Source organism: Xyrauchen texanus, chromosome 45 (genome assembly GCF_025860055.1).
Source record: "Xyrauchen texanus isolate HMW12.3.18 chromosome 45, RBS_HiC_50CHRs, whole genome shotgun sequence".
Taxonomy (NCBI): domain Eukaryota; kingdom Metazoa; phylum Chordata; class Actinopteri; order Cypriniformes; family Catostomidae; genus Xyrauchen; species Xyrauchen texanus.
In genome coordinates this window covers 16,546,214-16,682,869 of record NC_068320.1, presented here as the reverse complement: position 1 = coordinate 16,682,869, position 136,656 = coordinate 16,546,214, and the positions used below count along the sequence as shown (strand labels likewise).

The 136,656-nt window shown below is 38.4% G+C and overlaps 4 protein-coding genes across 6 annotated transcripts; 1 reads left to right on the top strand and 3 right to left on the bottom strand.

Moving 5' to 3' along the window:
• Window positions 1-29,486: 29,486 nt before the first annotated feature.
• On the bottom strand, window positions 29,487-51,216 carry LOC127637807 (YY1-associated factor 2-like). The gene is made up of 4 exons (XM_052119085.1): window positions 51,132-51,216; window positions 50,712-50,837; window positions 37,019-37,171; window positions 29,487-30,663 (listed from the first exon to the last, which is right to left on the bottom strand). The coding sequence occupies exons 1-4, from the start codon at window positions 51,155-51,157 to the stop codon at window positions 30,420-30,422; spliced, it is 549 nt and encodes a 182-aa protein (XP_051975045.1). The 5' UTR covers window positions 51,158-51,216; the 3' UTR covers window positions 29,487-30,419.
• Window positions 51,217-61,699: 10,483 nt separating this feature from the next.
• Window positions 61,700-66,286, bottom strand: LOC127637653 (zinc finger CCHC-type and RNA-binding motif-containing protein 1). Its single transcript, XM_052118827.1, has 8 exons — window positions 66,144-66,286; window positions 65,926-66,024; window positions 65,781-65,809; window positions 63,939-64,050; window positions 63,745-63,852; window positions 62,940-63,049; window positions 62,753-62,825; window positions 61,700-62,210 (listed from the first exon to the last, which is right to left on the bottom strand). Exons 2-8 carry the CDS (start codon window positions 66,007-66,009, stop codon window positions 62,070-62,072), a joined length of 657 nt encoding a protein of 218 aa, XP_051974787.1. The 5' UTR covers window positions 66,010-66,024; window positions 66,144-66,286; the 3' UTR covers window positions 61,700-62,069.
• Window positions 66,287-66,924: 638 nt separating this feature from the next.
• On the top strand, window positions 66,925-96,106 carry LOC127637476 (periphilin-1-like). Of its 2 annotated transcripts, none has more exons than XM_052118566.1 (12): window positions 66,925-67,094; window positions 67,198-67,332; window positions 67,577-67,636; window positions 67,909-67,976; window positions 68,110-68,301; window positions 68,401-68,465; window positions 75,594-75,728; window positions 75,850-76,013; window positions 78,671-78,706; window positions 86,827-86,903; window positions 88,832-88,963; window positions 95,181-96,106. In XM_052118566.1, coding segments are annotated over exons 3-12 (1,065 nt in total). In that variant the 5' UTR covers window positions 66,925-67,094; window positions 67,198-67,332; window positions 67,577-67,635; the 3' UTR covers window positions 95,376-96,106. The 2 variants fall into 2 exon arrangements, with proteins under 2 accessions (XP_051974526.1, XP_051974525.1); XM_052118565.1 differs by having other exon boundaries at window positions 66,926-67,094; window positions 68,398-68,465; window positions 95,181-96,101.
• A 118-nt stretch (window positions 96,107-96,224) lies between these two features.
• LOC127637475 (prickle-like protein 1) lies at window positions 96,225-122,601 on the bottom strand. 2 transcript variants are annotated; one of them, XM_052118563.1, is made up of 8 exons: window positions 106,180-106,381; window positions 103,214-103,396; window positions 101,106-101,219; window positions 100,189-100,323; window positions 99,075-99,278; window positions 98,771-98,957; window positions 97,842-98,687; window positions 96,225-97,755 (listed from the first exon to the last, which is right to left on the bottom strand). In XM_052118563.1, the coding sequence occupies exons 1-8, from the start codon at window positions 106,192-106,194 to the stop codon at window positions 96,872-96,874; spliced, it is 2,568 nt and encodes an 855-aa protein (XP_051974523.1). In that variant the 5' UTR covers window positions 106,195-106,381; the 3' UTR covers window positions 96,225-96,871. The 2 variants fall into 2 exon arrangements, with proteins under 2 accessions (XP_051974523.1, XP_051974524.1); XM_052118564.1 differs by lacking the exon at window positions 106,180-106,381 and adding an exon at window positions 122,386-122,601 and having other exon boundaries at window positions 96,226-97,755.
• Window positions 122,602-136,656: the final 14,055 nt, after the last annotated feature.

Below are 136,656 nucleotides of genomic sequence, written 5' to 3'. Positions count from 1 at the left end.
TTTTATGTAAAAGACAACTTTTCAGCCAGGTCTATGTGTTCTAGGTGTATTACATGAGGAAAAAAGAAATACATCATTGATAAATAACTTAAATAATTATGTTTTGTAATCATTCCTTTGCAAATAATGTTGCCAGTTTTTCTACTTGTACTTATATTCACTGTATGTTAAGCATACAAAGACGTGTGTAGGGTAATTGTAGTATTTGTAGTGTGAAAGGTCTCGGGTTCAAATCCTGGACGAGCCCCCAATTATTACATCCTTTGCAGTTTCTTAAAATAATTCTACAAAGCTATGGGATTTGATTGATTTGCATTCTTGATTGACTGCTTGAACTAATTAAGAACTGCGATTACATTATTAGACTCAGACAACATTGGCATTTGTTTGATTCGCATCTCACCCAAATACCACAACTGTCGTTTTTAACCTTGTCAGACAGTAATGTTAAGATCAGATCTGTTTGATTACAAATGTATGGCTTCGAAAATACTTTCATGATAAGCATCACTCTCATTATGTTTGCTGAAAAGCATGAAAGCATAAAGATGAATTCTCAAAATAAATAACTAGTATAATAGTTATTTTACCATTATCAGCTTTTTGAACACTTGAACCAAAAACCGCTAAAGCCAATGATTGCATGAATCATACATCCTAGAGTTGGTCCTGAAGTACCCCCAGAAATGTACATTTTGAATGTCTCCCTATTCTGACACCTTGGAGCCCCTACTGTCACGTCTGTCATGTCATCATCCCTTCTTGTTCTCGGACTCTTAGTTTGACACTGTCATGGACTTTTATGTTGTAGTTTTTCCCTGCACTGCATTTCCCAGCATGCACCATCATCATAACTTTCACCTGTTTCCCATCAGTGTTCCCAGCTGTACCTTGTATTGGGATTTCCTGTGTTGGTATATATTCCCTTGTGTTTCATCTATATTGGCATTGAGCTGAAGTCTTTCTTTTGTTTACCAAGCCTATTTCTATTTGCCTGCCATGGTCAAAGAGTCAGTTCTTGAGGCCTCTGCCATCCCAGAGTCAGCATTTGAAGACTTGTCCATCCCAGAGCTAGCGCTTGAAGCCTCATCCATCCCAGAGCCAGCACCCATGCCTGCTCCAGCCCTCCGGTTTCAGTGGTCTCCGAGTTCCTTTCAATGGACACCACTTTTCTCTCAGCATCGGTGGTCCCAGCCTTGGAGGTCCCAGCCTCGATGGTCCCGGAGATCCCTTTCAGCGAGCCTCAGAGTCTTCTGTGTCTCCATTCACTCCTCCTCCAGCAGCTCCGCCTACTCCTTCTCCAGCAGCTCCACCCACTCCTCCTCCAGTGACTCTGCCTGCTCCTCCTCCTGTGGCTCCATCAGCCCATTCTGAGAGTCATCTTCCAGTGGCTCCGTCCAGCCCTTCTGAGACTCTTCCTCCAACTCCTTCCGGCCCTTCTGAGATTCCTCCTCCAGCTGCACTGCCACCCACCACTTCCAATGGCACAGTCCAAGACACTGTCATTGACTATTATGTTGTAGTTTTTCCCTGCACTACATTTCCCAGCAGGCACCATCATCATTATTTTCACCTGTTTCCCATCAGTGTTTCCAGATGTACCATGTATTATGATTTCTTGTGTTTGTATATATTCCCTCATGTTTCCTCACTCTTTGTCTAGTCTCGTCTTTTGACTTTAGCATTGAGCTAAAGTTGTTCTTTTGTTTACCAAGCCTAGTGCTATTTCTATTTGTATATTGTCTTCATCGTCATTAAAAACTGCATTTGGGTTTAACCAGCATCTCTCTCCTTGTTCATGCTTACACCTAGTAATGAGCTAAAGGTTTTAATCAGGTGTGTTTGATTATGGAGACATCCAAAATTTGAAGTGTTGGGGGTACTCCAGGACCAGGATTGAGAAAGACTTCTAAATTAATTAAATAAAATTACAATCAGTTAATACAATTGTCCTGAATGAATGAAAACACATAAGGCTATTAGGATTGTGTGTGTGTGTGTGTGTGTGTGTGTGTGTGTGTGTGTGTGTGTGTGTGTGTGTGTGTGTGTGTGTGTGTATGTGTGAGCGTGTATTTATCACTTTGTGGGGACCAAATGTCCCCATAAGGATAGTAAAACCCGAAATTTTTGACCTTGTGGGGACATTTTGTCAGTCCCCATGAGGAAAACAGCTTATAAATCATACTAAATTATGTTTTTTGAAAATGTAAAAATGCAGAAAGTTTTCTGTGAGGGTTAGGTTTAGGGGTAGGGTTAGGTTTAGGGGATAGAATATAAAGTTTGTACAGTATAAAAACCATTATGTCTATGGAAAGTCCCCATAAAACATGGAAACACAACATGTGTGTGTGTGTGTGTGTGTGTGTGTGTGTGTGTGTGTGTGTGTGTGTGTGTGTGTGTGCGTGTGTGTGTGTGCGCGCGTGTGCGTGTGCGTGCGTGTGTTAGAAAAAGAAAAAGAGGGTGGATGCTTTTTGAAGTTTAATGTTTTTCATCTTTGGAATGAATGTGTGCTGCATGTAAAGACCTGTCTGCTTCTGTTTCAAAGTGATAACACTACTGTGTATCTCATGCATGGTGATCTAAACCTTTGCAGCTTTGGTTTGGTTGAAAAATTATTTCAGCCCAGTACCCCCTGCAACCTTATTAGACAACCATTCCTCTCTACAACTATCTGCAAAATTGTCTATATCCTGTTCACCAAATCTTTCTGAAAGCTCATGTAAATTAGCTGCCATGCTCAGATCATAGTTTATTCTAATGCTCAGGTTTGTAATTTATCATATTTTATTGTTTTATTGTATTTATGTCCTGAAATCATTTCCTACAATGTGTTTGTTGCCTGATTTGTTTAAATACTTCAAACCAATTATTATTATTTAAAAAAAAATTGTAGCCATAATAACTGTTGTGATACAGTTTTTAGAAAACCATTTCACATGTGCATATTTTGCAGACATAGTTTATCCAAAGTGACTTAAGTGCATTCAAAGTGAACTGTTTATCATTTTCTGTTTCCTGGGCATCAAACCCATGACCTTGGCATGCTAGAGCCATGCCACCACCATGTCAACACTAGATAAGCGACATAAACTCTGAAACAATACTTCTATTATAATTATAGTTATTAAAAAAACATTCTGTCATCATTAACTCACCCTCATGTTGTTGACTTTCTGCTGTGAAACATAAAAGATGTAAGGCAGAATATTTCAGTCCGATAGCCTCAGTCAAGATTCACTTTCACTTTGTTTATTTTTTGTTTTTTTGTGAATGGTGACTGAGACTGAACTGAACTGAACCCTTTGTGAGTTCCAATGAAGAAGTCCTACCAATTTGGAACAGCATGAGTGTAAATAAATTATGACAGAATTTGCATTTTTGGGTGAACTATCCCTTAATTGCTTGTTTATAAATTAGACAAGTACCAGAAAATACATGCCACAAAATGCCCTATGTGTAGGTGTGTGTGGATAAATCTACTCTTCATAAACCCTCAACATTTTTTAGGTTTTACATTCTCAATCATTACATTCATTCCATCTTTCATGTTATCAAACATTGTCCTGAGCTAAACAATTATAAAGTTTGCCTAAATATTCTCTTAAGAAATTGATTGTTTCTTATGTTATGGTCCCAATGTAGAGGGTTATTCTCTCAGACTGAATACAGTGAAAAGACGCCGTATTATGTATGTGTGCCAGTCGTTTACCTCGTTAAGGCTCTCTTTCACATTCATTTATTCATATTATGACTGACAGAGCAGAGTTGTGTAAAACAGGAGAAGGGATATTAAAGAAAGTGACTTTTTATCCTCTCACTTTCTTTCATTCTCTCTGTCTCTCTCTCATCCTACTCTACTACAAAGAATACTGGAGAGCACTGCTGTAAGTCTCTGTTATGTTCTCACTTCACCTGCATAGTAGAAGAGCTTTCTCTGATTTAAAAGAATAGTTAATCCCAAAAAGAATATTCTGTCATTATTTACTCAACCTCATGTTGTTTCAAACTCATTCAGTATGACTGTCATCTATGAAACACAAAAGGAGATATTAGGCAGAATTTTGGGGACTGAAGTCTTAGTCACCATTCAATTTCATTGCATTTTTTTTAACAACATGATGGTGAGAAATGTATTTATTTTAGGTTGAACAATCCCTTCCTGAGCCTTTTTGTGACATCCCTTTGTCATGCTTTTTGAGGTTCCAGTTTCTTAAAAAACAGAAATGATAGAGTGAACCCAAATGAACTGAGAACTGACAGGCTGGGAGGATAGTGAGAATTGTGTTTCTTCTCTCTGTGGCCACATTTTGACTTTGATGATGGGCACACAGGCTGTGAAGCTGCCCTGTGAACATTTTGTTGCTTTCTGATGTTTTCTTAACAAGCTGTCAAGACACAACAAAGAACATCGAGGTAAAAAGGTGATGAAAATTCAGGTGAAGGTGAAGTCCCTTCTCTCATTTTTGGAACTCTGAATGTATGAATCTGGGGCAAACACTACCCTCATTATTTTAGTGTTCTGTTCTCATGTCTCATTATAAATGTAAAAGCACATTTGTTGTAGATATGGCCTAGCGGTTAGTGTTTAGGTGCTTAGGTGAGCAGGTTCGAGTCTGGTTCACTGCATTTCTTGATTCACGTTTCACTGTAAAAAGATGCAATAAAACAAAATAGTGACTGAGGGTGCATGTCCTTAACATTCTGCCTAACATCTCTTAATGAGTTCCACAAAGGAAAGTCATATGGGTAAGTAAAGATGACAATTGTTGAGAAAATAATGACACATATTCATTCATATATAAATATATTTTTCACATTTTGTTTTTTTATAAAAATTCTACGGAGCCCTTTAGAAGGCAGGGCGGGATTTGTTTTCTTCTGAAATAGCTTTTGCGTGCCTTGCAATAAGTTTTGTGTTGTTATTTGTACTTTCTTTACTAAGGTATTTGTAGAAAAATCATAGTAACCACAAAATTTTGATTTTTATTACCCAAGTTTTCGTGTCCTGTATTATTACTATTATTTCACAAAAGAATATCATGGTTAAAATATGGTTAATTTATAAAAAAAAAAAAAAGGTGCATTTATTCCAAGGGAACTCAAAAAATATTGCCAGAGCATGCAAAACGTATTGTGAGAAAGTGCAAAACTTATTGCAAATGAACACAAACCATCATGAGGGAATGCAAAACTATTTCTAAGGGGCTTTGTAAATTTACCCCAACTGTTCCATTTTAATAATAATAATGATAATTCCCTACATTTATATAGCGCTTTTCTAGGCACTCAAAGCAATTTACATAATACAGGGGGACTCTCCTCAACCACCACTGGGGATTTTTTTACCTCAAAAATCCCCAGCCTCTCAAAAATACTACATTTGAAGGCAAAGTCTTAGAATAGGCAGAAGACTGTGTGTGGCATAATTAAAAGCTTATACTTAGAGACAACAGCACCCGTGTTGAGATTCATTGAACAATGGAAGTTAATCCCATGCTGAGCAGCTGTTTTTGCATGGAGATGGAGTCAGAGCGAGTTCAACCTGAAACTACAACAATCCACCTCCAAACACAGCAGCAACTCTGATCCTGCAGACGGTATTACAGATTCATGCACTCTGAGAACAAAAGGAATAATTTTCTGCAAGAATGGAAGAATATTTCATAGAAACAGTCAGAGGGAGGATGAATGTGGACAAGAACAGCTGTAAATCTTGGAAGGTTTGGTGACTGGTAGTGTGGTAGAATGGTAGAATATTGCTGTGTTTATAAAAATGTATAGTTCTGACTCTAAATTCCGATTGGATGAGTTGGTTCAAAGCCATTGTAACGGCACACTTGTAACTTTACATTGAATATAAATGTACCAAGTTAATACATTGCTTTGCTAATGTCAATTTTTGCATGATCACATACCCTAAAGTATTGACTTAAAAACCATTACATGTTTACCTTTTATGACAACATGTCCCAATAGCAGGGCTTATTGTCACAATGGAACTTGCCACTTAATCAGTGGCATAAGTTTCACGTGAATATTGGGGGGTGACGGGGGAATGTGTCCCCACCATTACAACAACCAAATGAAAATCTATGCCTCTCTTTAAATCTATATAACTGAAAATAGAGGAATGCGCACATCCAAACCGGAGTGGTGGTGGCGTAGTGGACTAAAGCACATAACTGTTAATCAGAAGGTCGCTGGTTCAGTCCCCCACAGCCACCACCATTGTGTCCTTGAGCAAGACACTCCACTCCAGGTTGCTCTGGGGGGATTGTCCCGGTAATAAGTGCACTGTAAGTCGCTTTGGATAAAAGCGTCTGCCAAATGCATAAATGTAAATGTCCAAAACAATTAAGGGCAGGTGCATTATCAAAAAAGGTAACAGTTCATAGTGAAAAAGGAGACCGGCACACTGCTACATACAGTATGCTCCCTTTCAGTTTAATAGATTAGACAAACACTAAGGTCTTTGTCAGACAATGATCTTGTTTATCTAATCTATTAAATTGTAAGGGAGCATATGTAGCAGTGTGCTGATCTCCTTTTTTTCACTATGATCTCTTTAAATCTATGCCTGCATTAAACAGCCTTTTCAGCAAATTTTTCAAAGTAAAACAATTATAAAACAAAATAATCAATGAAACAATAAAATGGAGAATGTAATGTACAAAAACATCATCAAAACAATTGTTTTGGACAACAAATTATTAATTGCAATTAATTGAATACATTTATGACATATAATACATGTGACATCTTTCATTATATTTCATTCTTACTTTCATTCTATAGTCTGAATGTATGATAGTCTGGTTTGATTTTGTTTGCTTGTTTATCCAAGAGCTATAACTAAAATATGATGATGGTAAAACTTCACTTTTGTAGACTTAAAAAAAAAATATATCCTAATTTAAGACAGTTTTGAACTAGTTGTTTGAAAGCAACATACAAATACTCTGCTAGAGAAAATAGACATTTGCTCATTAGCCTTTTCACTCCAAATCTTAATGTTACGGAGGAATAGCAATTGTGACAAATTAAATACACTCACTGAGCACTTTATTAGGAACACCTGTACACCTATTATTCATGCCTTTATCTGATCAGTTAATTGTGTGGCAGCATTACAATGCATAAAATCATGCAAATACGGATCAGGAGCTTCAGTTTATGTTCACATCAACCATCGAAATGGGGGAAAAAATGTGATCTCAGTGATTTGGACCGTGGCATGATTGTTGGTGCCAGATGGGCTGTTTTGAGTATTTCTGTAACTGCTGATCTCCTGGGATTTTCACACACAACAGTCTCTACAGTTTACTCAGAATGGTGCCAAAAACAAAACACAACCAGTGAGCGGCAGTTCTGTGGATGGAAATGCCTTGTTGATGAGAGAGGTCAACGGAGAATGGCCAGATTGGTTCAAGCTGACAGAAAGGCTATGGTAACTCAGATAACCACTCTTTACAATTGTAGTGAGCAGAATAGCATCTCAGAATGCACGACATGTTGAACCTTGAGGCGGATGGGCAACAACAGCAGAAGACCACATTTGGCACTTTATTAGGACCGTGAATTAGGACCTACAGAATGTGTAGGCTATGTAATGCACTGTTGATTCAAAAAGGAAATGATAATAGTTTTTATAAGAAAAGGTCATTTCTCCCTTCCTTTACCTAGGGTGCTTCGCTAAAAGCCTTCTTTTCTTCTCTAGCTTCTCGATTCAACTGTTTTATTGATCTGGCACAGGTGAAATGTTTTCTTGGCACACCTCAAAGATCCTTTTTTCATTGTTATCTAACTCCTTTGTGGCTCAGCTGTCCTTCAAAATGTTCTTCAAAGATTTGCCCTCAAAACCAAGGCCAAATCAAAGAAGGCCAACACTGAGGAAATATTTATTTTTCTCAACTGAGATTCTGATGAAAAGTTCAAACACTTTTGAAAGCACAAATGAAACGAGATTTGCCTAAATGAGTAAGAATTATCTTCCGAATAATAAGTAGTGAATAGGTCCACACAGACTGTGCTTCCACTAATGTGATTTGTGTTACTATTTATAAAGTGTTACTTTTTAGTTAACAAACTTTAGGTGGTGTGAATGCACTTTCAGAACTCTACTTGATTATTCTGGCTTTTCCTTTTAAAATGAATCCATTCTTTATGGGTCCGAACATTTTTGTATTATCTTGGCTCACCAGATTCTGAGTGCTGGATCTAATGAGCAGAAATGGCAAGTGCCAATCTGCCATATGGAGCCCCTAACATAGATTTCTACCGTTTCCTTTCTAACTCCAACACTCCTTTGTAAGTGTTTTTGTTGTTGTTGTTGTTGTTGTTGTTTTTATTGTTTGTTTGTTTGATTGTTGGTTTGTTTTTTGTCTTAGTGAGACTCATTTTATAAACATGAATGTGGCTGGTCTTCCACTTCTTTCTCTCCATAAAAAACTTCTCTAAGGAGGTGTGAGGTCTGATGGCATACTGTTTTTACTGAGTAGCGCAGATGGTGACCCACTCACAGAAATCCTTTTGAAATCCCTTAGAAGCCATGAAAAATGAAGAGCAAATGAATATAAATTAAGGGCCTCACTCAAGATGATTGAACTGGCTGATTCAGACTTTAAAGGAAACAGAAGCGTGGCCTCTGGACTGTTATTGTAGAAAGGTGAATGATGTTTGATATTTCACATTGAAGCAGGTCATTGATTTATTTTATCTGATTGTTTAATATGGTTCTTTATAGGCCAGTACACAACATTTTAGCAAATCTGGTGTATGCATGAACAGAAGTGTTATTTGTTCACCGTTAGTGGCAAAAAAAAAAAAAGCCATTTTAGATTTTGGGTGGGGGAAATCGTCCTAAAAATGGCTGAAATGTAGTCGTCTCTGTGTATTAAGATGGGATAGGGAAAAACACACTTCAGCTTTAACAATGACTTTGGAAAAGAAAAGACTAGCCCCAGTGTTATATAGTTGTTTTTGTTTTTTTTTGCTATATAGATTTTGAACATATTCAATTGAAACAATGTATTACAATGTATTTTACAATAAATAAAGTCCTCTAAATGTGAGCAAACTGCAGTATGAATAATGGAACAGATGATCATGGACTTCTCTGATCAATAAAAGATTAATTTGAGGAAAGGATGTAAGTGTATAAGTGAACACCCAGCCACTCTGTGTGCGGACAAATCAGATTACCCAACAGCAAGATAAACAGTCCTATATGGAGATATTGATTACGTTAATTAAACTCAATGAAAGTTGTGTTTGCGACCGGAATCATAACCCAAATGTCGATGGGAGCAGCTCTACAAATGAGACTTGTTGCATTTGTGTACCAAATGTATTTAAATACGTGGGTGCCAAATAAATCCACATTACTTTGTCTCCAGATTCCAGAGTGCTCTTGAGTAACTTATTGTGCTGAGAGCAAAGACAGACACTTTTATTTGAAATATAAATACATTAGGGTACTGGTGTGCCCTTGTGCAACACAATTAAAAAGGTGTACTTTGCCATCAAAAGCAAAGTACATACTTTTAGTACATAGTTTAGGTAGGTCAAATGGGCACAACAATTGTCTCTGTAGTGGCTCAGTTGTGTCATGCCATACCTGTACATTGAACACACCTGGTGCATGCTTTGGGGAAAAATATATCTCAACAAAAGATTTAAGGTAGAAATTATAAAACACACCAGGAATCAGATATGTTGTTGTACCCATTGGCCACCTGCTCCTATCATGGAAATGGACTTGTGAGAGTAAAGCTAATAATGGAATGGCCATGATTTGAGGGGAGGAAGATCGTCTCCTATATACTGTATTCCCAAAATAAGTTTCACTGGAAAATCTGTTTCATTTTGTGGGTCATCCAAGAAATCCCCTCCTAGTGACAATCCGTGATTAACAGGTCTGTTCCCTCAATTGATTACACCTGCTCGTATCTTTTATAAACCTATCTTCTGTCTAGCTTGCAGGCTGTTTGGGTTTCTCATCATTACATCTCAATGGAGAGAGACAATCTAAACCTTCTTTGAGGAGAGCAGAGCCGTCTAAAAACAATCCAGTCATTACTGGATGAGAATTGTTCCTGTCAAGTTGGTAAATCCAGCATATAATTGAAACCCACAGTTTGTTCCAACAATGTGATGTTACATTAGTGGCCTGAGGCAAGGTGAGTCAATTCAAATGCTCATTTAATGTTTGATAATTAATTTAAAAAATGTAAGCAGAGATCAATTGTTTAAAATAATTGATTGGTTTCGTGACCTTCTAAGGTTGCAAGAAATAAGAAGTCTCAAAGCATAGAACACTAAAACTAGTAAGCTAAAGAAAGTTGCCAGCATGTTTACTTTTAACAATGGGTTTTCAAAGTGTATTTACATGCATACTTTAACAATATTCTGCACAGCTTCTTGTTTTATGTAAACCGGGGAGTTTGTGATAATTTTTTCCAAATATTGGTGTTTCAGAGAAGTGGTGAGGAATGCAAGGCTGAAGTAGTCACATAAGTATTTATATGTATGAACCTTAAAGCCAAGTATTGTTAAATTTAAGTCAATTAATGTAGCTAGATAGCTATGCTAATGCTAGTATACAACAAAAGCATCTGCGTTGTTGGTACACAATTTTATGACATGATACAGTTTGTCCCAGTGATGGCATATTCAACCCTAAAGCTAAGTAATGTTGCAAAGGTAAGTAATAATGCAACCTAAAAGCTATGTAATTTTTCATTTTAAGTCCATTAATTTAGCTAGATGGTAATTCTAGCATGCAACACTACATAAAATGGGGATTGTGATGTCTATTGGCTTTTATGACATGCCACGTCCCAATACTGGTGTATTATTTTGCTACATACTCAACAATTTGTAATTTGCCATCACCTGCAATATACATACTGTATTAGTGTATAGTAAAAGAAGGTTGCCAAAATTTTAATGTATGAAATTAAAAGCTAAGTCACCTAATATTGAATTTCAAGTCAGTTAATTTAGCTAGATGAAACTTTAAAGGCATGGTTTCCAAATACTGGTAAATTATTTTGCAACACACGCAAAAGAACTTTCCCATCACCAGCGAAATGCATAGGCTACTATGCATGGGATAAGTATGCTGCCAATAATTAAAGAAGATGTCTAAGATTAAAGTGGCTGAACTGGTTGAACTAAGAGTTTAGATGTGGTTGTATTCTCAAAGTGTTGCCTTCCTCAATTTTCTGCCCAGTTTATTGCAGTAAATTAGGAAAGTTTTTTTTCTTTTATTGCCTACAAAACTTTACAGCCTCTAATACTCTACGGCCTTCCTGATTTTGCCAAGTGGTTGTTGTCCTGAGACCAACATTTTGAATGATGTCCCTGGGACAACAACTGCCAGAGACGATTTTTGTTTCAGGGATCGGCAGTGATGGTGGGTGATGGGTGATGACATCACACACTTTGATTAGCTGAGGCAGTTGTTGTCCCAGGGACATCATTCAAAATGTTGGTCTCAGGACAACAACCACATGGCAAAATCAGGTCGTGCAATACTCTACAGTATTATGATGATTTGCTGTTCATTAGAGAAAATGTCTTTAAAGAAAAGCTGTTCACTAAAAACAAATTTTTGCTCAAACATCAATGAGCCATTGGACAGGAGATGTGGAAATCACTTAAAGACCTTTCCTACATCATCGATTTGTGCTAAATCCTCATTATGCCTTTTATAAATAATCACTTTTTGCATCAGTTTAAATTCTAGGTTTCCTTTGACCTCAATATGCTGAGTTTGTCTTTCTAAGAACCAGGGAGTATTGCTTCTAACCAGAATGGAAGCAATTATTCAGAAGAAGTGCTGCGGAAAGTGAAACTGGGCAAATATAGAAAGATACAGAGAAGAGTGAAAACTAGTGTGAACTGTATGCGTCTGTGTGGTTGCATTATCATTCTGTTGGGAAGACTCTTGTTGAATGGAGGTGAAACCTTTTAAACCTTTGTCAATATAAAATGCTCCTTATCCCTTCCCCTCCTATTGGAAATATCATTAAAATGAGTTTTACACTCAGAAGTTGGAAGTTGACCCCAAGTTTTAATTACAATTGGGAAATTCTGAGATAATTTTGATACCTGATTTTCTTAACCGGGAGGAGTTGTAAACTTTCAACATGGCTTAGGATAGTTTCAGTAGTGAATTACAAGTTTTGTTCACTTTCTAAATGCAGCTAATTGTTAGCGCTTGCTGTTTTGGTCATATTCATTTATCTATGTCAGCGATTTGATGCTTGTTGTACACTTTGTGAAAATTGCTTTTATTTAACAAATTCCATTATCATAAGGCAGCTAACTGTATTATGGTGTCAAAAAAGAAAGTTCCTAGAAATATGTATGTATGAATGAACCTGCGATAGGAGAAAGTAGCTTCTGGTTGTTCCTTGTAGGGTACTCCGCCTTACAGACTACATATGGTTAGGATTAGAGTGGGTGTGGGGCTAGGGTGTCTGCTGCCTCCCAGGAACAAACTGGGGCCCCTTTGTACAATGGGCGACTGAACCTGGCATTTTCCGTGTTTCCTGTTCTTTCCGACAACAAATAACTTGAATGTGACATACTCAGAAGTACCACTTCAGAAGAGGGAAGTAGGATAGCACATGAAGGCAACCAATGATGAAATCATTTTTATTTTTGGGTGATCTATGCCTTTAACATAATTCTTAAGTTCTGTATTATGGCCCAGAACAACAACATTGGGATTCTTTGGCATAATTGAATTAGATTTGAAGTAAATTCAAGCCAGTTTTAAAATCTCTTGTTTATTCATGTTTTTTTGTTTGTTTGTTTTTTGGCCTGTGTGTACACTAGAACCCAGAAGCTCCCATTGAGATCAAAAATTCTCTCCTACAAATTGAGTGGCTTGCAGACATTGTTTTCTCCCTTCCATTGTCTCTCATATAATCTATGAACTACTGGAGGTGGCAGAGTCTAAATATATTGTGTAAATGGAGAAGCAATCTGCATTGGATTGTGCTGCAGGCAGATCTTGTTTACCGAATATTATATATAATGGTGTTCTTGGGCAGTCACACTGGCGGTAGCTGAGATTTCATTCACTCAAGATTTACAAAGAAATGATTGCTGTTGTAGTTGTTTGTGTTGGAAATGTAATATTATGTAAATGCATTCAATGCTGAAGGCTCAGGAAGCACACACTGATATGACTCAAAGTTTACAGTTCCCAGCTTGAGTGTCTGTCTTTCTTAGTTTTTCAAAACATCTTCATTCTCCCATCAAGATTTATTAATCTTCCTAGGGGTCTTGATATTCTCTAGACTGCACACCGCATCCCCTGGAGCATCAGGACTGTCTCACATTCGGCATCTGTCAGAATTTGTATTCCCTTGCCAGTAGTGGCACATCCTGGGAAGGACAAATTAATTAGCTGGTGCAAATGCTGGCAGATGGCTTTGAAGGACACTCGCTCTGCCTCAGGTGAAAGCTCTTGCTCATCGTAATTCCCACACAAATTCATATTTCCTTGTCATACATTTTTGTTTTGCGTGGGTAAAAGACCTGCAGACTGAAATTACACATGTTGTCAGCCACTGACTGTGTCTTGTGAGACCAAGTTTTATTCCTGCAAGGAGCGCTTGATGCTCTGAAAAGAGAATCATCCGCATTAAAATTTCAGAATGTTTTGTATCCTTTTTGGAGACATTATACACTGGATATTTATTTGTAATAAAAGCATAATTTCTTAAAAGCATAAAAAAAAATCCTCATCCAATAACAATAAATGACTGTGATTTGGCCCACTCTGGCCAGCACTGAGAAAAGAGGTTCCACATGACACCATGTGGGCAATACCAGCTCGTACAATGCAGGGGCGACTTCAGTGACTTCAACAGACTCACAGTGATGCAACTGAAAGATATCTACATTTACATTTATGCATTTGGCAGACGCTTTTATCCAAAGCAACTTACAGTGCAATTATTACAGGGACAATCCCCCCACAACAACCTGGAGTCAAGTGCCTTGTTCAAGGACACAATGGTGGTGGCCATGGGGTTAGAACCTGTGACCTTCTGATTAACAGCCCTGTGCTTTAGCCACTACGCCACCACCACTCAACGCCATATATGCATGAAAATATATGCATGATTGGCTGGGACAAATCACCCCCATCAAAGCATTGGGAGGGACATGCCAATATTTAAAATTGTATTTCTTGTTCATTGATACACAAGTCATACACTCAGCACCTCACATTTCTCCTCAATCACTCTTTACGGGGCCATACTTCATGCATTTTACATAATATAATATAAATAAGCATAACCCTATAATGATCTTAAAAGAAAGTCAGTAACCGTAATCTGATTACAAGAATTAAAACAATTATGCAGTGCACTACTTAAATTACTGGATTACAGTAACTAATTACTTTGTAATTTGATTTCACCCAACTCTGATAAACCCCCCAAAAAAGTTAACTTGACTGCCAGTTATTACCATCAGCATGCATGTTCTTTATGTGGAAAAAAGTAGTTTAGAAATTTTGATAATACAATGACACGGGGCAAAGTCATTCTGTTGCATTTGAGCGATATGAGGGTGGGTAGGTGATGGCAATGCTGTTTAACCTGTTGATATGCAGAAAATTGCTGTTTGTGGAGCATTGCTATCGTGAAACCGAGATCGGATATCAATGTTGAACCCTTAGACCTTTGAAAAGATGTATAATTTGTTGACATAATTGCATTCATAGACGGTCAATTATATATGCAGAGTAAGCAGAGTGACGTCACTACCACGTGTGGGTTATTGTGGATGAATGGTTAAAAGCAAAAGATTTGGTGAAATTGTGACTTGATTGGACTGACCAAATTTAGAAATGTTAAGAGGATTTCTGCCAGTGTTTTAGACAAAAAAAAAATGTAATGTAATTGTGCAACTTGATTATCAAAGGGAATTTTTTTTTTTTTACTTAAATTTATTGATTATTAATAAAATAATGACATATACACACCATTAAACATGAGAAAGAGGATAAGAAAAATTTATTAAATGTCTGAGATGGCTGGGTCATTATAAAACTCATGATTTCAGCTATTTGGAACGGAAACCAACAATCCATTGTGGCCCTCTTTCAATTCTAACCGCAATGACAAATAATCAGTCCAATCAGTATGCTAATCTCTCGCGTTCAAACCGACTATTCATCAAAGTCACTAATTCGGCGGCTGTCTTGGGGTCTTTTATTTTGCCCTCTTTTTTGCAAATGTGATAACTGCTTAACATTATCAGTACCTTATCAGGCCGAGGCCAGAACAATGGCACCAGTCTAAACTTGAATGAGCTGAAAAGGTGGCAGAGAAAATGCCCATTGTGATTTGTCACAATGTGCTCGATAAAGAGAGCGTGTGAGGAGAATGAACGGAGAGGCCTATCAATTATGGCTCAATTGTTTCCCATTCATTTATAATTTAATGAGGGAGACAGGGTTCTGTAGCTACAGTTAGTGGGAAATACAAAGACACCAGTATGTAGGACTCTAGAGAGAAAACAAAGGCTTGCATATGTCTGTCAGGGTTTGTATCTAGGCACAAATGAATACTGAAAACCCCTCAAGTCCCATGTTATTGTTTGTGTGCTTGAGTCAATCGCACTGAGGAACAAAAGATCTAAACACAAAGCTAAGCTAACGTTACAGCAGCCGATATTGGTGCGCCTCCATTAAGTATTGTGAATGAAAATTAATTAATAATTCTGCACATACAGAGTAGTAATTTTTTGCAATTCACATTGCCATTTTATCTGTTTTTAATCTGTCGTCTTGTTTAAAATTATATGAAGCCATGGTTCCTGAGGGCCCAGTGCCAAATTGTGATGAGTTTATCAACAGAATCACATAGTAGGCATAATAATACTCATTCAGTGATTAAGAGTTAGATTTCCCTCAAGGTACAAAGAATAGTCTCGCACATGCACACAGATTACAACAAATGAATGTAAACAGTAAGCCATCAAATTAATGATCACTTCTCTCTAATTGGAGATGTTCATTTTGAGACATCAGCGGCAGTATGGGAGTGTGTGTGGGGTTGCTTTATCGGCACAGGTCCTCACACAAATCAGAGGTGCCGATAACATAATGAAGCCATTCAAAAGTCATCTACAAGTGACGGATACTCATTTGCATTAGTGGAATGTGGAGACTGCTGCATTTTTGAATCGCAAAGTGACAATTTAATTACCTTTGCCTTACATGAAGATGGAATGGATGCAAAGTCACAGTGAGAGGAGATATATATACATTTATAGTGTTGAGAGGATGTTTTTTTTATTCATTTAAATGATGCCATGAATCACAGGAATGCTCTGTATTTTGGTGAGCGCAGCAATTTTTATGTGGATCCAGATTTGAAATCAGACATCATTAAGTGTTTTTGCCTTCAATACCCCATTCACTTTACTGAATTTAAATGATGTTGTTTATACCAAGGTTTTATGACATGAAAACCAGTTGGTTTACAATGTTTTTCAAATATATTTGGTTAGGTGACATGAAGTATACTGCATCTAAAAATATTTGAAAGTTTTCCCATTTCTTTCATCATTATTAAATGAATAGTTCACCCAGAAATGAACTTTCCCTTATTTACTCACCCTCATGCCATTCCAGATGTGTATGACTTACTTTCTTCTGCAGAACACAATCAAAGGTTTTTGGAAGAATATCACACACTGACAGGTACAAACTAAGTCACAAAGAGAAAGTTATATAACCTGTCCAAAAGTGTCTCTACACTCTAACTCAAATCAAAATGTGTCTTCTATCCCTGAAGATATCCTTGACATTTTTCTTTGCACAGGTACCAGCCTCTGCACCCATTCTGACAAAACTGTCCATAGCTTCATATGACAGTTAAGTTTTTCATAACATTAGGTTGCATAAAATTAGGTCACAAAGGTCATGATGAGTCTGATTCCAAGGGAAAAGCATGATTTGAATGCACTCTAGGGGCCGTAGTGCCGCAGTTTCTTTCAGCATCTCAAGCAGGAGTGCCGCATCTTTTAGACACTGTGTCAGGAAAAAAATTACTTAATTTTTTAAAGACACACATGCGTTCTATTTTATTTTTTTGTACTGTGTATAGCATTTTCATGCAAGAATGTGTTCGGTCTGAATGGCCGCTAAATTAAATGCATGTGTAAAGAAAAGGGACTGTTTCCTTTTCGGAGGAAAAAATATAAATATAAAAAAAAATTCAAGCTAACACAAGATAGTGGGTAGTTGTGGGATTTTGTTCTAAAAAAAAAAAAAAAAATTTTTAATCAATTTAATTTTTTCCCCTTTGTTAGTTTGTAATATAAAGGTAAATATCTTTCCTGTTATTCTATAAAGGTCAAAACCAAGTGTAACAATCTGTTCATCTTGTGTATATACTGTGCATTGCAATTTGCTCATTTGATAAAATATTTTTCCATCTGCACCACTTAAACCCTTGGGGTGTGTGCCCATTTCAATCTCTTTATAGTATATGCTTGAAGGAATATTCCAGGTTCAATACAAGTTAAGCTCCATCGACAGCTTTAGTGGCATAAAGTTATGTCATATAAAATAATAATTATGACTCGTCATAAACACACAGTGAGGCACTTACAATGGAAGTGAATGGGGCAAATATCTGGAGGGTTTAAAGGCAGAAATGTGAAGCCTATAATTAAAAAAAACACACATTCATTCTTCTAAAACTTGTGTATTATTTGAGCTGTCAAATGGATTAATTTTGTTGTTTACGCTTGTTTAGTGTTTACATTGCCATGTCTGCATGGCAACTAAGTAGTACATTTGGATATAACTTTACACCGAAAAGGTTGGCAAGTGATTTTTATCGCACAAAAATCATGTTAGCATGTATAATGTTTACATGTTGTGGCTATACTTTTAAAATTGAGTATTTTAAAGTTTATGGATTGGCCCCATTCACTTCCATTGAAAGTTCCTCACTGTAACCCAGATTTTGGCTTTAAAAAATTAAATAAAAAAGGAGCGAGTCTTAATTTGTGCCAGTCATCATTATTCCACAAAAGCTGTCGATTGAGTTTCTTGTATTGAACCTGGAATATTCCTTTTTAATAGTGTTTCACTGGATTCTGTTCACATACAGTGTTTGGGTAAGGTGTTACAAGTAACACATGTTATGTAGTTTTTTCCAAGTAATGCAATATTTTTAATTTGGACCATAATAGTCTTTGTGTTTGGTAAAACAATGTTTTTTTTTTTTCTTTTATTTGTGTTTTCTGCCATGCTGATGGAAAAACAAATCATGCATATTCCTGTTTAGTCGCTTAATTATAAATATGATGTGAATAGACCTTTAGCATGTTTTTATACATGTGTGGTGCAGTATTGAACATGACCTGCAATTTCTCTTGTATGCGGTGTATGACTCCTTTGTATTGAATGGATAGTGATTTTGCTCTGAAAGAAGAGAGTGGCAGCCGGCGAGCAGAAAGAACCACAAAAGTAATGCAATTCATTACATAAAAAGTAACATTTAATTAATTTACTTTTTGAGGTAATAACAACATTCTAACACATTACTTTTAAAAGTATCATTCCCCAACATTGCTTGCATACATTTAAATAAATGTAAACATTCTAGGTGCAAGGACATCTGACTGATATATTTTGTCACTTTGAAGGTTGAGTTTCGCTCTTACTCTGAATGGATTCCCTCACCATCGAACCCCACAGACATCTGCATACAGTTCACTAGGTTCTCAAACAGGGTACAGAGTTCAAACAAAATCAATATAGCACACAATGAAATGGACTCGAGCATAATTTGGCACACTTGAGACAGAAGACATCTCCTGCTTTTCTAGAACCAGTATGTGAGATGCAATATGTCCACTCAGGTCGCCATAAGCACATGCATTCAAGTATTGCATACTGGCATTCATGAGACTTATTGTAGTAAAGTGCTTCGTCTTTGATGCACCCCTTTTGGTTGAAGCGCAGGCCTATTTTATGCAGTAAGAGATGCTGCTATAATTGTTGATATGGTCTTGTTTCTTTCTTTTTCAGTTACATTGTCTCATGTTCGTTGTTGGTTGTCTCCTGTTCCACCATGTTGATTGTGTCAAACGGTGTCTCATTTTGTCTAATTTACTTAGTTGTTTTTTTTAGTCATTTGTCAGATCATGTCCTTTTTTAAAAAAAAAATGATTGAGTCTTTGTACCTTGTGATACTTGTTTCAAATTTTTCCATAAAGGGATGGTTCACTCAAATTAAACTTCTCTCCTCATTTACTCACACTTATGCCATCACTGATATTAATGACTTTCTGTCTTTTGCTGAACAAATTAAGGTTTTTCAAAGAATATTTCAGCTGTAGGTCCATACAATGCAAGTTAAGAGGTTCCAGAACCTTGGAGAAGCTCCAAAAAGCACATTTACGGTAGCATAAAAGTAATCCAAATGACCCCAGTGGTTATATCCATGTCTTCTGAATTTATATATTAGGTGTGGGTGAGAAACGGGTCAATATTTAACCACTTTCAAAATGTGAAGGATGTGAAAGTGGAGATTTATAGTAAAAAAAATTATTAAATATTGATCTGTTTCAGTGGGTGTCCCAGCCCATTGCCGCTGTTGTCTGGGGAAGCCCAACTCGTGGACCAACAACTTCCTGCAGCCTCCTGCTGTACGAGGACTTGAAGAAAGCCATCCTGCAACAGGTCGGCTGTAGCTCAGAACAACATCGGCAACGCTTCTGCTCGCTGATGCTTGGCGAGGACGGCTGCCCCTTCGCATTCACCCAACAGCTCCTTGACACCTGCCAAAGTTTGCTACTGTCTGAAGAACGCGACACAGAGGAAGTGCTCGATCTGGTGGTACTGGAGCAGTTCATCGCTCTGCTACTGAAAGGGACAGTCGAGTGGGACCAGTGCCATATCGAAACGACCCCAGGGGTAGTGGTACGTAATCGTCCCTAATGATTACCGCAGCACAAAAAATAAGTGGTTAGGGAAGAATTAAAGGCCATGTTGGGTATGGGGTAATAGAAGAATCCCACAGTGACCGGGCCAGCCCGGTGGTTCTGGTTCCTAAAAGCGACTGCTCTGTCCGGTTTTGTGTGGAATATAGAAAAGTAAATGCAGAGTCTTAAATTTGATGTGTACCCAATGCCTCGGATTGATGAACTACTTGATCAGTTAGGTATGGCTCGCTTTTCTTCGACACTGGATTTGACGAAGGGATTTTGGCAGACCCCCTTAACTCCCATGTTAACTCTTCAGTTCGGTTTGTTCAGGGCTACGTTTCAGTGGCTCATGGACAGAATCCTCAGACTGCACACTGCTTACGCCGCTGCCTGGCTCAAAACATCATTGTCAGTAATGATTGGCAGCAGCACCTGTGGCATGAGGGCTGTCCTGAAATCTTTGATATGGGCGGGACTCACAGCAAACACAAAAAAAGTGCACAATTGGGCAGGTGGAAGTACGGTATCTGGGCTATATAGAGTGTGAGTCCAGAGACTATTTAACAGAGACAAGTAACTTGTATTTAAATGAATGGGAGAAATTGGAACACCCAACCAAGAAGCTTTAGCTTAACAGTTATTGGATGAAGAGAGGAAGTCCCGCCTTGCCGGTAAAGGAGCCAAACACCTTTTTAGATACAGCCAATCAACTCTCTAACGTGCATGCACATTTCGTGTTTTAAAATAATGAGGTCAACATTCAGTTGAGTGAAACGTGATTTAATACACTGCATTAACAAATCAGTAAATGTGTTTAGGCAGAGGGATTATAAGACTAGTCTTCCACTGGCCATGACATGATACACAAGGTGAAATACTCGCATAATTCACTGACTTTAGCAGCCGAAATGTCCTGTGTTAGAAAGAGAAAGTGGATATGAGAAAAAGGTCCATAAAATCAATTAAGTTATGTTTTTAAGGAGTAATGCAATATACTAACTAGATACTTTTAAAACATTACCCAACACTGGTCACCAGCCCGCTGACAGATCTGACTAAAAGGGTGCAACAGATCCGGTCCAGTGGCGGAGCCGTGTCAGCAGCTGTTCTTGTGGGTGAAGGCTGCACTTTGCGGCAGGCCGTTATTGCACTCTCCTGACTTCGCTCTCCCTCTTGCAGACGGATGTGTCTGACAGGGGGTTGGGAGTGGTACTGTCCCAAATGGGGGAGGGGGAGGAGCGCCCCATGCTGTAAATTAGTAGCAAGCTCTCGCTGAGATAGACCAGGTACAGCACGAAAGAGGAGTGTCCCCCTTCGTTACTATCTGTTGGGGCGTGCTTTCACCCTCTGTTCGGACCATGTCCCGCTCCAGTGGCTCTAACGCATGATGTAAACGCGCAGATCACCCGTTGGCATCTAGCTCTACAGCCTTTTTTTAAAATGTCGATATTCATCCCCTTTTCTCCCTATTTGAAATGCCCAATTCCCACTACTTAGTAGGTCCTCATGGTGGTGCGGTTACTCATCTCAATCCAGGTGGCAGAGAACAAGTCTGCCTGCGCTTCTGAGTGTGCATCTTGTCATGTGGCTCATTGTACCTGACACTGCAGATACTACCAGCATGTGGAGACTCATGCTACTCTCTGCGATCACAACTTACCATGTGCCCCCTTAAGAGCGAGAACCACTAATCATGACCACAAGGAGGTTACCTCATGTGACTCTACCCTCCCTAGCAACTGGGCCAGTTTGGTTGCTTGGGAGACCTGGCTGTATTCATTCAACATGCCCTGGATTCTAACTCATGACTCCAGGGGTGGTAGTTCACATCAATACTCTCTGAGCTACCCAGGACCCCCTAGCTCTCCAGACTTTTAAGTTTGAGACGGTCCACATGAGTCTGGCGATTGAGGTATGTGTTGATGAGAGAGAGAGAGAGAGAGAGAGAGAGAGAGAGAGAGAGAGAGAGAGAGAGAGAGAGAGAGAGAGAGAGAGAGAGAGAGAGAGAGAGAGAGAGAGAGAGAGAGAGAGAGAGAGAGAGAGAGAGAGAGATTTCCCTGTTTTTTTTTTTTACACTTGTTCAATACAGAATTTGTTCTACTTTGTTTTTTTTCATGCTCGTATAAATGCTTTGGCAATACAATGTACAATTTGTCATGCCAATAAAGCTCATTTGAATTTAATCGAGAGAGAGAGGGAGGGAGAGATGCACGCAGCAATGATTGTGTGGGCCATTTATGTTCTACTGAAAAGAAAACATTTTGTTACCCTGAAAAGTGTTGGTTCAGCCAGTCTGCCAATCTAAATACAAATGCATAATAAGCAACAAAATAAAAGATGCAACCCCGTCATTTATTCCTCTGAATCTGTTTCACACAGACACTGCTTATCGATTGATTAGATGCCGCATTGGCTGGGTTTACACTTCTTGCAACCTTGGACCCCACTGAGTGCCCACACAATGGGATTATTCGCATGCCAGGTAATTGGCGTCTGTGGGGGACAGGTGCTCCCACAATGTAGCGGTGCTCTTCTGAGTCTCCATTCACATGGCTGTAATTACCTAATTGAAAAGCTTGCTAGGGGGAAATAGGACTGAGAGATAAGGTCTCTTTCTCCAAACCACAGGCTGCTTTTCTGTTGACCAGAAAAAAGCATCTATTTGTTGCCACTTGTGGTAAATATTGTCCAAGGGAGAAATCAGGGAAAGGAAGGCAGAGATAGGGGATCCATTGTAAATGAGGGGCTGATTCAGACGGACTCTGATGGAGGATGTACAGATGAGGGAATGTACAATAGACCTCAGGATTTTTTGTTTTTGCCTCCATATAGAGAGATTGATAACTAAGGAGATTTTTTTTTTTTATCAATACAAAAATTTGTATGAATGTTTCAGATTTTTCAGGCAACAAATCACAAGGAAGTTTAGCTGATAAGCACTATCACCATTTATATACTCTCTACAAATTACTCTACAAAGTATTCAATTTTTTTATGGTTATGGGCGTATTACATTGTAGTTACAATGTTAAATAAGCAATTAAGAACTGTTGGAATTAATGTTGGCTGAATGGTAATCGGTCAAACGTTTTCTTTAAAAAACATGTTTTGTTGTATTAGGTTGTACATTTACATTAGTTAATGCATTAGGTATCGTGGACAAACGATGAATAACATTTGATAACCTTTATTAATTTTGGTTAATAACTTTTTAAAAACAAAATTGTTTGTTGTTAGTTCATAATGCATTAGCTAATATTAATGTATACAACTTGCATAAAAAAAATATATCATTTGTATATGTTAAAATGAACAAACTAATTTTAAGTGCTGAAAAAGTTTTGTTCAGTGTTAATGTTTGTTAACTTCATTAGTTAATGAATAGAAACTTAACCCTCTTCTGGACTTTTTTTTTCCAGAACATTTTCTAGTGTGGTTTATTTTAGTCAATGAGAACATATCAATTAACAAAAATGAGTACAGTAAATCCCCACTAATTTATTTCCATAAACTTAATACTGGAATGTAGTGTCCTTATCCTGTTTATTTTTAAATACAAGAGGAAGACCACTTACAGGTCCTCCTTATTGCTGTATCAGGTCTAGCTTATGACCTGCTCATCCTTGTAAATCAGCTTCAGGGCCTCAGGTGGTCTAGATGGATTATTAGCTCCTACATTGAGCCACGAAAGGACCCATTAGTCTCCTCATTGTGACCTGTAGTTTGAGAAGTCATCTTGACCTTCCCAAGCAAAGGTTGACAAAGCTTGAAATGAACCATATAAAGGCCTACTTGTGCACTAGAAATTAATGTGAGTGGTTGCTTGCGATGTCAGTTTCATCCATTGGCTTAGGCTTACGAATGCAGTATCCTCAGGTCTGTTTTACACGCATGTTTAAATCCATTCCACAGATTTACCCACATATTTTGTGGAAATAATGCATATAAAGTCCACTTATTCTGTCTGAACTTGCTGTAAGGTTGAGAATTTGTTGTGTGGTCACAGAGCAACACCATGCTTAAAGATTTTCTTATTGAGCTGAAACAATGCTGCACTCTAGTGGGAGTTACTGTAAACTTCTGGCTGTAGTGTAACTTCTAGTGTAAAATTTGGATTGTTATTTTTGTCATATATATATATATATTGCAAAATATGGCATTTTTCTATCATGTATTATAGGAGGTTTAATATATAATAAATATATTTAAAATTAGATTCAATATGGCATATATCTATCTTGGCATATATCTATCTTGTATTATAGAAGGTTTAAATATATTTATAAATTATTTTTCAATTATTTGATCAAATTATTATTTGATCAAATATGGCCTGCCTGCAAAAGCAGAGACTAAATCTGATTTGTGAACTAATGTAACTTTATTTATATTAACCTCACTTAACAAACACAAACATATTTACATTTTCAAGTATTTCCCACTTTATGTATTGCAATGCATTAATTAACAGTCTTAACAAAATAGTATAACAAAACAAGCAAACGGCACCTTGGCAGGTCTCATTACAAATTTACATTTCATTAGTTTGCTTGGATATGAAGACTTCAGCTGAGGTCCCATCCAGTTTTCACACAACATACATTGTTGGAATTTGAACCAGAAAGTTTAGAACGGAATGTTCTCCGATTGCACAGATACGACTGGAACACCATGGGCACTCTTATCCGGTCTCAGAAAATCTATATTACACGTTATAAATTCACAGTATCACAGCTCAGCAACCTGGTGGAGTCTTTCTCTGGATCCTTCTTACAGGCTTTCCAATTCCTCTCGTAAAGAAATTACTAACTTTCCCACACTATGAGTGTGTGGTCCCGTTCAGTGCATCCTCCAGGGTAACAAAAAGGATTTTACAAGATCCTGTCAAATTTGTACTGCCAGAGAAAACAAAGAGATTCTGTTGTATTTAAAAGACATTACAATTTGGCTGGAACTTAGCAAAGGGGATTTAGCAAAAGTCTAGCTATTTGTAATGTAATTTCATAAATTCTATTTGATGATACATCTAATTATAGCCAATGCAAGCTGGCAGGTAACTCACCTGTTTGAAAGCTCCATCCAAAGCCTTAAGGCAGGCTGTTTGTCAATGTGAAAAACTCTGCTGTATTCTGTAGAAGTGGCATCAGAAGCTCTTCCCAGTGAAGACCAACCGTTGTCATGTCATTCTCTCTATATAGTCAGCAGAGAAAAAGCTATAATTTTATTAAATAAAAAAAAATAATAAATAAATATGGGGTTAAACGATGTAAACTGATTATGCCAAAAGAGCAGAACAGTTTGTAACGGTTTTACTCAAGTATTGAAGTAAACATTTATACGAGAGCTTTGCCACCCTCTTCTGGACTAAAATGGTATTACAAAATGTAAAACAAAACACTCCAGTGAGCCTAAATGCACAAGGTCAATGTTTGGGCTGGTTAGCTTTAGCAGTTAGCCCCTGATAGTAGATACAAAAAGCATCTTTCTTCATTGATGGCCATTGAAAAGTAGCCGTGTATTCAGATGATATATACTGTATATACACTCACCAGCTGAACAGCTGTCATTGAGACAAATGCCAACAGATATCTCTTTCCAGGTATATAAGACCTCCTTGCAAATACATAAATGAAGAATGTTTGGAGTCCGGCCTTCTACATTCACCTTGAATTGTGCCATTCACATACGGGCCATATTCATCAGTATGATGAATACCAGTTTTTCCATAGTTTGGATGCCGAGAGAAGGCAATCCGAAACTCCCTATGCTCTGGTGCCATAGCTACCAACTGAGTGGAGTTAAATTGTACCAACATAGCACTGCAGGAAGAGGACATCAGTGTCCACATAGAGTAAGGAGTCAACTTCCTTCAGGATCATCTGTAGAGAGGAAAAGAGAGGAACGGAAATCATGTATAGCAAATAGTTTACCCTTAAAATAAAAGAAAATATGCCCCTCTAATTCAGTTTCAAGGGCAAATGTCACATCAATTTTGTACACTTTGACCATTTTTTTTTTTTTTTTTTTGGTGAAAAATGCATTTTAAAGTGCAATCACTATCACATAATCAAGAAAAAGAAAAGAAAAAAAATCAACCCTTTTAGATCTTGAAATATAAAAAATATATATTTTAAACTGAGCACTTACAATGGAAGTGAATGAGGCCATTCTGTAAACATTAAAATACTATTTGAAAAGTATAGCACAAGACATTAACAATATGCATCTTAAAGGGTCATGTCATGAGGAATAACATTTTCCTTGATATTTTGACATGAGGTCATTCTACTATTTAAACATACTGTAAATTTCAGAACTCAAAACGTAATCCCAAATGCAATGAGCAATTATTGAAACAAGATTCCAAAACGCCTCGTTCACTTATTCCGCAACTTCACTACATCATTTGGGCACCTTTAATTCATGACCGCCTCCACAGTGAAAAAAACATCAATGCCTACTTTTCATCACATCGTTGGCCCTGCCCACTGGTGCTTCAGTTCGTAAATGGAGAAAGAGCAGGACAGACAGGCTTGGTGTGGTCTAACTATTCCTGAACACCAAAGGGGACCCATCTGGATTATTTTTGTATATAAACATGCACTAGACAGATGTCTTTGTTTGCTGTCATGTATGTAATGCCACTTTTAAAAGATGCTGTCAGGTTGTTGTTTTTTTTTAAGAAAATGTGGGACAAGTCAAAATATATTTTTGTGGTAGCATCAGAATTATGCCACAAATGCTGTCGATTGATCTTAACTTGTATTGAACCCAGAATATTCCTTTTAGGACTTGATTAAATAAACACTTAACTGTATTGCATTCTGTTTTTAATGTAACAATACATATTACAGTACATGTGATAAATGATATATGTAGACCAACAGTACTCATGATATGATCCTTTTCGTTTATTAGTCAGGTGGAGGGTACAGTATTCTGTATGCTGGCATGGCTTTATTTAATTGTTGTGAATTCTGCTGATACAAATATGTAACCTGTCACAATAGCTTGCTGGCTAATATGAGGTCTTGTTGAATTTGTGATAATTAACTTAAATATACCTTTTCTGACACATAAACATCTTTTTTTAGTCCTAAGGGAAGTGAAAAGGTAAGTAAGGTGAGCAAAAATCAGCAGAAAATATGTGCTGAACACTGGTTGTTTTAAATTCTTGTTGACTGTCACCTTCAATCATGTCTATGGCATTTATATTGGTAGACTGACATTACATAACACATTTTACCTCAAAACTCTATATGTCACCCAAAACTCAGGTGTGCTTGAGAAAGGCGTGATTAGGCCATTAGTGATCTGTTGCCAGCAATACTCTCCCTCAACAAATTCAACAAAACAGTAGAAGTAGGTGTGAACACCTTCCATCCTAAAGAGTATTTCATGTCAGTGTGGAATTACACCAGCTGTTGTCATGTGTGTCGATTCCTTTTCATGTCGATTCTATGAGTCCTGGACATTTCCGGGTATAATGATTCCAAACATTCAGAATTCGTTTTTTTTTCTCTTTTTTTATACCCTTCGGCTGCATCATAAACTGAAATTGAATGTCATATTTCGATGCATTGTGATTACGTAATGAGTTAGTTCAGTGTTGTTACAGACAGAACTCTTCATTAACTGGAATTCAAACTATAAATACAACAGGGAGTCTGCCATTTTGGATTGTCTAAAAATCGCATGCTCTGAACATTTAAATACTCCTAGGATATTCATGTGACTGGCACCAAATGTGTGCAACATCATGCCAAGACATTGTAGATGCTAAATTACAAACAGATTTTTTTATATTTAGAACTGTGTCACCATGGCGTATCAATATGTTTATGGCAAAAAAAAAAAATGGGAAACAGGAAGTGCCTTATATCTTCTGTGTGCATTGTGTGATTTTGATGAGAATTCAGCTGTATGTTTGGTAATAGGGGCTGATCACATTTATGCTGCCATTATGGGTCATGGTCATAGCGCCACCAACTGGCAGCAGGAAGTATAGCACTTTTAACAGACTTTGAAATAGCCCTCTTGTGTTTACATGAATTTAGCCCTCGTGTTAATATGAATTGCATAACAATTATTTATAATGTCAAGACACTGCTGATGTAAAATTGTAAAGGAATATTTGATTTTTGCCATGGCAACACCTTAATTGTTATTATTCCTTTCTATACTTGAGTGTTTTTTAACCACTTGGCATGCTTCAAATTTCAAGAAATTTTGCACACACAGAGTCGTCAGCCATTAGGACTGGGCAAATGTTCACACATGGGTGTGGAGGGGGCTCTGTAGTGCCCCCTTTAAAATGGGCATGTAAGATGGCCTCTGAAGCACCCCCATTTTCATCTAGTCAACAAAATTGGTACTTACAGTACATAGTTCTCATCAAGCAAGACAACTTTCATTATTATAGTTATTATCTCTGCCCAACAAGTCTGCCATTTTTTATTTTTTTTTAATATTGCAGTCTTTTAAATTTAAATGATACTCCTAGGGGATTCATGAGACTCACCAAATTTAGACAACATTATTCCAAGACACTGAAGATGCTAAATTGTGAACAGATTTTTTTAAATATCGAAAGATGTTGTTATGGTGAGGCATTCAATTAATGGTGGGAAATGGGAAACAGGAAGTGTCACATATCTTCTATGCAATGTGTGAATTAGATAAAAATGTAGATGTATGTTTAGTCTTGTGGGCTAATCACTTGGATGTGACTATTTTGGGTCAAGCCCATAGCACCACCACCTGGCAGCAGGAAGTGTGGCTCTTACAACCGAATTTTGAAGATTGCTTTAAAATGGTTTAGAATAATGTCAAATGCATGTCCACCTTGCATTGTTTTTCAAAAGCCACCAGGTAAAAAAGGACCCATGGTGCTTGGGCCCATCATCGCTGCTTTCAGCTATATTAAGATTTATTCCTCAATACTTATTAGTAGCCATCCTCGAAGTTACTAGCACCTTTTAGGGTTACTACAATATTTTCCATCATCTACTTTGTTCATGATGTTAATAATTTGCTATATTATACAATTAAATTATAGGTTTTTTAAATAGTGGCTGATTTCAAATATTTGCATCAGTTGTTACCATTTGCAAGAGTGCTAGTTATAGTAAGATTTTTTTTTAAATCTATTTATCAAGTAGCCATTTGGAGTACTCATGATAAATGCCAAGTAAGTTCAGAAATTACTTAAAAGTGAGAGTATATTTACTAGTAAGTTTTGATGGCTAAATCTGATGTAGAGTCAATTTATTTTCAAAGGCCAAATTGTGTTAGACACTGCTGTTACTTGATAAGTACTGTAAAGTAAGGAACAAGGCAATTAATTGTTTTACTGTATTCATATGCAAGATATTGCATCACTCCCCATGGCAACGTGCAGGGCCAGCAGTGAATATTAACCTCGTCATGAGTTTTACGGAACTTAAAACTGGTGCCACATAATCCCTGAATTTTCCCCAGAAATAATTTTGTTAACAGGAGTTTAAATCTTACATTTTATTAAGAGATATCTTCTATACTGCAATATATTTGTATACCACTGTTCATCATAAAGTAGGGGATGTAGTCAACATCTTACAAATACATTTGAAAATTTTAGTCATAAATGTTGTTTCTTGTGGAATTAACAGAATTTTATCAAGACATTCTCACACAACAGAGATAGTAGAAGCCGCACAAGAGATGCAATCTACCATAAGTGTCCAAAATGACGAACAAATAAGCAAACAATGTTTTCTAATAAAGCATACCAAGTACCAGCAGGTGCAATTAAAAACAGAGAAAGGAAGTCCTGTTTTGTCACAGTTACTCATAGATGGCCTAACACGCACCCCATAATGCATTTTGATGTATATTAAAGTTACAATACGTAACTGCTGCAATTTACATGTTATTAATGTTGAAGCACAACAGTTGACTCAATAAGTCTTTAACCACAAAGCTTTTTTAACCTCAGGGATAATTTCTGGAACATAACAGGTGCTGTTGCAGTGTTTTCAGATTGCTGTTTAAAAGAAGTTTACAAAATTATGCCATGATAGTAAAGAGAACAAGACTTTATGTAGGTGTCTAAATCCAAACAGACAACACTGATCTGATTCATAATACTATCCCATCATGTTGGTGCTACACAGAAATAATTTAGAATTGTCAATTTCTTGTATTTTTTCTGTACTCAAAGTTGCTTAAAAACAATTTATCACAAGCTGACCTTCAGGGCATTAAAGCAAACCAGGAAAACCATATCCTGAGAAATCCTATCTTCAGATACTATAGTTGTGGTAGTGAGAGATGGCCTGTATTGCTGAGTTAAGTCTGTGTCTTGGTAAGTCTTGGCATACATAATCTCACTTCTGTGTCTGTTAAAATGGATTATTAGGTTCAGGAGACTAGAAGTAATGTTCATAATCCAAGGGTTCCTAGTGAGACTCCCCATTGAGTGAGGACCCCTCCCCTCGTGGGGATGAGGATCTGGAGATCCCCCTTTCTGTGTTGTCAGAGTTGGATCCGCTCTGGCAATGGTGTTCTCCAGATGCTGCGCTGGAGGAAGAACTGGAAGAGGGCTTAGTTTTCTCCTTAAAGTCTGTTATGATAACTGTAAGATCTCCCACTGTCACTTCCAGATGCTGAGCACTGCTCCGGTCCACATTTTTTAACCTGGGCCTGCAATGTATGGAGCAATGGAACACAGATCAGAAAAAAAAATCAAACTTGTTTTTCTGCCAAATTAGGTTTATATGTTTTACCCCAAATAATTGTGTTGATTTAAGCATAAACCTCACTAAATTTGGTAAGATTTCATGAGAAACAAAATGTTTTTTTTTGTTATTGGTTTAGATATTTCTTTACTTGAAAAATATATTATACAAAAAAATAAATACAAAATAATATTTTTTTGCAGTAATATATTTGAAATTCATTAAATGCATATACTATTGTTCACAGATATTTGGATACATTTGCTAACACTTACCTGTTTATCACTAAAAGATAAATTGGTGTTTAAATTTTAGGAGATTTGGTGTTTTTTTTTTTTTTAAAGAGATTTTACTTAAATTATGCATTAATGTCTTTTTTTATTTAAGCTTAAATTAATACTCTGGGTTCAATACAAGTTACAAGCTCAATCAAATGACATTTGTGGTGATTTTGATTACCACAAAATTTATTTTCACTCGTCCTCAAAAATAGAGGCTACAGTGAGGAACTTACAATGGAAGTGAATGGGGCCAATTTTTGGTGGAATAAAAAGGCAGAAATGCGAAGCTGATAATTTTATAAAAGCACTCATATAACTTCTGTATTATTTGAGCTATAAAGTTGTTTAAATCGTTTTTACAGTCATTTTAGTGTTTACAGTGTTGCGTCATCATGGCAACCAAGTTGTAAAATTTAATGGAACTTTACACATAAAAGGTTAGTAAACTATTTTTATCACACTAAAATCATGTTAGCATGTATATTGTTTGTCATGTGGCTATACTTTCATAACGGGGTATTTTTACATTTGCGAATTGGCCCCACTCACTTGCATTGCATGTGCCTCACTGAAACTGAGATTTTTGCTCTTTTTTTTAATGTGGTAATAACATTATGCCATGAATACTGTTGATTGAGCTTAAAGGGATAGTTCAACCAAAAATAGAAATTCTCTCATCGTTTTAGATTTTTAGAAGAATATTTCTGCTCTGTAGGTCCATACAATGCAAGTGAATGGGTGCCAACATTTTGAAGCTCCAAAAATCACATGAGTCACCATATAAGTAATCAAATTGACACCAGTGGTTAAATCAATACCTTCAGAAGCTATACGATAACTGTGGGTGAGAAACAGATCAATATTTTAGTAAATTTTTACTATAAATTCTCCTCCCTGCTTTTTATCCTCCCTGATGAGCTTTTTGGAGCATTACAATTTTGGCACCCATTCACTTGTATTGTATGGACCTACAGAGCAGAAATATTCTTCTAAAAATCTAAATTTGTGTTCTGCAGAAGAAAGGAAGCCACACACATCTGGGATGGCATAAGGATGATTAAATGAGAGAATTCAAATTTTTGGTTGAACTATTCCTTTAACTTGTATTGAACCCGGAATATGTTTAAAATATTGAGCCTTGCAAACTACAAGAAGCAATACCCAAATTATGTAAATCAGGGGCCACTTTTAGAAAATAAGGGTGATCAGGGGCAGATAATAATTATACTTGAATTTCAGTTGGATTTTAAAATGTGTAGTAACCAACAGGCTTGCACAATTAATCAAAATAAAATCAAACCTGCGATATGACCTCATGGGATTATTAAATCACACAAGGCTGTGATTTAATTAAATAAATAGTCTGCTCGCTTCAAAGTTTATTTGCACTGCTCTGTCCAGTCTATATTAAGTTAGAGCATTTTTACAGAGTTTTCAGAGCTCCATAACTCATGCTTGGTGTAACAAGAGTTCAGTTCTGTTTGCTTATGTGCACCAAGCACTTTACACTAAACCAGTGCATCCCTGTATGAAGTGGGGGTTTTTTATCATCTGTGGTAGCAGCATCTCGGTCTCTGCAAGGCACTGGTATCATAACAATAATGTGGAATACAAGATGGGGTATAATTCAAACATATTTATTAAATGATTGCGGAGCAAACTGCATTATTAACAGTAGCACCTGTAGAGTCCAGAAACATGCACTCATTCTCCAGTCATTTGTTTACCTCACGAGAGAGCGTCACCCTTTTTACACTGCAATGTACATTAAATAAAATATTTAAATAATTAATTGTTTGTTTATTTAATTATTCAACCAACAGTTGGTTGACCCTAACCCTATTTTTGACAGCAAAAACTAGGCAACAACTATGGTATTACCACCAAGGAAATTCAGTAAACAGTAACATTGTGCAGAAGCTTACATATAACCAGTTTTGACAGAGCTGCTGATAAAACGTTAAATGATTAAATGAAGAGAAAATTGGCAATCTGTATCGGATTTTAAAATCTAATTGGAGCACCCCTAACATTCAAGTTGCCTGGGTTTCAATAACTAATGATGACGAATCGTGGGCTGAGACCCAATCACAAATGGATCAAACAGGTACACGGTGGATGGGTACAAATTGAATTAAGCGTTTTTTTTTCCTTTGATTCACTTTTTATGTATAGCTGAATTCAGAAGTTTAAATACACTTAGATTGAACTTATCAAATCATTATTTAACAACTCCACAGATTTCATATTAGCAAACTATAGTTTTGGCAAGTTGTTTAGGATATCTACTTTGTGCATGACATGAGTAATTTTTAAAACGATTGTTTACAGACAGATTGTTTCACTTTTAATTCACTGTATAGTTGTCTATATACAAAGTAAAACGATTCCTATATCAACTTAACCTGAAAGGCTGCTCGGCAAGGAAGCCACAGCTCCAAATCCACCATTAAAAAAGCCAGACTACAGTTTGCAAGTGCACATGGGGACAAAGATCTTACTTTTTGGAGAAATGTCCTCTGGTCTGATGAAACAAAAATGGAACTGTTTAGCCATAATGACCATGTTATGTTTGGAGGTAAAAGGCTGAGGCTTGCAAGCCGAAGAACACCGTCCCAACTATGAAGCATGGGAGTGGCAGCATCATATTGTGGGGGTGCTTTGCTGCAGGAGGGACTGGTGCACTTCACAAAATAGATGGACAGATGAGGAAGGAAAATTATGTGGATACATTGAAGCAACATATCAAGACATTAGCCAGGAAGCTAAAGCTCAGTCACAAATGAATCTTACAAATGAACAAAGACCACAAGCATACCTCCATAGTTGTGGCAAAATGGCTTAAGGACAACATAGTAAAGGTATTGGAGTGGCCATCACAAAGCCCTAACCTCAATCCGATAGAAGATATGTGAAAAAGCATGTGCAAGAAAGGAGGCCTACAAACCTGACTGAGTTACACCAGTTCTGTCTAGAGGAATGGCCAACTTATTGTGAGAAGCTTGTGGAAGACTACCCAAAATGTTTGACAATTTATGTTTAACAAATTAAAGGCAATGCTACCAAATACTAACAAAGTGTATGTAAACTTCTGACACACTGAAAATGTGATGAAAGAAATAAGAGCTGAAATAATTCTCTCTACTATTATTCTGACATTTCACATTCCTTTTTTTTGTTATTTTCTCACCTTTTCTCCCCAATTTGAAATGCCCAATTTCACGCTATTCTCTGCGGCATCCAAGCACAACTCACCACACCGAGCAAGAGAACCACATTATAGGGACCATGAGGAGGTTACCCCATTTGACTCTACCCTCCCTAGCAACTGGGCCAATTTGGTTGCTTATAAGATCTGGCTGGAGTCTCTGAGCACACCCTGGATTTGAACTTGCGACTCCAGGTGTGGTAATCAGCGTCTTTACTTGCTGAGCTGCCCAGATCTTTCACATTCTTAAAATAAAGTAGTGCTCCTAACTGACCTAAGACAGGGAATATTTTCTATGATTAAATGTCAGGAATTGTAAAAAGTTTAAATGTATTTGGCTAAGGTGTATGTAAACTTTTGACTTCATCTGTATTTACAGTATTTGTTTGTGGGTGAATTGAAAAAAGGTCTCGGTTTGGTTATTTTTTAGAAAGACTTGAGTATGAAAACATCTCTGTTATTGTCGTAACCTCCATTCCCTGATGGAGGGAACAAGATGTTGTGTCAATGTAGTGACACTAGGGGTCTCTCTTGAGAGCCTTGGTTACCTCCATCTTTGAGAAAAGGCCAATGAGAATTGGCGAACAGAATTTGCATGCCCCTCCCCTGGACACACAGCATAAAAGGAGGGAACCGTGCATTTGTTCAGACCAGTTTTTAGCTGAGGAGTCAAGAGTAAGGTCCCAGCCATTTCAGCAGCTTAGTACAGTGTTGTGGCAAGAGGGACACATAGTCTTCCTCCATCAGGGAATGGAGGTTATGACCGTAACCAAGATGTTCCCTTTCTATCACTCACTCAACGTGGTGTCGATGTAGTGACACTAGGGGTCCCTATCTAAAAACCCCACAACACTGAACAGCGTTACGTGGACTGCTGATGCAGGTGAAAGCAAGCTGCTGTGTGTGAAAATAGCAGGTGCATCAGACTGCATGTAACCTTCCCCAACATCCCATAAGATGGCATAAAGTTCCCCACATCCCTGAGGGAGGGAAGCAACATAACTAGCAAGGGAGCAGGCCGCGCCAGCCACCGCCTCCTTTTCTCTCTCTATGTTTTCTCTCCAGAGTGTTAGATGTGGCAGGGGCCATCTAACGGTATAACACACATCGGGGAAGGCATTCTGTACCAATCCTATTCTTTCAGGGGGGGAAAAGACCCCGTTGAGACCACATCCTGCCCAGCAGGGGAGGTTAAAATGTTGCAAATACGTCACATGGGCTTAGCGAGGACCAGAACTTTAATTCTAATGTTAAATCAAAATGATGTCATTACTCACGGATTAGTAAAAGGTGTAATTTCTTTATTATCTGTAATTGTATTTTTACAAAAATACAAAAAGTGGCGAGGTGGTAGGTCCTGCCTTGATGGGGAAGAGCTCTACAAACACCGCGACCGGGGGGCAAAAGGAGCTCTGCCCAAGGGAGACACGGGTCTGCCGACAGGGGGATCGTACCGTGGAAAATACAGCACAGGTCTGGCTGTGAACTTCCTCCGCTGAATTCGGAGCCAGAGGACTAGGGAGAAAGGACACCCAGGGTCCATAACTTTTGGACTTGACTGGGGGAGTAGAGCGCACGTCTTCACCTCAGGGGAGGAGAAAGGCGCTATGCGCAAGCGATACACCCTGCCAGCTAAACCAATTCTACGTGTTTGGACCAGACAAAACACGGGATGAGACCGGCTCAACCCGGAGATTGTAAAACCTCATGAAGTTATTGGGTGTTGCCAGCCCGCCGCTCTGCAGATGTCTGCTAGAGAAGTGCCATTGGCCAGTGCCCACAAGGATGCCACACTCCTTGTAGTGTGCGCTCGAACCTGCAAGGGGCGGGTACGGCCTGGGTCTGGTAGGCCAATGCAATGACATCCACGATCCAGTGGGCAAGCCTCTGTTTGGAGACAGCGTTCCCTTTCTACTGTCCACCAAATCAGACAAAGAGCTGCTCAGTGTATCTAATGCTCTGCGTGCGATACAAATAGGTGCGCAAAGCACGCATCAGACACAGTAACGCTGTGGGTCTTCAGATCGGGAGAAACACCAATTTGCGAATAAGCACCACTTTAGGGCATAAATGAGTGATTGTGTCTACGATGGCTGGTGGTAGATCATTTAGATCTTCCGCATCCCATCCAAGGGCCAGACGTGGAGGTTCCAGAGGTTTGGGCGTGGATGCCAGAGGATGCCCCGTCCCTGAGAAAGAAGGTCCTTCCACAGGGGAATTTGTAAAGAGAGGTGCTGTCGCGAGGAGCGTGATATCTGAGAACCAAGTCAGAGTGGGCCAGTAGGGGACCACGAGAATTACTTGTTCCTCATACTCCCTGACCTTGCACAAGACTTGTACAATTAGACTCACTTGTGGGAAATGCAGATCTACCTGTGCTGTGCCGAATCGAGCCCATGTTTGCTAGACTCTCCGCTGAGCGTTAGGTAACCGAGGCTCTCAAGAGAGACCCCTAGTGTCACTACATTGACACAACATCGAGTGAGTGACAGAAGGGGAACCACAGTAGCCTTTTGGCAGTTGAGCACGTGAAACAAAAAATCGCAATCACAATATTTTTCAAAATAATCGCAATATTACTTTTTGTACAAATCGTGCTGCTCTAGTAACCAACGATCACAGAATGCATTATAACTTTTTCTCATTGATTATCACTAGTAGACATAAAATATCATATATATTCAAATTTCCAGAAGGATGGCAAACATGCAGTAAATGATAATCCATAGAGTAAAATACATGCTGTATAAAATGCAAAACCTACAGCCACTTAATTTATTTGGGGAGAAGGAATTATGCAGTAAATTCCAGAACACAGGAAAATGTATCACCTCATTTTCTTGTGATTATTCTTTTTGTGCAATGGTTCTCTCTCATTCTTGTCTTTCTCTGTCTTTTCCTTTTTCTCTTTCTTGGGCTGTGTGGGTGAAGCAAACTGCTGAGGGACTTGCTGGGCTACCAGCTGGGAAACAGGACGAGGTTTCCTGTGGAAAAAAGAGAGAAGAATATAGGCAAGGGTAAGAGGCGAGCAAGGAAGACATTTCAAATCGAGATGACATAATCCTAGCTCAATAGAGCCTGATAAAAAGGACTGTGTGGGAAACAGCAAGTTAAAACAGGCTAGAGTGAAAGCCAGTTGAGAAATCTTGCCTACATACAGTAATCTGAGAAGAATGTGTTTTCACAACAGTTGAGAAATGGCAGCAAATTCATTAATCTGTTTTCCCTTCTACAGCAGGGAATTCACTGTGTTTCAAAATGCAATTTATTAATGGTGCTTGTTAATGCTCATAATTATGGTTAGTGATCTAAACAAAACCCTAACCCTCAGTATTTTGCCATTTGGTCATTTTGTCTATTTGAGTACTCAAAGTAATTACTTGAGTGCTCTGAGTACTCGGGGTGGAGGGGCTTAGACATGTAAATACTTGCTCAAAAAATTAAGGGAACACATAATCACCACAGTATAACACAAAGTCAATTAAACTCCAGGGATATCAATCTGTCCAGTTAGGAAGCCTAAGCGATTGTGAATCAATGTCACTTGTTTTGGTGCAAATTAACATGACAACAGGTGCACTGGAGAGGCAAAAGCAAGACAACCCCTAAAAAAGGGAATGGTTTTACAGGTGGTGGCCACAGACAATTGCTCTCTTGTCCTTCCTGATTGATTTTTTTCCCTCTAAGTTTGCATTTTGCTAGTGTCCTTGTCACTATTGGTAGCATGAGGTGGTATCTGCAGCCCATTCAGATTGCACAGGTAGTCCAGCTCCTCCAAGATGGCACATCCATAAGTGCCGTTGCAAGAAGGTTTGCTGTGTCTCCAAGTAGTCTCAAGAGCATGGAGGAGATACCAATAGTTGGGCCGTTACACAAGGAGAGCTGGACAGGGCCGTAGAAGGGCATCAACCCAGCAGCAGGACTGGTATCTGCTCCTTTGTACGAGGAGGAACAGGAGGAGCACTGTCAGAGCCCTACAAAACGACCTCCAGCGGGTTACTGGTGTGCATGTGTCTGACCAAACTGTCAGAAACAGACATTTTACATTTACATTTATGCATTTGGCAGACACTTTTATCCAAAACGACTTACAGAGCCCTTATTACAGGGACAATCCCCCTGGAGCAACCTGGAGTTAAGTGACTTGCTCAAGGACACAATGGTGGTGGCTGTGGGGCTCGAACCAGCATCCTCCTTCTGATTACCAGATTACCAGTTATGGTGCTTAGACCACTACACCACCACCATTGATATTCGCAAGATAACACCAAAATTAGCAGGTCTGCCATTGGCACCCCGTTCTCTTCACAGATGAGAGCACGTTCACACGGAGCACATGCGACAGACGTGAAAGCGTCTGGAGACACTGTGATTAACATTATGCTGCCTGCAACATCCTCCAGAATGACCATTTTGGTGGTGGGTCAGTGATGGTCTGGGGAGGCATATCCTTGGAGGGTTGCATAGACCTCCACGTGCTAACCAACTGTACCCTGACTACTGTTAGGTACCGGGATGAAATCCTCAGACCCATCATCAAAACTTACGCTGGTGCAGTGGGCGCTGGGTTAGTCCTGGCGCAGGACAATACCTAGCCTCATGTGGCCAGACTGTGTAGGCGGTTCCTGGATTACAAAGGCATTGATGCCATTGAATGGCCCTCACATTCCCCAGACCTGAATCCAATTAAGAACTTTTGGGACGTTATGTATCAGTGCATCTGATGGTCAGAGTGACTGCGATCACTCTGACCATAGTCAATCCCCGAGATCATCGTCTGTCAGAATCATTACCGCTTTTGCCGGTGTCGCTGTGGTTCGCTTTGTGTGCGCTTGTAACATTTATATTTTAAAAGCTCATTATTACGGTTTAGTATTTCTCTGTAATATAGAACAGTGTTAGCAATGTTACATATAACATTCCAGAACTGGAACTCAAAACATTTTCTGTTGCCCGCCAAAATATATACAAGTAATTCAATTAATATCCCAAATGTGCGACAACTAGTCGACTAATGGCTTAAACTAATGACAACTAGTCAACTAGGAAAATATTTGGTAGGGGCAGCTCTAGTTTTGAAGACCCTGCATTCTGTTACATTCAGCTGTACTCCATCTAGATGTTTGAACAGATGTGCAGTAGGTGGCAGTAATTATAAGTATGCAAACCACCGTTAAACCAAAAGAAGATGATGTTTGAATAAAAGATTTCAACTTGAGTGTGTGTGCGTGCATGCGTGCTTCTCTAGAGTTTGGAGTTTGTTGCTGTGATGATTCATGCTTCCTCCCATTTAACTCGGAATCTTAAACTTCATACTGGGAAAAATGCAATGGAACGCCACTTTATGTTGGACTTACAATTCTTGCGGAAATCTTCATCACGCAAACATGGAGGTACCAAGGGAGATTTACAGTAAAGGATAAACCTTAATTTTATTTTAAAAAATATACATTGGAGCCTGGGTAGCTCAGCGAGTAAAGACGCAGACTTCCACCCCTGGAGTCGTGAGTTTGAATCCAGGGCGTGCTTGGTGACTTCAGCCAGGTCTCCTAATCAACCAAATTGGCCCGGTTGATAGTCACATGGAGTAACCTCCTCATGGTCGCTACAATGTGGGAACATGGTGAGCTATGCGTGGATGCCGCGGAGTATAGCGAAGCCTCCACATGCGCTAAGTCTCCGCGATAATGCACTCGGCCAGCCACATGATAAGATGTGCGGATTGACTTAGATGAGGAGGCAACTGAGATATGTCCTCTGCTACCCAGATTGAGTCACTACGCCACCATGAGGACTTAGAGCACATTGGGTATTGGGCATTCCAAATTGAGGAGAATAATATATAAAAAAGTATATATACATTAATTAGTCAAAGTCTCTACATTATAGATTTCGTGAAAAGTCACGTCACGCACGTAGTTTTCATGATCAATCACTGCTGTCAATTGAGAGTAATCGGATACTCGATTTGTGTGTGTAAATGACCAATTTGAAACCACTCAAACAACCCTTTATCCTACTAATGAATGTCTGTTAGGATATTGTACTGCTGTTATCATTTGATCCATTGGTTGCACTTTCAATTAAATGACCTGACAGCTGCAGCAATTACAGATCCTATCAGATCTACAAACACACTGATTTCAGATCGGTGCACAAGGGGATCTCCTGTTAATAGACTGGTGCAGAGAACTGTGACTATTGCTTTAATGTTAAGAACAGCTGCTAAACCAAAAGCAATGCATAAACAGTCTACAACAGAGCAGTATGAAGGCCATTTAAAGGAGAACTGTATTTTTAACATATCACACACAGTGATTTTAGCAGGCTCTCAGTACCTGTAGTACTGGTGCAATGTTTACACTTTCAGCCAATAACCCCTGGGTGCTTTGGGAATGGCTAATGAAGTTACACATTGTGAAATTAGGACATCAAGAGTCTTAAAGCAGAACTGCCAAGAACTGGTCATTAGCATTGATCCCGAGCCCAAGGCAAGTGAAAACAGCCATTATTAGTTGTTGGGGTGGCTGACTCTCATGTCAAGACTAGGCTGCTTGCTGTTTGACTCTTAGCTCCCTTCACGCTTTGTACTGTTAGACTCTCCATTCAGAGGAAATCAATTTTTGTTACATTTCCTCTTTGCCAGACAGAGCACCATAACCAGCATTAATAGCTGCTGATCCTGCCTACTTCTGAAGCCTTCTCTTGAGGGAGAGAGTCTTTGTCATCTCACTCATACTGTAGCAACAAAGATCTACATAATCTCAGCTATTAATTTGCTTATTTTGCTATTGTACCTTTCAATGATTTTAATATATTAAAATATAATGCATAATCAGTCAATATTGTGTATATGTTGCAATAATGACTAGTTGTCAGTTTCTGTTTTTATCTTCATCTCCTGATGTTTAGTAGAGATTACATCATCTTCGCACTTCTTTGTGACAGCAATGGCTCAAATGTGAGTGTTGCTATCTTGTGGACCCACTAATTAGTAGGGATGCTGCGATCAGGATTTTCAACCGATACCGATCTTCTTTTCATCTGATCGGCCGATACAGATCATGAGCATTCCACCTTTTTTCAGGATCTTTGTCATAACTGCCTATATGTAAGCTTTCTGCACTCTGACACTACCCAGTAATATCACATTGCCTAGTTTTTGCTGACAAAAAAGTTTAAAAGGCTTATTAAAGGCTTTTTAATAAGACTTTAAAGCAAGTATAAGCAAACTAAATTTTCTCTATATTAAGATAGATAGCCCAATAAAAAATGAAGTTTAGTGTTAAACTGAAGACTTAATGATAACCCATAGGTGCAATTAAACTTGATTGACATTTTTGGTTATTGATTAATTGCCATAATTTCATATAATTCTTATTGTATTTCTTTTTTTAATTTAGCATTATATTTAATATATTATATTATGGTATCTTAATATTGTATGAAGTATTATCAAATTTATAAATTCCTTCCCTACCTTTTCATTTAGTTGGATGATTGTATTAATAGATAAGTATTCAATTGTTGCTGCTTGAACTTTAAAGGTCAATTTTAATGTAATATTTGCCTTTTTTTTTGCCAATGTGTGAATGGCTTGTAATGCAACTTAAAAAATTAGCCCTTCTCTGACTTCCTAGGTTGCCTATTAAAGCCTGTAGACTGATTTTCATGCGACGGGAGCGGGTCAAATTTGCAGTGAAAATGCAACGGATGTGAAGTTTATGCGTGCTCCTGAGGACATTCCCTCAGTGCTTCTCTTCCGTTATTCAATAGCGACAACTGTCTGCAACACTAGGTAACGATATCTTAGAGATGGAATCCAGTACAACACCGACTCCTACACAAACTAATCTAGTCTGGCTAAGCGGGAACGTGATCTGTGAGTGAGTGAACATTGCCAGGGCATTCGCCGACATTGACAGCATTTATAGGATAGCATATGTATCATGCAAAGAAAAGTGATTACTTCAAACTACAGTCTCGCATAATCAGACCTATATCCATACTTTGTTTTAGCCTTGTGCCAGCACTGAAGAGTCAAACTTAATATACAGTCTCAAAGTTTGTAGTAAAACAATCATAACTGTAATTTTAATTATGCTACCTCATCTGTCAGCATGATGTCGGTGAATCACGTCTCTTTGTATGTTACGTCATTGTTTTGGTCGAAGCTCGCTCACATCCCTGTGGAGTGTGTGCACAAGGATGAGCAACAGGTAGCTGGCTGCAGTTCACTTAACGGTCACAGTTGTCATTAAAATCAAGGGTTTCTGAATCTTACATGATGCACATTTAATAAGGGAAACACGCACTCTCTCATGAGGGCAAGCGATTACAGGAAAATGGAGAAAGTTACTGCTATTGTTAATGTTGTTTAATTGGGAGATATTTAATGTTTGAATTACACCAAATCATGTAACTCGCGTTATTACTCAGATGCCTATGCCCAGCGGAGACTGAGAAGCTGCCACCATGAACGATAATAAGGAAACACCACATTAACAGTACAGTACACAAACTTTTTATATTCGCCATACCTCTCCCACTGTATCGTTCTTACTGCCGAATCATGTTTGTTGTCTTATAACACTATGCCAGTATTCTCCACATTCCGTGATGCCATTACAGTGTTGCTGAAGTCTTTTGGAACATGAGCAATCTTACAGCGTGGGCGATATACCGTTAGACATGTTAAACCGGTAGAAATTTGCAAACTGGTATACATTGCGGTAATGCAAAATTGACACACGAGAAATGTGTACAGCACATAATACGTACGCATTACACACTCTGTAGGATAAATGGAAGAAGGTGGAGTACTCGTTCCTCAAATTCATTTGAATGAGAAGATGAGATTATGAAGGAAAAAGTGCATCCTCCATGATGTGTAATTGGATTAGCTTTAGAAAACGCAATACCGAGCAGAAAACAGCGATTTGCAATGTTTGTACATTGTGTATGTTGATATGTGTGCATATATATCAGTGGTCAGGGCTTCATGTGTGACTAACAGACATAATGAAATGTAGTTTTTCACTGACAGCTGCACGTGTCATTAGAAAAAAATTACACTGTATCTGCTTCAGTATGAAATTTCACTTGAGCCATCGTCAAAACAAATTCAATGACATTCATCCAGCTCTCTAAACATGCCACCCATCCAAACACGCAAATCTGTGTTTTGTGTGAGTGTTGTGCACGCAGTCTGAAATGCGCAAGTGTGCACAAGACATCACGAAAAATCGGGCTGCGCACGTTTAGCGAAGCATAATTTGGGCTTTAAGTTGTAAAATTACTACGCTAAAGAAAAGGACACAAGGGCTACATTCTCTCTTCTTAGCAAAGAGTCACTCAGACCATTAACGTGGTCAACTGTGGATATGAGCAGCACTGCATATTTTAATATTCTTTTGAGCATTATATAATGTAATATATTTTTTTAAGTTAATAGAAGTTATTAAAAGTGATATACAGTAAATAAATATATGTAGGTACTTTCTGAACTAATCGACAAAACAAGTTTAGACTTAAAAGCCAAAAATGCCTCTATTTCTGAACATTACATTATAGTAAACTTGGCCATAACATATTAGAGTCCAGAGCAAACCACATGAATGGTAAAACATATTTGTGTTGCTAATAAAACAGTCTTGTAGATTGGGGTTGCACGGCTACTGATATTTAATAGTCGACTAGTCGTGACTTAGGCTAGTTGTACATGTAAGACAATGCAAGACACATCCTCACACATTTAATACACTTCTAAAGCCTGGGAAATGTGGCATATAAAAACAAACTACCATCAGACATGCAATATGCGTCTTTACCTCTTAAATTATTGGTCCATATACAGTAAATACTATTTGAGTTTGGTATCATCATATTCAATATTCAAACTTAACAGCCGGTTTTGATTTAATAAGTTACTGCACTCAAAATAATTGCAGAGACATAATTTTTTTTAGAAGTATAACATAATTTTTTATTTGCATTGCCTTTCACAGAGTATGCGCTGCGGCGGTGGAGAGGGGTCTGGTTCGGCCCATTTGATTTTACATGGTGTTATAAGATCGTTGTTAGATCATATTTGGCCTCATATCTGTCACAGATATTGCACTCTGGAAATTAAAGACAGCTTTAAAAAAATACCCTATTGCTTAATTAATAACTTTTCCGTAGGAAAACAATATCCTCTGCAATTTTCTTTGATGTTATAGCTAACATTGACATGTTATTATGAGAGTCAATCACAGTCACCAAAAGGCCTCTTCTCTTACATAAATGCTTTGGTATGGAAGCCTATTGCTAAGAACGAAATTATCTTCATTGTAAAATTACAATGGCACAAGGGCTACATTCTCTCTTCTTAGCGAAGAGTCACTCAGATGTGTTCATATCTGCATGCTTGTATAATGATGTAATGACTGTACTGGGGAGGGTTGTGTACTCATGGGCTTGAGTGATGGGAGGGGACACCATGATTAATGTGCTACACTGTGTGAACATTCAGTCTCCATGCATCACTCAACTGCCAAGCCCCCGTTTGACAGCTGGCCTGTGGCCTCCCACCTCTCTTCTCTTTTCTGCTGTTCTTTCCAAGCATTCACTTTTCTGGTAGCACTTTACAATACGGTTGCATCCATTAACATTATTTAAAGGACTAGTTCACCCCAAAATGTTAATTTTGTAACTCTTTACTCACTGTTATGCTGTTAGAAACCTACTTCGGTGGAACACAAATGTATTTGATAAGCATCAGTCAGCAATCAATTTCATTGTAAAGAAATGGTAATTAAGACTAAAATCTCCTTTTGTGTTCCATGCAAAAATAAATTTGTATGGGTTTGGAACATCATGAGGAAGTAAAAAGACAATTTTCATTTTTTAACTAATGTTAAGGAACTTTACTGTAAAGTGGTAGTGCTTTCCTTTAGTTTCTCTTCAAATCCCTGCAGATCCACAATGACTTTCCATGGCTTCAGTTTCCAGCTTTCCCTTCTTTCATCAATGGCTCAGAACTGTATCTGAATTAAAATGAGGTCAACCTGTTTCAGACAGTCAAAGTAGAATATGTGCCTTATCATGTTTTGAAAACTATATGCAGAAATGTCTCTAATAAATGAATACAGGCTCTTGTAATTACCGGGTAACGTGGCGGTTTTATGTGGCTTTTGGTTTATTTGGGAAAGGCGTGCTGGGAATATTTTCTCTGACTGCAATGGTTTTGCCTTTTTGGGCAAAGAAACGAGAGCTCACACTGATGCGGTCAGGGGATATGCACAAACGCCACAGTGTAGGAATGGCCGGCTAATAGTCTAATAACAAAGTACTTGATTAGTGAGTTTGAATAATTGATCTAAAAAAAAAAAAAATCTTATTTTTATATATTATAGTTTTTTACAGGGTTGTATTTATTAGTGTGCTTTGCATAATCTGTTAGACAGTTTGCATGGTTAACTCTCTCGAAAAGTAGCATCTTTTAATTCATCCCCTTTGAAGCACAGTTTCCACAGCTATGTCTCCTGCAGTAACACGTTCAACAAGCCATGTGATTAGATGTGGAGGAAACTGAGATTCGTCACTACGCCACCACTAGGATGTAGTGTGCATTGGGAATTGGGCATTCCAAATTACGGAAAAAAGGGGTGAAAATAATAATGTCAAATATTCTTTGAGAAAAATATTTACTTAAGGAAGCAGCATTCAGAGTACCTTTGGATAGTCATATCGGTGCAGAATCGAAGCACAATCCACGTAGAATGTAATCTGTGAATTCCCCCCTCTAAAATCGGTATTGTCTCAAAAATCCCATATCGGTCAGGCTCTAATGCTTGGTGTCATTGTCCATTTGTGACCGAGCTTTAACTTCCTGGCTGATGTCTTGAGATGTTGCTTCAATGTATCTACTTAATTTTCTTTCCTCATGATGCCATCTATTTTGTGAAGTGCACCAGTCCCTCCTGCAGCAAAGCATCCCCACAACATCATGCTGCCACCCCCATGCTTCGTGGTTGTGAATTTTTTCCTAAGTCTTGGCTGAATTCTTTTGAATTTCCCATGATGTAAAACAAAGAGGCACTGAGACTGAAGGTAGGCCTTAAAATACATCCACAGGTACACCTCCAATTAGCCTATCAGAAGCATTTTCTGGAATTTTCCAAGATGCTTAAAGACACAGTTAACTTAGTGTATGTAAACTTCTGACTCACTGGAATTGTGATATAGTCAATTAAAAGTGAAACAATCTGTCTGTAAACAATTATTGGAAAAATTACTCATGTGATAAAGTAGCTCGCTAATATGAAATCTGAGGAGTGGTTAAAAGATTAATTTTAATGACTTCATAAGTGTATGTAAACTTCTGACTTCAACTGTAACTAACGATAATGCCACAAATAAATAGGCTAAATAACAATAACATCTTATTGCACAAAACTATCAAAGCAAAAAAAGTAAAAAAAAATAAGGCTTCAATACAGAGCAGCACAAAACCACTTATGCACATCCTGAACGCAGAATGACGTGCTTCAATGTAAACAGAGAGATGGGATTTTCAAGGTGTTCCTCACTGTGCAATTAAAAAGTGCAGAACTGCTGATACACTAGTTCATGACATCAAGCTGTTTAAACACTTTACTTAAACTATTTATTTACAGTATGAAAAAAGACTTCCAAAGCACCTCAAGTACTGGAACATTACTCATAACAAAGGATTTGACATCAGTGATCGTCTTGTAATGTGATGTTGATGCAGTGCTTTGATGGCTGTACAAGCAGCGGTGCATAAATAGACAAACCTTAAAGCATTAAATGGACAAAACTTTAAGCGACGGAAGTTCTTGCAGAGGGTTTTACTGTGCAGACTATTAATCACTTTTAAGTACAGCAAGCTATAATCACGCAAAAACGCCCTTCATGGACCCCGTTTACACCTGGTATTACGATGTGTCTCAGGGGATCCGATCACATGTGGCCAGGTGAGACACATCGCTGTTTACACCTGGTTGCTTAAATTTGTTGATATCAGACACACTATCCACTTTTTTTAATTTTCCAATCGGATGGTTATTTTCTTTTAAAGACGCATGTAACCGGCAGAGTTTGAACTCTTGTTTTAGCGCAGTAGCTGATTGACAGGTGAGGCACTTCAATTCTGCCGGGACGCATACAGGACGGATTAGCGCTTACACCTCAAATGCGATGTGGTCATATGTGTATTTGACTACATTCGTATGTCGTTTTTGTCATCCGATCACAAAATGTTTTAGACCCCATTTAGACCTGTATTTGTGCAGACCACATGTGATCGGATCAACCGAAGTGCATTTTAATACCAGGCGAAAACAGGGTCAAGAAGTTGTCTCTCTCAATTAATATGAAAATTGCATCTCCCTTTAAAACCACCACGTCTAAAATATTAATGTTAGTAGTCAACCCCACTATTTGACTTGCCAGTTGTTGGATGACTCGATTAATCGACCACCATGACACATTAGTCTTGAGATCCCTGCAGTCTGAACCACTCTATTGCGCTCCATCTAGCTGTTTTCGAACACATGGATGCATCTTTTACAAATCGTCCGATTGGTGTCAGGTGAACCCAAATCAAACCGAATTATTCAGTGATTTCTTAGGACTGATTATTTGAATAACTCGTTCAGGCAATCCACTGACTAGTTGATTTTTAGCACAATGCACACGTAATCACACCTTGATCATGAAGAAATGTCACTGCTACCGCAAAAAAAAAGAAACTGCGGATTCCTGGTTAGATTTATGCTTTGCTCAATATCATTCACAATAGAAATCTTTCATTTGTCATCACCTAACTGATAGTGACATCTATGAAGGATGATGGTCCAAATTTCTCTGCGATACCCTTATAGAGCGCACAGGTTAAGTCAACAAATGATAACTGATGGCCTTAAATTTGTTGTGACAACACAAATATACATTAGTGTCAAGTCAAATAGAACTCTCATGCTCACCTGGTGAAACAAAACATAATGCAGCCTTCCTTTGCTTAATCTTTCATCATAAGAGGGTTTGAGTAAAAACCGGCCTGGTCTGAAGGGGACATTCATTCTGTGTTTGTGGTAATTGAATGGTATAACACTCTCTCCTGCAGAGTGACTGTTTTTGCTGGGGGCAGAGTGTGTCAGTAAATTTTCCATCTGGTTCGGGGTCGGCGACGCAGTGGCCTAAAAGGCTCCACATGAAGCACAGAAGCTTCATCAATTAACCGTCAGTCTGTCAGCACAAGGTAACAACCAGGTAAACAAATCACTCTTCGAACAGGAGCAAATATCCACCAATGCCAAAGTAACATTAAAACCCTGTTCTCTTGGAAGCTTGTATTATGGTGATTTCAAGCTGATTTTGATTTGAAATTTCAGCTCTTCTCAAACAGCACTGCTGGAAAACACCTAAAGATACACGCTTTATTGATTTAATTGAACCAAAATGACGTATTTGATGAGATGCAACTGCTAACGTTTGCCCTGCAAACATGATCTAAATTAACCCTTGAATCATTCACCACACATCAGTCAGGCTCAGCTAAATCAACCTCATAAAACATTCATTTGCCATCCGCTGCACGCAGTCGCAATCTAAACAAAAACTTTTGTCATCATTCTCATTTGTTGCATGCTCAGGAGAATAACAAAGATGATAGCACCAGTCAGCACTAATATAAAATGTATGTTCTTTGCATTTAAGCAAACAAATGCGCAGTACATAAAAATAGGAAACAAATAAAATAGGACATATTGCAATCTAGTTTGTTATGCTGTTCTTTTAGAGAAATATAGCCTAGAGAAAAATGCAACACTTTGAGTTTAAAGGGATATTTGACCCAAAACTTGAGATGGCATCATTCACTTTCATTGTCTTTTCTCCATACAGTGAACGTGACTGGTGACTGAGGCTGACATTATGATCTCATGATGTGTTCCATGGAAAAAATAATGGTCACGCAGATTGGGAACAACATGTCAAAATTTGTAATTTTTGGGTGAAATATTCCTTTGAGGGTGTGTCACAAAGCCCTTCTTTCTGATGCATTCACTCGTAAATTAATGAACTATAACAATCACACAGTTGAGGGGACATCATCATTAAAACTCATCATTCGTGGCCATCTCGAAGGCATTATAACAGGGCATATGCGCAACCATGGGTTTATTTATGGGCATGAGTGTGCATCCTGATGTGATGATGCCTCCTCTGATGACAGTGTTCTTGATTAAGCCGTTGAATGCAAATGAGTTCAGGCCGTCTGGACGCCAGCTGCTGTGGTGGCCTGGACGAGTGACAGCTCCCCACCCCCACATCAAACCACACTTTTGCAATGAAAATTTGTTGGCTCCAAATATCTGTTAGAACGCCTTAATTTAGCAGCGGTAATGCGATCAATCATTCACAATACAAGTGCTGAATGATAATTATGCCTTTATAAACACTCCACTATAAAAATGATCATTATCTTGTACTGTTGAGAACCGAGATCTGCCATCATCAACTGCTTTTAAACGACAAGGAATGTTTTACTTCCTGGCTTGATCTCATCTTAATGACATAAGGGAAATAACAGACTGCCGACTCAGTCCCTGACTGTTCTAAAACAGTGAAAGTGGATTTTTATGATGGATGAGATAAGGGTGAGAAAATACCAGCCCATTACATGCCTTTTTCTGATGAGGTCATTAGTGGTTTCTCTTGGGTTGCTGCCACAGGATGGCTCCATTTAGATCACAACAGGGGGAACATTTAAACCTAATACTAATTTGAATGCCACATTTTCTTTTTTTTAACATGCAAATCATCAAGATTATGTGATAAGTGGTACATTTATGACTTGAACTTGGAGTTTAGGCTAAATGTAATGTTTAGCATTTAACAGATGCTGCAATTGTTTGAGATTGCTCATTTCAACATCTAATTTACTTCTGAAAATCTAATCGGTGCTGCTTCCAAAGCCAAGCTATGATTTCATTTACTGAGATAATTTAGCAGCCAACTGAGTTATGTGTATAAACCCCACTATGACAGTAAAGTGCAGTTCTTGCTTACGTGCTGTATGGTTCAATAAATGACTGAAAACAACGAATATACTTTAAAAGTATGCAACTGAATCAAACCCCAATTACTCTTCATTTATACATATATAATGTAATATAAGCATAGAATAAATATACACTTGTATATAGGGTAAAATGGACGTTTACCAACACATCTCACTAATAATTTTATACTGATTGCTCACATTTGTTCCTGACATTGCAAAAGATACGTTATGAATAATTATACATGCATAAATCAGAAAAAGCTAAATAGCTCGATGGCTAAGTCTCAAAACCCTGTGAGTCCCCTACATAGACAGCATTATAGTCAACAAAAGGCTCATTCTAAAGTATAAATCAACACACAAATGCTGTTTAGCTCGATAGTTTTAGTCACAACATATAAGCACAGATCTCTCAAGCCAGGTAAACCATGTAAACATCGTAATGCACTCACCTCGTTGACGTGCCCTTCCTGACATCGCACATCATGCATTTGAACGCTTCGGCACTGTTCTTGAACGTACACACGCTGCAGTCCCAGTAGCCGTCGTCAGAGGAGGGCTTCGCTTGCCGTTTCGGCCTTCAAAAAGCAAAACAAACACAGATAACATCACATCTCGAACCGTAGGAATCTCCGACACAACATCTGATCTTATCCATGCACAAAGTCAGCCCGACCCCTGTGCGCGCGAAGCGGTGTCTTTAATCATATGACACTTTAGGTTCATAAAACAGGCAGTCCGCCATGGTGGCCACTCTGTTGCGTCTTTCTCATTCACACACACTCAGCCTAATGGTCTGTTTCAAGCCATGAGATGGTCGCCTCGAGTATCTTGAAGCCACAGCTGAGGGAGTTTGTGGTTTATGGGTTTACCTCGTCGGACTCCTCTTGTCTCCCATGCTGCAGAAAGTGTATGCGTAACGTTGCAGGCACAGCCGCCTCTCGCGCGCGACTACCAGCTGTAGTAGAAACTCGCTGCGTAGCGGTGGTCACGTGAGCTGTGTCGCCCAATCCAGTCGGAGTCGTTGAGTACATAAAACGGACGTGGTGCTTCTCCGTTCACCCCAAGTCTTCCGAGCCCAGAGTGACCGAGGAGTCCTTCTACATCTTTATAACCATCCACGTCTGTTAATGTAGCATTTTAGTTTTAAAACAAGAAATGGCTTCGTGAGCTGCTTGTAGAATTTTCTAGCCCGGATAAATAGCTCCCTGTATGACCTTAAAGGAACATTCCGGGTTTAACACAAGTTAAGCTCAATCGACAGCATTTGTTGCATAATGTTGATAACAATATATATATATATATATATATATATATATATATATATATATATATATATATATATATATATATATTTTTTTTTTTTTTTTTACTTGTCCCTTCTTTACAGCAAAAGCAATAAATCTAAGTTCCCTATCGAGAGGTCTCTCCTATTGCGTAAGTAGCTTACGCTATGGGAAATATTGAAGTCTTTATGTAAAACGCATTGCAGCTGCACATCAATGAGCTGAGGCAGCTCGGTCATTGGCTGTGCTGCGGCAACTAGCTCGAACCAATGACGGGCGACTCTGAACGCAGCGACCAATGAGCTGCGCTAGCGCCAGCGCTCAGAGCCCGCCAAGATTAGCGTGGCTAAGGCTATATATTACGCGCCCCGTCATGAGAGTTCTTTAGATTTAATCTCCTTCAGCAAAGACCTTCTCTTCGCCATATCCTCCGGATTGTTGGAGTCTTTCCCCCGCCGTCGAAACGCCTACAGCAGGACCGCTAAGAGGACGCCGGCGCCTTCAGCCGCCTTCGAAGCCTTCTGCTACGCCATCCGGCGGGCATCGCTATATCCTTTTACTGCAAGTGCTCGCCTCTGCGACGCTTTTTGATTGAGTAAAAGAGTAATTTTTCAAGGCGTTGTTGCAAATGCCTTCAGCCTGCGCCTCGTGCAGAGGCCCTCTTCCTGACGGGGATTGTCACATCATTTGCACTCGCTGCCTGGGACCTGACCACGCAGAAGCTGCTCTCACTCGAGGCGGATGCCCCGAATGTGACTCCCTGGGCCTCACCGAAGCTGCGCTGCCGCTTTGCCGCCTTCGCCGCGAACGAGCCTGCTACCACCGTGCTGCCGTCCCCTCTGTTCGAGCCGCGCAAGAAAAAGCGCCGCTCACGGAGGCCGCCAGAGCACGCGGACTTCAGTGACGTCAACACTACCCGAGAACTCCCCGCCGCCAGTCCATTTCAACGCAGGCGGACCAGCACCCCTCCAACAGAGCGGTGGGTCTCGTCTCGTCTCGTTCAGCGCGTCAGGGGACAACGGTGAAAAGGATGACAGCCTTTCCATTGATGCTGCATCCGACGACTGGCCAGGCTCGGCCTTCGCCAGAGCACGCGGACTTCAGTGACGTCACGCCGGGCCAGTCCCCGCGTGCTTCACCACTACCCGAGAACTCCCCGCCGCCAGTCCATTTCAACGCAGGCAGACCAGCACCCCTCCTACAGAGCGGTGGGTCTCGTCTCGTTCGGCGCGTCAGGGGACGACGGTGAAAAGGATGACAGCCTTTCCATTGACGCTGCATCCGACGACTGGCCGGGCTCGGCCTTCGACCCAGCGCCGTCGACATTAGCGGACACGAGCACGGGCACCAGCATGGACTCAGAGATCGTCCGCAACCTGTCTAAAACGGTAAGAGAGTTCACTGAACGCTTCACTGAAGCTCGGAAGGATTCGCAGGCTATGCGTCACTTCCTGCCCAAGCGCTCCAGCTCGTCACAGAGCCACCAGAGACCGCCTCAGCAGCAGCAGCGAGCCAGGGCGGCGCCTCCGTCTCCAAAGCGTGTAAAACATTACCCAGTCCCCTTACAGGCGGCTGGAAATGTCTGTACAGCAGTCAATGGGCCAGTCACAGAACTCGCTCACCTGCAATCAAATGCCGTTTTAACGGCAACACACAGAAATCACATTTTCTGCCTGTGTCACTAAGGGGTCACGTGTCCACACTAAAGTGCGCATTCCCACATATCAATACTGTCCAAACAGTGCCAAATACTTCCCCAGCTCGAGCTGGACGCCCCATAAATGTAGATCGTGTGCCTATTGTCATGTATGCACCACTACACACAAGCACTGTTCCCACAGTTATACACACTTCCCCAGTAAAAGCGGGAAATACTATAAAGGTAGCGAGCGTGCCTGCTGTGATGCATGCACCCCTACACACAAACACTGTATGCATGGCCAAAAACCCCGCCACGAGCGGGAGGCTTTATGAAAGTGGCGCGCGTGCCTACTACAGTATATGCACCCCCACCCATAAGCACTGCCCATACAGTTCCAGACAGTTCTCTAGCTCATGCCACGAGCATCACAGATGAGACGCGCGAGCCAAGAAACTCCCCGCTAAGAGCGGGAAGCTTTATGAAAGTGGCGCGCGTGCCTATTACAATGTATGCACCCCCACCCATAAACACTGTCTATATAGTTTTCAAACATTTCTCCAGCTCATGCTGCGAGCATTACGGAGATAGCGCGCGTGCCTGTGATTTCACACGCACCCCTGCACTCGGCACTCAACACAGCTGCTCAGCGCGCTCGCGCCTCTGAGAGCTGTAAACTCAGTGTTAGCACAAGGCAATTTGCCGGTGGGGCCCATACGTCACTGCGACATGCCCCCAGCCAGCATTCAGCCCATATCTGTGCAAGCAAAAGCCTGGGAAAAAATCCCCGACATGCCGAAATGGGTTTTGAACATAATAAAACACGGTTACTCACTTCAATTCGACTCGCAGACCACCCCGCTTTTCAGCGGTGGTCGAGACGAAAGTGAGGAAAGATGTGTCACATGTTCTACGCACCGAGGTGCTCAAACTGATAGAGAAGGGCGCTATAGAAACTGTTCCTCCCTCTATGAGCGAGGCGGGTTTTACAGCCGCTATTTTCTCGTCCCGAAAAGGACGGTGGCCTCCGCCCCATCCTAGATCTCAGACATCTGAACAAAGCTTTAATGATTCGCTCGTTCAGAATGTTAACAACCAAACATATCCTCGCGCAAGTTCGCCCGGGATTGGTTTCTATCAGTGGATTTGAAAGACGCTTACTTTCACATTCCGATAGCGCCTCATCACAGGCCTTTTCTGAGATTCGCTCGAGGGACAGTCATACCAGTACACAGTACTACCATTCGGCCTATCATTGGCCCCCCGTACATTCACAAAATGTATGGACGCGGCACTTTCCCCCCTGAGACAGCGGGGAGTGCGAATACTGAATTACCTCGACGATTGGCTAATCATAGCACAATCAGAGGATCAGTTAACGACGCACAGATCTTGGATTATCAGCCATCTAGAATGCCTGGGTCTGAGAATCAATTTTGCAAAGAGCGTGCTGTCCCCAGCCAGAATATCTCTTTTCTGGGAATAGTGCTAGACTCAGTGCAGATGACAGCGCGCCTCTCATCAAATTATCACGACAGATGCCTCCAAAATAGGATGGGGGGCCCTTTACGAGGGCAGGCCTGTCTCCGGCTTTTGGTCAAACCCGGAAAAGCGCCTACATATAAACTGTCTGGAAATGAAAGCGGTCGCCTTGGCTCTCAGAGCCCTGCTTCCGTACCTGAAAAACGAACACGTCCTGGTCCGAACGGACAACATGACGTTAGTTTCGTATATAAATCGCCAGGGTGGACTCAGGTCGAGCTCCCTGCACTCTATGGCCAGGGAGCTCATCTTATGGTCACAGCACCACCTGCGCTCGCTGAGAGCCGAGCATGTGCCAGGCGCCCTGAACCAGGGAGCGGACATGCTGTCCAGAGACAAGGTTCTCCCAGGAGAATGGTCTCTCCACCCCCTGATGGTTCAGTGGTTATGGCAAACCTTTGGCGAGGCAGAGGTCGACCTCTTCGCCTCCAGGGAAAATGCGCACTGCCCCCTTTTCTTCTCAAAGAGCACGGACGCGCTCGTCCAAGTCTGGCCAAGCCGCCCCTTGTATGCTTTTCCCCCGATCACGATGCTACCACAGGTCATCAGTCGGATCAGGGAAGTGAAATGTGCAGTGCTCCTGGTAGCCCCACTCTGGAAAAACCAGACGTGGTTTCCAGAACTGATGCAGAGGATGCAATCTGCCCCATGGCCGATTCCGTTGAGGCTAGACCTCCTCAGGCAGGCCAACGGGATGATTCTTCATCCCCACTCCGATCTGTGGGCCCTCCATGCATGGCCCCTCAACGGGTTCCCGAGAACCTCCCCAGTGGAGTTTTGAGAACCATCACTAAGGCGCGAGCGCCTCTACGAGCGCTTATATGCCCAAAAGTGGAAAGTGTTCAGTGACTGGTGTGATACCAAGAGCTTGAACCCCAAATCGTGCGAGATACCAAGTGTACTCGCCTTTTTGCAAGAGCTGCTGGAGGCGGGCCGCACACCCTCCACGCTCAAAGTCTATGTGGCTGCCATAGCGGCGTCACACAATCCTGATAAAGGACGTTCATTAGGAAAAACGACCTAATCATTAGTTTCCTAAGAGGCTAGGAGGATGAACCCTCCTCGCCCCCTCGGTGCCGATCTGGGACCTGGCCCACGGTCCTGGACGCACTCAAGAGTGCCCCGTTCGAACCTCTCCGAACCGTGCACCTTAAACAGCTCTCGCTCAAAACTGCGCTCTTGCTGGCTCGCCTCAGTCAAGAGAGTGGGCGACCTGCACGCGCTGTCATCAAGCCTGCTTGCCTGGAATTTGGACCTAACGACTGCAGAGTTGTCCTTAGGCCAAAGCACGGGTATATTCCTAAAGTGCTCGCCACACCCTTCAGAGTACAGGTGATATCTCTGGCAGCGCTATCGTCCCCAGCAGACGAAATCGACGCTAATTTACTCTGCCCGGTCAGGGCGCTCAGAGTATATTTGGAACGTTCTGCCCTGTTCAGACAGACGGAACAATTATTCGTATGCTTTGGCGGCCGCACTAAAGGTCTCGCAGTTTCAAAGCAAAGAATATCGGCTGGATAGTGGATGCTATAGTGCTGGCTTATGAAGCCAAGGGCCTTCAATGCCCCTTAGGCGTCAGAGCTCACTCTACGAGGAGCATGGCCTCCTCGTGGGCGTGGTCGAGTGGGATACCCATTGAAGATATTTGTGCGGTGGCAGGCTGGGCCTCACCTTCAACATTTATCAGGTTTTATAACCTACAGGTCCCCTCATTGCATTCCAACATTCTATCAGCCTGACTATAGAATGGACTGGAGAATGTATATGCTGAGCATTATCTCCTCCCTTGTAGGTCCGTCTCTGACTGACTTAAAGGATTTTTTATGCATATCAGTACATAAACTCAGTACATAAGATATGTGCTTGTGTTTGTACTATGAGCACCCCACCATGGACCACCTTGGAAGGCGCTCTATACTATCCCATTATGTAGCTCGCCGTTGGCCGGCTCGTGGAATAATCACTTTGCTTAAGGCTCAGGCATCTGCCCCTGGCTTTATAGAGCGAAGTCAGCACGCATGGCGTTTTGCATGGTGTTCCCATAGCGTAAGCTACTTACGCAATAGGAGAGACCTCTCGATAGGGAACGACTCGGTTACTAATGTAACCTCGGTTCCCTGAGAGGAGGGAACGAGTATTGCGTAAGCTGCCGTGCTAGTGCTTGGTCAGTTCGCTTCAGTCGATTGAACCTAAAGAACTCTCATGACGGGACGCCTAATATATAGCCTTAGCCACGCTAATCTTGGCGGGCTCTGAGCGCACGGGCGCGAAGCGCGCGCTCATTGGTCGCGCGTTCAGAGTCGCCCCGTCATTGGTTCGAGCAAGTTGCCGCAGCACAGCCAATGACCGAGCTGCCTCGCTCATTAGTGGTGCTTGCAAAGCATCACTATTGTAATCTCACATACTTATTAGTGGTGCTTGCAAAGCATCACTATTGTAATCTCACATACTTATTTTTATTTTTATACTTTTTATTATTCTATCTCCGTACAAAACTTCGGCACCTAACTCGTCCCGCACCGTTTGGCGTAGACCCACGAATGAGGTGTCAAATCGAACGGCCTATTGAGGACACGTGTGCTATGACTTTTATAAGCGATCGGGGTACGGTAATTGCCCCAGGGGCAAAAAAGCGGCCGAAAAATCCCATAGACTTAACATTGCGACAAACTTTGACGCGTCACAGCTCCGAGCGAGGATTTCGCAGAAACGTGTGATTTGCCACATTTGAAGAGGCTGGCAGGCTCTGTAAGAGCATACCTCAAAATGGGGTAAAAGTTGCACCCCTGGGGGCAGGAGCTGCCCAAAAATGCCCCAATTGACTTACAATGGTGTAGGACGGCCCATGAAATGAAATGGCATTGGGATTTGTATTCAACATAGCTCTGGATCACAGTGTCATAGAGACAATGGGGCGGGCTCATTTTACTCAGACGACCAATCAGTATCTCAGGATCATTTTGAATCTATCAAGCCACGCCCTAGCAACAATTTAGAGCACCTTAGCAACAAGTCCCATACACTTCTAATGAAAGACATCAAAGGGATATCTCCGGATAGAAGTTTCATAGAAACACAAGGGTGGTCTCGTTTCACTCGGGGCAGCAAACAGCCAATCATGAATCACCTCAACACTTCCTAGCCCCTCCCTAGCAACCATTGTCGAGCACCTTAGCAACCAAAATCCATAGAGGATATCTTCCATTCTGAATGTCACAGAGGCATGGGAGTTGGTTTATATCATTCATACTGACAAGCAGCCGTTGGAGATTAATGATTGGCAGCTGCCAAGCCACTCCCTAGCAACTAAACAGAGTACCCTAGCAACCCTTTAGCAGTAACTATATCTCTGCACCAGAAAATCAGAGAAACTTCTGGGTTGATTTATTTCAATCAGGATGGCAAGGACACTTCATTAGTATCACTAAGGTAACTGCCTAGCAACCAGATGGGGTTACCCTAGCAACCGAGTAACAAATCACATATCTCTGCATCAGAAAAACGTAGAGACTTCCGGGTTGACTTATTTCAATCAGGATGGCAAGGACACTTGATTACTATCACTATGATTACTGCCTAGCAACCAGATGGGGTTACCCTAGCAACCGAGTAACAAATCACATATCTCTGCACCAGAAAATAGTACTGACTTCCGGGTTGATTTATTTCACTCAGGATGGCAAGGACACTTCATTACTATCACTATGGTAACTGCCTAGCAACCAGATGGGGTTACCCTAGCAACCGAGTAACAAATCACATATCTCTGCATCAGAAAAACGTAGAGACTTCCGGGTTGACTTATTTCAATCAGGATGGCAAGGACACTTGATTACTATCACTATGATTACTGCCTAGCAACCACATGGGGTTACCCTAGCAACCGAGTAACAAATCACATATCTCTGCACCAGAAAATAGTACTGACTTCCGGGTTGATTTATTTCACTCAGGATGGCAAGGACACTTGATTACTATCACTATGGTAACTGCCTAGCAACCAGATGGGGTTACCCTAGCAACCGAGAAACACATCACATATCTCGGCACCAGAAAAGAGTACAGACTTCCAGGTTGATTTATTTCAACCAGGATGGCAAGGACACTTCATTAGTATCAATATGGTAACTGCCTAGCAACCACATGGGGTTACCCTAGCAACCGAGTAACAAATCACATATCTCTGCATCAGAAAAACGTAGATACTTCTGGGTTGACTTATTTCAATCAGGATGGCAAGGACACTTGATTACTATCACTATGGTAACTGCCTAGCAACCAGATGGGGTTACCCTAGCAACCAAATAACAAATCACATATCTCTGCATCAGAAAAACGTAGAGACTTCCGGGTTGACTTATTTCAATCAGGATGGCAAGGACACTTGATTACTATCACTATGATTACTGCCTAGCAACCAGATGGGGTTACCCTAGCAACCGAGTAACAAATCACATATCTCTGCACCACAAAATAGTACTGACTTCCGGGTTGATTTATTTCACTCAGGATGGCAAGGACACTTGATTACTATCACTATGGTAACTGCCTAGCAACCAGATGGGGTTACCCTAGCAACCGAGAAACACATCACATATCTCGGCACCAGAAAAGAGTACAGACTTCCAGGTTGATTTATTTCAACCAGGATGGCAAGGACACTTCATTAGTATCAATATGGTAACTGCCTAGCAACCACATGGGGTTACCCTAGCAACCGAGTAACAAATCACATATCTCTGCATCAGAAAAACGTACATACTTCTGGGTTGACTTATTTCAATCAGGATGGCAAGGACACTTGATTACTATCACTATGGTAACTGCCTAGCAACCAGATGGGGTTACCCTAGCAACCGAGTAACAAATCACATATCTCTGCACCAGAAAATAGTACTGACTTCCGGGTTGATTTATTTCACTCAGGATCGCAAGGACACTTGATTACTATCACTATGGTAACTGCCTAGCAACCAGATGGGGTTACCCTAGCAACCGAGAAACAAATCACAGATCTCGGCACCAGAAAAGAGTACAGACTTCCGGGTTGATTTATTTCAACCAGGATGGCAAGGACACTTCATTAGTATCAATATGGTAACTGCCTAGCAACCAGATGGGGTTACCCTAGCAACCAATTAACAAATCACATATCTCTGCATCAGAAAAACGTAGAGACTTCTGGGTTGGTTTATTTCACTCAGGATGGCAAGGACACTTCATAAGTATCACTATGGTAACTTCCTAGCAACAAGGAGGGGTTACCCTAGCAACCAAATAACAAATCACATATCTCTGGATCAGAACATCGTAGAGACTTCCTGGTTGACTGATTTTACTCTGGATAGCAAGGAGACTTGATAAGTATCACTATGGTAACTGCCTAGCAACCACATGGGGTTACCCTAGCAACCGAGTAACAAATCACATATCTCTGCACCAGAAAATAGTACAGACTTCCGGGTTGACTTATTTCAATAAGGATGGCAAGGAGACTTCATTACTATCACTATGGTAACTGCCTAGCAACCAGATGGGTTTACCCTAGCAACCGAGTAACAAATCACATATCTCTGCATCAGAAAACGTAGAGACTTCTGGGTTGATTTATTTATGACCATAATTTTTGTTCTTTTCAAGCATGCTGTTTGACGAGTTTTGCCACGGCAAGCACCACTCACATTTTCTTCAGGAAATGTACCCATCTAGTTGCTGTCTGCTGTGCAGCTGCAATGCGTTTTACATAAAGACTTCAATATTTCAACCTCCTCTCAGGGAACCGAGGTTATGTTAGTAACCGAGTCGTTACAGTTACAGTACAATGGAAGTGAAAGGGACCAATCCGTAAACGTTAAAATACTGTTTCAAAAGTATAGCCACAACACGTAAACAATGTGCCTGTTCACATTATTTATTTTTGATAATATCGCTTTTTGGTGTAAAGTTATATCCGATTTTACAACTTCGTTGCAACAGCTCAAATACACAAGTGTTAACAAGAGAATTAATGTAATTGCATTTATAAAATTATAAGCTTCATATTTCTGCCATTAAACCTTCCAAAAATTGGCCCCATTCACTTCCATTGTATGTGTCTCACTGTAGCCTTTTTTGTTTTGGTGGTGATAATCAACATTTTTAGAATAAAACAGCTTTTATAGTACTGTTATGACTAGAGTCTTCATTTTAATGCGAGTGGTCATGATTTCCTACAAATATTGCAAAATTACAATTCATGTCTTTTAGGATGTAAACTTTCTTAATGAGGAAAATAATTACTGAGTGCACCTTTAAAAGTCTCTGAAGCTTGATAATTCAAGTGTTATAGCAGCTATTCTCTCTAAACCCTGGCTATTTAACTTGTTCAAAATTACAAAATTAACCACACAAAAATTCAGCTTGGTCGGTCTTATAACACCTGATATATTTCAAATATATACAGTAGTTTTATATATGCAACAACATTAGAATTAATAATCATCATCAGTACCGCTTTTAAAAATAAAACGCATAAAAAAAAACACTACACCTTCTTTGGTAATTTGCACTGTAATGCACATTTGCATAAATTGCCTTTTAAACTTTTATCATTGGCACTTGTACCGTAATTTAAAAACTATTTTGTTCTTTGCACTTTTGGCTAGATGCTACCTGTATTTCACAGAGTTTGTATTTGTACTCCGCAAAATAACTATAAAGTTGAATCTAACCTAAAATTATAATTTACATTAGTTCTGATGTTCTTGTTTCTAGTCACCGTTTGATGTCTTTCTTGTTGATAATGCGGAAACATTTTTTTTTTTATTGATACTTTTTTACCTTGATAATCACATTATACTACTGTCAAGCAATTTGTTTTACATGCCTATATGTTTAATTAAATTAGGCTAAGATTATCGAGTCCAACGATAACTTAAAACTCCATATTCCAGATCAAAGAAGATAAAAAACAAAGATAAAAGAAAAGTTGCTTAAAAACTTTTTATTTCAACGTTTTTATTTTCTATTCTGCCTGAAACAATCAGAAGAATCTAACTGTGAAATACACAAAACTAAACTATATTTACAACAAAAAGTAAAATTTTACATGGGTGCTCTGCATGATCTATAAATCACAGCACTACATACCCAATAATTGGAAGAGTATTTATCTGAATGAGGAGCCTTCATAACTCATATCTCAGATCAAGAGAACTACAGCATACTCCTGCCCTGATTGCAAACACTTATTTTGATACAAACACACTTTGATGAAATTGGACATTTAGATCAATGTGTGGCCTCCTTAATGGGTAAGAATGGTTGAGCAGAGGAAATGCGTTTTGAGCACATGAATGTAGGGATCAGTCACTGAGCTCCTCCTCGTCACTGAAGTAGGCGCTCTTTTTGATCCTGGGTTTGTGGGTGTCCTCTGATGTAGATGCTCGAAACGCTTCCTCTGTGGCCTGCTTTCGTCTCCTTTCATCCTCTTCAATGCGTTCTTGCTGATAACGATAAGAGAAAATTCCCTTTGAACCAATTTCACTGGAAATATTACTGTAAATTTACTGAACTGGAGACAGGGTTTGGGGCAAAAATGCCACTGAAAATGACAAAAGATGGCCCAGATAATTAATTAATAATTAATAGTTAATTTTGTATAATAACAATTATTTGAGTTCTGATGAGAAAAACATTTCTGAAAATACTGTATGTAAAGAATGTTTAGAAAACACAATATATGTTAACAGTGTCTTTATTATTTTGATACCTTGTGCATTATTTACAGCTACTTTTTTGTTGATTTTATTATTTTAGATTTTGTATTTTAATTTGATTTTATATGCAACCATATTTAACCATGTAATTGTAGCTATTTTCAACGAATGCAAAAAATAAGCTTGTACAGTCATAAACACACTTTATGCCACTATGGTGAGTGTGGCAATATAAATTACTTTATATTGGTTATGTAAACAGGAAGACTGTACCTATGGTCATAAGGATATAGTGAAAAGTATGTATTTTTGTGGTACCAGGCACTTACCTGGAAAGCAATTGCCTGACTTAAACTGTCCAGTGCTGGATCCTCTCCCTCATCCTCACTATCCTCTGGTTCTCTGAGGAAAAAAAAAAAAAAAAGTACATATAGAAGAAAATCAATTACATACTGTATATCAACATACAATATATAATTGTACTCTTAAATTATCATGTTATTTCACAGTACTTACACTTCTTCAGGCTGCTGGACCTTTTTCTTCTTTTTCTTTTCTTTTTTAGGTGGCGGTTCTCGCTCCCCAAGTAAATTTTTTGGACAGCAGTAACTTAAGTGTCCATCTTCCTGGGGAAGGCAAAATATATGACAGAACTGTGTATGCCAACCTCACAACCATTTTTAAAGTTTCATTTTTGTTATGAAACAAGGATTCCCTAAACCTAAGCTATACAATTCACTTAATTATTCAAATAAAAAAGTTATAGAGTTTTCCTTATGCAATTCAAGATTTTAACTCTAGATTGAATATGCTTGGTTTTAAAGACACACCCACCTGCTGGCGATGTCAGTCAGAATATGGAGACACAACCCATGTCTATTGGGAATGTGTTAACATCCAAGAATTTTGGTTGAGGATACAGAGTTTTATGTGTGAGGTATTAGGCTCTCAAATTTGATTTTGCCCCAGACTCTGAATTTTAGGAGATGGGGCGGTCATTAATTTGGAGAATATGCACATAAATAAATGAGTCCTAACTAGTATTATGATTGCCAGACAGATAATTTTAAGGGGTTGGAAGATGGCTGGAGTGCCCCCATTTCAGGACAGACAAATTAAAATAATCATAGCATTGTTAAACATGTCTATTCTGTACTTTAAATGTTTCCATATAATTTAAACTCGATGTTAGGATTACATTCCAAAGAGTCGTCAGTATGGTACAAACATAAGATTTGTGTATTGACATGCAGCAGTCTGACAAAATGTTTAGAAAAACAGGCATCAACCTATTCATATATCACACATTTAGAATACTTACACCGCACTCATAACACTTGGACTTGTCCGTATAGTTTCTCTTCCTGATGAATTCTGAAGCTCTCCCATTGTCGATAGCTATGCTGGCTTTCACCGTTCTTCCAAACAACTGGAAGATGAGAACAGCAATCAAACACTTCATGTGTGCTTTTTAAAAGAGTCAGTAAACCTTATTACCATGTTCAAACAGCATACCTGTTTGTTGTTCAATGAGTGGGCACAGTTATGAGCTGACTCCCTGTCTAGGAACAGCACAAATGCCACTCCCTTGCTCATTCGTGTCTGCTTGTCTTTGACAACAGTCACCCTTCAGGAAAAAATATACAATAACTACGATTAAGACAAACTATTACACTATTAAACAAGTAGGGGAGACCAGGGTTGGTTGGCTACAGGGGTTAGTTGGCACAGAGTTGATTTCTGGTAATGCTGTAATTCACAAAAGTGTAAAAATCTTCTTGACCTACACTGATTGATTCTATCAGGGCATATGAATGTTAAAATGTGTTAAGGTGAAGACTACTTTATTGTATCCATGTTAAAACAAAAAATAATCCCCTCTGCAAAAGTAGTAGAAAACGTTCCCTGTCTTCGGTCAGTTAGGATGACTACTTTATTTTAAGAATGTGAAATGTCAGAATAATAGAGTGTGAATTTTTTCAGCTTTTATTTCTTTCATCACATTTCCAGTGGGAAAGAAGTTTAAATACACTTTGTTAGTATTTGGTAGCATTGCCTTTTAATTGTTTAACTTGGGTCAAATGTTTTCGGTAGTCTTCCACAAACTCCTAACAATAAGTTGCTGGAATTTTTGGCCATTCCTCCAGACAGGACTGGCTTGGAGTTGTTTCCTCCAACATCTTTACAAGGTCCAAACTACATTAATCTCTAGGAGACAGAATGCATCTCCTTCCTGAGCTATATGATCGTTGTGCGGTCCCATGGTGTTTATACTTGCGTACCATTGTTTGCACAGATGATCATTGTATCTTCAGATGTTTAGAAATTGCTCCCAAGGATGAACCAGACTTGTGGAGGTTCACAAATTTTTTTCTGATTTCATTTTCCCAAAAAGGCACGGAGTTTGAAGGTAGGCCTTAAATACATCCACAGGTACACCTCCAATTCAGTACACCTCCTATCAGAAGCTAATTGTCTAAAGGCTTGACATAATTTTCTGGAATTTTCCAAACTGCTTAAAGACACAGTTAACTTAGTGTATATAAACTTCTGACCCACTGGAATTGTGATATAGTCAATTAAAAGTGAAATAATCTGTCTGTAAACAATTGTTGGAAAAATTACACATGCCATGCACAAAGTAGATATCCTAAACAACTTGCCAAAATTATAGTTTGCTACTAATAAATCTGTGGAGTGGTTAAAAAATTAGTTTTAATGACATCACAACTAAGTGTATGTAAACGTCTGATGTCAACGGTGTATAATATAACAATTATTATTACTGTACATACATGTTTCAAGCCAAGCCAATAATACAATTAGTTCCTGTAATTTAGGATTTATATATTTACACATGTTTATGTAATTACATATTGTTTATATTAATTCCAAACTATACATCAACCACATATGAATCAATCATATTAATATTATCATAATAATGACATGATCATTACCCATATTAATGATATAAGACAAAACTGTGTTGTTCTGTTGCCCTGGTTTAAAATAACCTATTGCTTGTGTTTCTGTGTGTTGCAAACTCTCTTGAAACTAGTAATTTAACACTGCCAACCAACCCATAACCTGTGGAATATAGGTTAGGTTGGGACAAATGCACAACATAAATGTAACTATTAATTAAAACAAATCAATCAATATTTGTTGACATTGAACATGATTATTTATTTATCCAAGAACTTAAGAATTCATTTGAACCTAGTTGGGGTATCTTAGAGTTTGTTTCACCAGAAACATAACAAATAATTAAAAGTGCGCCAATCAAACCTGGTCTTCCCTATAATGGAATACAAATAATCAAGCCAATTGGTGACAAAAATAAAGTATACTTACTTAACCACCTTGCCATATTTAGTGCATAACTTTGGGGAAATGGAAACATGTATTTTTTAAATTAAGTGAATTAATAATTATAGTCAAATAATGTATTGACAACATAATGTAAACATAATTTTAGTTGTTTTATGCAATAGCCCACCTTGTGCAAATCATTGTTTGTCAAGGAAAACGGGATATTAGACACATAAACTGTGCTTTTGCTGGGGGCTAAACCACCACTCATATTTATGTCTGATATCTGAAAAAGAAGAAACACATGTTTATCACACTATTCTGATTCTTGCGAATAAACTCATAAACAAAACAGGAAGCGAAAAGAGTCTACGTACATATCAAGAAAACAAACTGCAGACTTACCAAACTGACAGAATGCAACTGATTTTAAAGCATCTTTATGTCAATGACGAAAACTGCGTTTGTCGTACTTCATTTAATTAAAATGTAGACAAACCAGCTTATAAAACCCGATTGAAATTATATGTGCAGCGCGATCCGGAAACAAAAAAACTGCCAATGTCAAAATAATGCACCCTCCAGCATAAAACGAATAATTAACTAATAACTTTTAAATAAAAGAAAACCTAGAACAAGAGCAAGTCTCTAAAACTAATTTAAATTGGTTAACAATGTAAATGCGAATTTAACAACCCCTTTATTAACAGATATGAGATCATATTGTCTTATTTTGAAAAAACATTTGTTCCGGATCCGGGAGCGTTTTTGCGTTTTATTTGTGGCTGGAGTTCTGTCAAGGCTCTAGCAAGTCAGTCCACTGTTGGCCATCTTTGGAACGCTATCGGGATGCTTTTTTCCAGTCATGCCAGTGCAGCTCCTATCTACTTGAATGAAAAAAGACCAAAATACCCTAAACGGTTGGTCAAGATAACAATCAAATTATATATTTCAAACCAGCAGTAATATCCGATAACACCAATTTCAAAAATTGTGATGTTTTACCTCAGATAACGCTAAAACTCGCAATTCTCTTGGCTTATACGCATGCGCGTCGTCGAGTTGATTGACAGGCTATGTATGTATCTAAAAGGTGATTGGCTCTTTTACCTGTAAGGCGGGACTTCCTTTCTACATCCATTGACAGTTGGCTGCCGTTGGGCGTTCCAATTTCTCACATTCATTTTAATTCAAGTGGCCCATCTCTGCTAAACGACCTCTGGTTTTGTTTGGAAAACAGAAAGAGCGTGAAACCGCGTTTCTGTTTAAATTTCATGTTTTATATCAAGTAATTGACTACGAAATATATGTCTATGTTGTTTTGACAGCATATATGTCAAGCACAGGATGTGAACGGTATGTATTCGCTAGCTTGGATTATGTAGTTTATTTGTTCTCGGCACGTGCATGTGAAAATCGTTATTACAGCGTCTTATTTAAACCAGTTTACTATGAACAGGAGAATGTTTTCGTTGGATACATACACATATGGGCAAAGACATTAACCTGTGATCCATGGAGCTGATTCCTCGTTCATTGTGAGTTTCAAGACAACAACAAACCTTGGCAAGCTCGAACTGCTCAAATACAAAGGGTAAGATGTGTTCAAGCTTCCTGACTATTCAATAGTTTAATTCTTTAGGCGATTTCTTTTTATAATGTATTTTGTTGTGTTTTCTGTGATATCACTGGCTGTGAATGGTTTTTATGTTTACAAACAGTGTAATATCAATATACTGTTTAAACTGCCACAACATAAAATATTGTCACACATTGACATTTGCCAAACGTTCAATTTGCATCTTTTTTTCTGTCCATTTACCTTAATATCTCACCAGTTATTAGGTTACCAGCATCATACAGTTGAAGACATTCCTTTTGAATTCAGGAATTAAAAAGTAAGTTATTTTATCCATCACACATTGACATGGTAAGATTTAAAATTTAGCTTTAGAAGTAAAGAAATAATTTCTATTAGACAATTATTTTCAGCATTGCTTGATTTGCTTCAATATGCTGAATGTCATACAATATAGTTTTAAAAACGTAACATAAAAATTATTCATTCTTGTTTGCGATAAAAGTACCCTCTTCTGGTGTGATTTTATTTGTATATCAGCCTTGAAAATGTTTTTACTATTGCTCATATGTCTTGTGTGTATTATCTCAGTGGCTTTTAGGAGAGATCGGAACAACATCAGAGACATTTATGAGGAACGGTTTCATTCAGAGAGAGGGGTAATTACTCATTTGTCATGACAATCTGTAGTAGATTTTTCAGCTGCAATCTGAAATTTTTCCAGATGAGAGTGGCTGTGAGAAATCACCTTGTTAGAATCCAACCACACTGCATTAATCCTATATTTTCTAGGGTCCATATCCAAGAGGGGGTCAAGGAGAAAGGAGACCTCCCTTTGGGCGGCCGGACGAGGAATTTGGCCGAGGTTTTGAATTTGACGGCCCTCGGTTTTACCCGAACGGTGCCCCTCGTAACTTCCATGGAGACGATCAAAGGCATCACTCATTTCCAAACGATCGCAGGGGTGGGCCACCTGCTCGAAGGGTTAGCATCAAAAGTCATGTATTGAAAACATTCAGCAACTCACAACTGAAGTTGCATAACTCATATTTGCATCATATCCATGTGTATGCATTTCAGCAGGAAGACTTCCCATACTACAGAGGGCCCAGAGAGGAACCCAATCCTGGCCGCCAAATGGACTTTAGGTATTACATGCATTTATACTGCTTCACAGGGAAAAGTTGCATTATTAATACATTGATGTTGGTGGGAGAGAGCAAAAGAATATGTAGCCTATGCAAATTACAGTAGGTGATCGGCTAGTTTAATTTGCTCTCTGGTGCATTGCAGAGATGCCATTAAAGGCCAGTTCCAGAAAATAAGCTACTTCCTAGAAGCCTAAAGAACCATGCTCACATGTCCCAAGGTTCATTTTCAGTTTATGCCTTTATTCCAAAAATTAAATAAAAAGAAGTTGAGAGAAAATTCTCTCTCAAGAGTACAACTAATGGAATATTTATTTATAAATAGTAATCAGCATTTTCCAAATTAACTAAGTAACATTAACCCCCACACACACTACTCTAGTTGGAAAATAATGGTAATACTTTATTGCATCTATTCTTGTGAATGTCTCGTTATGTGATTTTCTCAAAAATATCTCTCTAAATAATGTTTTTACAAAATTCGCTTGCTAAATGCACTTAATGTTTAGTTTTTAATTAAAAGTTAAATTCGATTTGTAACAATTAGTCTAGGTTTGTCATGTGCTTTGAAGGCCACATCATTTCTCCAGGGGATGGCGGTACTGTTTCTTTTGAAAGCAAGCTGGGTTCCCTCCATCATTAAAAGGATGGTTCACCAAAAATGTAAAATTCTCTCATTTACTCACCCTCATGCCATCCCAGAAGTGTGAGACTTTCTTTTATAGAACACAAATTAAGATTTTTAGAAGAATACCTCAGCTCTGTCGGTCCATACAATGCAAGGCAGCATAATGATTGGCAGAAGCGATATGATGGGTATGGGTGAGAAATAAATCAATATTCAAGTATTTTCTTTCCTAGAAATTCTCCTAGCCCAGTAGGTGGCAATATGCACTAATAATGTGAATCGGCAACAACACAAAAATTATTTGAAAGTGTTGATTTGTATTAAAAAGGACTTAAATATTAATAATAATAATAAACACCTATCATATCCCTTCTGAAGACATGGATTTAACCACTTTTTGGACCTTCAAAGTTCTGATCAAGTCATACACTTCTGGGATGGCATGAGGGTGAGAAAATGTTGAGAAATGTAAATTTTTGGGTGAACTCTCCTTTTTATTCCTTTTGTTTATTGTTTGAGAGAAGAAGAGAGAGACAAAGACAGAAGTCAGGTTTCTTAATAAGGAACATAAATCAAACTCAGAGTTGCCCTACATTCTCTGTTATGGTTTTTGTGGTTCAGCTCCCATGAAAATATTCAGAGGGTGAAGCTCTGCCATCTGTGTGAGCACTGGAAGGTTCCCAGAGGTTTCTGTATCTCTTCATCTCTCTCTCTGGTAATTAATTGCAACAGTTCACAGTAGGGATTGAAGGGTTGCCAAGTTAACCCAGTGTTGCAATGCCTACTCTGAAAGAGCATTACCTAACTGTGTCCTTCATATACTTGCATCAAGACAAGTTTTCTTAATTTGATCAATTTAAAGGTGTGCAAGGGCCCTGTTCCACCACACTGTCCTCAGTGATAGTAGTGTTCAGCTGGTCATATAATTTTATCATGGTGCCCACCATAAGGGGGCGACCTGTCCCTATGCAGAGTAAAATCGCCTTTTCAGTGATCCCATTTTTAGAGAGTTCTCACAAAATGAAAAATTTGCCATTATATACTTAGTCATGTTGTTGCAACATAAAATATGTTTGGAAGAATATTGGGGACTTGCAGACTAAGTTGCCATTTCACTCTCATTGTGTGGGGCAAAAAAAAAGATGCAATAAAAGTGATTGACTGAGGCTAGCATTCTGCCTATGTATTGGTCAGCTTTAATTTTAGGATATTTAAATCCAAATGTTTTAATGGTGCAGGAATTACTGCACTTTTTATTCGTGCTGAGAAGCGATGATTAATTAGTTCAAACATTTTCATACAGTTTTCTGAGATTAATCGTGGTACATGATACATTACAACAAATATATGTACTGTGCATGTTAAAATGTTTTTGCAGATTGTTAATTACAAATGTTTCTTTGATACAAGTACAGTGCATTCAGAAAGTATTCAGATCCCTTCATTTTTTTCACATTTTGTTATGTTGCATCCTTATGTTAAAATGCTTTAAATTATTATTTTTTTCACATCAATCTACACTCCATACCCCATAATGACGAAGCAAAAACAGATTTTTTTATAACTTTTGAAAATGTATTAAAAAGAAAAAACTGAAATATCACATTGACATAAGTATTCAGACCCATAACTCAGTACTTAGTTGAAGCTCCTTTTGCAGCGATTACAGCTCTTCACTACAGCAGTGAAGTCTTTTTGGGTATGATGTGACAAGCTTTGCACACCTGGATTTGGGGATTTTCTGCCATTCTTCTCTGCACATCCTCTCAAGCTCTCTCAGGTTGGATGGAGACCATCGATGGACAGCCATTTTCAGGTGTCTCTAGAGATGTTTGATTGGGTTCCTGTCCATGCTCTGGTTGAGCCACACAAGGATATTCACAGAGTTGTCCCTGAGCCACTCCTGCATTGCCTTGGCTGTGTGCTTCGAGTCATTGTCCTGTTGGAAGGTGAACCTTCTGCCCAGTCTGATGTCCTGAGCACTCTAGACCAGGTTTTCATTGAGAATATCTGTATATTGTTGCGTTCAGCTTTTCTTCAACCCTGACCAGTCCCTATCACTGAAAAACACCCCCACAGCATAATGCTACCACCACCATGCTTCACCGTTTGGATGGTATTGTGCAGGTGAGGAGCAGTGCTGGTTTCCTCCAGACATGACACTTAGAATTGAGACCAAACAGTTTGATCTCCATTTCATCGGACCAGAGAATCTTGTTTCTCACCGTCTGAGAGTCCTTAAGGTGCTTTTTTATGTGTCTTGCACTGAGGAGTGGCTTCTGTCTGGCCACTCTGCCATAAAGCCCAGATGGGTGGAGTTTCTCCCATCTCCACACATGATCTCTGGAGCTCAACAAGAGTGACACCTCTCTTACCAAGGCCCTTCTCCCCCGGTTGCTCAGTTTGGTGGAGCGACCAGCTCTAGGTAGAGTTTGTGTTCCATTGGTCCAAATGTCCATTTAAGAATTAAGGAGGCCTCTGTGCTCTTTGGACTCTTCAATGCAGATGATTGTTTTTCCCTATATCTGTGCCTCCACATAATCCTGTCTCTGAGCTCTGCAGGCAGTCTTTTTGACCTCATGGCTTGGTGTTTGCTCTGATATGTGTTTTCAGCTGTTTGACCTTATATAGACAGGTCTGTGTCTTTCCAAATCATGTCCAATCAATTGAATTTGCCACAGTTGGACTCCAATCAAAGTGCAGAATAATCTCAAAGATGATTCAAAGAAATTGGATGCACCTGAGCAAAATTTCAAGTGTCATAGCAAAAGGTCTGAATATTTATGTCAACATGATATTTCAGTCTTTTATCAAAAAACATATTTTTGCTTTGTCCTGTGGTATGTAGTGTAGATTGATGTGCATGAATCATGCACATCAATCTACATTGAAGGCTGCAACATAACAAAATGTGAAAAAAATTAAGGGGTCTGAATACTTTGATTGCACTGTATATGTAATCATGCTATAAATCAGTGGACATGAAGTAATTAACATTCTTCTGTTTTACAGTCGACTTTTTAATAATAGAATCAAATGGGCAGATTCAATTAATTTGCTTTACTGGCAAGAGAAAATTAAGTGTACGTTGACAATTCATTATTAAACACTATATATTCAGATATAAAACAAATTGAATGCTTAAGTTTAAGTCTCTACAAGTATACCTGGCTGCAGCTTTCTAAAATGCCAGGTCTTTATAATGCATTACACCCAACACTGCACCTCGCTCATCACTTGCTGGTGAAGTCTCCATTCTCCGTATGGTAAATCCGCTCTAATGTTTATTATGCCCAGGATATGCATTGCGCATAATGAATAGGCATGCACTGCTACAATACGTTGCTGTGCTAGGATGTGCAGTCAAGTTGAACTTGTACCTCCTGGAAATGTATAAAACAATTTTAGCCACAGGAAGTGGAGAAAGTTTCAGGAAGTGGAAAAAAGCACAGATACTGCATTAATTGCATTACATTATTTTTAACACATGACATATTTAGCACGTTAAATGGTCAACTATTAATTGCACACAAAAAAAAAATCACAATTTCAAAGTCCTACTTTTTATATGTAGTTCCCTTTTCAAGGGACCTAAGGTATTTGCACAATTGACAGAGAAGCTGTTTCATGGCCAGGTGTGGGCTGTTCCCAGGATATTTCATGATTAAGTAGTTAATAACTGGTGTTGATTGCAAATGTGGAATTTGCATTTAGAAGCTGTTGCTGTGAGCTTCCAATATGAGGACCAAATGCATAAAAGTGCTGAAATTCCTAAACCTTTGCTTCATGTCAAATCCATTGTGGTGGCCTACAGAGCCAAAATTATTAAAGTTTTGTCACTGTCTTAATACATTTTTGGACCTATCTATACCTCTTTAGAATTTAAAAGTGCACAGCCCAATCTCACCACTTAGTGGCACTTTAAAATTCAGGCAGCGTTTTCCTAGATTCACTTAAAAAGATACAATGTTTTACCTCCATGTCCTTTTATTTGGTCATATAAAAGATTTCCCTGGTAGTTAGAATGATTGTGCAAATCAAGCATGCTCTTTACATTTACCTTTTTTAGTTTTGACCTTTTCAGTGCTTTAATCTATTGTGATGGTTTATGATTGGGTCTGCAAGTTTAACCTTTCTTTGGCTCAGGGTAATATCCTGACCTCATATTGATAGTAAAGACAGACTTGTGGTAATTTGCTCTGTTAATCCAGGGCATACAGGGTCACCTGCACTTCAAACAGATGTGAGGGTCATTAATGTTTTGCGAGGTCTCTGTGTGCGGACTCATTTACGTGTGTGTTTGTGAGAGACTAATCGAGTGGGGGTTCAGGCCACGGTCACTCGAACCAGGTGCCTCTGATTCTTTTACGTCCCCTCACTCGCCTGTGCGGCAGGCCGTAGAAGTGGCAGGTAATTGGCCCTGTTCGACCGGAGGGCCCTGGCAGGTAAAAGGAGTCAAGAGGGTCAAAGAAAACTAAAGGGGGTTTTACTGCCGCTAGAACAGATGTGTGTTAATGAATGTCTTGGTAGCGGTACTGCTCTGTTAGGCAGCATTGCAACTTTTTACAAGGCTCATTTTGCCCTCTTCTTTGTGCAGTTTATATTGAGTTGCACTTTACAAGCAGGATGTGAAGCCTCTGGCATCATCCTTACGCAAATAGCCAAAGTCTTAAATGAAGCAGATCCCAGTATGCAGACCAGTTTAAGAGGATCTCCTGTGCGGGTTATCCTGCATAATCAACAGATACAAGAGCAAGATTTTAAAGAAGTCTTCAAAGACATTAAATTAAAATTGACCCTTCTGTCTTAATGTACTGTATTTATATGGTACAGTACAAGTAACCAAACTGGGCAGAATTGTTCTCCTGTATTTAAAAGGTGGAAATTGTCTGTTTATGAAAACACTCAAGCCACACTTGAGGGGAACTGACCTTATACATCCACTAAATTGACCTTGGGACTGGGAAAGTAATGGCAAAAAAAGGCTCGGAAAAGTGCAAAAGCTCTAGCATCATTTGTTTACAGATGCTACTCTGTTTAATATTTAGTTATTTTTTGCAAATGAAAATAATACATTTTAAAGGTGCACAGTCATTTAATTTCCCCTTTTAAAGTTGTTCTCCTTAAAGGAATAGTTCACCCAAAAATGAAAATTGTCATTTACTCAAACTTATGCCATCCCAGATGTGTATGACTTTCTTTCTTCTGTTGAATAAAAACAATGATTTTTAGAAGAATTTCCCAGCTCTGTAGGTCCATACAATGCAAGTGAATGGTGATCAAAATCTCTTAAAGTCAGCATAAAAGTAATCCATAAGACTCCGTTGGTTTAATCAATGTATTCTGAAGTGATTCAGTTGGTGTTGGTACCAAAATATAACTCCTATTTCACTGTACATCTTGACATTGCAGTCTCTAGGTACGATCAAGATTTCAAGCTCGATTACACTTTCTAGTGCTTGACGCATGTGCAGATGATTGCGAAAGAGACTGTTATCAAGGTGCACGGTGAACAATTAGTTACATTTTTGTCTGTTCTCACCCAAAACCAACTGGATTGCTTCAGAAGACATGGATTAAACCATTGGAGTCATGTGGATTACTTTTATGCCGACTGTATCTCCTTTTGGAGTTCTGGTCACCATTCATTTGCAATTCACTTTTCCTTTGCTGACAAAGGAAGCATGGGCAGGGGAAAATAATAGTAACCAATAAAATCATTGTTTAACATGTGTTTTTATGATCCTATTAAATCCAAATGGGTAAAATCAAATCCCGCCCTGCATTATTTCTTTATAAATATTCTGTTTCACCTTGTTACAGTATAAGAAGTTAAATGTGTTGTGAATGCTCTTTTATGCTTTTTTGTTGTTGTCCCAAAGCCTTTGCCAAATGAGTTTGCCACATGTGTGTGTGTGATCTGCTTCTCTCTGCCTAAAGTGAGGAATAAAGAAGGGGTGTGAAAAGCTTTTGAGGAAAAGAGATGGGTTTTATGGGAGATTTGAATTGGAGGAGGGAAATTCTGGGCATCATGTTTCCAAGTTGCCTCTACATTTCAGCCCAATACAAGTGGCATCTGACCCTACAGGGCCAGAGGGGCACTACTCATCTACACAACGGTTTCAGACTGTGCCTCTTAAGATCCTTTTTAGACATTAAATGAATGGCTAAAATATATATATTTTTTTATAATTCCATATTCATCAGACCGCACAATAATGACTTAAGACATTACAGCCTAATTTTCTGTAAAGCTGCTTTTGAAATGATGTGTTGTGAAAGCACTATACAAATAAAAATTAGTTGACTTTTTAACCTTGAGAAAGACAGTGGACAAATACACATACTTTAGACTTTGATTTTTGTCATCTTCATTTCTTTGTTTTGGTATAGTATATTTTAAATGAGGGTTCAATGAAAATATCTTATGCAGACATTTCTGACTTTACTAATCCATAATGTGAATATAAATATTTAATTTTTTTCTCTTCCCGTCGCAGACAGGGCAATCGAGGAGGTCCTCCCACAAGTGCTCGAGCCCAGGGTTCATACCCAGCACCTAGGTCTCTGTCTACATTGGGCCCTGAGGCTGGAGATGACACCCTAATGCAAGCCATAATGAACATGGACCGGGGGTTAGTTTTAAACACATTATCTAAGATACCTTACAAATAAGGCTCTTTACTCATGTCCTGCCGGAGGACTATACAAATGCTTATGAGAACATGTACTGTATGTGTGTCATCTCAATCACAGGGAGGAGCGAGACAGCTTGAGACGAAAGGCTCCTTTCCCTCCAGTGCGTGAGCGTTCTCCAGTGCGGCGTGACGTCCCTCCTTCTCCACACAGTCGGTCGGGGTCCAGCATCAGCAGCCGTAGCTACTCGCCAGAACGGGGCAAAAAAACCCAGCAGGCGAAAAGTATGAAATATCTCAATATCTTTAAAAAACTCCAGCGTCTATTTAAAAAAAAATGTTATGCTGATAATCTAGTTTGTCATGAAAAATGCAAAATAGAAGAATCTTCGTTAGGGGTCTCAGATATTTGGAACCCACTGTATATTTAAAAGAATATATGGTGGGGAGTGTCAATCTATGAGTAGCAATTTGTAGTTTATGGCCCTACTAAAAAATAATAATAATAATTGACCTCTAAACTTAACCCACCATTTCAATCAGTCTCACCTAAAACACACCTGTATTTCTGCTTCGCACACTGAAAGGTATCAATCTGAAGCCAGCTGCAAAAAAATCCATTAAGAAAACCCTTAATCACTAGGTACATAAAGTTATAACTAAGGGTTTTAACTTAAGGGGTTTCTTGCAACTGGTCCCTGAAAAAAAATAAAAATAAATTGCCCTTGGATAACTTATCAAAGAGTTATCAATTTTCTTCTACCCTCAACAAACTGTATCAGTCCCGCATCTCTACTCTGTGTATATAAAAATGTTTTATGCAAAATAGAGCTGCAATTTAAGATTATTTTTTTATAAATGACTAATCGAACGATTATTTGGTGATTTATTGCAAAGATGAATCATTGGCACTTAACCGATTATTCTGCTTGGGCCCAGTTTAAAAGGTTGTATTAAACGTGCTTACTAACAATAAAGAGGAAAAATAAATCATCTTTTAAAAATACCTCTAAATGACATTCACTGAATTAAAGGGAAAAATACTTTTTATGAAGTATCCGTAAAGAAATTCACTGCAAAAAATCCTATTGTTATCAAATGTGTTTGTCTGGTTTTCCATTTTAAAATTGTCTAAAAATCCTTAATACATTTACTTGAGAAGCAACATATAAGATATTTAGACTTGCTTTAAGAGGATGTTTCTTAAATATGTGTATTTTGTAAATGCATGCATTTTTTCACTTGGTTATACTTCTGCAAGTGCAGAAAAGACACTTTTTTTTTTTAAGGATTTTTAGATATTTTAAAATATTTTTATTTTTAATGTTATATTCAACATTCTCAGATAACAATTTTTTCTTCTGCAGTATAGTTCCTAAAATAAATGTAATTTTTTTTTTTACATTCGCTTTAGATGTTTTTATTGGAAAACAAGCCAAAACAAATCAAAATCATATTTTGTTGCAGTGGGGTGAAGACTACCCTCTCTCACCTTTCTGTTCACTTCAACCCATCTTTAACTCACAAAAAACAAACTATCTTTTATTAATAAAGCTGCATCTTGCCAATTTTGTTACCGATAAGAAATGCACAGTGACGTATGATTCAATAAGTCGCAAGCCATTGTGTTATAATCTAGCTGCAGCAAGCGTGTGTGCTCGAAAAACAAGCGTCCCCACAACAGTGTTCATCAGCCGGGTACAGTTTCAATCTCTCCTCCTCAGATCGGGACATTCGCGCAACTCATAGAAGAGGCGCTGATGTTATTTTACATGATCTACTGCCGTATTATTTGAACTTTAATAAAGCTATAACACATTAAAACTGCATTTAAGATGTATTTCCTTTAAAGAGCTCTGACTCCTTATTCCCCAACGAGAGTGCTTCTGTGTTTACTTATTTGGTATTTTTGTTTAATTCCCTCATACTTTGCAATCTACATCACCTGAAGCTGATTTGAAAGTTTAGAGTGCATCTGGACTGTGATCTGTGTAATTCTTCCTCTCCTCAGTCTTGCGTGAACTGCAGTGCTGCTCTCGCGCATCATCATTAGTTTAATGTGATCTCATTTTACGTTAAATGAGATCAAATGACTATTCAACAATGAAAATCTTTGTCGACAACATTTGATTGTTGACGATAATGCAGACGAATCGTTTCAGCCCTAATGCAAAATGGTGTTTGCAGGTATAGACAGAATGATTATCCTCCCTGCAATTCCTTTGGAGAAATCTCATTGGTGGGGTCTCCCCCACACACAGACCGCAGACAGTACAAGGGGTCAGTGCACTGTGCAGCATGCAGTGTAGTCTTTGACCTGAAATGTACTATTTGAAATGTTTGAAAGCCTGTTAATTGATTAACTTATTGGAATTAATTCAAAGTCTTTCTTGACTAATTTGCATGAGATCACTTTTTAATATGCTCAGCTGCAGAGTGGAAATACTTTAAAGCTTTCCTCACTTGCTTTATTCTTCATGCACTTGATAAACAGCCTACATGCTTTCCATGTTTAATTTGAGTCATCATTTATTTAGGAATTATACCATCTTGGTCGAAATGACTTACCCAAACGTCCACCGCAGTCCTTCTCTTACGGTTCAAGATTACAGATGATGTCACTCGAAGCCTGTCCTAATAGACTCCCAGATGTGTTTGTTTCCTTGTGCTCTGTTACCATATTGAGATCCTCAGTAATAAGCTCCAGAGTGATGCATAGAACTGCCAATATTAGATGCATGTGTTTGGGATAACGTACCCCAAGCGAACCTTTTTAGATTATACTGGTTTAAAAAGAAGGAAGTAGGCTTGCATGAGGTCATATGTTCTTACCTCTAATATTGATGAACGAAATGCATCAAACACACTTCAATTATATGCTCATGAAAACCACAGGAGTGCAATTCGTTTACTTGCAAAACAATTTTTTCATGTCGTTTTAGGGCTTGAGGAGCCGTTTGGGCCAGGCAGAGTATCAGGTGAGTAAACCACTGTCTTTTGAGGGGAAATGGATTATCTGGACATTGAGCATGAACAGGCCCACACAGATCTCTCAGAATTCAAATAAACTTCACAAATTTAAGCATTCACAAAGTTTACCAATAAGTCTGGGTTTGAGCATTAGTAATACAGGTGAAACTCGAAAAATTAGAATATCGTGCAAAAGTTCATTCATTTCAGTAATTCAACTTAAAAGGTGAAACTAATATATTATATAGACTCATTACAAGCAAAGTAAGATATTTCAAGCCTTTATTTGATATAATTTTGATGATTATGGCTTACAGCTTATGAAAACCCCAAATTCAGAATCTCAGAAAATTAGAATATTGTGAAAAGGTTCAGTATTGTAGGCTCAAAGTGTCACACTCTAATCAGCTAAACACCTGCAAAGGGTTCCTGAGCCTTTAAATGGTCTCTCAGTCTGGTTCAGTTGAATTCACAATCATGGGGAAGACTGCTGACCTGACAGTTGTGCAGAAAACCATCATTGACACCCTCCACAAGGAGGGAAAGCCTCAAAAGGTAATTGCAAAAGAAGTTGGATGTTCTCAAAGTGCTGTATCAAAGCACATTAATAGAAAGTTAAGTGGAAGGGAAAAGTGTGGAAGAAAAAGGTGTACAAGCAGCAGGGATGACCGTAGCCTGGAGAGGATTGTCAGGAAAAGGCCATTCAAATGTGTGGGGAGCTTCACAAGGAGTGGACTGAGGCTGGAGTTACTGCATCAAGAGCCACCACACACAGACGGGTCCTGGACATGGGCTTCAAATGTCAAACGTCTTACCTGGGCTAAAGAAAAAAAGAACTGGTCTGTTGCTCAGTGGTCCAAAGTCCTCTTTTCTGATGAGAGCAAATTTTGCATCTCATTTGGAAACCAAGGTCCCAGAGTCTGGAGGAAGAATGGAGAGGCACACAGTCCAAGATGCTTGAAGTCCAGTATGAAGTTTCCACAGTCTGTGTTGGTTTGGGGAGCCATGTCATCGGCTGGTGTTGGTCCATTGTGCTTTATTAAGTCCAGAGTCAACGCAGCCGTCTACCGAGACATTTTAGAGCACTTCTATGGGCTGAAATATGTGCCACCAGAAACTGAATTTGAACCATTTATATTTGAATTTGAATCACATAATTTGAAATTGTATTGTTTAATTAAAATTGAATTTATTCAAAAACTGAATCTGAATTGTATCATTTGAAATTGAATTTATTCGTTTGGAACTGAAGTCCAATAAAATTTGATCCTCACTGAAAATTAAACTCTCTATATATCTTCACATTCACTTCTCACAATTCAGATTCAGTTCTCAAATTCAATTTCAAGTTACTGAGACAGACATCCGGGTAGTTGGAGGATGAAGGAAGAGCAATCGAGCGCAGATCGATAGATAGCGTTCATTGGCGCACAGGACTCCTCTTGGGCCAATCAGCACCAATGTTTTGGAGCACAGTACGTTACCCGCCATGAAACTATGGAATTACGATTGTGTCAATAATAATGAATGTAACTTTATAAAACTGAACATAACTTTATAAAACTGAATGTAACTTTTTCAGAAACTATCAAAAATATTCCATTACAAAAGAAGAAAAACACAATTAAAATGAAAAAATGAACTCAGTCGCAACGAATTTAACAGGCTCTTCAAATATGCTTCATTTTTTGTTAATGTTTTTCAAAGATTCGTTTTAGCAAATCGTGGATTCTGAATACATTGCCACAGATTTCAGCTTATGCTTCGCAGTTTTTAGTTTGCTGTTTTGAGACAAACCTCTCGTGGGGGTGGGCTTAACAGTGATCTACTCTGATTGGATAGTGAGCTTTTGATGGACAGGTGCTCTCTGACCGGATGTACAGACGTCACTCAGTGGCGCGATATTGGAAAGCTCTCGCGGTGATTTGTAGTTATGCAATACGTCAGTGCTTTGTTGTATTACTTACTAACAATATGTAAATAATATTTGACCTATAATGATATAATTTAATATTATATGAGACCTTCGATCGTCTAATAATCGTCTTCGATCAGTCTGTAAAGATGAGCTCTCAGGAGAGACACGGAGCGGCATCATCTTCCTCCTCTTGTTTTTTATTTATTTATTTTATTTTATTTTTTTAAATGTTTAATGCAAAGAACAGGAACATACAAAAGAGAAAGCATATGTACATCACATAATATCAACCAAAACAATAAAGAAGACAAAAATAAATAGAAAAAAAAATAATAATAATAATAAAAAAGATAATAATAATAATAAAGTATATAACAATAAAAGAAGAGGTAGGGCCATTACATCACACAAAAATGTTCACATGAAGAGATCAAATGCAGTACAGATTCTAACAGTCCTTATGGCTTTCCTATTAGTAGATACTGAAATCAAATTTAGATAATTTTCTATTTCTTTTAAGAAGACAGAGAAGATAGGTTTACAGTTTAAAAATTTGCATTTGTGAATATAGAATTTGCTTAGGAAAATAATTAAATTAATAACAAAACAGACATTTTCGTTTGTGGGGTCTGAATCAAAATACCCAAATATAATGTTTCTCATATGTATTGAGAAGCCTGGCAAAATCTTACACTTGATAAAAACATCAATTTCATTCCAGAGCTTCTGAGTGTAATGACACGACCAAAATAAATGAACCACTGTTTCATCAGAATTCACACAAAAAGAGCATGTTAGCTCAATGTCAGATTTAAATCTTTGTATAAATTTCTTAACAGGATAGAACCGGTGTATCAACTTAAAGGACATTTCTTTCACTTTATTTGTGAGAATGAATTTCTGCTGTAAAGACCAGATTTTTTTCCAATTAAGGTTACCAAACAAATTATTCCAAAAGGAAATAACAGGTGGAACAGAAATCAAATCCTAAAGAAATAAAGATTGTATAGTTTTTAGCTTTCGACTCTGAAAAACAGATTTGACCAACAGAAGTATCACAAGGTTTAGGAAAGGATGCAGTAGATACTGGGGTGAAGTAATTACGGTTTTTAAAAAGCATACTTAAACCAGAGGGAATAGCACCCATTACTGTAGCAAATTCTTTTGGGGTTACTGGTATTTGGTATTCAGAAAGAAATTCTGAATATCTGAATAAAAGACCTTGCTTATTAAACAAATGCTCCACTCCTCCTCTTGTCCTTCAAGGCAGCTTGAAGTAAGTTTGTGTTACTGAAGTAACCAATAACATCGATAAAAGCTTTATTCATGTAACATTACAGTGTGCAACAGTTCTGGCTTTATTTTGCAAATTTATTGTTGTATTGTGATGTAAGATGATGCCGCTCCGTGTCTCTCCTGAGAGCTCATCTTTACAGACTGATCGAAGACGATTATTAGACGATCGAAGGTCTCATATAATATTAAATTATATCATTATAGGTCAAATATTATTTACATATTGTTAGTAAGTAATACAACAAAGCACGACGTATTGCGTAACTACAAATCACCGCGAGAGCTTTCCAATATGCGCGCCACTGAGTGACGTCTGTACATCCGGGTCAGAGAGCACCTGTCCATCAAAAGCTCACTATCCAATCAGAGTAGATCACTGTTAAGCCCACCCCACGAGAGGTTTGTCTCAAAACAGCAAACGAAAAACTGTGAAGCATAAGCGAAATCTGTGGCAATGTATTCAGAATCCACGATTTGCGAAAACGAATCTTTGAAAAACATTAACAAAAAATGAAGCATATTTGAAGAGCCTGTTAAATTCGTGCGACTAAGTTCATTTTTTTCATTTTAATTGTGTTTTTCTTCTTTTGTAATGGAATATTTTTGATAGTTTCTGAAAAAGTTACGTTCAGTTTTATAAAGTTACGTTCAGTTTTATAAAGTTACATTCATTATTATTGACACAATCGTAATTCCATAGTTTCATGGCGGGTAACGTACTGTGCTCCAAAACATTGGTGCTGATTGGCCCAAGAGGAGTCCTGTGCGCCAATGAACGCTATCTATCGATCTGCGCTCGATTGCTCTTCCTTCATCCTCCAACTACCCGGATGTCTGTCTCAGTAACTTGAAATTGAATTTGAGAACTGAATCTGAATTGTGAGAAGTGAATGTGAAGATATATAGAGAGTTTAATTTTCAGTGAGGATCAAATTTTATTGGACTTCAGTTCCAAACGAATAAATTCAATTTCAAATGATACAATTCAGATTCAGATTTTGAATAAATTCAATTTTAATTAAACAATACAATTTCAAATTATGTGATTCAAATTCAGTTTTTCAATGCAATTATTCAAGTTTAGCCATTCAAATTCAAATATAAATGGTTCAAATTCAGTTTCTGGTGGCACATATTTCAGCCCATACACTTCATGCTTCCTTCAGCAGACAAGCTTTATGGAGATGCTGACTTCATTTTCCAGCAGGACTTGGCACCTGCCCACACTGCCAAAAGTACCAAAACCTGGTTCAATGACCATAGTATTACTGTGCTTGATTGGCCAGCAAACTCGCCTGACCTGAACCCCATAGAGAATCTATGGGGCATTGCCAAGAGAAAGATGAGAGACATGAGACCAAACAATGCAGAAGAGCTGAAGGCCGCTACTGAAGCATCTTGGTCTTCCATAACACCTCAGCAGTGCCACAGGCTGATAGCATCCATGCCACGCCGCATTGAGGCAGTAATTTACATTTACATTTTATACATTTATTCATTTGGCAGACGCTTTTATCCAAAGCGACTTACAAAAGAGGAAGAACATCAGCGAATCATCTTAGGGAGACAGTGGTACAAAAAGTGCCATATTACAAAGTTTTACTATCATCATAATAGTATACAAAACAGATTTAAGTGCAACAAGAAATGTAAATATATATATTTTTTTTTTTTTTTTTTTTTTTTTTTTTTTTTATTATTATTGACCGGTTAAGTGCAAAATTAATGCAAAAGGGGCCCAAACCAAGTACTGAGTACATATGCATGATTATACTTTTCAGAGGGCCGACATTTCTGTATTTAAAATCCTTTTTTTTATTGATTTCATGTAATATTCTAATTTTCTGAGATTCTGAATTTGGGGTTTTCATAAGCTGTAAGCCATAATCATCAAAATTATATCAAATAAAGGCTTGAAATATCTTACTTTGCTTGTAATGAGTCTATATAATATATTAGTTTCACCTTTTAAGTTGAATTACTGAAATTAATGAACTTTTGCACGATATTCTAATTTTTCGAGTTTCACCTGTATATGCCAAACATGTTAATAAACCGCATGAAAATGAACTACTGCAGTGGCTCACTTTGAGCGTTTGCACGTTTTGCTTGGGTAAATTAAAGGGGTCATGAAATTCTTTTTTTTTTTTTATTCGTCCACTGATAATATTTTATTTAGTAATATTTGAGAATTTTCCTCCCTGTCTCTTGCCCTCTGTCTAAAACTCAAAACTTCAACGTAAACGCCCATGTTATGATTGGCTAACATTATGCAGCTCCTCAAATACAGCCATATTTGAAACGCAATTGGAAGAGAATGATCAAGCGCCACAACATTATAAAACTAAATTTCAGGGTTTACATGTACATCCAACACATTGCATCAGAATATACACTGTTCATCTCAAGCCCAACTGTTAACACTCAGCCATTTGAAATGTTCATGAATGAAACTGTTATTGGGTCCAACTGTTTTTATCTGCCCCATTCTTCAATAACAGTTCCTTTGCAAAGCACAAATGAAAAAATGGCACATATGAGCGAAGGAAAGCTTCCAGGATGCATTTGTGCTCAAAACAAGAGGCACAGCAGCTAAATTAAACCGAATGTCTTCTCGTTTTAAGATCTGTAACTTGACACTGCGGTTTTTTTAAAGCAGCTCCAGTTACATGACCGCAGTCAAAGATGTCTGTCTAGTGGATGTTTATATACAAAAATTATTCAAAATAGTCCAGGTGGGGAATAGTGAGGCCACACTAGACCTGTCTGTCCTGCTCTCTCTCAATTTACGAACTGAATTACCAGTTGGAGGGGCCAAGGATGTGATGACATAAAGTAGGCATTGATTTTTTTTTTTTTTCACTATAGAGGCTGTCTTGAAATAATGGGCCCCCAAATGATGTAGGGAAGTTGCAGAAGTAAAGAATGAGACAGTTTTGCAGCTTGGTTTCTCTAAATGCTTTTATTGCACTGGAGATTAAGTTTTGAGTTCTGAAATTTTTGGTATGTTTTGTAGTAGAAAGACCACTTATAAGTTAAATATCAAGGAAAAATTTGATTCCTCATGACATGGAAGCTTTTACAACCACCTCATATTTCTTTAAATGTGAATGTTTTTGGAAACAAAAATGTGTCGTTTTAAATTATCTGCAAAATTGTTCTCTTTTGGAATCCTGATGAGGGCAATTTAGGGCCCGCTCATGAGGAGTTTTTGTTTCTCTTCACTAAATAAACAGATCAGCCACAACATTAAAACCACCTACCTAATATTATGTAGGTTCACCCTCGTGCCAGCAAAACGGCGCCAACCCGCCTCTCAGAATGGCATTCTGAGATTTTATTCTTCTCACTACAATTGTACAGAGCGGTTATCTGATTTACTGTAGACTTTGTCATTTTGAAACATCATTTTATTTTTGGAAGCATTATATTGTAAAAATTATAGAGTCTGTTATGTGTGAAAATCCTAGGAGATCAGCAGTTACAGAAATACTCAAACCAGCCCATCTGGCACCAACAATCATGGCACACTCCAAATCACGAGGCCACATTTTTTCCCCATTTTGATGGTTGATGTGAAAATTTACTGAATCTCCTGACCTGTATCTGCATTTTGCACTGCTGCCACATGATTGGCTGATTAAATAATCGCATGGAGGATTGTTGGTGCCAGATGGGCTGTTTTGAGTATTTCTGTAACTGCTGATCTCCTGTGATTGTCATGCACAACAGTCTCTAGAATTTGCTCTGAATGGTGCCAAAAACATTCAGTGAGGGGCAGTTCTGTGGACAGAAACACCTTGTTAATGAGAGTGGTCAAGAGAGAATGGCCAGACTGGTTTGAATTGACAAAGTCTATGGTAACTCTGATAACTGCTCTGCACAATTGTGGTGAGCAATATAGCAATCTGAGAATGCTATTCTGAGATGTGGGTTGGTGTTGTTTTGGCAGCACGATGGGGACCTTCACAATATTAGGCAGGTGGTTTTAATCTTGTGGCTGGTCAGTGTATGTGAAAGGTCAACCCGCAGTCACAGTAACTTGAGAGAACGCGTTGCTAATCGCACCATCGTAGAGTCTTTTGTTTGTCTGCCTGCTCTCCTCTCACTTCCTTTTGGCCAGTGATCGTAAAAAGGCCAAAGGCATTTGTTGGAGTGTCTGATTGCTAAACCTTTACTGTCTCTTTTCTCTAACTTTTATCTGTTCCCCCTTATACCTTGCTATGACAGATGTTTTATAGTACATGCAAGAAGTTCATTTTGCACATTTATCTTTTGATAAATAGGTTTTTGGCTAAAACATGATCAATGGTTCCAATACTGTCATTTCCAGGCCTGAAAAAGTCGTGAAAATTAGTAAAATCTCTATGGCGAATAAACATTTTCTAGTTATCTTCTGCACTGAAATATTTCTGTAAATTATAAAAAAAAAAAAATCCTTATCTAGTAATCAAAAACAACTGAAAAACTTATGTCAGTGAATTGGTCAAAATGTGTGGAAGCAAAAATTAGATAAAATCTATACTAAACTTCTGGTTGTGGAATTCTCTCAGCTGCAAATCAATTTGGCAAGCACTCTTCCATTTCTATCTGAACAAATCCAAAGGTGTGGAGCACAAAGCTCACACGGAGTGGGTCATGGGGTGACACTGCAGGCACCTGGCTGTGGTTTGCCTTGAGGAAAGAGCCCTGGTTTTCAGTGAAGTAGCCACCTGGTTCTGCACACCAGCTGAATAGTCGGAAAGAGCAGGATCTGTTCCAGCATGTGAAAACGTTTACACCACCAAATGACTCAAGCTAGGCCATATTCCGTGGCTTTCTGTGGGATGCTGGTCCACGTCCAAACTATAGCTGCATTGTTAGCTTGTGTCCTATAACCGATGCCTTTTGTGCATTTCTTTCAACTTCTTACAGACAGGGAAAGGCCCCCCGGTCCTTCCATAAGTGCATCACAGGACGGATCGCCTCATAGCTCCGTATCAGCCTCTAAGGTGAGTCGCACGCAGCACAACACACACACTGCTCTCAAACAGATGTGCTTACAGGAACACTCCCTTTCATCCACTAAAATAATAATAAGTTTAACATGCCAGCATTTTCCCCCTTTTCAAAAGCTGTTTGCTTGTGCCAGGGGCCTTAGACATCTTTTTAGTTTTACCTTTTTACCTATTATTATATTTTGTCCCAGATTTCACCATAAAAATGTCCATAGCTGGCACAAACAAAAATATGCCAGGGATATTCAACAGGGGTTACTGTGTTGGTATTATAGGGGCCAAAGCCAATTATTGTTTATTCTCAAAAAAACTAAAATCATTGTGAAAAAGTTAAAAATACTAAATTAAGTTAACGTCAACCAATGCTAAAGTTAACAAGCTAAATTTCAACTAAATGTTTCATTGTCCATCTTAAGTTCAAATGTTTTTCGCAGAACTAAATTGAATGTAATAATATACGACTTTGTCCTTCAATAATGATTATTTAATGGTTGCATCATAAAGTATGTAAATGCATTAATATGGTACTATATGGATGTTACAGGTTTAAAATGCAATACTGAGTTTGAGATGATATGTAACAGGGGTCTCTGCTCCGTCTCTGTATCCCTGGCTTATGCTTTGCTCTCATATATGATGGGACTAAGTGTGTCTTAAATGGTGCATCAAAGACAAGCGATCCGTCTCATGTTTATTTTAACTGTAAGCAGGATTCTGACACAAAATGCAGTGAAACACACAATTAAATTTTTGTACACCATGAGATGTGGGCCACCCAGGCCACAGCAAGTCTGAAAAAGAAGGGTGAAATCCATTAGCTCAACTCTCTGCTTTATCTCAAGATCTTATCGAAGGCTCAAAGGCACTTTGGATACACTCTAGGGAGCACTCTGAGCCTAAAATATATTTGTTTTTTCACTTTTTATCTCTGCCACACTCTTTTGCTACTTAGAATAGTCTCTCAGCAGTCATGAACAATATATGTCGAAACCTTTGGGCTGAATGTGATGTTTCATATTTTAAGTCAGCGTGAAATAATTTGTAACCCATTTTACTTTAGTAATCTGGCGTATTTGTGAGTGAATGAGGATACTCAGGGCTGCTGCTGGCCAAATTGATGCCCTACGCAGACTTCCGATCGTCTGTGTTCCGCAACCGCTTCAGGTCCTTGAATAAAGTATAACGTGCAAGTAAGGGCAGCCGGTGGACTTTCTGGTGCCTCCTAGGCAGTTGGTGTTGGTGCCCTATGCAGACTGTTTAGTATGCTTGTAGGGAGCGGCGGTACTCTGGATAATCAACTGGAAAAAATTTAGGGCAGAACTTGGTCATTCAAAAGGAAATTTTGGAGGGGTTGACTAACATATTTGTGAGGAATAAGTGATGTCAAAGATCAAAGTCATTTCAGAGGCTGAGCAAGTTTACGTTACATTTTGGATAAACTTAACACAGACAAACATGTTTTTCTTTCAAATAATTAGTACAGATGATATATGCACAATAAGACCTTGAAAATTGGGTCCTTTTCTATTTCATGTTGACTTTAATTTTAATTTCCTTTGCAAATGCAGTTTCTTGTTTTTCTTGCATGACTGAAAAGTAGTTTGATTGAATTGAGCAACTTCAATAATCATTATTTAAAATCAATAAAATTGTGAAATCAATAAAAAAGAAAATATTTTATTATTTTGTTTTTTATCTGCTTTGTTTCCATTCTGTCAATTACTTGTTACTGCTTTGCCTTTTTTCTGCTTTATAAAACAAAATAACACCTTTTCCCTACTTTCCTGAATGATGTTGCTCTTCTCAGTTTGTAAATCTCAGATGTTGCTCTTACCTCCTGTGTTTGTTGAGGTGTTGACCTTTGCTTGAATGTTAATCAAGTTTATTCAGTCTTCAATAAGTCCTGGTTCTGTGTGTTGCAGGAGGACATGACAACAGTGGAAGGGCCCACAGAGGAAGCTGTGCCCGCTGCAGATGTAGCCACCTCTGTCATGGACGACTTTCAGGAGCGTCGAGCTCAAGCTATTTCTGCCAAGGCTCGAGAAATTGAGAAGGTTTGAAACATGTCCTAGTACCTTTTTTATTTCAGTTAATTGAAGGGCATGTAAATTAGTTGCGAAGAGGTTTTTTTTTTTTTTTGGGCCATGCACTCGTTTTAATGCATCCAATTTGGGATGCATTTTATAATTAGTAGGGCTGCTAAAGTTAATGCATTATTTTAAGAGATTATTAAATATGAGTAAAGCCATTATATTTAACGCAGTCAATGCATTTACCATGCACTTGTTTATTTATAAATAATGTAGAATCCGTCTCGACAGCAAATTTATTTGTACATGAAATCAAGATTATGCTCTAGACAAGAGCTTTGTGCCAGATGTATTAGCTAAAACATGTACATCCACTATGACCAGGAGGGCCAGGGTGAAGCACCCGCTGCTGACAAGTTCAGAGCGCTCGTAATAAAGTGTCTGCCTTCTACTCTTCTTTTACTGGCCCTATTAAACATGAGTTGGAAACCCCAGGAGTGAAGCCTTACTCCTTTTACCATGCACCAGCCTTCAGCCCAGCTCGATAGTTGCTGATGCTGCAGGATTGTAAATGTTGGCTCTGGGCTTTACAGTGTTATTTGCATTTTTAAGCAATAATGCATTTTGCATGTAGGGCTAAGTTTTTCCCCTAAATTCACAGGAAGTCCTTTTGAATCGTTCATTTTTAGTATTTGAATAGCTTTGTCCTCTCACATGATACATTTTTCGGTACATAAATGAATGAATTGCTGAATTCTCTGTTGAACAAATTATAGAAAAGGAAAGATGTTGTCAGAGTTCATATTTCTTTCTGCACTTAACATGATTCAAAGTTTGCTTTGAGTTGCCCTGAATACACATACTTTAGTGACCTATAATGCAAAGCCATGTGTGTTTGTTGTTGTTTCGCTTCTCTTTCAATCTGGTCTGACATCTCTACACTCTTTACTTTACCTTATTTCGACAAACATTTAGTTGACAGCTGCAGTGTGCTTGAGTGAAATATATATAGCCAAAGACGCTCACTTGTATTTACCATTAATTAAAAAGCTGGTTTCATACTGATATAGAACACAGCACATGACATGCAAGTCTTTCTGAAGGTTCCTTCTTCTGTGCTGTCTTATAAATGTATTTATTTTGGGGCTTTTGGCGCTTTAATCAGTGGATAGGGACAGACATCTTTTGCTAGAGATGGGGAATTGGATCTGGATGTGTTGCAGGCTTGACTCCAACCTTTGTCAGCCAGTTGAGCACCTAGGCTTGACGTGTCTGGAATATTTTAACTAACCTCTGCACCAATACTTGACCTGTCTTAGGTTTTTATTCATATTATGCTTCTAAATGTAAGGGGTTTTTATTTTTTTTTTTTAGGTAAATGATTAGAAAGAAGTGGCTTATTTTTGTCAACATTTCTGCTGTTTATAAGTTATGTTATATAAGGTATATACAGTATTATGTGTATATAATTTACATGTTTTATGGTTTATTATATAGTTTGTGGTAGTGAGCATGTCCTACAAACAACATGCTCCAGTTGGTCTGTGAAATGCATTTTAATGATTGGTAAACCATTAGAGGAAAATTGCCAGTTCAATACAAGTTCAGCTCAATCTACAGCATTTTTGTCTCATATGGCATGATGTTGATTACCATAAAAAATTATTTCCACTCATCCCTCCTTAAAAAGCAAAAAACAAAACAAAAATTGAGGTTAGAAACTGTAACGTTTCAATGATGGGAGGGAAAGGAGGACACGGGGAACTTGGGACTTCAACTCAAAGTTATGACTTTAATAATCTAAAAATAGCTTTTCAGCATAACACTCTTAAGAACAAACTCAAAAGTATTTTACTGACAGGTAGCTCTCTCTCCCTCATCTCTGGCATGGTCCCTTTTTATTGCTCTCCCCAGTGCTTACTACAATCAGAAACAGTTGTTAGACATTATAGCTCGCTCAGGCGAGGAACAACGGAAGTGAATGGGGCCAATCTGTAAACTTAAAGATACACTTTTGTCAAAAGTATAGCCACAAGACATACACATTATGCATGTTAACTAGATTTTAGTTTGATAAAATCGTTTGCTAGCCTTTTCTGTGTAAAGTTATATCTAATACGACATCATGCTGTAAACCCTGTAATCAGTACTGTAGTCCACCACAAAAGCGACAAGTTAAACAACTTTACAGCTCAAATAATACACACATTTTAACAGAAGAATTACTGTGTGCTTTTATATGCTTCACATTTCTGCCTTTTTTAAACCCTCCAAAAATGTGCACCATTCACTTACATTAAAAGCGTCTAACTGTAACCTCAAATGTTTTTTTTTTTAAGAAAATGGAGGGACAAGTCACAATAATGCCACAAAATATGCCACGAATGCTGTCGATTGAGTTTAACTTGAATTGAACTTGGAAAAGGGCATTTTTAAAAATCAATGTTCAAATGTTTCTGAGGCTCGAATAGGAATCCGGTTTATCCTCTTGAATGTTTGTTTTGACCAATAAGACATTTATTTTAGTGATGAGCTGCTGTTATTCTAATAAGACTAAATTCCTTAATGCTACTGTAAGTAGGGCAGCTTTGTTGTGATAGTTTTGCAGTCCTCGATGAGGCTTAATCTGGGTCTTAAGCAGCAGGCTTGGGGTTGTGCAGACAGGCAAATCGTGCATTTTTAATTCCGTCGGTCTCTAATCATGTTGGTTTCTGATCTGAAAATGAAGACTAATGTGTTGGGAAAATGGAGTGATAGCTATTGTGCCCAGTTTTCTCCTTTCACATATCACAGGCATTATTTTGCCGTTGTGTTATTAAATGTAAATTAAATGATTATTATTTGTAACTGACAGCACATACATTGCAATTAATTTAAGCTAGCTGTAGCCTTTGAAACACTCGGTTCATGATGTTTATTATTAGTGCATACTACTGGGAACGCAGCTGAACCTATTGAATTTTTCAGCACCGAAACAGAACATTTGGTGGTTTGGTGTTGGATACTAAAATAAAACTGAACTTTCTGTGAACTTCTCAAGAGTCGAGAGACTCTCCCCCTTTCCATCCTTTTTATTTCTACCACCCTTCCTAAATAATTCCCTGTTATCTTTACCGATAATCAGGAATCTGCCTCCCACAGTACAAAAATGACACATGAAAGCATGTGAACACACACATTTGAGGTCTAGTGCAGCCTTCCTGTTTGATTGGGTAACAGAGGTGGAGTTCAAAGGAAGTGTATGAAGTAGAGCATGCTCTAAGAAATCTCTTCCCAGCATTCTTGACATTGTAATGAATCGTTTAATCTCAGTATGGCTATTTTTGTATGTGTATGTACAGAGTTATAAAACATCTCATAATAGGATACAGTAATGGCTTCTCAGACATTTCCCCCCAGAAATATATTAATGAATAACAACTTACACCATTAAAATGGTTTAAAGTAGGGCTGGGAAATTTATTGCGTTCATTTATTAATAGTTGACTGTTTAATGCATTAAAAAAAAAAAAATAACTTCCTGAAACCACCAATGTTTTCCACACTTCATGTGGCTAAAATTGGCATGTATACATTTCCAAGAGGTACATGCTCGACTGCACATCCTAGCACAGAAACTGCTGTGGACGCGTGCGTCCCTTGCATAATAAACACAGGAGCGTATTTACTGTACAAAGAATGGAGACTTTGCCGCAAGTGGTTAGCCAGGTGTTTAATGAAATCAAACAATGACACAGATTGACTCACGAACACACAGGCTGTCTTAACTGGGATCCTCAGGCTTCTGAGGACTTCCTCTCTCCCTCCAAGTTGTTTATCCATTCTATTCTGGAATGTTCTAATTGACTCCGTATTAGTATGTTAGCATGAAAGCTCTTACTTTATGACTATTAGAGTTCTCACACAAGACCTTGTGGGCTTTGTGTGTGGGCACTGGTGATGTGGATGTAAAATGGCTATTGAGGAGCTCACTGCAAAATTAATAGTCAGCACAATTAGCTGGGTTGGCAAATTTCTTTCCAGACCCTTTCCAGAGCTTGTAGGGGCAGGCAGTATGAACCACTGTGGATATTGATGGCCTTTTTTGATAATGCCCCAACTTCCCAGTTCCTGTTATATTTGAAGTGCTTGCAAATGTTTTGGACTGGTTATGTAATGTTTTAGCCATGTTGGAGAGACTTTGTTGGTACTCTTTTTTTTTTTTTTTTTTTTCATTTTTTAATCAGTCAGGCATGTTGCATTGGTTTGTACCATCATAAAGTCCTGACAGCACAGCACCATCTGATTTTATCACTGTCTCCTCATGTAAATTGTAGAGTAAAATTCAGAAATGATTTACAGCTAAATGTTGCATGTCCTAAGGGCTTGTGTGTGACTGAAGGTAATTGCAGAGGTTATGCAGACTCCCCAGGGTCTGAAGCATTGCTTTGATGGTCAGAAGTGTTTGATTATCCAACCAAGAGTTTTGGGGGGGGGGTGTTCTTTCATTTGTATGGTAGATTTGAAGACACAGCATTGTTACAAATATGCAACAAAACCGCTCTCCGGCCTTTGTCTTATGTGACCTCGAGTGAAAAGAGAAACTTTAGCTCATTAGATTAAAGATGGCTTCATGAATATGTACGATGAGATCTTTAAAACCTTTGATGGAACATGTGTATTTCCTAGTCATAGGGGAAGTTGGTCTAGGTGATTCAGTATTGATTTTAAATACTTTGCATGAATGGAAATGTTTTACATCAGGAAATTGTCTGTGCTTAACTATGCTTATGTGTGGTTGTATGATGCTAGTATAGAGAATCAAATAGACTTGTGAATTTGAACAATTTTGCTTTCCAAACTTGACTGTCCCCAGTAGTTGTGGTACTTGCACAATGAATAGGCATGGATATATTGCACTGTATTATGTCATTTTGCTTTATTAAACAGCCCTGTTGAGGAATCTTTAGGTATGGCAATCGTAAGGAATTTAACTATTCCGATACCTCTAAATGATTCTGGTTCCAATTACTCTTAACGATTCTTACAGTACTATTGAGGTAGAATTATTTTGAAATATGAAGTGCAATTCTTATTGCATTTACTGCCCTCAGCAGATTGTTGCCAAATTATGAGATTATTTCAGATTTTTACATGGCAGATATAACAAATAAGAAAAACATTTTATACAATTCTTGTAAAAGGCGTGTTTGCGTACATTTTAGAGACTTAAATGCAATCCAGTAATTGATTAGAACCATTTATTTAATTAAAATTCTAAATGTGATGACATGTATGTTTTTATGTATGACATTTAATTAATTCATTTATTCTTTTATAAAATATCACTGATAACAACAAAACTTGTGTAACTTTAAATTATACATTGTCATGAACAGCCAGTCAGTAACCTCACTGCCTAATTGAAGTCTCACTGGTCTGAAGTACAACATTAAATAAACACAGTAACAATTCCAGAGTCAGTTTAGACTGTGCTATGTGGCAATAATGTTGTTTTCTTTCTAAAAGAAGGCTCAGAGTTATTAGTTCGGGAAACAGACTACACTGGACTTGCTGTGTTTCATACTGCAGATTCAGAAGAACCAGCTCATAAAGGCCCTGGGATACTTAATAAAAAATTGAAGCTTGAATGGGCCTGACATCATTTCAAACAAAAACTGGCCAAAGCTAAATAGTTTGTTTTTTCGGTGGTTTGTAACAGCTTACCCAGCACAAACTTTCAGGAAAACTTCATACCGGCTACTAAACACCTTCTCACTGCCATTTGTCCACGTCATATGTAGGTGTGACCGGACATTTGGTTACATTGTTCTTCAGTCAGTTTTAAGATCAGTCAACATGAACACACTGGTATGTAGTGTACGATCATTTGTCTAGAGACATTTTCTAAGAACATGTCATTTTTGTTATATTAGTCTACAAAAGGAATTGCATTTATTTAAATACTCATAAGTACCCATTTACTCTGTTGTTTGAAATCTTGCTTCACTCATGAGCCATCTGCAGCTGAAAGCCATTCACACATCTGCCCAGAGTGAGACATGCCTCTTGTCTTTCTTTTTCATTGCACATGTTAGAACAGTTAATTTAACTGTTTAATCTTATTAAATCTCTGTATTTATAAAAAAAAAAAGAAAGAGGTTATTTTTTCCCAACACTATGATTTGTTTGAATTTTCTTGAATTACTCTGGACAATTTTACCATGTTATAATTCTGATCATTGGGCTGTGTTTTGGGCAGGTGTACCGTCAGGACTGCGAGACGTTCGGCATGGTGGTGAAGATGCTGGTGGCCAAAGAACCCAGCCTAGAGAAGCACCTGCAGAACCCACTAAAAGAGAACCTCACCGAGATCCGTGAGCGATGCCTCGAGGACTTGCAACACTTCATTGCTGAACTCGATGAGGTCGCACGACAGCCTGAACCTGCTGTCTAAGGTGATCCAATTTCACTCCACCAGCAGTTTTGGTTTTTGAAAGCTCTGAACCTACACAAGAGCTCCTCATTGTTGCTGATGTCTTGCATGAAGACCCCGGGGACTTTGTACGTTGTGTACTCTGTGTCTACCTAAAATAAATCATCCTTGTCTGAAAGGATGTGGGACATGGAAGATTTCTGTGTTTTGTATATTCTCTATTTTTTGTTTATGCAGTCCCATTAACCATTAATACTAGTTGATGAAGCTGGATTTACTTTAAGATCCCTTTGTATCCATTTAAAATTATGATTAATAAAGAAATTAAATAACGAAGACAAGGAAAGCAATCCTAGAATAGAGGGTTTGCTCTGTTTCTTATTTACTGCAAAGGCTTATGTGATTTATTAACCCCCTGAGGACTTGCATGTACTAGATTTTGGTTGTCCTGATCAGGTCTGTATAAACTGAAAGGGTTCTTTATTGTTGCCAGTGAAGTCACTTACATTCACATTCATACATTCAGACCAATGACAAATGTTTTACAAATTATGGTAATATTTATGATTCAGCTAATTGCTACTATCTGTAATACTTTAAAGCTGTGCATCTGACAATAATAGATTTGTCTTTTTTTTTTTTTTTATGAACTTTTCCAGTAATGAAATTATATAAAAAAAAAAAAAAGTATTTGTGTAGATTTTCCTTTATGGTATTATAAAGAGTCTTGAACCAGCCGTATAAACACATGTATTTCCTTTTTGTTTGAACAGTTTTTGTGATTTTAACATTTCTAATAAAAAAGCATTACATTTTTCATTCATTTTTCTGTTGTCAGAGCCAGATATAGCCAATGAACATACAAGAAATATCAACTAGCAAGAAAATGTTTTAAATCTCTCTTAAGTTGTTTTATTGACGTCTTAGTTAAAAAGGGATAGTATGGTTACTGTAGTTAAATGTACATGATTGAGGGTAGATCTCTCCCCAACACTGTTTAAGCACATAAGCATATCGTGGACACAGAAATGTTTAAGAGTGCAGTTATTACACCCACAAAGGAACATAACAAGGATATTAAACATGTGGATAGTTCATATATTTTATCTTTGCATTTACAAAACCCTGGTTAAATTTGTTCAGTAATAATCAAAACTCCATTGAGGACAGAAAATTGTGGTAATTAATCATTTAACATATTTGAATATAAAAAATATCAGTATTCCAATCTTAATTTTACAAATGTACATTGCTTGCACTATTAAATAATAATTTAGTTAGTCTGTATGCTACTCAGTAATTTTGCTTTTGGGAATATTGCTTTTGCTATACAATGTACAAGGAAATATTGGTTACTTTCCATTGTTCATACAACACCAATACAACTGGCACGCCATACTTGTAAAGTCACAATCTTAAATCTCATTAAAGAAGTTTTGTTTTCCAGCTCCTTTAGAGTAAGGCATGTTTATGTTCCAATTGCGACGGAGGCAGGCTGGATATATTTAGTCTAAAGTCTAAGAAATTATGCAGTTCTTTCCCTTGTGCCCTTTCCTTTTCTGTTTGGTCTGTGAGCCGTAAGGGGGTGATAAAGCTGTGACCCGAGTTGGATAGTCCTCAGTGTAATAATGAAAGCTTTGGGATCTGGGTTTGGGGATTGGCTGGCCAAGGAAGAACCCCTCTTCCTCAGACTCTGAGGATGAAGAGGAGCATGTTGAACACCAGTCATCTTCATCATCATCACAAAAGTCTTGTAAGTGGTCCACTCGGACCATACCCTGCTGAGCATAGTCTGAATTGGTTTTGTGTGCCGAAGGTTTCAGAAGAATACCATTCCTGGGTTCGGGTATGCTTGAGCCAGTTGCCTGAGGCACATCATGCATTTTTGCCCTCTCCTTAGAAGGAAGATGCAAGGCATTTTCTGAAAGTGTTTTCCGGCCCTGTCTGCGTTTGTGATGTCTGTTGGAAGGACATTTCGGCGGCTCCTCCATGTGATGGGTCCGCCTGCGAGTCCTCTCACTCATTGGTGGGTGCCTCAAGCCCATTTCAACATAATATCCCTTATCCACAACATCATCAGAAAACTTCACTTGTTGAGGTCTGGATTGGGGCTGAGATTGAGACTTGGTTCTTCTCAGCACAGGAAGATGCAGCGGAGAGGGTGTTTCCACTCCAAAATAAGGAGTTATTTTCTGTTCCTCCTCTGCCTCCAGTGTCCCCTCATGGTCCAGCTCTGAGTTTAGACTCTTCAGGGAATTAGCACTCCTGTGGAGCATTGAGGAGTTTAGTGTGCCCATGTTACTGATGTTATCACAGCCTTCTATCTCTCTTTCCTGCTCTTCCATGTTTTGGAATGAGTAGATGGTCTGTCTGTTTTTGCCATCTCCATCCACTGAAGCTCCTGAGAAATGAGAGATGTTATGAGTAAACAAAGACTTATTTAAGAAGAAAAATACAGAGGTAGCAGGGTGGAGATGATATTCCTACCTGTAATGTTTGAGAGAGCTAGAGAATCCATAGAATCTCCAATGCTGTGCTCAGCCTTTCGGAGTTCACTTGCAATGCAATCCAAAGAGTCTTCGTACCATTGCCTAGACTCAGACCAGAAACCTGGTCCTGCTCCCTGATCCATCTCCAGCTCTTGAATCTTTCTAGCACTAGCTGGGCCAGGGTGACTTCCATAGGCAGAGTCTCCAAGTCCATCCTGTGATTGAGCCCAGTACATATCTGTGTGGTGTTTCTTATTTGCGAAATTGTGGTGACTCATCTTCATCTCTGGTTTGGTCCTATTGTTCTCAGAGTCTTTTATCATCCAAGCTTCAGCCTGCCTGGTGTCCTCTGTTTGGATGACTCCACGGTCTCCAAATTTCAGGAGCAGCTGGGTCATGTAGTCCTCATGTTCAGCCCAATCTTCTACACTGTCCTCGGGGGCTTCCTGCTCATCCCTGTCTCTCCAGTAGTTTTCCTCTGCAAAGTTCAGTCTCTCCAACTGATGGCATACGGTCTCAGTTTTGTCACCACAAAGACTGGAGGTCCTGTAGTCTGTTGCTGAATAGAGTTGTGTTTGATTACAGTGCTCTGTAGGGCGACTATTCTTGCCCATTCGTACGCTACGCCGAGATTCCCGTGATCTGGCAGACTGAAAGGCTGAGTCCGAAGAGTCTGAGGTATGGACATCCTCACCAAGGCTACAGGCTTTAGAGCAGTAAATCTGACCCTCTTTTGGAAGAAAGGGGCAGCCCAGAATTGAAGTTTTGCATTGGGCACAACAGAAGCATTTGTCAGTGGCATGCCAGTGTACACCTTCATACGTCATCTGAGCATGGTCCACTCCTTAATAAAGACAAAATTAATACATTTAGAAACACCCTACTTTTGCAATAATCATTAGATACATTGTTCTAGAGTTGACTCACCAATATTTTCCCCGCAGGCCTCACAATACTCTGCATACAATGACTCAAAGCATCCACAGCAGAAGGATTGTCCATCCTTCATGATGTACCTCTGTCCACCTAAAATTGTCTCGCATTCAAAGCAAGAGAAATGCTTCATGTGCCAGTGACGACCCTCAGCTTCAGTACATTCATCAGCAAAGATTATCTGTGAAAAAACGGAAGTATTTCGGAATTCCTTTTAACCATGTACATTTAGTTGCTTTGTGTTTTGACTTTCTGAAAAGGGTCAAGAAGGGATGCTTTCCAAATGGACTAATTTTACCTCGTCACATGCTGAACAGCGTGGCTTCAGAAGCTCTGCATGATGTCTACCACAGTAGATTTTGCCATTGTGGTAGAAATAGATTAGGTCAACCAGAAGCTCTTCACAGGTAGAGCAAGTAAAGCATGCTGCATGCCAGCATGGCCCAGGGCCTGCTCTTGAAGCAAACACAGCCATCTCTCCGCCCTTGATGTTCTCTTTACACTGAAATTCAAAGCAAAATCTTATTAAAATCAATTGGTTGCAAATCTGTCATGTAGTGAATTTGGCTGCTTTGGTAAGACAGACAGGATTGTATTGATTTTAAATCCTAATTCTTGTTTGGACACAGACATTCCGTTTAAATTAAAATGGACCCCCACCTCTATTGAAATGGCCATCTAAAGACCAACTGAGCACAACCAAATGCATGATCACAAGTCTTTTTATAAATACTATTGCCAAAGTATTCATTTCACAGCTGCTTCCCATTATTACTACATGGCCATTGGCCTTGGAAAAAGGGGTGTTGAGTGTCCCAGAAATTTTTTGGCAATGGAAACCAGAGACCCAAGTTCAGCATTGTTCGGCTATGTCTTGTGTGGCAACTTGTGGTGAAGGGATACATCTGTTTTTCAGAGGTATTATAATCGCTCTTTTTTCGGTTTGTGTTTATAAGTCTTCACAACAGGAAACAAGCTCTGCATTTGCTAGGTCTGGCCCTGAAGGAGATGGTCTTCATCCAAAGATTGTGTGTTGTAAGTGTTTTCTATGAATTGTCTGTGTGCCTTGGATGACTTTAGGCCATAATTGTTCCATTTGCCTGATTCCAAGTTGTCTGATTCACCATGAAATCTATCAACACTGCTTCCAAGAGAATAGAGCAGAAACTTAATTTCCATAAGTAGATTTGATAGGGCCGGAATTAAATGTCACATAAATAACTATAGGCTGTCTCAAGCCACTTACTTCAAGTATAACAACAAGGTCTGTTTCTAAGAGAGTACCTTGAAGGCTTGTATACATTCACAAAATCACCTTTAGGAGTTTTAATAGCGCAATGAATATCTGCAAGTTATATCGGGCTAATATTGATATGGTTGATAAGAAAAGGAGCCATCGTGTTTCTACATACATGTTTGCAAATGTGCTTCAGTGCTCTGGGAAGCAGTTTTGGGGTTCCCCTGCCAAGTGCCTCATTCTTCCTCTGAATGCTGAACATGTGGAGCTCTCGCCTCTCCTCCTCACTGAGGGTCTGGCAGTATCGGAACTGTGTTAAAGGAGAAAAATTAAAACATGTTTATTTGCTAAAAGAACAGATAAATAACAGAAATCTATCTCATAAAAGGCTTCATCATCTTGCTAATGGGCAGGAACAGACAAGCTTTTGAAGTGAATGTTGTGAAATTCTGTTTCCCACATTTGTGGAGCTATGTTAAAGTACACAAATCAGCCTCAGAGTTTACAATTGACTTGGGGAACTCGTACAAAAAGACAAGAGATAAACAACTGGCTCTGTTTGGCATGATGGGGGGTAAACAATGATGCCACATATTAAGAGACTTGTAGATCTATAACCCACAGTTATGCCAGGAATTTGCAAAAGCACAGTTCTAGGTCTGACAAACAAGCGTCATAAAATCAAAGAGTATTTTATTGCTGCTAGCAGTGAGGAACAATATACCTCTTTGTGAAACCACTTAAGAGCTTTGTATGCAAACTCTAGAGGAATTTTTATGCACATTTATATCCACACTACAACCACATTTAATCTGTTACATTAAGTCCTCTTGTCCTGTAGTTCTCAATCATTCTGCTGTAGTACCAGCACTGCACATTTTAGATATGCAGTGGATTCAACTCTAGTTGAGGCTCTTTGAAGTGTTTGTTTCAGATAAGGCAGACATTCCAAATGTGCCCAGCATTGGGTTACTCCAGGACCAGGATTAAGAACTACTTCTCTAGTAGAACCATTTTGTATTCCAGCAACATAGTAGTGTCATCTCCATCACTTTTATTGTTCTTTTTTTTTTTTTTAAACATTGCGTGTACCTCATTGTCATGCGGTGGCAGCTGATAGAGTAGTTGTCTGATCCTGTGTTTCTCTCCAGGGCTGTTGACATATGGCACCTTCTCCTCTGGCAGGCAGGAAAAGTAGATCTGGACCTGTTGGGGACAGAAGGCAAACAGATAGAAAGAGGATTAGGATTTGTTTTCAACAGCTGAAAGCTGAAATGTGACACCAGCCTCAATTGGTGCTACATCATTCAATGTGTCATACAGACTTCTCCCAATTGTCTCCCCAACAAGGGGGAAGCGGTTATATTATTGACAGGGATAAAGCATTTAAACAGCAGTGTCTGTCAATGGCGACCCTGAAGGATATTTACGGGGCAGTTCACTATTAAAGACACAAAGATAGATGGCTGCTGGAATGCCCCTCGTGTTGAGTGTTACTGTGCAGATGAATGTGGACCTTTATTTCTGTTGCATTGGGGTTGGGTGTATATGTAGTTTGAGTGAGATTTGATACGGAAAGCTGTCATACAAATTGCTCTGAATTCCCTTTAAACCTCTACCAGTGCTACCAAAGCCTTCATGATGATAATAGACCCCCCTACTCCACATTTTGAAAAATGAGAAGTTGGGGGTTAGAAAAACAGAATTTAACACCATTTAGACCCTCCTCCACCCGATAGGTCCTGCATGTGTGTTTGTGTATTGCATTGTTTCAGGAAAGTGCCAACTAGCCCCAAGACACAGGCTCGGTTCTGTTTGCTTACTGCACACAGCGGGGGGGGGGCAGGTTTTCTAAATGGCTGTGTTGTTGGGACTAGTGCTTGAACCACACAAGTAAAATTCTGGCAGTCTAAGCCAACACATTAAACTGGAACACTAGCTTTGACAGCAGTGATATTTTGTTTTCAACCATTCAGGGAAAGTTGAATAGTTTCAGATAACAACATGCAGGAAAAGTTTGTATGTTTCTTCCAGACATTCTTGAGGATTCAGCATACAAATTAAAAGCGTGGAAATTAAATTGTAATGTAATTTGGAAAGTATACAACAGTTGTTTGAGCATTTTCCCATTAATTACTTAACTTGCCGTGACTAGTTTCTGTGGTGAAATAAAATGCCTGCAACAGTTTTTACACTGCAGGAAGGATTCAACGCAATTAACACACATTCTCATTGCTCACCATGGTGACTCTATTTCAAGAAAATATGGCAACTTTTCAAAATGTAAATATTTCTTCTCCCTAATTGTCCTTGTGCTCACATTACTACTCTGGAGATTCTGACTGGTTTCTTTGGCCTTATCTTTAAAACTGTGCAGCCTTCTTATAGTAAGTTGGTTTTCTTTTTGTGCATGACTGGCACACACAATGTCTCCCTTGTGACAAGTGACACATGTGCTTTCCTTCTCAGTAAATCGGCAGCCTGCATTTATGCTGCCCATTAACACCCTGTCAGTTAGATATAGATGTGCTCAATGTCAAGGTTGAGAGGTCCAGTCTGAGAATAATCATAGATCTTTCAAGACTTTGCCCATGTCAGTGTGTAGGTTCATTAAGAGCTGTTTGCCCCTGTGCAAGGGCATTTGCTGCTCTGTCATAGCACAGAAAATGACTAGATTCCATGGATCCATGCATTCTCTAAACCTTTGATGGACTCTTTTGGTGAAATTCCTCTAAAAAATATCATACCCATGTGTTAAGGCAGTGCACTGTCAGCCATCAAACTTTACAAGCTTAACTGGCTGGTTTCATATCACTAACCTAAATTGTCTGAGAACTTAACTTGAAGTAAAAACCACTTTTGAAAACTGTGAGAAATTAAGAGTTATGTAATTATGAGGGAATGTTTGAATCACTGCAAAGTGGTTGAGTTGAAAGTCAGCATTTTTGCTTATGTCTGGTGTGAAATATTACACTATTTACTTTTACAATTTTAAATATTGTGAGTCAAAAAAGGGAAACCCTATGTTTGTTTTTGGGACAGATTCTAAATTTTGGGTTGGCTGCAGTTAATTAGAAGTATCAAGAATATGAGATATGCCCATCTATATTTTTCGCTATGGTTGTCTTCTCTAGTTATGATATTTTAGTAGGACATCTACACATACATATGATAAAGTCTGATACAGGCTCCGGGCTTACCTGCTCGGGTCGTAATCCAGGAGGAACCCAGGTGTACTCCTCCAGAGCGCATCCAGAGTCGTCATCGGAGGTAGAACTCCTCTGAAAAGCAAGTGCCACTTTGGCTCCTCTTGGGTCCATGTCCAGTGCCCGAGTAATGGGCCGGATCCCTGATGTAGTCTCAAGACTCATCAGATGGTGGTGCTGTTCGTGTGGAGAGAAAGAAAGAGAGTTTCAGTCTCTTTTCGTATAAAATTGGGTGCAATCAAACATTAGCATGGTCCATCATTAGTTCTCTTTCAAAGTTGTGTGTCATATTTGTTCTGGTGACTATTTCGATTTCTTTTAACTATTTGCTAAAAGTTTAATGAGTTATAAAGTGAGTACAGGTAAAAGGGGGTCAATTTCTGTGTGTCGTGTTTTCTCTTGTGGAAGAATGTTCTACTCAAAACATCTACTCATGGTAGGTATTGTCCTGTATTGATACTGAGTGTGGGGTTTGGGATACTTCCACAAGAAGGATCTATCTGGGCCTTGAGATAGAAAATGGCCAGGGGAAATAGTGCTTTGAAAGGTCAGTATAGCCTTTCAGACAAAGCTCTCAGTTGCAGATAAGATGTCAAAGTGTACATGAAACATGATTAGATGCTTGTATCTCTTTTTCCATGCCTTCTTTATCTTGATGCTTAAGCTCTTCAGAGCACTCTCTGAAAAAATGCCTTTGGTCCCAAGGTGTTGAAAAGAGCACTCCTACCTCATTCCAGTCTTTTGACTTGCAAATGTCACTGATATAGTGTGTGAACACCCTTTTTTAAGTTACATTTTTAGCTTCACAAGCTTGCCCCAAGTCATAGGGACTATCCAAACACACCTTAGCCCATTATGTGATAAAAATTATTTTTTTTTATTTTTATCATTGGTATTTGTTTCCAAATATATTGTACGTTTTTAGATCTTTTGGTCAAACATAAATGTATATGATAGGATTTCTTGGAGCTGATAATATTTTCCCTATCCTCTTAATGATAAATGTTATTAGATCCTACATTGACGCCAAATCTACTGACCTCCTGCTGTGACACCAGTCAAATGGAAATGCAAATTCATTTCCCACATCAATGCCCAATAACCTAACACTATTACCACACCTGAAGAGAACGAACAATCAGAAACCTTTAAAAGACCTTTGAAAGCAGACATGAGAGGCTTGTCAAAGGAGTAGACCACCTTTAAATAAATATGAATGCCCCAGAAGGAATATTGAATACTAAAACAGGGCTCTCTAATGCTGAAATGATCTGTAACAATTTCTGTATCTCTGTAAATGGCACCTGCTAATCTAAATGAAAATACTGTAGCAGTAAAAATGAAATCTAGCTGTATTCTGCAGAGCTTGACAATATTTTGTTCCTATTCGATTCTAACATTCGGTATTTAGCATACTCTGCTGTAGACCAGTACAGGTGAAACATTTCACCTATGCCTATGTTGTTATTGTATGGAAAAGGTTGACACTTTCTCTAAATAATCTGAAAACTTTTAAATGGAGCAACCCCACACTCTCTACTTTCTCTGCTAGCTCTCTCCTTCAAAACTTCTTTGAAAGTAGGAAATGGCTGCTGTGAATTCCTAAGCCAACATACACAACTGCTCACATTACACCTTGTCACACTCTGGCACAGACACAATGTGTGGTTTTGTGGCAAAAACTAAAACAGAGTGGACCTACCCTGCACGATTTTCAAAGGAGCATTCGTTGAAGGAAAGTAACATTTCAAGCTAGGTCATTAAAAAAAAGTCACAACAGTGGAGAAAGGTAAACACGCTCCAGATGTATGCCACTGGTCTGACTGGCACCTCAGAGGGGAGAGTGAGCTTTTAGCACAGGCCAGGAATTACTAAGTCAAATATAAAACACTTTAGAAATAAACACAGAGTGGAGCTTTACTCAATTGAAGGTTAAATTGCAACCTTTCCAACTGAGGCTGTGATTTAACAAGCCTGCGCCTAACAGCGCCACTTTGGTCGAGTCTGAGGTATAAAAGCTTACCAGAGGTAACTGCTCTATTAGTGAGTCTTGACTTGCTACGGTAAGCATACATTTTGTCAAGTATTGATGCATTCAGTGCAGAGATTAAATATTGAGCTGAATGTAACCCGCTGCAACCCCACTAAGACATATTGATATAAGTAATTTCCTAGTTTTGATTATGCAAGGCCGTAACCTCTATAAATATTTAGGGGGATACATTCCACCATTATTCAGACTTAAGGATGATCAATAATGCTTTGTCCATGACTGATTCTTCGCCATGTAATATTTGGCTAAATACTGCCAAAGACCCAATTATTTCAACAGATTTCAAATAACTTTGGCATTAAAGTGTCAGTTCACCCATTTACTTCCCCTCATGTTGTCCCTAACCCTTATTACTTTCATTCTTTTCAGGAACAAAAAGGACATATTTGCTTCGACTTCACTGGGCAGAATGTTAGGGACTGATAGCCTCCGTCACCATTCACTTTCATTAAATGGGAAAAGATGCAATTAATACGGGTTTGGATGGAATAACATATGGGTAATTAAATGATGACAGAATTTTAGTTTTTTGGGTAAACTATCCCTTTAACTGAAAATGCACAAAATTAAATCATCTGAATGTGTTAATTGCCTCTGTCATGTTAAAACGGTACAAACATAAAGAAATTCCAAGCACACTTGCCTCTTTTTAACCATCCGTGTTTCAGTTTAACCAATTTCAGCCTCTCTTCCCTGATGCCAAAAAATGAATGTCCTGTGCTTTCCACTGCTGCTTTCTGTCTGTCATTTAACAGCCTAGTTATCACACACAACTAGATTGGCTGTGTGACTATGCACTGCTAATGTGAGAAGTCAAGCAACAACTCTATAGAGTTTCATATTTACAGTGTGAGACTAGTTCAGACTTGATTCCACTGACTAGAGCCCATTTTAAGAAACATCTTACCTCTGTGTAAAGCATCCTGCAGCATTTAGAAAAAGCCTCCAGTTTGTGCTAGTATCCAAAGTAGAGTCCAGCAAGCATGTCCACAAAGCTATGGAGATATGTATAGACTGAATTCTGTCTTAACACAACTGGAAGTTTGTCTCAGCAGCAACAATCTACCACCCATAAACACTTTACTATCAGTGTGTGTGCCAAGTGGCATGTCCCCTGTAGTCAGACCCCCGGTCCAGCCCCCTTTGCACTCAGGCCCTCCCCCTGCACTTCAAGCACACTATAGATTCAAGCCCCCTGCCATCCACCCCCACCCCAAAACAACACTCATCCACATTCCACCAGAACCCATGGCAAAGCCTCTTCAATCGACAGAGCCATTTGTTTAGTCTCTAAACAATCAAAGTCAAGTACATCCTGGAGAAGTTCATTCAATACTGAATGTGTGTCGCAGGATTTCGGTTGCATAAGTTAGCCTGTTGTTTTCCACCAATGGTCCAAGTGTTCCTGTTATTACAGCAGCACTTGTCATGACAAGGAAAAACAGAACGTGCTCTGGAACAAATTTATGTTCACAGCTCAGATTAAGATACGAGAATAATGAATTATTTAACCATTCCTAAAAGCAGCCTTTCCTTCAATGCAAAAATATTTATTTGGATTCAGTTTACATGCACAAGAATATTCCAATATTAATCAGAATTTGATCATATGGTTATGCAAGTGTCATATATTCACATTAACCTGCCATAGCTTAAAATCTAATGTAATTAAAATGAAGGTCATGTAAACACCTTATTCGGAATATCTAATAACTGAATAATGATTTGTACATGTGCATTCTAGGTCACTGATATGTACTATGGTGCCTTGATCCCGCTAGGATAAAAAAAATAAAAATTTAATTCTGACTGTATATCTCAAAATACTTACTTAATTTGCAACAATTGCGACTTTATATCTCGCATTTGCAAAATAAAGTCCCAATAGCGAGACATTTTTTTAATTCTCTGCTGGAATCCATCTTCCATAGGACATTAGAGACAGTTGTAAATAGTCAAGCTATTGAAGAAACACATCTCTTGACCATCATTTTACAATTTATCACATCCTTTTCTATTATTGTGTCAGCCTGAATAAATCAAATCAATGAGCTGATTAAATAACTGTCCAAAATTAATACAATTCAGTATAATAAATGGCAAATGCATTTCGACTATTTCAAAAAGAGAATAGCAGGAAAAGAACACCTGTTTTTGTTTATTCAGAATACGCATGTATACAGGAATATACCAATAGCTCTTTTTCAGAATAAAGTATTAACCAGAATGTGGGCTCTAATTAGAAAATGATGACAATAACTGATTCAGTGCTGTTAATCCACAACATAGCAAATCATTGATACTAATATAACAAGTCACAGTACTTTACACTTGTGTATTTGTAGTCAAAACAGAGATATAGGCAATTCTCACAAGTTCTAAGGAATTTCCATAAGCTCAATACCACACACCCCTTTCCTTCAGACAGGGCTCAGTGTGTTGATGGTGAAGATGGCCCTAATGGTCATCTCTCACCTCCACACTTTAGCCGAATACAATGACCTTATTGTGTTGATTCCTTGCCAATTCTAGAGAATCTCACAAAGGAGAAGTCACTGAGGCATGAGTTTCCTCTTTCTGGAAACTTTAAGAAATAAAGTTGTATTGTCAAAGAGCATAATCTATAATATTGTGGAGTTTCATTTCGTTTAAAATAATAAAAGTTCAGGCTGTTTTATGATCGTAGAGTGAGTTCCAAGACACTGGCTATGTGTTGATTCAAATGATAATTGTGCTTTTAGTCATTATGCTTGACACAACAGCTGGACGTGCAGATCTGTTTAGTCACAGCTACACAGACCAATGCGTAGTACTTAATCACATTCCCCTTTAAATGTCAAATTAGTCTGAATAAAGCCTGTGAAATTGCTAGATTGAACAATCTCTAAATCATCCCAGTTAGACTTCTTAAAGCTGAAGTACTTTTCGTAAACTCGAGTTCAAATGTTTTATAACTTTGGAGGAATCGTTTTAGACAGCAAGATAAGATGGCAAAGAAAGAAAGCCAAACAAAACTGATTCCTCTACAGTTTTTGGCAGACATTTTTATAAACCACTTAACCATCTCACTTAACCTTCAGAATAACCTCTGTTAAAAATCCTTTCCCTCTTTAAGATGATTATCAAGAACACATTGTAATGGCAGAAAATGCCATGGTGAGTCTTGGTAAGAAAGAAATATGATCCTTAGCAGGTTAAGTCTGGCATGGTGATGGGTGAGGAATGGGGGTAGAAGACAGGAGGGATTCCTTAGAATAAATCCTGGCAAAAAGTTCTGTTAAGAAAAGGACAATCCCTCTCCACGACCTCAAAGAGTATTTAAACATTTAAGTCACACTTAAAGGGACAGTTCACCCAAAACTGTAAATTCTCTAATAATTTACTCACCCTTATGCCATGCCTGATGTGTATGACTTTCTTCTGCTGAACTCAAATGAATATTTTTAGAAGAATATTTCAGCTTTGTAGTTCCATACAATGGAAGTGAATGGTGACCAGAACGTTAAAGGCCAAAAATGCACATAAAGGCAGCAAAAAAGTAATCCATAAGACTCCAGTAGTTAAATCAATTTCTTCAGAAGCGATTTGATAGGTATGGACAAGAAACTGATCAATATTTAAATCCTTTTTTAATATAAATTATTTTACCTGCCCGGTAGGTGTCGATTTGCACGTAAAATGTATATCACCAAAAACAAAAGAAAAAGAATGTGAAGATTTATAGTACAAAAGGACTGAAATATTGATCCGTTTCTCACCCACACCTATCATATCGCTTCTGAAATAGAGATTTAACCACTTATGTCTTTTGAATTGCTTTCATTGTGACTTAATTAGATTTGTTTGAACCTTCAAAGTTGTGGCCAATATTCACTTGCATTGTATGGACCTACAGAGCAGAGATATTCTTCTAAAAATCTTTGTTTATGTTCCTTAAAAGAAAGAAAATCATACACATATGGGATGGCATGAGGGTGAATACATAATGAGAGAATTTTCATTTGTGGGTGAACTATGCCTTTAAAATAGATAGAAAATATCAAACCAAGTGTGATGCATTTATTTTAAATACAAATTGCAACACCTATAACTTTTAAGCAGTTCTTGTTAAGGAAAACTTTTCTCATTTGTAAGTATTATATCATATACTGTTTAAAATCAAGACAACATTATTTGGACACTTTCTGGTTGTAAAATGTTAATGCGACGTGTCCAAAATTAATGTGATTAACCACTGTATACATCCAAACACAATGTATGCCGTTGGTTAAACAATTGAAAAAATGGCAAAGAAAAGTTGCATATGCCATTTGGTTTTATATTTTGTATCCTTTGTATATTTTTTAAGACTTAAGAGTCCAAATGCTTTTGTTGGGCACTGTATATGTTATTGTAGATGTTTGCACAGACAAAGAGAGAAAGCAACAGCAATTAGCAGACAACCTCCCCATTATTTCCTCAAGCAAGTTCTTCAATGTGCGTGTGTTAAGGGTGGAACAGCACAACCCTTCCTGCTTCCTCAGAAAACTTAAGTTGCAGTCTGTTACCCCAAACCCTGCACAGTTACCTCTGCACTATCTTAAAGGAAAGGGAAGCTACGTGCGAAACACCTAAAGTTCACATCCTCTTCTTCGCATAGTAAAATAATGCGACCTTCCTCTGGCAAGCCATTATATGCGCTAACGCATATTTCACCTCTTTGCCACACCAATTGACAAGTGTTTAAGAATGGGTGCTGTCCTGCTGCATTCACATGTCAGTGCTACCTAACTAATGATGCTTTTTTCAGTGACCTTTGATCCATGAACACACCCTGTGCTCATCTCTCTTAATCGTAAGATTTGCTCCTTCCTTCCCGTGGTAATGACAAGGCATCAGATTAATGGACGTGGCACAATTGGTTGCATCCAGCTGCTCCTATTATAAAGAACAACACATTTGTAAACAAAGAAGGTTATGTTTGTGTAAAAGAAGATGCAACATGTTGTCCAGCTAGTGTCTCCAACTTCAAAAAAAATATCCTATATTTTCTGCATTCAGGCTTTGATAATTCATGTCCTTTTCACAGCCTCTGCAGGGCGCTGATTGATATATTGATTTGATAATGACTGAAACACAGAGTCTCGCTCTGATGTGTTCTAATTCACACTGTCAGTACAACATATCTGAGAGTAACTGATGTACGATGGTTTACACCTGATATCCACAGTCAGTTTGTAGGTTTTTGCAGATTTTTATTTTAACCACACTGAGGATTACAGAGAAAGCAATGCATCAGTGGCACTAATGAATATACTTTGAGGGCTTTACAGAACACTGACACAGACTTGCTCTGACATATTTTTTTACCAGCTGCAAATTAGGTCATTATAAATACACTTCACATTTCGAAAAACAATTAGTCTCTATAACTGTCAAACCAAGACATTGCCTGCCAAAAATTTGGTAAAACAAAAGCATGTATGGAACATGTTGAGTTATGCTTTTGTGTTACCACCTTTCTCTGATATTATATATGTTCATGGTAACATACAGCCTCTCCACACTGATCTGGAATCATCCAAAATGTCCAAATTATTTCCTCAGCCTTTACAAGTGTAACAATAACATTGATCTTAGATAAGCATAATCACAACAGCTGTCAGTTTTGCCATTGCCCATCAACTGTCCATACAGTGCAGATCTGTAAGCATTCATTCTCCCTGCAAGTCCTAATTCACACCCATTATCAATCCATTCATATTCAGTGTACTACCTGTTGAACTCTCTTTTTAAGTTTGAATTGAAATGCCTATTGACACTGGGAATCAGGCCTTCAGACACTGATTAAAGACTCAACCATTCAAAGCAATGTAGTATATCCATCAGGAGTCTTTAGAGATACATGCTTAAAGATCTGCTTTAGAGCTTTTGCACTGCTGTGTTAATGTTCTGACTCACAGTAGACTAAAAAAGACACAAGATGGTGTGAGATATCAGGTCATAAATGAAAAAGTGTGTGCCAAAGTGAAATAGCCTGCCAACGGGTCTTTTCAAAACACGTTCACAATAGAACAGAGCTGTAAAGCCTAATAAAAAGGCTGACGTTCCGCTGTAATAATGGCCCTGAATGGTTTTCAAGTTGAAAAAGGTCAGATTAGCTGGCATTATCACTTTGCTGTTATGTGTAGAGACACGTTGTATTATAAAGAGCTCTTTGACAGTTTCCACACAAGCTAGATTGTAACCTTTGAACATGAACCCAGTTTCAAATTGAAAGACAATCATGTGAAATTCTTGTAAATAAAGGTTCAGGAATTTGAACGTTGTCTTCTTTCTCAATTAATCCTTTATGGGTTTATATTATATTGTGTTATTTAATCCACGATTGATCTCTCATGCCGTAGCTCAACAATATTCCACACAAATTAAATGTATTGCAAGAGGTTTGAAAAGAAAGAGTCCTGTAGACACTTGTATTCTGTCTTATGGGTGGATACATCTCCATTCAGTTTGGAAACCTGAACTGAATTTATGTTGTCTGTAATATACTGTAATTAAGTCTGCAATGTACTGTTATTGCATATATGTGTGTTTGTGCTTTTAAGGTATACGATATAAAGTGGAGAAGATTATAGTAATGAGGATAAATGGACCTGCAGTGCGTGTCAAGCATCTGTCAAGAGTGCGTCTAGTTGTTTGTGTATGCATGTGTGTGCTTTTTGTTCATAATGGGTGCTGTTTTTTACCGGCCCTGTGTCCTCTCATACCTGCTTAATGTAATATTATTAACTGATACACTTATAAGGAGTAAGGGAGGTCACGTCACACAAACCTCTCAAAAGACAGGTGTTTTTTTTATTATCATGGATACATTTTTACTATTTAAAGCGTATTTAATTAATTAAATAAATAATATTACAAATTATTAATCATATTACATTATTGTTAATTTATAAAAAATGGGAGGGGGTCTCATTTTACCCCATAACACAAAATAAAAACATAAATACAGTCAGCAGAAGAAATATTAATCCTATTTTAAGATCTACCCATTAATGGTGCCATTTATAATTTTCTTACCACACTTTCATGACATTAAAGCAAAATGTTCCCCTAAAGTCTCCTTTCCATTTGTTAACATGAACTTACAATGAATGCTATTTTGACAACATTTATTAATCTTGGTTAATGTTAATTTCAACATATAGTAATAAATTTTTTAAATCAAAAGTTGTATATTAACATTAGTTAATACACTATGAACTAGCGTGCACTAACAATGAACAACTGTACTTTTATTAACTAACAAAGATTTATAAATGCTGTAAAAATATATACCGTTCATTGTTTTATGCAATTTCTATTATTTTCAATGATAATTTTCATTAGATTCTCATTACTGTAATACAGTACCTTATCCTGTAGAAATTACATAACATTTTTACATTAGAGTAAAAATTTACATTTTAACATTTTAATTGTTAAAATACTATATTAAAATAACTTTTAATTTAAATTAGCATCATTTAAAAACAGTACATAGCAGCTGGCAAATTATAACGTGCAAATGAATGCACATATTTTGTGTATATCTGTATATCCATTACTCTTAATCAAAAACAAGACATTTTAATGTTAATCATTTAAATTTCCTCAATCACAAACTCAAGTGTAATTCATGGTGGTCTGAAAAATGTCTTGAGGTCCTTATATAGAGCACTAAAGACCACCCAGCCCAACAACAACCCTCCTCAAACTCGGCTGGGCTTTTACAGAGCGCAACGACCCCTTACCTCTCCATCTCCTAATTACAATAATTTCCCTCAACCAAATGAACACTGAACATCTGCTCCCAATGCTAGTGACTGTGATTATTAAAGAGATTTTACTCCTTGGCTGACACACAGAGGAAGTGCAACAGACAGGAATAACAAGGAGAGGTACAGGTCCATACGATTTGTTTTTATTAGCAAGTATACACTGCAACATGTTGAAGCAATGAGCCCAATATGTTTTGCTAATTGATTAGTTGTTTTTTCCTAGCACCGAATCCTGGCACATTTAACCGGGTGGTGATGACAAGATCATTGACTTAATGTGGTAGATGGACATCAACACCTATTAAAGGTAACATTGATGTGAACTGCACTAGGATGTTAGTAGAATAAATTATCTTCAATAATCACTTTCGGCAGTCCTCTGGCAGTTTTGGCAGTTTTGGTTAATAAGCAGTTAAAAAGTGTTAATAAGCGATCTGAGGACATTATGGAGTCCTTCTACCCTCCATTCTAAGAGTGCTAAAAACAGACCTCAGCCATACTGATGATAAATCGTGCAACTCTAAATGCTATCTTGCATCATCCCCATTTGGAGGGTAAATACTCCTCTCCCAACAGGGAAATGTAAGCCAGTACACAGAGGGGGGAGTATGCAACAGTAATGACACTAGACACCTAGGGCAAGTTGATTATTTGGGCTTAAAACCCACATACACACAAATGTCAAACAATGCCCTTCTATATACAATCCAGCCTCTGTCCCATAATTCATAAGCCACAAGTATGTCAACCAGGGAGTTAATCACCAACTTTGTATTCCGCTTGCTTTTTGACAAACATAACTATGCTTTCAGTGGGTAGTTGTTGGAATGGTGCTGCTTTGGGGTGGTGGCGATGACATGTAATTCAACACTATGAGTTGATATAGTAATTCGAAGTGCAGATGGGCAGGGTCAAGTGCAATTTAATGCGCCAGTTTTTCTCAGGTTATTGCACTCTCAGTGTCCTATTATATACAGTAGTCTATTCCCTCAAGCACCAGTGTTCTAAATAAAGACAGCACGTTGATAAGTAGTTAATTGGTTAATTAGAAGTTAATCATGGCTAGTGTTACCAGTGATTGTATCGGCATGCACTTCACTTAAACAGGTTAATTTTGATTAAAAAAAATTTTATTTGATTATAAAAACAAAATTTTTTAACAAAAAATATTTCTAAATTCAAATTACACTTCAAACAAAATGAAAATGTAATAAAAATAACGAAGTGGTAAATAAAATCCAAACACTTTACCCTCTCCAACTTCTTCAACGGCCCCGACTTAAAAATCACTCTACAACAGGTGGACAAATACCAATACAAATTATATAATAAATAAAATTTTAAATATATATATTCAGAAGTTCTTCAATGTATAAATATATTGTATATATTTATATATATATATATATATATATATATATATATATATATATATATATATATATATATTCAGAATTTGGACATAAACTTTATTACTATCTGCTGGGGGAATCTCCAAACTACAAATGCAGGAACTGAATTTAGACTTAGGTAGCAAACAGACGTGCTTTTGAAATGTCTTAACACAATGACCTGTTTCTCAGGAAAATAGCAAATTGTGTTTTGCGCCACATCATTAACAGACATTACACCCCCAGTTTACGCGCATACACACACAGATAGCGCAAACACTCCCACCCGTGCCTACTTGCACTTTCCACAGACACTAAAATTTTGCTTAGAATAAGCGCTCTCACAGAAAATTTTATAAGACACAGCACACGGTCTTGTGCTGCGCTTTGCGCACTCACAAAAAAGAGCCCAGTATGTCTTTGGCAATATGTATTTTAGTTGGTGGTCCCTTAGCAGAGATACAGATGCCAGAATTAGTTTTCCTTAGTCATAAAAATGTCTGTATATGCAGAACAACATTATTTTGTGATATGCTACAAGATCTACTTAAATAAATGTGTTAATCCTCCCCAGGGTAAAGTTTTATTGGTCAATGGTTGCTCTTTCACAGTTTAAGAGACTTTATGGAGTTCTCTGTTATGTCTCAAGTATCAACTTTGTCTCAGATGTTTCTCCTTCAATTCCTTAGGAGAAATAAAAATAGAAACAATCCAGGCAATTTTTGGCATACTTGCTCTTGGAAGAATTTGATGAGAAATGTTTGAGTTGATATTGAAATCTCTGTCAATATCTCTGATATGGTTTAGACTTTAATTTAATCTCACTGCTTTCTTGGAGAAAGAATTGCAACACTAAAAATATCACTCTTTTTTATATTATACTTCCTATGGGTCTGCTGATACATGAGAGAGGAAATGAGACACAGAGAGAGAAATTTCAGTTCATTAGGCAGAGAAGAAATATGTCATGGGAGTGTAACGTATAATGATCTTTATTAAGTCTCTCTGTGGAGTAGTAAGTGTATTATTGAAAGGTAAAGCTCTCAGTCCCCACACAGATGTCAAGGGCCCTTGGGGGATTATGCAAAGTTTCTCAGCAAAGTAAACTCCAGGCACACACATATATACTGTGTGAATTTCAGCAACTGCATGGGATAAAAATAACAGAAGCAAAAAGGATGAGACACCAAAACAAGCCTTTGCATGTATCATTTCACATCTGAATGTGTTAAGATAATGAATCGCATCCTAATGTTTTCATTTTCATTAGAAAAGCAAATGGTCTGGTTCCAGGGGGTTCATTCATATTAGCACACAGGGTGACTTTTTACAACTTGTTACTAATGCAAACGCTTAAATCCCCATACCTGAACTTGCCAAACAGCCACACAATAAAATCTCTGTTTGGTTGCTGTTTGCTGGAAAGCCCCAAGCATTCATTAACAAACCACAGCACATTTATAAGCATATCTTTTTTTCCCGCACTATGTGAATGAATCCATTACAATATCTGAAGTATTAAAGAAACATACTACACATTTCAGAGGGCTGCATGTGCCAGCATTATAGATATCAAAATAAAAAATAATAATTGTTTAGGACATCTACTTTGTGCATGGCATGAGTGATTTTTCCAACATTTGTTTACAAACAGATTGTTTCACTTTTAATTGAATATATCACAACTCCAGTGGGTCAGAAGTTTACATACACTAAGTTAACTGTGTCTTTAAGCAGCTTGAAAAATTCCAGAAAATTATGTCAAGCCTTTAGACAATTAGCTTCTGATAGGAGGTGTGCTGAAGTGGAGGTGTACCTGTGGATGTATTTTAAGGCATACCTTCAAACTCAGTGCCTCTTTGCTTGACATCATGGGAAAATCAAAATAAATCAGCCAAGATCTCAGAAAACAATTGAGGACCTCCATAAGTCTGGTTCATCCTTGGGAGCAATTTCCAAATGTCTGTGAAAGGTACCACGTTCATCTGTACAAACAATAGTTAGCAAGTGTAAACCTCATGGGACCACATAGCCATCATACCGCTCAGGAAGGAGACGAATTTTATCTCTTAGAGATGAATGTAGTTTGGTGCAAAAAGTGCAAATCAATCCCAGAACAACAGCAAAGGACCTTGTGAAGATGCTGGAACAAATAGGTAGACAAGTATCTACATCCACTGTAAAACGAGTCCTATATCGACATAACCTGAAAGGCTGCTCAACCAGTAAGAAGCAGATGATCCAAAACCAACATTAAAAGACAGACTACAGTTTGCAAGTGCACATGGGGACAAAGATCTTACTTTTTGGAGAAATGTCCTTTGATCTGATGAAACAATATTTTTTGGCCATAATGACCATCGTTAGGTTTGGAGGTAAAAGGCTGAGGCTTGCTTGTCGAAGAACACCATCCCAACCCTGAACCGTGATTGTTGGTGCCAGATGGGCTAGTTTAAGTATTTCTGTAACTGCTGATCTGGGATTTTCACACACAACATTTTCTAGAATTTACTCCGAACAGTGCCAAAAACTAAAAACATCCAGTGAGTGGCAGTTCTGTGGACAGAAATGCTTTGTTGAACAGAGAGGTCAGCAGAGAATTGCCGGACTGGTTCAAACTGACAAAGTCTACGGTAACTCAGATAACCACTCTGTACAGTTGTGTTGAGAAGTATATCATCTCAGAATGCTATTCTGAGATGCAGACTGGCACTGTTTTTGCGGCATGAGGTGGACCTACACAATAATAGGCAGGTGGTTTTAATGTTGTAGCTGATCGGTATATATATATATATATATATATATATATATATATATATATATATATATATATATATATATATATATATATATATACATATATTCATAGGGACAGTGAGAGGGCAGGAAGTGATCTGGAGAAGATGGATTAACAGGAATGTGAAATCTTGCTTGCCAGATTCAAACATTGCTCAATGTGTCACATGCATAGACAACTAGGCCACATATTTAATTTTACTGTTTGTTATGTGAATGTGTGAGCGAGAGAGAAATAAAGAGATATCCTGTGTCCGACTTTTGAAGCGAACAGGAATATCTTGATTGAATATTTGACTTGGCTTAGTTTTCTGATTAGTGTAGGCTTTTTTAAGGTCTGGGAATGCAAGACATTCGATTGAGAGTAATCAGAGAAGGCAACAAGAAATTTGGACAAACAATATCACATCTGCCCTCTTTAAGCTCATAAAACAGTTATAGTTATAAATTAAGTATTTTTGAACAAAATGAAAGCCAGTCTCTGTTATCCATTCAGGCTCATAATTGATCTTTGTTATTTCTCAATCGGAAAAGTCGTAATTCTGGCATCATGTCACCACAGTACGATCAGCTCAGTGTCAGTTGAAACACCCTTATCTCCACACTCTCGGAAGCAGTCAGCGGCCGAAAGACTGCCAAATGTGTTTACCCTGTCTCATCTTTACATACTGATTATAAGGCAGCTGCTGACAGCCGTCTACCTGACTGAGCAAAATCATTACCTGCCTTTAATCTCTGCTCTAATACAAGCTGTCATGGGTAATTACTGCGGTGCCAAATCAACTTACTCTCACTTGCATGTACAAAAAACTATACAAGAAATGTGCTCTTCAAAATAATTGCTATGATCCCTTGTCTTTGCAAGATATATTTGTCTTGTGCTTACTACATTGCAAAGGAAACACAGTAACGAAATTGGGTCTCTTAAGTCTTCTTTACACTACAAAAGTCAGATATCATGCATCTGAAGTGGCATTAAGGTGTATTTACAGAAGTTTTAATGCTGCTCAGATTTGGCATAAATGCATTTACAAAGCAATTATAATTGCATAAATAATGTGATCAGTCCTGTGACAGACGGGTTTGGCTCAATTAAGCTCAGATTCTGTGAAAATCCACATTCAATAAACTTTTAAACCATTTTTCCCAGTTTCAGTTTTGGCAGTTACTGCGTTTTGGCTGTGTGTATGGCAGCTTACCTTACGCTGTTCTAAGTTCCACCCTTACGTTTTCTTTCTACTTGGATTTTGTGGATATAATGCATTTTAATATCTACCCGCTGTTCAACTTCACCAGGATGAGGTTTGTCAGTGAGCCAATGCCAGACATTTGTATTTCATTTTCAAGCACTGAGGAACCAGGCGCTGAGTAATTAAACACAACTCAAGCATTTCCCTCACCAAGCCAGACAAGTGTGTTGATCTACAAGCTGTCAGTCATGGCGGGTTATTTAAATGTATCTGCTCTTTGGTACTCAAAGGTGATCGACCTTTCTTAGCTATCCTGATTTTTCAGTGTAGTCTGCTATTGAGAGGATTTTGTGATTTTTGCTACATAGAAAACAATATGATGGCGTCATGTCCTGGCATCTAACGCAAGTACTTCGACACATTGAGCCGTGGTGCTAATGTGGATGATGCAAGTTCAAATCCAGCTAATGTAATTTGCCAATCCCATTCCCCTGATTTCTCCCCATGGTTTACAGTCCTCTCTCTGCTATTTAAAAAAAATTATCTCATCATGCTTTCCAAAAATATTAGGAACTAGGGCTGTCAGTCTCCAAAAAATGCCATAAAATCACCATAAATGTAGTCCATGTGTGATATATTCCAAATGCCATATGATAGCTGCAAGGACAAACTCCATCTTCAGCTCAGTTGAAGGGCAGCTTGTCTGTGTCCCCTCTGCTTGGCAGCATTCATGGGCCAAGCAGATAGAAGACTGCCAAATGTGTTTGAGGTGTGGTGTGGGGTGATTTGCATAGGTGAGCACACGTCAGGGCCTCCCAGCATAAATAAAGCACAGTGAACCCTCTCTGCTCTCTGCTAGTAAATCAACACAGATACATATACAAACACACCTTAGAGCATGTCCTGTGGGGTAGGTTTTGGGGGTAAGAATCACTCTTTCTGTCTTTCTCCTAGCTACATGTACACATGCAGACTTGTTCTTACACAAATAACCCTCTATTTCATATCCTAGACTAATTTATTTATCTATCATATAAATTCTAAACACAGGTCCAGCGTAAGCATCCCGAAGTGACAGAATGCCTAATAACTCTGATTTTGTTTACCATTTCTCTGAACATGCTAACATGTAAAACAGAATGTTTTCTAATAATAAACATGTTGTCTATTCCCATCTTTACCATGTTCAAATACACATGCCCGACAGGAAAAGCCAAATATAGCTTTTCCTTGATACAATACTGATGTCTTGAACTCCAGTTTGAGTGTCAGAACCATCTATTTTGGAACCATCTGGGATCCATGATTAAAGGAATATTCCTGATGCAATACATGTTAAAGGTTCTGTAAGCGATTTTAGCTATTCTAGAATTTCCACAAACTGAGCTGTTGGATTAGCCACACCCCCTTTTTCCAAAACCCTGCACTCCAAAGATCCCAAAATAAACTTTATTGAGACTGACACAAGCAGAAACGATTGTCAAAAACAACAGCTGCAAAATAGCGCCCTCAACTGACAACTGTAATGAGCAGCATGGCATAAAAGTGGCATTATGCCTCAGTAATTCACTGCAACTACAATACTATGAGAACTTGCAAAATGATTAACTGGCAGAAATCGTCATAGTCCGCACACTGCGGACACATTTTTGTTTGCTGTTTACATATTCTAGAGCTGTCCCAGAGACCAGTGATATATCTCAGGACACTTAATTCATTAAAATCTTCAGGGAGTCGTAAACTTTTTTTTGCATACCTTTCCATGAAATCGCTTACAGCAACTTTAAATTCATTTGACCACTTGTGTCATGTTGTTGATTACTGCAAAAATACTTTCGACCATCCCTTCTTTTCTTGAAAAAAAAAAAAAAAAGATTGTGGAGTGAGGCTCTAACGATCGATGTGAATGGGGTTAATTTTTGGAGTCAGAAATGTGAAGCTTATAATTTTATAAAAGCACTTATATCAATTCTCCTGTTAAAACTTGTGTACTATTTGAGATGCAAATTGTTTAAATGATCGTTTTTGCAGGATTATAGGGCTTGAGGCATTACTTTGTCAAGGCAACAAAGTTGTAAAATTGGATATAACTTTACACAGAAAAGGTTAGTAAGTAATTTTATCACACTAAAATCATGTTAACACACAATGTTTACATGTTGTGGCTATACTTTTGAAATATTGAGTATTTTAACGTTTACGAATTGGCCCCATTCACTTCCATTGTAAGTGCCTCACTGGAAGCCAGTATTTTGCTTTTATAAAGGAGTGACCAGTCGAAATTAATTTGTGAAGTAATAAACATTATGCCACAAAAGCTGTTGATTGAGCTTTTAACCCCTTAACTATTGCACCGCGAATATACCTTTAACACAATGCCATAAGACACATTTGCACAACTAAACAACAAATGTTGACCAACTTCAAACACATCAACTCAGGAGGAAACCACATCACTAAATATTCCAGTCAGCTAAAACTAATCTTCACATGTGGTCCTAATAGCTCATCTATTAACTGAGTATTTATATAGCTATCTAAGATCTTCTTTCTGTGCCACATTTGGAAACCTGCCACTCATTTCTTCTCAAGTCACCTGAGAGCCCCCCTCAGGTCTAGTTAACTGGTTTATCATTGACTCCCACACAGAGTCATTTTCAAAATACCTGGCATTTCTAAAGTGTATGACAAAATATATATCTGGGGTGGACTAGGTTTGTTAATTATGAGACTGAGACGTCATAAAATGGTATAAAGTTGATCAGTAAAACGGTTGGTCATTTAGTTTATAATTTGGCCTGACGTTGTCGTAGTGTCCTGAAAACACCCGTCAGGCCAAATTATACACAAGCAACCGCTAGGTGACACCAACACCTAATTCTCGCTCAAAATATGAGATACTGCTGTAAAACAGCACTAGTTAAAATGTAGGCGGCACAAGTATTGTTAGTAAGGAATTCCAAAGCAATGTTTTTAATAAAAAAATCCACCGTTCAAAAAAAGTAACGCGGAGGCAAAGCACGTGACTGAGAAATAGTGGGGAACACGGGGAACCACCGCGTATAGAATGCATAGTGTGAAAGCCCTGCGGGTCTCCAGATGTGTGTGTACACACACTCAGCTGTTCCTTGTCACTCAGGATACAGCTGGCATTAAAGTCTCTCTCTTTCCTGTCATTCACGGTAACGTTTGTCGCCTGACTTGTAGCTCAGTCACCCAAAGACCCCACCTTTTACATAATAAAACTATCCTAACCGTTGCTGCCACTTTCTCCCCAGAGAGAGAGATAATAATAATTAATATATTGCTGTTATTTATTTATTACTGATAATGATATTATATACTGTATTTTGCTTTTTTTATTATTTATTCTATATGATGCTTTGGCAACATTGTTTTTTGAAACTTTCATGCCAAAAAATAAATTGAATTGATAGAGAGAGAGAGAGAGAGAGAGAGAGAGAGAGAGAGAGAGAGAGAGAGAGAGAGAGAGAGAGAAATTGATTGTTAAATAACTGTCGTTAAGGATAATTTCCATTACCTTTTACGGTTACTTATATGTGACAGCGCGAATTTGCCTTTGCAAAGTAGGCCTACTTTATTTGTACAGTTTATAGTTTATGAATGTACTGACATGTATGAATGTACTGAGTTCCTTTTCAAATAATTTGAGTAGCCTAAGAGGTGACCATATAATATCATAATGGGCTTGAATCAACTGTTTTTTTAAGTGATCTCGTGCATGCATTATGAAAGCGCATAATGCATGCTTTCCATTATCGTACCTTAAATTCACGTCTACAAAAAAATAAATATAAATAAATAAATAAATATTTCTAACTTTTTCCTCTATGTTGCTCCTGTTTCTTCTGCTTATTCGAAATTAGTCAAGCGCTATATAAAAACGGAATGCACAACATTAGACTATACTTACTTGGATGAAGAAATTGGACGAAAAGTGTTGATCTGATTTATTCCCGTAGTTGTTAGAAATTATTCTCAGCTGGGTTCATTTGCTCGAGTCCAACGCACAGAAATTAAACCAACGTTCTTGGAACGCTTTGGGCTTCAGTATCCAAATAACGCGAACGGAGACGCAGAAAGCCACTTTCAATCCCAGCTGCGATGAGTAAACATGCAGTCTGTGCTGTAGCCCCACCAGTTAAAGACCCTGTGTGTTCACTGCGCTGAAATGACATTAACGTTACTCTCCTCCGATTGGCTTAGACGCGCAACCCCCACCAACCCCTTCACAGACTGACATTCTTGCTTCTCCTCTCTTACTTTCCTAGGGGTCCTAAGTAAACTGTACATCAGCGTATGGATGAATGAGCAAAAGTGCACATTGGTTAGGGGGATATACTGAGAAATCACAACGGCATGTATTTTTATCTAAGCGTCCCATTAGTAGTGTTTACCCTATTGAAGGGGATAAGACACTTTTTATAAAGGATTTTCGCAAACACTTTACAATAAGGTTCCATTTGTTAAAGGGATATTTCGGGTTCAATACAAGTTAGGCTCAACTGACAGCATTTGTGGCATAATATTGAGGCTTTTGCATTTACTATTGGAGTGGTGGTGGTGTAGTGGTCTAAGCACATAACTGGTAATCTGGTAATCAGAAGGACACTGGTTCGAGCCCCACAGCCACCACCATTGTGTCCTTGAGCAAGGCACTTAACTCCAGGTTGCTCCAGGGGGATTGTCCCTGTAATAAGGGCTCTGTAAGTCGCTTTGGATAAAAGCGTCTGCCAAATGCATAAAATGTAAAATGTATTCATTTAGCAGATGCTTTTATCCAAAGCGACTTACAAATGAGGAGAACAGTAGAAGCGATCCATCCAATAGGAGACAGTAGGAACCAACGTGCTGTAATACAAGATTCAAAATGGCTATTATTAGTGAGGAATGTCAAAGACAGAGGTAGACGAATGGAAAGATGTTTTGTTTTTGAAGAGTGTGCATTAGTAGGATAGGGTCAAGCGCTTGCAAAAGACCTGTGTATTTAGGTGTAATTTGAAAGAGGCTAGAGAAACAGCTGCTTGGGTGGAACTTGTCAGGTCATTCCACCAGCAGGGCAAAGATGAAGTGAAAGCTCAGGAAAGTGATTTTGTGTTTCTATGAGATGGCACCACGATGTGCTGTTCATCCACAGTGCGTAAGCTTCTGGAGGGCACATAGACCTGAAGTACTAAGTGTAGACAGAGGGGTGCAGCGCCAGTGGTTGTTGTGTGAGCAAGCATCAATGCTTTGAACATAATGTGAGCAACCATTGACATGCTCTCTCTTGGGCTCATTGAAAAGCAACCACACTGCCGCGTTCTGGATCTTTTGCAGAGGTTTGACTGTACATGCAGGAAGATCATTGCAGTAGTCCAGTCTAGATATGACAAGAGCTTGGACAATAAGATGTGTAGCATTCTCATATAGGAAATATCTGATCTTCCTATTGTTGTTCAAAGCAAATCTGCAAGTTCGGCAGTCCGTGCAATGTTGTCTCTCAACAATGGAAGGGAATGGGGCCACTACATAAATATTTAAATACACATTGTTTCAAAAGGATAGCCACAAGATGTAAACATTTTACATGTTAACATGATTTGAGTGTGACATTTTTTTTTACTAACCTCATCAGTGCGAGGTTATATCCAGCATTACAACTTCGTTGACATGACAACACAACGGCAAAAACTCTGTAAGCGAGGTTATCACATTAAAGTCATGTAGTTTTTTCCTTTAACATTAGTTAACTACTTTAATAAACATGAACTAACAATGGACAATATTTACAATATTACAGCATTTATTAATTTTGGTTAATGTTAATTTGAACATACACTAATACACTTTTTACTTTAAAAGTTATATACCTAAACAAATGGTCAATGAATTATGAACTAACAATAAATAACTGCATTTTTATAAACTAACATTAACCAAGATATAATAAATGCTGTAAAATATATTGTTCATCATTAGTTCATGATACCTAATGCATTAGCTAATGTTAACAAATGAGCCTTATTGTAAAGGTTATTTTGTTTATTTATGTGCTTTAATAATAAATCATGATGCAATTATAATATAAGATGAAATAGTTCTCCTCAAAACTTAAAAACCCTCAAACTCCCACTCTTAACCTATACGACATTCTTACTCCTGTTGAACACAAAAAGGATAAGCTTAGTAAAATGTCCTGGGTTCTGCATGCAATGAAAATGAATGGGTACTGGGTCTTTCCAGCCCCAAAAATAACAAAACAAAAACTCCATGAAGTACAATAAAAGCGATCTAATCTTCTGAAGCCAAATGATTGCTTTGCATGGAGAAGAGACCTAAACTGGTAAATCTTTATTTACAAAAGGTCCCATCAACCTCAGGTTCAATGTCAATGAGATGCATGAGAACTAATAATGTTTGATCGATCTCAATGACATCAAACCTTGCACCCCTTTTTTCAAGGCAACAGAAGCCCCAGTTGTTTGGAACTGAGAGTTTGTGATGGACAGGGATGCAGAGAAGTGCTTTATGCACCCTTGAGACACCCTGAAGTGAAGAGGCTCACTCAAGGGCACTTGCCATCCATCTTTACTATGTTTTAGTCAATGTTTACATTAAAAGGCATACCTATGACTCACATCAATCAAGAAGTAATTGCATAACCAGAATTCCTATTCTATGACTCAAGTCAAAAACTGGATTTTAGGTTAATATTACACAGAGTTACTTCAGTCATCGACTGTCTGGCCTGTCCATCAAGAGCTTGTAACTGTTTGTGTTTGCACTTAGATGTAAATCTTACAAATTTAAAGAGCAGAAACATCACTTTTCCTGACACCTTGACAGAACCGGCTCCGCAGCACTCTGCCGCAGACGGCCTGGGCCCCTGACCTAATTCACTGGGTCTGCCACAAGCTGCCCCCAAACCACAGACACAATGACAGGAGAAACCCCTTTCTACCATACATTTTAATCTCACAGGCTTATCTGCCCTATTCACTTTAAGTCTGCACACACACTGACACACACATACATACGCACACCTCTCACAATTGGAAATGTAGAGTCAGCTACTAAATCATTTTCTCTCTCTCTCTCTCTCTCTCTCTCTCTCTCTCTCTCTCTCTCTCTCTCTCTCTCTCTCTCTCTCTCTCTCTTTCCACCTGCTCTTCACAGACAAGGACCCCTAACAGTGTTTCAGGCCTTTATGTATCCCACAGACAACTGAAATACTAATCCTATTTACAGTGAGGCATAAAAGGTAAGACTATGCACATGCTGGGAGAGAAAGGAAGTGTAGATTATCTTGGCAGAGCACACATATGACTGAGAGAGAGTGGTCTGGCCATCCTCAACTCCCATGTTGTGAATCATTAGCAGCTGGCTTGGGGGGGTAACGGAATACTTGTAATGGTGTTACGTAATCAGGATACAAAAATTGTGTAACTAATCCGTTATGTAAATAACAGTTACATAAAAAGCCAACATATTTAGATTAAAGTTACATTTGGTAAAAAATGGTATACCTTTCAGGATTATTATTTTATTTATAACAAAAACAAAACAAAAGATCCTCCTGACATAAAATGATGAAGAACACTGCTTGCTTTAGTACAGAATACAGATATGATAAGATGTGTGCTCGAGACCTCTTCTGGTTCTCTCTTGTGACTCACATGAATCTGCGCGATCGCATGCGCGAATAACATCTGTCTCACATCAACACTGTGCTCTCAAGGCAAACGAGGTCAAACCATTAAGGGCTGTTTCATCGCATATGATTATTTTTGTGGAAATTCTGACATTCTTGTCTCTTCAATGGAGAAAAGGGAAACAACATTACAGTTCAGTGCAATTTAGAGGCTTCCTTCCAGTTGTGAAGATACAGTGATTTTCCAAGGACCCGACATGTCATTTAAAGAAGCATTTAATGTTAAGTCCCATATGAAAATCACGTTAGCTAGGAAAGCAAATTATTTTATAAGTGTTCCCTAATTTCAACTTCTGTCCAACCATCTGTCAATAGTTTTCACGGGAAAGTGAAACCAGTATTCTGGTACATGGGACACCTACTGTCAAAGCTTTGTGACTTCTCATTTACATCTTAACATCACTTGAAACTCTAAAATTGTTCTCTGAAATGTGTTCATGTTGTAATGACAACAGTAATTGGGACAGCATTTCTTTTTTTATTTCTTTGTTAAAAATAATCCAGATTGTACATATGAATACCAAATGAATTGAAAATTCAAAAGTAAGGGTGAGGGAGAAATACTGGCAAATGTAACATTGTAAAACTTATAGAAAGTAGGAATAAATTAAACAAGACACTAAAAATGTTTAAATCTATTTCAATCTAGTCTTTAAAACTTTTTATTTATTTATTTTATTTAGTATAATAAATTTATTTATTTATTTAGTATAATTTTTTGTCATTAAAATCCTCCTCTAACATAAACATAGAATCACCCATAAACGTTAGCTGGTGATGTTTGACTGTGGATTGTGAGCAGGCAGAGGACAGACACTGGAGGCACTGCATTAATAATAATAATAATAATAATAATAATAATAATAATAATAATAATAATAATAATAATTATAGTAAAGATGAAAAAGACAGCCTGTGATCTACCTATTGCAGTCGGAAGTTAATAAATGGTCAGTGCCAATTAGTCTAAATGCTTTTTGAATTTTGAATCTGAGGTGTATCCTGTCAGATTTTATTTAATGTTAACAAGACATAATTCAGTGCATCTGTTCTAACTCTAATTGCTTGATGAGAAAATATAAAATTTTCTTTAACAGATAGAGGACTCACCTGATTTGGTTAAAAATGCTGAGTTGTTTTCCTAATAAGGAGTTTTTCATGTTTTTTTCTTATATATAATAATAGCTACAATTCTCAAACAGGTTTGTTTGCATTCAGAAGGCTTGATTAAAAGTCTTCGAGAACATATTGCTTTTCTCTTGATTTTATTTACATCTTGATGCAATCAAAAAGTAACTGAAAGTAATCTGATTACATTATTTTCTTATTGTGGTAACTAAATCACATTATGGATTATATTTTTTACCAAGTAATCAGTATTTGTAATGGATTGTAATTAACCCTCCCAACCCTGATTAGCAGATGTTTTCAGGACGCTGTCGAACCCAACATGATCCCTTCATAGTCAAAACAAAGTGCAGGTAGATCCAATCTCAGGTTTTTTTTCCAAATGCAGCAGGTCAGCGATTACTTTAAAAACAAATCCACTTCTAACCACTTCTTGGGTGTGCTTGGAGGTTGCTAGTGGGTTCCGGGTAGTTGTGAGGTAATTGCTTACTGGCCAGGTAAAAAAGAGCCCACTACTGTTTCCACCCCAGTATTTTGGGACTGGATTAATGAAAATGTACAGAAAGCTATTTGGTATAATTATAAGAAGTTCATAAGAAGGCACCTAGCTATAAATGTTGACAGTTTAAAAGAAAAGATATAATTCTTATATACAAATATATATATATATATATATATATATATATATATATATATATATATATATATATATATATATATATATATATATATATAAACAAAGTGAGAAAAAATAAGAAGACAATTTTATTCTTAAGAATCCAGTCCTGGTTCCTCGATTGCTCGGGTCACTTCTTCAATGTAGGTCTATGGGATATTATCATCTGCCAGGTAAAAACTGTACATCTGCATGCTTAGAAGAGTAATCACACATCTTTTTAAGATATCATTCATGTCAGAAGCACAAACATTGTGGGATGCGTTACATGCTGAAATCTAATAAGGGTTTGTCTAATCTAACTAAGAATCAGCCCTGTCAAAAGTAGCAGATGATCTAATTCAGAGTGTGAGGATGCCAGAAACGACTCTATTCTAATAACCATGAAGTGTCATGTAACATATTTATTTATACTTTTGTGTGAGCATTTAAGGTAGCTCACTTCACACTGTTGCTGTATCGATAATATGAGTAAGGGGTTGTGACCCACAATTAATGTTGTAGCTTGTGAGAGGGTCAGTAGGTTTATAGAATTTTCAGATGACGAATGTCTTTGTGAAACCAAACCCAATGGATTCTATTCATTTCTCATTCCTGCATAATCTACCACTGGCAAGAATGTATGACAAGATGTCAGTCATGTTTCACTAAATGGGTGGGAGGGAGTGTTAAGTCATAGTCCAGTGCCAGTTATGCACCCTGATTTCTGTGGACCCAACACACTTAAACTCTGCCCTTTGACCATTTCAAAGATCCTGTTGATATTGAGTGGAGAGGGTCTCTTATTTCTCTGGGATGGGTAAAAAACATTGCCCTACTCTGTATGCAATATAAGTTAGCTAAAATGTCCCACTATCCTTTACCAGCAAACTATTAAAGGAATATTCCAGGTTCAATAAAAGTTAAGCTCAATCAACAGCATTTGTGTAATATTCAAATAAACTAGATTTTTTACTTTTCCGAAAGAAATGTGAGTGGTGCTTGCAACAATGCAATGTCTTGCTAAGGGGTTCTGAGAGGCTGTAAGAACATTACTATATGATTTCAAGGGTGTTCTGCATGGTTGCTATGGTGTTGCTAGGTGATTGCTAAGGTCCTTTGAGTGGTTGCTAGTTGGTTACTTACTGGACCAAGTCAAACAAGCCCAGCCTCAAGTCTCTGTGATATTCTCATCCCTATGTATGGCTCAGGTCCTTTCTTAGGGTTAGTGATTTTGAAAAACACACACACATACACTCACACAAACATGGACTGATTTGCTTCCTCCTGCCATCTGTTATTTTGGTCAGCCCTGTGATGGAAGGTCAACGTATTCTTGTTTCTCCTTAATCCTTTTTAGGAGTCTTTTTCCTTTATCCCTACTGAGTCCACTTCCAATCTAACGTTAATTAGACTCTTGGTGCAGGATACAGACTTACTCTCAAAACAGGTCAAGCACACTTAAGTACTCCACCGCCTGGTCTGCCCATCACATAGAGTCAATCCGGTCTCTCCTATGCCCTATTAGTGAGGGTTTAATTAGCATTGTTCTCTGGACATAATTGACAGGGCGGAAGTTTGCTGCACTTACTCAAGTCAGCTGCTCTTTTGAGGTCCGGATGCAGATGATTCACGGGACTTAATGTCAATGACTAAGAACTGAGCCGAGGTTTTGTGAACTTCCCTCAAGTAGGTCAGATTGTCCTTGTTGTAAATGGACAGTCTGCTGAGGTAGTTCTTAGTACTGCAGCAGTGTTTTTTATTTTCCTTTGTTTAAAGCTGAAGTAATTTTTTAGATGTTAAAATACTCCTCATATCCAAGCTTAATATGCAGAGACAACTTTTTCTCTCTGTGACACTATCAAAACATTGCTTTGTTAGTTTGAGCATCCCAACCAATGGTGTGAGTTTTGTGCGAGACTATCTGTTTGTCAACCCATGGCAGGTAGGGGGAGCGTTCAGGAAACCTGTTTGAAAACGTAATTTTCCAATGATGCTAGTAGCACAGAAACTCCTAACATCAGCTTGAAGGTTTCAGGGTCAAATATTAGACACATTGCAACATATATTTCTCTAAAACTACACCTTATTTATGCGAAAACTACTTGTTTAAACAAACTGATTGTGATTGTATATAGACTTGCCAAAGTGAGTGTGAATGATGAGGTTTGAGAGTGTGCTGTTTTTTCTCTAGTTCCAGTTGAGTACAATTGAACTGCTGCTGAGTTTTTTTATATAATGACTGCAAACTGTGTTTTCATTTCCAGTGAATTCAGAGGCCAAATGCTGCTGGAAATGTTTGTTTTAGACTTGTGAAGCTCTTTAGCTGCTGGTCACACATCGTTTCCAGTCTTTCATTGGTATGGAAACATTTGGCATATTGATAAGGGCAGTTTTACACCTGAACTGTGTTCTTCAGGTGTTTCTTGCCGGCATGGCCTCTGCTACACCTCTTTACAGTTCATTGTAGCCTCAACACAACTCTGGTTGTTAATGCTAGAACTCTCAATAAAATCATTATCTCTCTTGACATTCTTTAAACCAATATTAACCCACTGGATTTCAGTTCAGTACTTATGAAGCCAGCTAAACAACAAAGCCAGGGTAAGACTATCATTGATAATTGGAGGACTGACCGGAACTGTGTGAGATCATTGATTGGAATGTAAAGCAAATTGTGGGTGGTTGTGGACAGGACCAAGCAAATATCTAATTTGTTTCTTGCTTGGCCTTGTGTGGTTGGGTAGCTTGGTTGGATAGGTTGGGGGTAGGGCAGGGCTCGTCTTCTGGGTTGATGTTTACTGAGGAAAACTGAGGAACACACAGTGGAAACAAACCTATGTATATTACTTTCTTTCTTCTATCGAACACAAAAGGAGATGTAAGGCTGAACGACAGACTGAAGACTCAGACACAAATCAGTTTCAATGAAAAGATACAATGAAAGTAAATGGTGACTCAGGCTAACATTTTACTTAACTCTCCCTTTTTTTAGAAGGATTAATTTCTTCAGAAAATTACATTTAGTATTACAAAATGACCAAAAACACAAACACTTGTTGGTTATTAGTCTTTATATTTCTTGAAATTGCAGCTTGTTCTAATCGGCAGCTTGTGTAGGTTGATAAAGGCTTTCTCGCATTGGACCTGAATGCTTCAGAGAGTGAAGGTTGTTTTCCCATCTCAAGGTTGTCACAGAGCTTCAGGTTGTCCTGTGGAATGTCACAGTCATATAAGAGAGCCAATGGCAAAGCTGAGGCCAGTGAGTCAGGGATGGGAAGAAGGTAATTGGATGAATGGAAATATGGAGGACTTGGATTATTTTGACAATCAGAAACAGCCTTGACTAATTTTGTTGGAATTTATTAACAAATTTTGTGTGTTTCTGCCTTATTTAGCGCCATAAAACACATTTATAACATCATTCTTTGTGCAAATTACCTTTGTATTATAAAAAAGAGCCAGCACTGCTACAACACAATTTCAAATAGACCCTACAGCTGCTGAGGGAGTGACAGTAAATTTGCTGCCTTTCTTTTGTTGGTGTCGTAATTCATATCGCTTCTATTTGTTCCCCTTTTAAAAATGTTTGAAAATGTAAATGTGGATTTTATTTATTTTATTTTGCTGTTGGAGCAAATGGGGCAAATATACACTCCATATGAACACTATGGTCCTAATAAAGTGCCCGACATAGTCTTCTACTTTTGTAGCCCATCCGCCTCAATGTTTGACATGTTGTGCATTCTGAGATGCTATTCTGCTCACTACAATTGGACATAGTGGTTATATGAGTTACCATAGCCTTTCTGCTAGCTCGAACCAAGTAATCTTTTACCAAGTAATCAGTATTTGTAATGGATTGTAATTAACCCTCCCAACCCTGATTAGCAGATGTTTTTAGGACGCTGTCGAACCCAACATGATCCCTTCATAGTCAAAACAAAGTGCAGGTAGATCCAATCTCAGGTTTTTTTTCCAGACTTTTCTCCGTTTACCTCTCTTATCAATAAGGCATTTCATTTGGCAGAACTGCTGCTCACTTGATGTTTTTTGTTTTTGGCACTATTTGGAGTAAACGCTAGAGACTATTGTGCATGAAAATCCTAGGAGATCAGCAATTACAGAAATACTCAAACCAGCCCATCTGGCAATAACAATCATGCCACGGTCCAAATCCCTGAGATCAAATTATTATTTCCTCATTACAATGGTTGATGTGAACATTAACTGAAGCTCCTGACCCATATCGGCATGATTGTATGCATTGCACTGCTGCCTCACGATAGGATGATTAGATAATCACATTTATAAGTAGGTCTACAGGTGTTCCTAATAAAGTGCTCAGTGAGTGAATATATATATATATATATATATATATATATATATATACAGTGCATTCAGAGAGACCCCTTAATTCTTTTCACATTTTGTTATGTTGCAGCCTTATTCTCACCCAGATTTTTGTTAACTTTGCAAATGTATTAAAAATAAAAAACTGAAATATCACATTGACATCAGTATACAGACCCTTAACTCAGTACTTAGTTGAAGCACCTTTGGCAGCATTCTTCTCTGCAGATTCTCTCAAGCTCTGTCAGGTTGGATGGGGACCATCAGTGGACAGCCATATTCAGGACACTCCAGAGATGTTCGATTAAGTCCATGCTCTGGTTGGGCCACTCAAGAACATTCACAGAGTTATCCCTAAGCCAATCTTGCATTATCTTGGCTGTGTGCTTAGGGTCATTGGCCTATTGGAAGGTGAACATTTGGCCCAGCCTGAGGTGCTCTGGACCTGGTTTTCATTAAGGATATATCTGCATTTTGCTGCATTTAGCTTTCCTTCAACCAGTCCCCCAGTCCCTGCCACTGAAAACATCCCCACAGCATGATGCTTCACCATTGTGGTATTGCAGATGTGATGAATGGTACTTGGTTTCCTCCAGACATGACTTCAAGTTCAATCTTCATTTCATTCCAAAGAATCTTGTTTCTCACAGTCTGAGAGTTCTTTATGTGCATTTTTTTTTTTTTTTTTTTTGCAAATTCCAAGCAGGATTTAATGTGTCTTGCACTGAGGAGAGGCTTCCGTCTGGTCACTCTGCCATTAAGCCCAGATCGATGGAGTTTTGCAGTGATGATTGTCCTTCTGCAAGTTTCTCCCATCTTCACACATGATCTCTGAAGCTCAACCAGAGTGACCACTGGGTTCTTTGTCACCTCTCTTACCAAGGCCTCAAACTGATTGCTCAATTTGGCAAAGCAGACAGCTCTAGGAAGAGTCCTGGTTATTCCAAACTTCTTCCATTTAAGAATTATGGAATCCAATGTGCTCTTGGGAATTTTCAATGCAGCCGAAATATTTTTAAAGCCTTCTCCAGATCTGTGCCTGAAACAATCCTGTCTCTGAGCTCTGCAGGCAGTTCCTTTGACCTCATGGCTTGGCTTTTTGCTCTGATTTGAATTTTCAGAAAGTTCAGGAAGTTTATCGATATCCCTAAGGAAAATGTATTTGCACGCAGAGATAGAATACATGCAAAAAGATACGAAAAGATACAAACATGCATTAAAACACATAATACCATATAAAACATGAATTACATATAAGTACAATATTTCTGAATACACTTAATTCATGATTTCACAATCCTCCCTAAACTTCTCTACTGTCTTTTCCTTATAGAGTTCAGCATTCTAATTGCTGAGGGGACAAATGTATCTCCTGCCCTCATGGTCCTTAACTTTAGTGACCTAAAATAGTGACCAGAGGGCATAAGTTCAAACTATCCTGATATGGGGTGACAGTGGCATTCACCTTCCTGATATCCTGCTTCTTAAAAATGTCTATCAGCTTTGTCTGACTTTCCCGGGTAATTTTACTATCTATTTTAAACAGTTTCATGAGTCTGAGTCGGCCATACAGAAGGATGTTCATCTGTGAGACCTTATATAGACAGGTGTGTGCCTTTCTAAATCATGTCCAATCAATTGAATTTGCCAAAGGTGAACTCCAATGAAAATGTAGATACATCTCAAAGATGATCCTGAGAAATGGGAATCACCTGAGCTAAATTTCAATTTATACATATGTCAATGTGATATTTCAGTTTTTTTTTTTTTTGTTGTTGTTTTTTTATACATTTGCAAAGTTATCAAAAATCTGGTTTTTGCTTTGTCATTATGGGGTATGGAGTGTAGATTGATGTGAATTATTTTGTATTTAAAGCATTTTACCATAAGGCTGCAACATAACAGGCTGAAACATAAAAGGGTCTGAATACTTTCTGAATACTGAATATTGTTTATATAAAAATAATATATGCTGTGATCTCCCATTCACTGTTTTAGAGGTTTAACCTGCTACATGTTCCAAACATGAAAATGTCAAAATGGTCCATTTAAAACAGGGTGAAGTTCCTCAGTTCTTCATATAGTCCACCATAGTGATGTTTTTTTTAATGAAATTATGACGTCACTTTTGATAAACATCCCAGTGCCTGCAAGTGATCTGCTGATGCTCTTCAGTCAACTATGCATCTGAGGAACTCAGCCAACAAACATTTTACGGTATTTGACTGTGGAGATAAGCATATATCAAAAACCCCACAGTCACAGTAAGAACAGCCAAATCTACATTGCACAATCAGTAACACTCAACTCAACTCAACTCAATTTTATTTATAAAGCACTTTCAAAAACCACACTGGGTACCAAAGTGCTGTACATGTAGTAATAAAAAATAAATAAAATCACATTAATACAGCTTAAGAATGCAAAAAAACATTTAAAACCTATAAAACAAGAATAAGATAAAATCTACCTAGTACAAATTATAATGCAATTAATTAAAAGCTAGGGAAAATAAATACGTTTTTAAGGCACCCTGGAAAGAGAATAGAGACGGAGATGATTTTATGACCAATGGAAGCTCATTCCAAAATCTAGGGGCTGCCACACTAAAAGCTCTATCACCTTTAGTTTTTAGGCGAGATCGAGGAACTGACAGACACAGCTGATCACTAGAGCGGAGAGACCTTGAAGGTTGATTCAAACTAATTAAGGCAGAGATGTACTCAGGTGCAAGACCATGAAGAGCCTTAAACACATACATCAACACTTTGTACTTGATTCTGTATTGGATCGGTAACCAATGTAGTGAAATCAAAACTGGGGTGATATGGTCTCTTTTCCTGGTTCCAGTTAAAAGCCTAGCAGCTGAATTTTGGACCAGCTGCAGGCGAGAGAGAGAGGCCTGACTCACACCCAGATACAAAGCATTACAATAGTCCAATCGAGAGGACACAAAGGCATGCACAACCTTCTCCAAATCATCAAAAGAAAGGATGGGCTTCAACCTTGCCATAGTTCTAAGATGGAAAAAACTATTTTTAACCACAGCATTTATTTGTCGATCAAACCTGAGCTCAGAGTCGAATATAACACCCAGGTTTTTTACATAGGGAAGTTTTTTCCCTGGAAGCAGTGACAAATTTCTTTCTAAATTTAAGTCACATCCCCTTTGACCAAAAACAATAAACTCGGACTTATCCTCATTTAATTGAAGAAAGTTGTTTGCCTGCCAACACTTCACATCGGCCATGCATTTATGCAGAGACTCAAAAGAGTGGTGATTCCCATGTTTAATAGGAAAGTAAATTTGAGAGTCATCAGCATACAGATGATAGTGTATGCCATGCCTCTCAAAGATCTTTCCTAACGGAAGCATGTAGAGGGAGAATAAAACGGGTCCCAAAATGGAGCCCTGAGGAACCCCAACACAATCAGACTTGTTGTGTCCTCAAGTGGTGGAACTTTATTTGTTTGGAAGTGATTTCATATTTAATTTAGGAAAATATAAAATTTTATTATGTAGATAAAATAGAAATCAATTTTACCATCAACAGATTAAGCAACAGATTACTGCATACAGCAGTAATTATATGAAAACATTTGCAAGAACTCAAAGCTATATTAAACTGAAAGCTGTAACTAAAATCCAAAGCAGATTTTGGGAGGATCACACCCCTCTCCCCTGACAAACAGCTTCTCTCATGTTTCTGAGATAAGTCAGCCTGTGAAACTGTGACCGCTTCTAACAGGCTGTCTGCACCAGGCTGAGTTGAAGATCAGTAGGAAATCTAGCTCTCCCCATTCAGTCTCTCTGGGTTCCTGCCCCTCCGCCACCCTGATCCCTCTTTGACCCAGCAGTCACAGGACACTCTTAAGAGGGCTTTGCTCTCAGTGTGAAAATTGGCATCTATGAAATTGGGAAACCCTGAACCTCTATCCACCTCCTTTACTTATGACCACCCGCAACCAGTAGATCTTTCTTCCTTTCTTTCTCACTCGTTCGCAAGCTTAAACACACACATACACACCCACACACACACACACAAAAACAACAACAACAACAAAATTAACACTGAATACACTAAAGGATTTTCTGTGAATAACAAATGTATTTCTCACAAAGCTATTGTATTGCTTCAGAAGACTCGGAATATAGCACACAAGTCGCTTAAAATACTGACGACCATCAAATTCATTGTATGGTCATACAGGTTTAGAATTAAATGAGAGTGAGCAAATTATGACATTTTTTATTTTTGGGTCATAGGATGGCCCTTTAAGGATGGTGTGACAACAGAGTAGAGACCTCATTCATGCACACATGTCTGAACCTGATGCTGAAACCTGTATTATGT

Excerpts from the sequence above, each read along its gene's own strand:
- LOC127637476 (XM_052118565.1), top strand. Across the intron at positions 75,729-75,849 it reads ATAATGAACATGGACCGGGG|GGAGGAGCGAGACAGCTTGA; the intron begins GTTAGTTTTAAA and ends TCTCAATCACAG. Across the intron at positions 86,904-88,831 it reads GCTCCGTATCAGCCTCTAAG|GAGGACATGACAACAGTGGA; the intron begins GTGAGTCGCACG and ends TGTGTGTTGCAG.
- LOC127637807 (XM_052119085.1), bottom strand. The coding sequence starts at position 51,157 with ATGGGAGACAAGAGGAGTCCGACGAG. Across the intron at positions 50,838-51,131 it reads GACAAGAGGAGTCCGACGAG|GCCGAAACGGCAAGCGAAGC; the intron begins GTAAACCCATAA and ends TGCTTTTTGAAG. Across the intron at positions 37,172-50,711 it reads AGGAAGGGCACGTCAACGAG|GAAACCTCGTCCTGTTTCCC; the intron begins GTGAGTGCATTA and ends TTTTTTCCACAG.
- LOC127637653 (XM_052118827.1), bottom strand. The coding sequence starts at position 66,009 with ATGAGTGGTGGTTTAGCCCCCAGCAAAAGCACAGTTTATGTGTCTAAT. Across the intron at positions 62,826-62,939 it reads GTCCAGCAGCCTGAAGAAGT|AGAACCAGAGGATAGTGAGG; the intron begins GTAAGTACTGTG and ends TTTTTTCCTCAG. Across the intron at positions 62,211-62,752 it reads GTCAGGCAATTGCTTTCCAG|CAAGAACGCATTGAAGAGGA; the intron begins GTAAGTGCCTGG and ends TATCGTTATCAG.
- LOC127637475 (XM_052118563.1), bottom strand. Across the intron at positions 100,324-101,105 it reads TGCCACCGCATGACAATGAG|TTCCGATACTGCCAGACCCT; the intron begins GTACACGCAATG and ends CCTTTAACACAG. Across the intron at positions 99,279-100,188 it reads TGAAGCACATTTGCAAACAT|TGTAAAGAGAACATCAAGGG; the intron begins GTATGTAGAAAC and ends TTTGAATTTCAG.